The 144,179-nt window shown below is 35.9% G+C and overlaps 1 pseudogene; it reads right to left on the bottom strand.

Annotated features, from left to right (window-relative positions):
- Positions 1-27,068: 27,068 nt before the first annotated feature.
- LOC131156265 (iron-sulfur protein required for NADH dehydrogenase, mitochondrial-like) lies at positions 27,069-82,100 on the bottom strand (annotated as a pseudogene).
- Positions 82,101-144,179: the final 62,079 nt, after the last annotated feature.

Raw genomic sequence — 144,179 nt, 5'->3', positions numbered from 1 at the left:
CTTCAGATACTGCGGGAAAAGAAGTTGTATGCTAAGCTAAAGAAATGTGAGTTCTTGTTGAACCAGGTTGCATTTCTAGGCCATATTATGTCGGAATGTGGTATCTCAGTTGATCCAAGTAAGATTGAAACAGTGGTTGACTGGGTGAAATCGAAGAGCGTGTAGGATGTTTAGAGTTTCCTAGGACTGGCTGGTTACTATTGGCGATTCGTGGAGGGATTCTCTAAATTGATTGGCCCTTTGACACAATTAATGAGGAAGGATGTGAGATTTGATTGGACTAAAGAGTGCAAGCAGAGTTTCCAGGAGTTGAAAAATCGACTAGTCACTGCTCCAGTTTTAACCATCCCATCTGGGGATGGTGGTTTTGTGCTTTACAATGACGCCTTTATGAAGGGTTTAGGATGTGTTCTGATGTAATAAGGGAAAGTAATTGCTTGGAGTTGGCGGCGGCGGTGTATGCGTTGAAGATTTGGAGACAATACTTGTACGGTGAACAATATGAGATCTTCACGGACCACAAAAGACTCAAATATTTTTTCATGCAGAAGGAGTTGAACATGAGGCAGAGGAGGTGGCTAGAACTAATTAAGGACTACGATTGCACCATTGGCTATCATCTAGAAAAAGTTAACGTGGTAGCTGATGCGTTGAGTCGGAAGTCAGAGCATGCGTCAGTATCTACAGTGGTCGATCAGCATCATATCAGGAGGGATCTAGAGGGTCTTGGCGCAGAATTGGTGGACAAAAATCACGAGGATTTCATTTCTAGCTTGGTGATCCAATCGACATTGTTTGAGAGGATTAAAGCCGCACAAGCAAATGATGTGGAGTTAGTGGAGACTGTGGATAAAGTATAGCAGGGGTTGGCTGCAAATTTTAGTATCTCTGATGGTGGTGTATTGAAGTTTGGAACCAAGTTGTGTGTTTCAAAAGACGAGGAGATAAAGAGGACGATTCTAGAGGAAACGCATCGTTTTTTGTATACAGTACATCCGAGTAGCACGAAGATGTATCGAGATCTGTGCGAATCTTTCTGGAGAAGTGGCATAAAAAGGAAGATTGCTGGATTTGTGGAGAAATGTCTAACGTGTCAGTAGGTAAAGGCTGAACATTAGAGGTCGATAGGGCCGTTGCAGCAATTAAGCATTCCAAAGTGGAAATGGGAGCACATCTCCATGGACTTTGTCACCGGGTTACCACCAGTATTTCACGGGCAGAATGCAATCTGAGTAATCGTTGATAGGTTGACTAAATCTGCTCACTTTGTGCCAATGAAGGTTAGTTACCCTTTGAGTACGCTAGCAGACCTATACGTGCAGGAGATAGTCAGAATGCACGGAGTACCAGTATCTATTATTTCAAATCAAGACCCAAGATTCACTTCTCGATTTTAGAAGAGCTTACAAGAAGCACTGGGGATGAAACTTACTTTCAGTACAACGTTCCACCTCTTGACTGACAGACAGTCAGTGAGGACGATTCAGATCTTGGAAGATATGTTATGGGCTTGCGTGTTAGACTTCAGCAATAGTTGGATGCGATTCCTATCATTGGTGGAGTTTGCCTATAATAATAGCTTCCAAGCCACTATCGATATGGCACCATTTGAAGCATCGTATGGTCAAAGATGTCGCTCCCCCCTGTATTGGGATGAGGTGGGTGAACGGAGGATGTTGGGACTTGAACTCGTGCCGCATGCTTATGAGAAAGTTAGATTGATCAGGGATAAAATTAAATCAGCTCAAAATTAATAGAATAGTTATGCGAATGTGCGCCATCGAGAATTGGAATTCGAGGTGGGGGGGGGGGGTAAGATATTCCTGAGGATCACTCCGATGAAGGGAGTGATGAGGTTTGGAAATAAGGGAAAGCTGAGCCCGAGGTATATAGGACCATTCGAGGTACTTGAGTGAGTGAGTCCAGTGGCTTACAGGATTGCACTACCCCCAGCGCTTTCTAATATCCATGATGTGTTCCACGCATCTATGTTGAGGAGGTACGTGCCTGATCCGTCACATGTGATTAGTTACGAATCATTGGAGATTGGGGATGCTTTGGCATATAAGGGCGTGCCAGTTCAGATTCTGGACCAGAAAGTTCAAAAGTTGCATACCAAAGAGATACTGTTAGTGAAAGTGCTATGGCGGAATCATGCAGTTGAGGAAGCTTCTTGGGAATTAAAGACGGAAATACGTCGAAAATATCCACATTTGTTCTAAGGAATAGAGTTCTAGAGTCGGTTAGGTAGGTATGTAATGTTTCTGTTAATTAGAGTAATAATGTGTGGCTGATCTCTAGGAGAAGTTTGTGATATTTGGAGCTCCCGAGATAGTGCATATATAACCATGGTATTCCTCCGCCATAAGTGAGGGTATGTAATATATTTGGGACGGGGCAGCTATGTGGGTGGCCGCCGGCTCTTCCTAGAGTTTGGTATGCATTTGGGTATATTAATGAGTTAGTGAGCGAGGGATTGCAAATTTTGAGGATGAAATTTTTGAAAGGAGGGGAGGTTGTAAGAACCCGACCTGAGAAATCCAAATTAAATAAATGAGAAAAGGGAAGGGAAATTAAAAAGGAGAAAATAGTAGGGCTCGTAGATGAGGCTCCTTCTCTCATCAATGAAGTCTTTTTTTGTGGCTCGTCAGTGAGATTCAGAGGATCATCAACGAGAGGATACGGAAAGATTTTTGGAATTTTGGAATCTTAGGCTCGTCGACAAGGCAAACTCCGTCATCGACGAATGCCCTTCTTCTGCTCGTCGACGAGGCTAATGGGTCAAGGGGTCTATAAATATCATTTAGTTTGCTTCATTGCTAAGAAACTAAAAATCCTCTATCTTTCTCTCTCTCTCTCTAAAACTCGAACCGAACTCTCTCTAAGATCTCGGGCCGTCTGTTACCCGAGTCAATGATCCAATGTTAATACGTGGATCAGGAGGAGAACCTCTACGATTATAGCGGATCGAATCTTCATTTTGAGGATTTTCGAGCTTTATCCCGAAATCGAGGTAAGGGTCTAACTTCGTTTTCGCTTCGGTAGATCTATAGCAAATAGGGTGAAGAATTGTTCTTTGGTTTTTAGGTTTTGGGAACTCGGTCTGCATTTTTGGAGCTATTTAGTTTGTGTTTTGGTTTTCAAGGAAAGGTAAGGGGATTTTATTTATATCAGTTATTTTTGAAATCTGAATTGGTAAAACTGTGGTTTACGATGATACGGATGTTTTGGTTACTTATTTGGGAAATTCCATAGGGTGAAATTATGAGATTTTCAAGTTTACGATTTTGGGAAAAAATAGGGTTTCGGGTGTCATCTCAATTTCTATTGGAAAACCGTTTATTTGAATAAAACTAACGTATGGAGATGATCATATTTTTTGTGTTAAACTATATTTCGAATCAATGGTTGTTTATGATTGTTGATTTACCCAAATGAGTTTGACTTGAGATGGTTTATTGAAATGATGAAATGATATATAAGAACAGGAGTTTCAAAATGTTCCAAGTTTTGTGAAAATGTCGAGTTGGAATAATACCGTAGGTTGAGATATTGAGCCGAGTCGGAATAATACCGTAGGTTGAAATATTGATGCCGAGTTAGAATAATATTGTAGGCTGAGATATTGAGCCAAGTTGGAATAATACCATAGGTTGAGATATTGAGCCGAGTTGGAATAATACCATAGGTTGAGAGGTCCGGATTTTGCCGAGGGTTTGAAATACCACCTATTAGTGTGACAGCTATGATACAGAGACATGTTAGGTTACTAAATCACATGTTAGGGCCCATTGCTGGTTTCGGGGCGTGACAGGGAGGCATCTTGAAAACTATTTTTAATGCCTAGGACTATAAATGGGACTCAAATTCCGAAAAGAACTCAATTGAAAACAAACCGAGGCTTCTAGTGACTAGTGCTTGGACTTAAGGTCAGTTTCATTACACTGAGCCTTCTTGGGAGCCTCCTGGTAAAAATTAGGGTGTCTATAGTTGCCCCTCTTTATAGGCACTATTGCTTAAAAATAATAATGGAGACTTTTCTTCTGTTATTTTAGAGTAACATGGCTATAAAGATAAAAGACGCCAATTTTTACCAGGTCGAAGCACATTGATTATCCGAGTGAAATAATTTTTTTTTTCTTTTTAGAACAGGGCTATTTTGCTGGGAATGATGATTCGGGTGAATTCCATGGTGTACCGGACTCATACTAGATTTGAGAATCTGAATACTATAGTATATGAGGATGACTCGTACCGAGCATGGGAACCCGAGTACCATAGCAAATGAGGATGACTTGTTCCAGGATTGTGAATTTAAGCACCATATGGAATGAGGAAATTCGTACCGGGCATGGTGACCCGAATACCATAGTAAATGAGGAGAACTCATACCAGGCATGGTGATTCGAGTACCATAGAAAATGAGGAAACTCGTTCAGGGCATGGTGACCCAGATACCATAGTAAATGAGGAAATTCATACCAAGCATGGTGACCCGAATACCATAGCAAATGAGGAAGCTCGTACTAGGCATGGGGACTCGAGTGCCATAGTAAATTGGGAAACTCGTACTAGGCATGGTGACCCGAGTACCATAGCTAATAGGGAACTCATATTGGGCATGGGGACCCGAGTACCATAGCAAATAGGGAACTCGTACTAGGCATGGGGACCCGAGTACCATAGCAAATAGGGGACTCGTACTAGGCTTGGGGACCCAAATACCATAGCAAATACGGAACTCATATCGAGCGTGGGGACTCGAATACCATAGCACATGAGGGAACTCGTACTGGTCATGGGGACCCGAGTACCATAGCAAATAAGGAACTCGTACTAGGCATGGGGACCTGAGTACCATAGCAATAGGGACCTCGTACTTGGCATGGGGATCTGAGTACCATGGCAAATAGGGAACTCGTACTGGGCATGGGGACCCAAGTACCATAGCAAATAGGGGGCTCGTACTGGGCATGGGGACCCGAGTACCATAGCAAATAGGGAACTCGTATTGGGCATAGGGACCTGCGTACCATAGCAAATAGGGGACTCACACTGGGCATGGGGACCCGAGTACCATAGTAAATTGGAAAAACTCGTATTGAGCATGGAGACCCAAGTACCATAGCAAATACGGAAAACTCGTACTGGGCATGGGGACCCGACTACCATAGCAAATAGGGAAATCGTACTAGGCATGGGGACCCGAGTACCATAGCAAATAGGGAACTTGTACTGGGCATGGGGACCCAAGTACCATAGCAAATAATGAGAACTCGTAAGGGGCATAGTGACCCGAAGACCATAGCAAATTAGGGAACTCGTACTGGCCATGGGGACCCGAGTACCATAGCAAATAGGGGACTCTGTAGCACCCCAACCCGTCACGTGGACCCAGAGTGCTAGTAAAACATATAAATACTCTCAGATACCACGTCTGTATATAATATTTTGCAATCCACCCAAACCATGGAATCCTGGGTGCACCTGTCATTACTTGAATTAAAACCATACAGCGAAAGATACTAAAACATCCAAACCACTTTACCATAGTTCTAACTATTCCTCAAATACATACATACAACTACCTGCCTATATAATACCGCCCATAAAAATAAGAAAATGAAACCGCTGGTGACTCACCAACTCTGTCTATCACCCCCAAAATCTAATCCCTGCCTCGTAGAAAGCTAAGCACAGTTCCCTAAAAGACTTAGAAAAAAGTAATTTTTATAGTATGGTGAGACACTTCTCAATAAAACAGATTATATTATTACCAGTGTATGGCTAGCATGAGTTCCCATGAATATAAAATTTCCATTATTTAACTGTATATGAAATGGCATTTTAAAACTGTACTGCACTGTATATCTAAAAATACATAATTTCAAAATAATAAATTGTTGGCTCAATATAACCCATTTATAGTAAATTTACCCATATATGCATAAAAGACACAACCTGGACTAATAAATTAGTGTCGTCACGCTATCACATACTCATATGACATGCTTCCCCCCATGACGGGTTGTGCGGCCCAAAGGCTGGACTCAACTCATAGCCGGCCGACCATAGCTGAGTCAGAATTAAGGTTGTAAGTACGATTGTGCCTGCCTATGGTCAGGAGAAACTACCTCGGATGGCCCCCCCAGCACTAACCTCAGGGTAGTACTGCGACCTAGGTCTCCAATTGACTATCTCATATCACACTTCCATGCCCGTGTGATTGCACTCATTGCCAACATAGCACCCCCTACACATCTGTTCTTATGAACAGTACCTAATTAATTGAAAATTATTTCAAAATAAATTTAATAAGCCTTAGAAAATCAATCCCTTTCAAAAATAAAAAATGCACAAAATAAATATAGCATAAATATTCCCTCAGAATCGGGGCATATTGTGCTTCAAAGAGCTCATGCCTCCCTTTTAAATCATCAGGATAGAAAATTGAGAAAATACTTTACAAAAATACGCTCCCAAGATTTTGGAAATTTGTAGGATTTTGCTAAGGAAAAATATATTTTTTCTAACCTTGGGAGGTTTTTGGACTCATTTGGGATGAAAACAATTTCTTGGGACTGCTAAAATATTTTTATGGTTTTTTTATGATTTTTCTAAGTGCAAAAATATTTTTGTGAATTTTTGTAATTTTTGTGATTTTTTTAATATTTTCCCAAATTTTGAAATAACAGAAAGATAATTAAAACAAAACAATGAAAATCAAGTCCTAAAAAAATTTTTAGAATTTTTTCCTAATGTTTTTGAATTTTTAGCATTTTTTTATTTTATTTTTTTGTGATTTGTAACATAAAAATTATTTTAAGATGAAAAAGCAATGAAAATCAGCTTGAAAAACTTTTTTAGAATTTTTTCCCCCAATTTTCTTGATTTTTGGATATATTGTGAATTTTTTATAATAAAAATAACAAATTAAACCGGTTCAAGGGACCCGACCCGGTTTGGAGAAGAACCGGTTCAAAGGGGGGGGGGGTAACTTGTTTAAAGTCTGGTCAAGATTATACCAATTAATAAGAAGCAAAAAAAAATTGCTTACTTCCTACGCACATGCAAATAACCAGCAATAAAAGAGATGCTGACAATAGCCACAGAAACAACCTAGTGTTGCACTGTGTGCAGGTGTGTGTATAGGTATGTGTTAGTGGTGCATGTTGTAGTGTGTAGGCAGGTGTGTGTACATGTGTGAGTTAGTGGGCATGAGAGAGAGAGAGAGAGAGAGAGAGAGAGAGAGAGAGAGAGAGAGAGAGAGAGAGAGAGAGAGAGAGAGAGAGAGAGAGAGATGGCCGCATGTGAGTGTCTATGATGGTGATGGTGGAGTAGAAGGACGGGCGCGGCTAGATTTGGGGCAGGAGAGCTTGAAGGGAGCTTCAGTGTTGATAGGGAGGATAGGCGAGGATGGCGGTGGAGGTGCTGGGTCTGATTTGGTGTGGCCGTGAAGTGGGGGAGCAACGGGGAGATGGGCTGAGGAGAGTGGATGTGAGGATAGAGCTGGATTGCGAGCTTGAAGGTCATGGTGGTTCTAGTGTAGTGGCTCACGGATGTTGGTGGTGGAGAGGGATGACTTGTCAAGGGTTTTGGTGAGGAGGGAGGTTGATAACCGAAGAAATGACTAGATTTGTGAGGGAGGTTGATTGGGGGGAACTGAGAATGGAGAATGGAGAAATGGAAGGAATCCTGGGAGAGATGGAGGGAGTTGGTGGCAAGGGAGATGAAGAGATGAGGGAGCGAGAGTTCTAGGGGGGATGGAGAGATGTCTGTGAGGGAAGGTGGTGTTTGCAGAGGAAAACGGAGAGTAGTGGAGGGAGAGAAAAGCGTGGGTGACGCATGAACAGTGGCAATGAACAGTGCCCTACGTGCGTGAACAGTGAATGAGAGCTCCCCCCCCCTCTACGTGTGTGATCCTCCCTTTTTTTGGTGCATGCGTGTGTAGGCCTTTTATAGGCCTTCTTGGGCGTCAGTTTGCTTTTGTTTTGCATGTACCCCCGATTTCCCTTCGACGCAACCATTACTTGTTACTTGCTCACATATAATGTATCTCATTTCCATGTATTCTTTCATTTGGGCAGTGTTACTTTTCCTTACAATGTGACCTCACACACTTTTATATTCTAACCGCAATTCCCCATGTCAAAATTAGATAGTTTTGCCCCTAAGAAGCCTGGTAATTAAAATGACCTTAAGACTTCGGTTAAAGCACTTAGTTCTGAAATTAAAGAACCCACTCAATTAAAAACCTAATTAAAATTTTGAAAGAAACAATTTCATAAATTAAATATTTAAAACTCAATTTTTGAACAAAACGAGACTTAATTTTGAAATTTAAAGTCAGAAAAATCAAGCTTTAAAACTAAAATTAAAATTAGAAAGGAGTCAAATTTTTTTATTTTTTTTTGAGAAAATAGGGACTCGATTCAACATATCGGGACTCACTTTGAAAAAATAAAACAAGTTCTGAAATTAAAGGGATAGATTAAAGATGACTCTGAACTTGACTTTGAAAAGACATGGTTTCTTTTGTAAACCTCTAAGAAGGGATTAATTTTGTAACTAAAGAAATTTTTATAAGACCCTAGAATACCGGAGGCATCTTGAAAACTATTTTGAAACTAGTGCTTGGACTTGAGGTCAGTTTCATTACATCACCTTCTTGGAAGTCAGCCCCTTGTAAAAATTAGGTGTCTACAATAAGCAATGTGGTGCATTCCTATACTTAACCTTCAAATTCATCTCTTTTTGTTGTCCATTGATTACTGCAATTAACCTTCAAATTCTAGAATTTCTTTTCTATTCCTTCTGCAAATTTCTGCAGATCTTGTTTAATATTATTCGCAGTTTTATTCTGCAATAGTTTGAGTTTTGAATTTGCATGGTTGAATTTGATAAAAATTAATGTGAATTTTTTAATATTAATTTGTGTAAATTACACTGTTCAAAATTTAAAGCTTGAATTCCACGCTTGAAACAGGGAATTGGTCTTGGAGAAAGTTCGTAAGGATGATGACAGGTGCGCGACAGTGTCTGGAAATCAAGTCATCGCATTTTTTCTTTCATCTTTAATGTTCTTAATCGGTTCGCGCTTCTTTCTGTTTTAATGGCTGGCGTTGATCTTCACAGCTATTTGGTAACTATAATCGGTATTATCGATTCTCGCACTGGCTGCGGCTTCCTCTACGGCGAGCGTCGTGGATCTCCTCCTCCATGCCGAGGGTTCCTACTGCCCTCCATCTGCACAACTGAAGCATATACAAGATGGAACTTGGTCCATTTGGACATTTTATTCTTCAAGCAACTCAACACAGGCCCGCACTTTGTTTTTATCAAAACCAAGATCCCATTAGATAGAAGGAGCTGCTCCGTGGAGGAGAAAGAGCGAAGATGGTGCGGCGAGCGGAGGCGATCGTGTGCCATCCGGGGAGCACGCATACGGTGACGTCATATTGACTTGATATTTGCACAAACATTTTGACCGTCTAGAAGTACAGGAGCCCTTTCATAATTTGAGTTTTTTCCATTTTATTATTATTTTATAATAAAATATTTAAAAATATTTTATTTGGAAAATTTTTTTGCATTTTTAAGGCTTCCATATATCACAGGATGATTTCTACGAGATTTAAAGGGGCAAGGATATTCATGTGGTGACATGTAGCGGTCAAATCTGGACCAACCTGCGAGATTTGCATGGGCGTGTTCTGATTGATAGAAAGCAGTGATGAGGGTGGTGCCGCTGTTGATGGTGCGGAGTTTGGGGCTGTTGAAGTAGTCGGGGAGTACATGGAGGCTGTGCACGTTTTTTATGACGATGAGGGAGTACTGCTGGTATGGCGGACATGGCTTCATTGTTGAGGGCGAGGAAGGTGATGGTCTGGCTACTATTGATCTCATCGTCAAGCTTCGTCTGGCATTAATTTCACGAATTAAAAAAATTTCAGGAGCTTTGATCATCTATCTGCCTCGGAGAATGCAGAGGAACAATGGCAAGTACAAACATTCCTCGCATGCCAGTCGGCCATCGTTCAGATAACCTCAGGCAACGATGCCTACGCCGATTCTGCACAGACGAGACCTCTGAATGTTGCAGATGAGAAGTTCTTTTTCTTGGCCCCGCTGGTGCCGTTTATGTTGTTGTTGTTATTACTACTGTTGAGGGTATTTGGTGGGTTCTCATTGGGAATAGTGTTGGAGAAGGGGACAGCATGAGAGGAAAAGGAGGAGTTACAAGAAGTGGATTGGATGATGGAGGGATTATGTGGGTTTGGATATGTTTTTATGATGGAATGGTTTTTGGGTTTTCTTAATGTGATGTCCTCCGCTATTGTGGAGGTCTCTGCAATAACAGGCATGATGAGAGAGAGAGAGAGAGAGAGAGAGAGAGAGGAAGAAGAAGAAGAATTTATTTTTAATTAGCGGGACTTTTGATGCTCAAAAAGAGAAGTGGGAGATGGGGGAAGTGGGCTCCTTCTTGTCTTCTTGTTGGATTCCTTCATAATTCATTTTTGGCCATTTACCATCAAACACCCGGTCTGAGGCTCCGTATCTCTCTTCCTCCGACGACCGAGATTTGCTTAAATCTCATCCTGCGAGATTTGGCCACGCATATCCCACAAATGTTCCTAAGGGAAAATTTTTTCCCAAACAAAGTATTTTTAAATATTTTATTATAAAATAATAATAAAATAGACAAAAACTCTTCATAATTTAGTGGCTTTTGTGGCGCATCAAAGAACGGGGATAAAGACTTTTTTCCCCTTTTATTCTTTTATTTAAAAAAATATATTAAATAATATCTTTTTTAGAAAAATAATTCCCGAAATGACTCTAACGTAATTTCGCTACTTTGTCTAATAAGATTTGTTTACCACACATCTAGATATAATTGGGCTGCCATTTAAATCTCTCTACTTGGTGTAGCGAGATTTATTGTGCATATGGCAATTCCCTTTATAACAGATATTTAATAACATATCAAAATATCTTTAATTATGCAAGTGTTTGAAATTTCGCTTGCGTAATTTACAAAAAAGATATATAGAGAGAAAATTCCTTTATGACAAATGTTTAATGACATACCAAAATACCTTTAATTACACAAGCATTTGAAATTTCGCTTGCATAATTTACAAAAAAAATATATAGACAGAAAATCCTTTTATGACAGAAGTTTAATGACATACCAAAATACCTTTAATTAAGCAAGTGAAATTTTTTTAAAAAAATAAACAAGTTCCTTGACATGAATAAACAAAACTCATGACTTAGGTGAAAATAAAGTGGCAAAATTAGAATCTTATAGGCGAGGTCATCAGTATGATTCTTCATATATATGTATGTTTGTGAAGAAACATATATATATATATATATATAAAAGGTGAACTATTATGATTCTTCATTGGTATGTTTAGTTACCTAAGTAAAAGATAAAATGAAATAAAATAAGATATGACAAATGAATTAGCAAAAAATTAATTTTATATACCATTAATATTTTTTTTCTTAATTTTATCTAAAATTTTAAGTACATTCTTATTTCTAATAATATTTGATTTTCAAAAAAAAAAATAAACAAAAATAATTTATATTTTTCTTTCAAACGAAATCTTGAATCTACAAATGATTATAAATGAGCTTGTACACTTTTTGCAGTAATAAAAGGTGAACTATTGTTTATTTTATTTTTAAAAAAAGACAATTCTCTATAAAACAAAGATTTTTTATCAAGTGTTTTCTGTTAATGCAGCTGAAAATTGGATTGGGATTTGGGAGATTAACAGCAAGTGAGGTATATAGGCAGGCCTTTCCTTTAGTTGGATTCAGCAAAATAGTTATTTATTTAAATAAGATAATTTAAATTTTAGTATGTCATTAAACATTTGTCATAAAAGGATTTTCTCTTTATATACTTTTTTTGTAAATTACACAAGCGAAATTTCACACGCTTGCGTAATTAAAATTATTTTGGTATGTCATTAAACATCTATCATAAAGGGATTTTCCATATGTACAACAAATCTCGTTACTTGGTGTAACGATATTCAAATGGCAGCCCAATTATATCTAAACGAGTGACAAGCAAATCTTACTAAATCAAGTAGCAAGATTTACTTATATTTTATCTTGGGTGTGACATGTGACAAATCTTACTATTTGGTCCAGCGAGATTTGTTTAAATCTCGCTGGACCAAATAGTGAGATTACGTGAGAGTCATTCCAGAAATTATTTTTTCAAAAAATATATTATTTGATATATATATTTTTAAAAAAGGATAAATTTGGAAAAAAAAAACTCAATAACAAATTCAAATTAAGAAGCTTTTTCCCTTAGTTTTCTGTGACAATATATCTTCCACCTTTTGACTAGTGTAGAAGTAGAATCATTCTATATAGTCAAGACACATAAATTTATTGTTTTTTACTATACAATTTATCACAAAAATAATTATTTGGCAGCCGACTTTGAGGTAGACATAGAATCTTCCCTATAAATTTTTATTTTTTCTTTTATGTTTTGAGAAAAAAATTATTCTTACAATATTTATATTTATGCAATAGGTATATTGATATCATTAGTGATATGTACGATAGAGTAATAATTAGTATAAGTATTACAAGTAAAGGAACTAGAAAATTTGTAATCATAATAGGTGTAGATCGAATATCTACTTTGATCCCTTATTTTTTAACTTTAGCGATGAATGAACTTATTAGAAGTATCTAGAATGAGATTTCTTTATGTATGTTGTTCGTAGATGATATTATTTTAATTGATGAGTATAAAAGCAAAGTAAAATTCAAGTTAAAATTAAGGAGAGAAGATTTTGAATTTAGAGGTTTTTAGAATAAGTAGAATAAGACAGAACATATGAAATATAATTTCAATCATAGTAGAAGGATATTAGAGACAAAGTTAAACTTGATAATAAAGAAATTAATAGCATTAGTAGATTTCGATACCTAAGATCCCTTATACAAGTTAAAAGAGAAATTAAAAAAGATGTAATACATATAATTAAAGCAAGTTGATTAAAATGGAAATTAAAATGTTTCAAGTGTGTTGTGTGATCTTATAAAACCCTTAAAATTAAAAGGCATATTCTATAGGACGATTATAAGATCAATTATATTATATGGATAAGAATGTTGGGCAACTAAGAAATAACATATCTAAGAAGTTAAAGTTGCCGAGATGATCGAGAATGTTAAAATAGATGAGTGGTATAACGTTAAAAGATAAATCAAACATTAAACATATTTGTGGTAAGTTAGACATCATTCTTGTAGAAGATAAAATAAGGAAGAGATGACTTAAGTGGTTTGGACACTTACAACATAGGTCATTAGTGAGGAAGAGTGAATTAGTTACTATGACAGACAATGGAAGGAATAGGGATAAACCTAAATAACTTTAAATGAAATAGTAAGCAAAGACTTAATAGTCCTAAATTTTTCAAAGAAAATTACCCATGATAATATAAATTGGCAGCAAAGGATTCATGTAACCAATCTCACCTAGTGTGACTTAAGGCTTGGTTTGTTGTTAGTTTTATGATAGAAAAAATACCAACCACATACTAAGCCCTATTCATTAAAATTACGTGACATATATTTGTATAGAGTCAACATTAATATAATTTAAATTTTTTTTAGTGTAGGGATGTAGTACGCCTGTGGCATACAAGTTTTTTTTTTCTTTGATTGAAGGATGGGACAACATCGTTATCGTGTATCCACATGCATTCTAATTCTTGAAGTGGGTGGAATGATGTGTTGCACAAAAGTACATGGAAAATTATGTTATTCTTAGGGTTGCCAACGAACCAAATCGCTAAAGAGTACCTTGACAATTTTGCTCAATAAGAGCTTATTTAGCTTCATTCATTATATAAATGAGCTTTTTCTAAGCCCAATTTTTTGATTTGTTTACTAAATGAGTCAAATTTGAACATGAATGAGTTCGACTCATTTCGGCTAATGAGTGGCTCAGTATTTATTTAATAGGTTTGAATTAGAATTTTTTATAGGCTAATATAACAAGGTCGAATTAGGCTTGATAGACTGCAATGATTTTAAAATTAGAGGCTATTTGTGTATAAGATTATTTTTACTGAAACTCCAAAACTTCACTTTAGTGATAAGGCTAATACTCAAGGCTAATAGGCTAGTGTGGTGGGATAAAAAAGAAATTCTAAGGCAATATTAATGTAATGACCTGAAGTATAATAGTATTTTAATAATAATTAAGAGAGAGAAAAATGGGAATAGAAAAGAGGATGCAATAGACTTCGTCGATGAACGCGACACGGCAATTGGGCTCGTCGACGAGGGTATGTCTTGTCGACGAGAAAATATCGAGGAGGGTTATGGCAATTCCGAATTTCGTTGACGAGAGGTGAAGGTTCATCGACGAAACTCTTCAGGGACTCGTCGACGAGGTGACGTGTCTCGTTGACGAATTCGACTCTATAAATAGCCTAAAACTCGGATTAAACACAGAAAAATATGAAAATTTCTTACTCTCTCTCTCTCTCTTCTACGGTTCCTCTCTCCTCTCTCTTCGATTTAAGCTCCGTCGTTCGCCAGATCGACAATCTGAGGCCACCACGATGCTCTTGGGGAAGTTAGCGAGTTGAAATTCATCCCTGAGTTGAAATAAGACTTTTTATGCCAAATTTGGTCTTTTCATAGTTATAGGAAATGATATTCACGTGAAAATACTGAAATTTAGTTATGGGGATTGTTGAATTCAAGGTGTTGAAAGGTGAACCCTACGGGTGCAAGGCGAGTGGAATTTTCAGGGGGTATTCTTTAGTACCAGGTAAAGGAATTTTCCATACAAACTATTATTATTTATCAGCAAATAAATTTTCAGGGAAGCATGTATTATATTTGAATATTATTGAGAAAATGCACATTTGGGAAAATACTGCTGTTATACAGGAAATATGATTTTAGAATGAAATATATGATTTTATTGAGTAATGTGTTGCATGAATATTATTTTTCCTGAAGAGTATTATGATATGCCAATTTTACGAGTAAAACATGTTTTTAGGAATTATGAAATAATACAGTACATTATGATTTTGTAGATAGATGATAATTGATTTATTTATTCATAATGATATGTATGAGATATTTGGCGCAAGGCCGTGTTTATGAAACGTTCGGCGCAAGGCCGTATTTACGAAATGTTCGGCGCAAGGCCGTATTTATGAAAATATAGAAATGCTATCAATCCATTTATGTTAAATGCTATATTATCATGTACTATATGTTATCAGAACCTGGATGTTAGTTTAGTTTAGTTTCAGGAGCACAGTACCGTAGCTATATAGATCAGATATCTATGTTTAGATTGGTGCTAACCACCCCACGAGGGGGTGAGAGATGGATAGTTGATATGGCTTTCAGTGTAGAGTTATACGTCCACTTAGTAGTCTGGACCAGGGTGTAGCGGGCCCATCGTACTTACAGACATTTTTGACTCAACAGTGGTCAGCCAGCCATTGTTGGGTCCTGCCTTCGGGCTGCACAACCCGTCATAGGGGGTAACACATGACATCAGCTAGCTATTCATCTTGGGTATGTTTTCAGTATTACTAGTTATACTAGACAGTTATGATTAGTATGATTTATTAAAAATATGAAGGTATGCGTTTATGCATTTATTAAATGATTAATATTTTCTAGTATGAAGAATGTACCGTATATCTATATTATCATTAAATATTCATGTTGCCACACAGTTGTATTTAGTTTATTTTCCCTTATTGAGAAGTGTCTCACCCTTAAACTTAAATAACTTTTCAGGAAACCCAGAAAGACTGGCGGATCGAGGCCGCTGTTGAGTCTGTTAAGTTACCTCGTTAGAAGGGTAAGTTTGAACTAGGATCAGGAGATTTTGGTGTGGGATCCCAATGATATTTTTGTATTTTTGGAAGATGTATATGAATACAGTATTACTGTGGTTTGTAGTTAGCTCTAGCATTTTATATTTTATGGTTACGAGAATGTGATTTACATTTACAGCTGCCTAGGTTTCCGCTGTATATGACAGGTGTCCTCGCTATCGTCAGGTTCGGGTTGACTATTTTATTTATCATGTTTTATTATATGATATTATAAGCAGGTCATTATAGTTTGGTATTAGAGCAAAGGTGTGACAACCTGAATAATAATGGGGTTTAAATAATAAAGAGGAAAGGAAATGGAAACAGTAACAGAAGGAGGAAGTCGAGTTTGTCGATAAATACAAGGGATTCGTCAATGAGGGTTTAAGATAATTCATCGACGAAGACTGAATTTTGTCGACGAATAAATACCGAGAGAGGTTTTTGAGCCGACTGAATTTCGTTGACGACGACTGAATTTCGTCAACAAAATTATTAAAGGATTCGTCGACGAATGACGTGGCTCGTCGACGAATCTAGTTCTATAAATATAGAATAATCCAGATTTTACTTCACAGTTAAGCCATCTTTCATTTTCTCTCTCTCCCCTTCGGTCCTCTCTCTCTCTCTCTCTCACATTGATTTTGGGCCAGATTTACGCTGGATCGAAAATCCAAAGTCACCACGACGCTTCTAGGAAAGCTCTCTTCAAATCTGTCAGAACAGATCGTTGGTTAAAGCAAGTTGAAAATCATCCCTAAGTTGAGGTAAGACTTTTTAAGCTAAATTTGACCTTACGGTAATTATAGGAAATGATGTACACGTAGAAATACTGAAGTTTAGTGTTATGAGTTTTCATTTTCAGGGTTTTGATAAAAAATCCTACGGGTGTTAGGCTAGGATATTTTAGGGGCTTTCTCAGTAGTCAGGTAAGGAAATAAACTAAAGTAGTTATTTTTCACGCAAATTATTATTATTTATGAGTAACTTGATTTCCTGAAAGTATTTACAATATTTGAATATTATGAAATAAATGTACGTTTGAGAAAAATACTACTAATGTGATGTAACGAATATATATATATATATATATATATGTATGAGATGCCACAAAATATGATTTTTAGAATATAATGTATGATTTTATACAACAAATGTGTGGCATGAATATTATTTTACATAGAAGAATATCATGATATGATGATGATACGAATGAAATATATTTGTGAAATTATGAAAGAGTACAGTATATTATGATGATTTTGGAATGCAAGGTAATTGATTTAATTTCAGAATGATATGTATGATATGTTCGGCGTGAGGTTGTAATTATGATATGTTTGGCATGAGGCCGTAATTATGATATGTTCGGCACGAGGCTGTAATTATAAAAAATGCTATATAATCATGTACTATATGTTATCAGAACCCGAATGTTAGTTTAGTTCAGTTCAGGAGCTCGGTAACATAGCTACATAGATCAGATATCGATGTTCAGATTAGTGCTAACCACTCCACAAGGGGGTGGCAGTCCGAACCAAGGTGTGGTGGGCCCATCGTACTTACAGACATATTTGATTCCGCAGTGGTCGGTCAACCATTGTCGGGTCTCGCCTTTAGGCTGCACAACCCGTCATGGGGAGTAATACATGACATTAGCTAGCTATTCATCCTGGGTATGTTTTCAGTATTATCAGTTATAACATATGTTTTATGTACGTTATGATTTATTAATAAATATGAAAGTATATGAGAATTTAGTATGTTATGATGAATGTTTACCGATATATGAAATGTATTATATATTTATAATTGCATTAAATGTTCATGTTGCCACACAACTGTATTTAGTTTCTTTTCCCTTACTGAGAAGTGTCTCACCCTCAAACTAAACATATTTTTTAGGAGACTTAGAGTGATAGGCGGGTCGTAGCCGCCGTGGAGTCAGTGGTATTGCCACACTAGGAGGGTGAGATTTTGTACTAGGGTCAAAATTATTTTATGTTTGATCCTAGAGTTATTTTGATGTTTATGAGGATGTATATAAAATACAGTATTATGATGTTGTAGTAAACTCTGGTATTATGCTTATGGATGGATGATTTAGATTTTATGCTTACTGTTGCTTAAGTTTCCACTGTGATTGATAGGTGTCCCCGTTACCCATGGATTCGGGTCGACTTTTCCATTTATTATGTTACATCTCATATTCAGAAATTGAGGTCAGGGGTAGTTATCCCTAATCCTCAGGAACTCTCGCTTATGAATGATTATGGCAAAGTAAGACTCTCTGCCCGGGGGCTTGCTGAATTGAGGGACGGTGATATGTAACGTCTCAATCTTAGTGAGTGCTCTGATAGGTACCCATTGTTGCCATGGGCGCAAGGCCTATAAGGAAAGTGACAACGCTCGAAAGGGGAACATTACAGTTTGGTATCAAAGCCTAGGATACTAGGTTCTGTAGACTCTAGAATGCAGTAGTATTAACAATACCAGAGTTTAGGATAAGGGAATTTGAGGTCTGGTTTTGTAGTCTAGATGCAAGACTTTCGCGGTGGTTTGTGTGATTTTCCTAGGGTAACGATTTCAGGAAAGTCAATATAAACTATCATCGGGTTGGGTATCTAGGTTGTAGGATTGAACCTTGAATTAAGATCATAAGAGATGAATTAATTAGGAGTATATACTATATTGGTTGGGTGATATGTATAGTGAATGGGCTCTGAGTTGAGTCATTTGTTTTTCAGGATGGACCTTGGTGGTAGTAGTGCTTATATCAGTGGGAATGAGGGTGCTGGACCCTTAGGCGCTGCGGGTGGTGATTCAGATGCAGTCTTACGCAGTGTGGCACAACAAGTTATGGCAGAAATTGCCAGGAGTTCAAGGGAACAGGGTGGTCTGTCGGTAGGTCATGGTAGCCCGATGGAGAAATTCATAAAGATGAATCCTCCATCTTTTTTAGGGGGAACAGATCCTACAGTTGCTGAAAATTGGGTGTAGGAGATAAAGAAAATATTTGCAGTGTTGCAGTGTTCAGAGGAGTAAAGGGTGCTATTTGCTAACTAAAGATTGACTAGAGAGGCCGAGAGGTGGTGGACGGTGGTGAAACTCTCAGCAGAGGACAGTACCTGTGAAGATGACATGGGAGCGATTCAAGGAGATATTCTTCCACAGGTATTTTCCAGCTTCATCCAGAGAAGCTAAGATAGAGGAGTTCCTGAGTCTGAAGTAGGGACAGCAGATCGTGCAACAATATGCAGATTCATTGAACTATCTCGCTTCGTCCCGTACATTATACCAAATGAAGCAAAGAAGGTACGGTAGTTTGAAAGAGGCTTGATGAGAGAAATATATAAGCAGGTGTCGATTCTGAAGTTGCAGGATTTTTTTGAATTGGTGGATAGGGCCACTATAGCAGAGGTTGGGGAGTGGTTGGAGGCTGAGGAGAAGAGGTAAAAGAAGAGATCAGAACCTTCTGATTTTCAGCAAGGAGTTGGCCTTAAGAGAGTGAATGTAGGTGGAACCTGCGGTAGTACCCAGCCAATACTAAGAAACTCCTGATCTCGTACACATTCTTTGCTCATACCCAGTCTACTACCGCCTCAATCTTACTCGGATCAACAGAAATACCACCCCTAGATATAACGCCTCCAAAGAAGGTAACAGGTTCCAATCAGAACTTGCATTTCTTAAGCTTTGCATATAGCTTCTTCTCTCACAACACATGAAGCACTATACTCAGATGCTCCTCATGCTCCTCTGGGCTCTTCGAATACACTAGTACATCATCAATAAATACTACCACAAACTGATCTAAATACTGGTGAAAAACCATGTTCATCAAATCCATAAACACTGCAGGAGCATTCGTTAACCCAAACGGCATAACCAAAAACTCATCGTCTTTATATCGTGTTTTAAATGTCGTCTTCGGAACATCTTCTGCCCTGACTTTCACCTGATGGTACCCAGAGTGTAAGTTTATCTTCAAAAAGATCTGTGTCCCCTGTAACTAGTTAAATCATCAATACGTGGGAGCGAATATTTATTCTTGATAGTTACCTTATTTATTTCCCTGTAGTCAATGCACAACCTCGTCGACCGATTCTTCTTCCTCACAAATAAAACCGGTGCTCCCCAGAGTGACACACTAGGTCAAATAAACCCCTTATCTAATAGTACCTATAACTGCTCTTTCAATTCTTTCAACTCTACCGGTGCCATTCTATACGGCGCCTTTGAAATTGGCACTGTCAATGGAACCAGATCAATAACAAACTCTACCTCACGATTAGGAGGTAGTCTCGGCAAATACTTAGGGAATACATCAGGAAAATCCCTCACTACTGGGATATCCTCCACCCTCAGCTCCCCTTCTGATACTGCCTTCACACAGGCTAAATATCCCTGACAGCCTTCTGATAGCAATCTACGTGCCTGAATGGCAAATAGTAACTGAGGTGGGGTGCGTACACGTGATCCCACGAATCTGTACTTCTGTCCCTCTTGAGGTCTGAACACTACCTCTCTTTGATGGCTATCCATGCTAGCATAGTGGGCAGCTAGCTAGTCCATTCCCAAGATTACCTTAAACCCATGCATATCTAGAACCACTAGATTAGTGGACAAATACCTCCCCTGAATACCCACTGGATAGTCTCTGAGTACCTTTATGCATATCCCCACAGCCCCAGTTAGCATAGCAACAGACAGACTAATATCTAACTGCTGAGGTTCAAACCCACACAACTTCACATATTCTCAGGCGATAAAGGAATGAGTCGCCCCAAAATCAAACAAGACAGTAGCTTTAAATGACAGTATTGAAACAGTACCTGTCACCACATCTACCACCGCCTCAGCATCTCCCGGCGTCAGTGCATAAACTTGCGTCAGAGCAGTATTCCTCTGCTGTCCACCTTGAGGTGCCTGATAGCCTCCTCTATATAGTCGAGGAGTAGTCGTTACCGCTAGTAGTGCCTGGTAGTTTCTCGCGATATGTCCAGGCTAATGGCACTGATAACAGATAACCTCCCTCGCTCGGCACTCTTCTGGGGTGCCTCCTTAAACATCTGGGACAGGGAGGGGGAACCTATCTGGCCTATACTACTCAATCTCCTCCTCCCTGTTGTCGTTCCCCTCTGCTATCAAATCTCATCCACGACCCTCAACTAGACCCTGCTTGAAAATCAAAGGGCACAGACCTCTTCCTCTGGCTCTGTGTTGCTGCGCCTCTCTGTAGGTCACTCTCAATCACTGCAACCTTGTCCACTATCTCTGAGAAGGTTTGAGTTCGGAAACCTACAACCTGCTCATATAAGTTCTGTCTCAGGCCCTCAAACTTTCTTACCTTCCTCTCCTCATCTGGCACCAGATACAGGGCGAACCGGGACAACTCAATAAATCTCATTGCATACTACTGCACCGCCAAAGGCTTCTCTGTCAGATACAGAAACTTTGATGCCTTTGCACTCCTGAACGTAGCGAGAAAGTACCACTCGAAGAAAATCTCCCTAAATCAACTCCACATCATCGCTACAGGGTCAGGCCTCTGCTACTCCAATAACCTCACCAACCTCCACCAGCGCTTTGTTTCCTCGGTCAATTTAAATGTGGCAAATAACATCCTCAGCTTGTCTATACATGAGCGAACGACCAATATGTCCTTTATATCCTGAACTCAATTCTTTGCTACCAGTGGGTCCGCTTCTCCAACAAAAGACGGGGGTCGCATACGTATGAACTGCTTGATCGTGCAACTCTGCTCCCCCGAGCTCCAGGCCATCTCAGCCATCACCTATTAAGTGACGCTATGCAACACTGCGTCAGGGTTTGCACCACCCATACTGGAAGGTCCTACTCCATCACCTCCCGCACTCTTGTTACTATTCCCTGGATCCATTCTGCAAAAAGGAACAACTAATCTCAGCATACAATTACTATCACACAACGAATACACTACAATAATTCATAAATTACTCTTCTATGACCATTTATCTCCACATCCATAATCCTCACTTAAGATTCAGTCCTACCACTCAGAAACAAGACCCAGTGATAGTATCCATGGTTTTTCTGAAATCGTCACCCTAGGAAAAACAAAAAAACAACCCCGGTACTTCTGCCTCTAGGCCGCAAGACAGAATCCTAAATTCTCACCTCATCCTCAAACAATCACTAATTCACATTTCAATCTACTCATCTCCTATTTTCCTCAAAATCCACTCCTATACTCTGGTATTGTGTTCCGTTGTTTACTAAAGTCTGCAGAACCTAGCAACCTAGGCTCTGTTAATAAATTGTGACACCCCGATTTTCATATAATTTTTTTATAATAAATAAATATAATTTTTCACTCGTTATCCACAACATTCACAAATTGGCCACGTCAACAACCCTACTACCATTCATACGACCCGACCCGCATTGGGTACCGAGTAAAAAGTCATTTTATTTATATTACCTAACAACGAAAGATAGTATATACTTACAACCAGAATACAATACCTAGAGTATCAACATACATATATACATACATACCCAAAAATAACTCAATTCTAGGGAAATTACACCTCCCTAGTCCAAGAACTCACCCTGTGTCAGGATCCTAGCTCCCTATGGTCCTAGAGCTCTATCACTTGGCCTATCCCCGTTCCTTGAAAAATTTAGATAATTTGGGTGAGACACATCTCAGTAAGAAGGAATAAATTATTTACAGTGTGTGGTCATATGAGTTCAGTTATAACACACTTTACTTTTCAAATTAACATTTCATTCGAGAAAAATACACTGATAAACATATTCTCATAATCATATAGATATACAACACAAGCTTTTATAAGCTTTAAAATTATTTCTCAAATTCAATTATTTCCAACACATATTTACCCGCAAAGTTCTCGAGAATAGGGAAGATTACCTGCCTATACAGGTAACTTCCCTCTGCCCTAATATGTTTTGCAGTCAGGTATGACCACATTTGATACCTATCAGGGCACTTATCTTACTCAGTAAGCCCTCAGGAGGAGAATTTCACTTCACCTCAATTATTTATATCATTAACTCATATGATTCCATTTCTCAATTTTATCATTCTCTATTTCTCAATTTTCATTATTTCTTTTATTTCTCATTTTAGCCCATTTTATCATTCTTTCACTTTCCGTTTCCATTTCACTATCCGCCTCATGAGTATCCTTGGTACCTCGTACCAACATCGCAACTGTAACTCATGGCCACCCTGAGGATTTTTCTTTTTACGCCATGCTTCCCCCCATGGTCAAGGTTGTGCGGCCCGAAGGCTGAATCTAACCGCAGTTGGCCGACTCGATTAGATCAAAATATTATATCATATATCGCGTCTGTAGTACGGCTGGTCGACCTTTAGCCCTGATCCAGACTCAAGGGGCCCAACAACCCTATAAAATGGCTCAATAGTCCATGTGGTTGCACTACACCACTAGCAACGGTATCGTGCTTAATATCACAACCATCCAATAGGGTTCACTACCACATACCCACAATTATTATGCGGTATTGGCATTTCATCAATAATATTTTAATTCCATATTGCAGTATTCATATTTCCCATTTTCACATTTCAATATTTTCATATCAATACACATCATTAAATTCATATCAGTATATCTCAATTCATCTCAATATAAATATTCTCATTGTTTTTTGTGCACATTTCATCATCTCATAATAGTATATATTGTGTTTCACATATTTCAACATTTCTCAAAATACCCATTTCAGTAATTCGCAAAATCACATTTTTCATGCAAATCATTTTTACTCACATATAAATATCATATTTCATTACTGTTCACAATAATAATTCTCATTTCAATATTTTCTCAGAAATTACTCATCGTTATATTTCACCTTTTTCAATACACGTCATATGCCACACAGTTCTCATCTAATATTCATAACATATTAATTTCACACACCAAAATATTACAATTTAATATTACTCAAATGCCACACAATTTATCTGATATTTATATCATAATAATCTCTAGACAAAATATCATATGCTCATTTTCACATATTAATTCAAATAGTAATTCTAAAAATACTTTTATAGTTTATTCCCCTTACCTGATTTATTGAAAGTCTTGTTAGAACCCAAATCCTACGCCCTTGGTGCCCAAAACTCAAAATCTTGCAATTTGCATTTTTTCCAAATTAATTAACTCATTTCTTCAAAATAATACCCATCTAACCTTCCCTAGGCTCCATATACCCTAAATTAACATTTAAACTATTATTTAATACCCTAACTTAATTTTCTGAATTATGTTTGTGGGTCCCGAAATTACATCCGTGGCGCTCACCCGGGCCCTAAATTTCAAAAATCCTACTTCAACTTCAGATGCTCAATATTTTAGCATTTCTAAATTAATACTAATTAAATAATAATAAGCCCCTTAATAGCCTTCTTATCCCAATTTTGGGGTTGTGCCTACGACGATCCCACGAGAATTTCGCTCCGCTAGACTTGTAGAGAATTATCCTAAATTCTTGTGGTGGTGTCCGATTGTCGATTGGGCTTATAATTTGCAAGAAATTGAGGAAAAATGGGAAATTAGCTTACCCTAGGTGATATGCTTACGCCACTCCTACCACTAATCTGCTCGGTAGAAATGACGGCAACGGAGAATGGAGTCCAGCGGTATCTTTCAATTTTCGATCAGGCAAGAATTCATCACGGAATTGAGGAGAGAGGGAGAGAGAATGAGAAGAGTTATAGAGACTGTGGGGAGGGGGGGCTCTGCATATGATGTAATTCCTGAAGCTTCTTTGATGAATGAATGAATGAATGAATAATAATAATAATAATAATAATAATAATAATAATAATAATAATGATGATGATGATGATGATAATATAATATTTAATTAATAATAATAATTTATTTAATTAATAATAATAAAAATAAAAATTAATTATTTTATTATTATTTTTTAAATTATTTTTAAAAAATTTTTAAATTTTTTTTTTTTTATTTTTAATTTATTTTTTGAAATCACTCCACTAATCTTATATAACCTTTTTTAGGGTTACTAAACAAAATATTAACATTCTAAACATAATAATAATGTTGAGAACAACATAGTCCCCATACTGTACAAATAAGATAGAGAAATTAGTTGTAGAATAGAAAATGCTTTAAGGCAAGCTATAATATCGTTTTCCTTAAAACTTGATTTGTCCCCACCAAATCAGTGTATATTGAGTTAGAAAATACGTTTTCAGGATACAATGAAACCCAAAATATATTTCTGATATTAGTTTGCGTTATACACAAATGAAAATTGATCACAAACACCCTTAGAAGAATCTAAAATAAATTTCTGGTATTCTATCTGTGCAGAAAACAGAACCCAGATTTGAAAAAGATAAAAGTCGTGGAAATTTTATGTGAGAAAGAGAAGGAGAGAATGATGTAATTTCAAAGACAAAATTGTGCATTTTTCCAAAAGTTACAAAGGTTTGAACAGTTGCATCTGTTCAAAGCGTTATGTGCGTCGACCTAGTCACACCTCCATAATTTCTTGGTCGTGCTCTGGTCGACACATTTTGTAATATTTTTGTGTACCCTTTGTGTCTCCTTTATCTCACCACACGATCTTATAAAAATATAAGATTAATTTCAAGCCATCCAATCATGATCAACGATCACGATCCTACAACGATGTAAGCGTGCAAAGTGTTTGTACGCCATCTAAATGTGTCACGTGCGCGTGTATGCGTGTGCGGACGATGCTTAGAGTACACACTAGCACTATCTCTTAATCAAATTTGAAGAGAATATTCCACCTTATCATTTATTAATGACTTTTTTTTTCACTTTTTCCAATGTGAGACAAGCTCACATAACATTAAATATATTTTAGAAAATATTTCAACACATACAATTAAATATTTTAAACACTTCTTTTCTTTTCTTTTCTTTTTTTAAAAAAAAAAAATATTTTTAACTTTAATAAAATTCAAACAAATAATTTGCAGCAAATAAATTGATCCAAATAATTTGGGACACTTCTTTAAAAAGTTTTTCTTTTTGTCAAATATGAAGGAAAATCTATGTCTTTTTGACAAATCTCAAGGGAGGTTTATGGAATTTTTGAAACATTAACGCCCTGTTTGGATCAACGACTTTGTTCGAAAAGGAAAAGGAAAAGAAAGTAAGAACGAAATGTATTTTCATAGTATTTTCTCTCTACATCAAACAATATTAAAGTAAAGGTCTATTTTAGCATGATTAAGAAATAAAAAAAATTAAGTGTTGATCATGTGTACAACCTAAACTTTTTATTGATTTACTATACATTTTATTTTCTTTTTCACCTTTCTATAACCAAAAACAAAACCATCTAAAGACTGCTTAAACAATGACCCTTGATGGAGGCCTATGTTAGCATAGGACACGGGTGCAAAGGAAGTTCCTCCTATTTATATCGCAATAGGGAGAGGGCTTTTAAGCAAGGACTGTCTGTAGTAGTTCTTCAGCTAATTTCACCCATTTATTATGTAATTGTCGAATTAAAAAAGTACATAGACTGTCTAGTTGCCATTTTCCTTAGCATCTTTGTTTGGATAACTAGAAGAGAAAATACTGTTCCTATTGAGAGGCTGTCACCTTACCGGAAGACGCTCAACATAAAAGAAGAATTTTCCTTCTGTGTTGCGTCTCTTGTTGATAAAAATTGTAATGGGCTTGCTAATTGTGAAGGTGGTTCAAGTAATGAATGTTCTAGAGATGGCCCAGATAAGAGAGACAGACAATTTCCAAGAAGTTCAAGCATGGATTGTAGCAGATGAAGGTATTTTAATGGTAAAAAGGATTTCTTGAACCAGTGGAAATTCGAAGTGGAGGGTGAGAGATTGAGAAAGAGTGACTTGGTGGTGGTTTTGGTGTCCAAAGAGATTTCCTATGAAAAGTAATCAAGGGCTATTTATAAAGAAGAGAAAATGATGCAATGTGTCATCTTTCAATAATACATTGACACATTATTTGAGTGAAGTCAGCAATGGCACATGGTTTAAATGAGAAGAAACCGCTTGCACTAAGAATCTGCTGTTCAGATCCAATGAATTTAGATTCTCGTGTAGAAAATCTATGCCTAGTCCATGCAATACCTGTCTTGGTAGCTCTAATTCCGAAATTATTTTAAATATAAAAGAATTTCTTTGTAGAATCAAAAATTTTCAAGGGAAAAAAAATTTAAATATACAAAATCAAATGCTTAGGGAAGCCACAGAAGCAAACCCCATTAAACGATTACAACAGCAAAAAATGGTGCAGTTTCAAAATGAGATCTTCCGAGAAGCTGGTTGCTGCTTTGAAATTTCTGCAAGTTTGTTGACAACTTTTAGAGCTACATCACAGTATGCTTTTGAGACTGTAGAATTGGGTGCTGAGACTACCATAGGGACACCTTCGTCTGATCTCTTTCTAATATCCTCCTCCAATGGAATCTGAAATAGCCAAACAAACCACTCAGAAAAGAACCAAATCTGATGGTTACATTGTAATATTTTGATCTATTGTTTCTTACAAGCATTAGCGTAATTAGCTCCCAATAAATATCAAGTTGATTAACATACCCCACCAAGATATTCCAAGCCCATCTCATCTGCTGTTTTTTGAACCCCTCCTTCCCCAAAAATATAGGAAGCCTCACCACAGTGAGGACATTTAAAGTAGCTCATGTTTTCGATTATACCCAAAATCTGCAAAAGACAGGAAAAAATTTAAAAATTAAAACATTCCCAGCAGTATCGAATTAACTTATAGCCACTACTGAGGCATAAGTCCCGCTAGGCATGGTCAGCTATTCATCATCCAATTGACTTGCAGTATCGAAAAACAAACATGCTATTATAGCAATTTTTAATTTAGGGAAGTAATTTAGCAACAGTTCAAGTAGAAACTAGTGCAGACAATAAATGAATAAATAGCTGTTCAATTTTGCAATTTTATTCATAATAATGGAGCAGCATGTTCTCCTTTTCTCCTTGGTACATGTGGTGTGACTAAATCAGAATCTTTTGTAAGCACTAGTAAGTTAGTAACCACCATTCATTGAAGTTTTTCCCTTGAAAATTTCTTCTGTGGAAAGTCTGCATGGGACTCGACATCATTACAGAAACACAATGGGACAGAATAAGAGAGCAACATTACAGTTTGTCAACATTTAGGAGCCAATGAAGCAATCATTCATGTTGTTGATTTTACTTGTAAATTATAATTATGAATGGCAAACAAACAACCTACTACCAAGAATTGTAACTGTCTGTAACTATCAAACAACCATGCCTTTTTTCATTGCCCCCATGTGTGTTCCAAAAGCTTTTCATCTCCTTCTTGTGGCATCTTCAGCTGAGCTTGGTCACTGCTTAGTGCATGCTTGCTCATAGGAACCTCACTCAGACTTCGTTATGCTTATGCACAACTGTACAACATTATCTCAATTGGTGCTTCCAGTGAAGTTGATTCTTATTATGTTCTTTTCAGACTAATCACTAATTCATGATCCATCTTAACAACTGCCTAATAAAATTTTCTTCAAACTAAATAGATACCAAGGTGAAACAAAGTTTCATGGACAAGTGTCCACTTCATCCATCAGTACTAATTTGTTTGGTAGCATATGACGTCATTTCTGTACTTCTCATTTCTATTCCTATATTTTGTCTTTGTATGCTTATTCTAAATCCTCTCTTCGTAAGTCTTAACTTAAAATTAACCCTAGCCTAGTTTTTCTCGCTAAAACATTATCTTCATTGAACAACATAACAAGAAACCTCGTCTAGAACATTCCATAAAAATACATTAACACCAACTGAACAACATAAGAAGAAACCTCTTCCAAAACATTCCATGGGCGTACATGAACACCACCTGAAATAGGTATATTGAGTGTAATGTAATAGCCAAAAACCTAGATCTCTTCAAAATAGAGATTATTTTATAATCTTACTATATAATCCATTTACATTATCTTTATTATTATACGAGTTTTTTTTTTTTGTCTTTTGTTTTTTGTGCAAATAGCTCCTTATTACATGAAAGATACACTCTTTCATCCCTTCAAATTGCAGCATAATCAAGGTTATATCATTTCTCATTTTTACGTGGTTTGCAACAACTACATGATTAATTTTGAAGAAATATGAGGAACTTTGGCTTAGACAGTTAACAAGATTAACCAAATTGCCACGAAAATCAGAATCATACCATTTTACTTTTATGCATTTCACACAAGCTCCCATGTGAACAATAAAATATTCTAATATAAAACCCGATGTTTGGACCCCCACTTCCTCTTGGAGGACCCATGTGACACTTCTTGATGCAGTTGTGGAACACTTCTTTACAATAGGTGGGGAGGAGACGGGCCAACAATTGCTGGGTAGCTGTGCCTGATGCTTACATCCAAGTTCCAGCAATATAGGAAATAGAAGTACTAATATTCAGCTTGTTCATAGAGAGATAAGCTGCTATACTGTGCCTAATGCAAAGACAAAACCTCACTGAACAAGCATAAAGAAGAACATCCTTTGGAGATTTTTGCTTCTGATGGTACTACAATATCTGATTAATATACTTTCTAATTCAATTTCTCAATAGTGTTGGTTTGCAGTGGTCCAATTGATACAATTTCACCAAGAAGGTGGCACAGTAGGTATTTTGGTTAGATGGATAAAAGCATATTTAGTGATACAATGCAAAAGAGTTGAACGTACAGGAATATCAACTTTGGAGAACATTTTAGCTCCTCTTCGTGCATCAATCAAAGCAACATCTTGAGATGTTGAAACAATTAAAGCACCTGCAAACATACCAAAAATTGTTTTTGTTACAAGAAAAAAAGAGAGGAGGAAATTTCTACGTGTAAGAGAAGGAACCAGCACAGCACACATGGGCCGACGACTCTTTTATTTACTGTCAAATGCAAATATACTGACAAATATTCCCCGAATTCACTCATCACCCCCTCAAGCAGCAGTGTATATATCATATGTTCCCATCTTTTTACATATATAATTAATTCTAAAACTCTCCAAAGGTACGGTAAAAAAACTAATTGATCCTCTGTTCTCACTGTTACTTTGTGAATTGCACTTTTGTAGGAGCTTCCCTATTAAAATGACAGCCAAGCTCAATATGCTTGGTTAGTTCATGGAATACTGGATTAGATGTAATATAGACAGCTGCCTGATTATCAAACATAAGATTTGTGGACTCTGACAGCTTAAAACAAAGTTATTCTAGCATGTGTTTCAACCAAACTAGCTTTTCAGCTTACATTTAGTATGCAGCCAAGGATTTTAACTGTCTCAAATAATGGAAATTCAATTTCAATATAAAGAATTAAAGAAATGATGGAAATTATGGTAAATGAAGGAAATTGACAATGAAACATTGGAAAATATTCAAATAGACATTCATGCATAATTTGGAATCAAAATGAATTAAAAGAAAATGCACACATGACAATTTTATATTATGTAGGGCATAGAAGTTGCATATAATTAAGCAAGTAAAAAAATTCAAATCACTACTATTAGAGGTTATACATGTCGTTTAGTATTATTATTATTGAGTGTGTTAGTATGTTAATTAGTAAGAGTTAGTAAGGGTATTATTGTCATTAGAATGTGTTTAAATTTGTACTATAAATAGAGGGAGAGACCTATCTTCAAGTCAGGTCATTCATTTTTAATCACATCTTAACATGGTATCAGAGCATGATCCTATCTAAACCCTATTTCCCTCAGCTGTTGCAGGAAAACACTATTCCCTTCACTGTTCTTCTCTACTCCACCTCCATCTAAACCCTATTTCCCTCAGCTGTTGCCGGAAAACACTATTCCCGTCGCTGTTCTTCCCTACTCCACCTCCATCCCATACTAAATCACAAAACCAACCGTATACCCATAATCAGACCCTCCCGACGACCCACCCCACAAAATCCCATCGCCGGAGGGCCTCCCCCCACTCCCACACGCAGGCCAAATGCCAGCAGGGCAGACCCCATGCGCCGGTGCATGAGAGCAGTTCTGGCCACTTTTTTTCTTTTTTTTCTGCCATGCTCCGATTCCTTCTTTAGACTATATTATCAAGCTATTAGGCTAGTTGTTTGCTCAAAAATTCAATCTTCTTGGGCCATCCACTCGCAGTATTGCGTTAATTTCTGTTCAGGGTTTGTGAAGGCTTCCTCGTGAATTGTTTGGAGCCATGGCTGCGGCAGTGCTATATCCGTCGGTGAGTTGTTCACCTTGTCCATGGTTGCGTCAGTACTTCACATGGATTGTGATTGTTCCGATTCTTGATTGTTCTTCTTGTTTTTGGTGTGGTTGCTGTTTGTGAGTGCTGTGGCAGCGCCATATCCACCGGTGAGTTGTTCACCTTGTCCGTCATTGTGTCGGTGCTTCACATAGTTTGTAATTGTCCTGATTAGTTTTGATTGTTCTTTTTGTTTTTGGGGTGATTGCTGATTTGCGAGTGTTGGGATGGAATCTATGAATCCAAAAAAATCGTTTCCTACATTGCTACTGCAAATAACGACTCAAAAGTTGGATGAAAAGAACTATGTTCAATGGTCTAAAGCTGTTCAAATTTATTTAGCAGGATTAGGAAAATTTGATCACTTGCTCCAATCTAAGTCTTCTAATGAGAAGAGAAAAGACATGTGAGTTCACGAAGATGCCTTGATTGTTTCCCTCTTATGGAATTCGATGGAACCATAGATTGCATGGATGTGTATGCATCTAGATACGTGCAAGGAGATTTGGGATTATGTCAAACTTCTTTACTCGAGTAACATTACATGTACGTATGATTTATCCTAGGAGTACTTTCAGTTACAAGGAGCTAGGAGCACTGCTGATGATGAAGCATATTCATGAGGAGCTTAACGCCGTGCAACCTATAACTACTAAAGTTCGTGACATGCAGAAGTAGAGGGAGTAGATGACAATTCCTCATGTTCTAGCAGAATAGAGACCTGAGTTTGAGGTAGTTCGGTCCAAGATACTTAGTAGTGCTGAGCTGCCATCATTTGCTGATGTTTATTCTCAAGTCATTTGTGCTTCCTTTAGAACGCATTCTCCTATTCTTGCATCTAGTTTTGAGAGGACAGCCTTTTGCTACACAAAGTCATTCTAGTTCTCTACCAAACAACCTCAAAAGCTATCGCAATGGTTCGAGTAGTCATAGTGGTAGAGACGGACAAGGCAAAGATACTCCTCGCAAGTGCACTCTTTGTGGAGGGAATAATCATAGTGTTAAGTAGTGTTAGGATCTTCACGGCAGACCTTCATGTGTTGCCAATGCAGCCACCACTGACTTCACACCTTTGGGGGCAACCAATGCAGCCACCACTTAATCCTCACCTTTGCGGTCGAGTGGGGGGCAATATACTGTCTCTATATCAGAGGAGGAATATTCCAAGTTCTAGCAGTATCAAGCATCACAACAAAGCTTCTCTTCCCATTGCATCTCTTGCCTAGTCAGGTAAGCACGTAGTATGCCTATCATCCAGTACTTCTCGTCCTAGTCCTTGGGTCATAGACTCCGCTACCACTAATCATATCACAGCTATACCTAGTTTTTTCTCCACTCTTCAATATCCAGTAAATTTACCTTGTGTTACTATGACTGATGGATCCACCATTGCAGTCAAGGGAATTGGGACTATAAATCTCACTTCTTCTATTTCTCTTCCTTCAGTTTTATATATTCCCAAACTTCCTTTCAATCGTATGTCTACTAGAAAAATTACTAAATCCATGAATTGTTCAATGACATTCTTCCCTGATTCTATGGTTATTCAGGATTTGAAGACGAGGAAGACAATTGGCGAAGGGCATGAAGCTGGCGGACTCTATCACTTAGAGCTGCTATCTCTTTCCACCACTAGCACCACTGCTGCCACACCTCTACAACTTCATTGTCACTTGGGTCATCCTGCTTGGAAGAGTTAAAATGTCTTGATCCTAGTTTAAGTTCTGCGTCTAGTCTCGATTATGAGTCTTGTCAGTTGGGAAAGCACCATCATGTTTCTTTTGCTTCCTGGGTCAATAAACGGGCTGCAAGCACTTTTATGTTAGTTCATTTAGATGTATTGGGTCCTAGTAGGGTTGTGTCCAAGTTGGGTTTTTGTAACCTTTGTGGATGATTATTCAAGAATGACTTGGTTATATTTAAAGATCGTTATGAGTAATTTCATGTATTTTGTGCCTATTGTTCTAAAATAAAGACTCAATTTGGTTTGCCAATTCGAATACTTCGAAGAGTTAATGTTAAAGAGTTTTTCAGTGCACAATTCACTACTTATATGACTCGGTTTGGTATTTTTCATCAATCATCCTGTGCCCACACTTCTCAACAAAAAGGGGTTGCAGAGTAGAAAAATAGACATCTTTTTGAAATCATTCGCACTTCAATTTATAAAATGCACGTACCTAAAGTGTTTTGGAGTGATGTTGTACTTACTTCTTGTTATCTGATCAACAGAATGCCATCCTCTATTCTTAGTGGTAAAATTCCCTATTCCATTCTCTTTCCTAATTCACCTTTATTTTCTCTTCCTCCTCGTATATTTGGGTGTGTCCTTTGTTCATCAACTAACTCCTAGGGTGGATAAGTTGGATCCCCATGGTATAAAATGTGTTTTTTTGGGCTACTCCTATACTAAAAAGGGATATCGTTGTTATAGTATTGTGTTGCATCACTTCTTTGTTTCTACCGATGTTACCTTCTTTAAGTCTACACCTTACTACACCCAGTCACTGAGTGCTTTTGAGCTTAATGAGTCTCTTCCTTTGCCTAATCGTCCAGATTCTACGTTGCTATCCTTGCCCAACCAACCATCTGATTTTCCATGTAGTTCGAGTCCTTCTCATCGCCTTAATCATCCTAATTTGCAGGTGTATTCATGATGGCGGCTCCAAGGAAGAGAGTCACCTCTAGCTTCTACTACCACGCCTTTGGTTTCCTCATATAATGATCATACTTCCCATGATGTTGATCCTCCTATTGCTGTTCGGAAAGGTAAATGCACATGTACTCAACATCCCATTTCCAACTATGTTTCTTATGACTCTTTATCACCATCCTATTATTGTTTTGTTACCACTCTATCATCTACTACCCTTCCTAAATCTATTTCGAAAGCCTCAGCCCATTTTGGGTGGAGGGCTTCTATGGTTGAAGAGATGAATGTTTTATATGACAATGGTACTTGGGACTTGGTACCTCATCCTCTTAACAAGTATGTGGTTGGTTGTTGTTGGGTTTTACACTGTGAAAGTCAACCCTGATGGTTCTATGGCTCATCTTGTTGCTAAGGGATACACTCAGGTGTATGGTCTAGAATATTCTTATACTTTTTCTCCGGTTGCCAAACTTACATCAATATGTCTGTTCATCTCCTTGGCTACTACTTGTCACTGGCCTTTGCATTAGTTAGATGTAAAAAATGTCTTCTTGCATGGTGACTGAAGGGGTTTTTTAGAAGAAGAATAACCATTCTTATTATATTTCAAGAGACACGATTACAAGATAAAGAGTAGAGGAAGACCATCAAATTAGGAAGGCCACAAAATAAGCAAATCAAATCACCACAAAATTAGCAAATCAAATCAGCAGATTTCTAAGCTAGAAAACAAGAAGCTGAAACTACTAGAATCTGAAAGAGTAATTTTATATTTTATTCAAAAAATGGAATTTCTTAATTTATTCTTTAAAAATCCGACACCCCCCTTCAAGTTGGAGCATAGATATCTATCATGCCCAACTTGCTTACAAAGAGCTCAAACTAGGTCTAAAAAGTCCTTTGGTGAAGATATCGGCCATTCGTTGAGTAGTAGGAACAAAAAGCATGCAAACAGCTCCACTATCAATCTTCTCTTTTATGAAGTGTGTCAATCTCTACATGCTTCGTGCAATCATGTTGTATTGGGTTTTAAGCAATACTTATGGCAGTTTTGTTGTCACAATACAACTTCATTGGCATGTTCACCGGCATCCGCAGTTCTTCAAAAATTCTCTTCAACCATAGCATCTCACAAACTCCGTTAGCCATAGCCCAATAGTCTGCCTCGGCACTACTCCTTGCAACGAGATTTTGTTTCTTGCTTCACCATGTGACCACATTTCCCTAGACATAAGTATAGTATCCTGACGTGGATCTCCTGTCAATAACTGAGCTTGCCCAATCTGCATTAGTGTATGCCTCTATGTTCTGCTGTGTGGTCTTCAAGTAGATTAAACCCCTGCCTAGTGTACTTTTCAAGTATTTGAGAATCCAATAAATTGCTTCAAGATGTTTCTCGTTGGGTGAATGCATAAACTGGCTTACCAAACTCATAGAAAAAACAATATCGGGCTGTGTATGTGATAAGTAAATTAATTTTCCCACCAACTTTTGATACCGAGTTGTATTCACAAGATCACCTTCCTTGTCATCTCCAAGTTTTTGATTGGGATCTATTGTAGTGTCTGCTGGCCTACAACCACTCATTCCAGTCTCCTTAAGGAGGTCAAGGTCATACTTCCTTTGGGAGACAACAATCCCTTTCTTCCACCAAGCAACCTCCATTTTAAGGAAATACCTCAGAGATCTTAAGTCCTTGATCTCAAATGTTGATGAGAGGGAAGTCTTCAATTGGTTCAACTCAAATACGTCATCTCCAGTGAGAATTATATCGTCTACATACACAATTAGTATCGCTATCTTCCCATCTTGTGAATGACTTATAAACATCGTACGATCACCTTGCCCTTGAGTATACCCCTGACTTTTAACAAACTGAGTGAATTTCTCAAACCAGGCTCTTGGTGACTGTTTTAACCCATATAAGGACTTCTTCAGTTTACACACCTTTGAGCCAAACTTTTCACCAAATCCTAGAGCTACATCCACGTACACTTCTTCCTCCACGTCTCCATTAAGAAATGCATTTTTTACGTCCAATTGCTGCAGAGGCCAGTCACGATTAGCGGCAAGTGACAAAAGAACTCTTACAGAGTTTATCTTTGTGACTAGGGTGAATATCTCCAAGTAATCAATGCCATAGGTTTGAGTGAATCCCTTGGCGACCAATCGAGCTTTATACCGTTCTAGAGAACCATCAGATTTATACTTGATTGTAAACACCCATTTGCACCCTACAATTGTATTTCCTCTTGGTAGATCAACTAACCACCATGTGCCATTTTTTCCAAGAGGTTTCATCTCCTCAAAGACAGCCTCCTTCCACTTGAACTTTCAGAGCATCCTGCATAGTATTAGGAATCTCCATACAAGACAATTGTGAGGTAAAAGCATGAAAAATAGGTGAGAGATTTTCATATGACACATAATTGAACAATGGATGTTGGGTGCAAGACCTCACACCCTTCCGGACAGCAATGGGAAGTTCAGAATCATCGAATTGGAACTGGAACCAAACTCGAGTTCAGAACAACACTCAGAACTCGAAGATGAAATGGACTGAACATGAGGTAAAGGCTTGATGAGGACATTACCTGGAGGGTTTACGGATTCTGGACAGTGTAAAGGATTGGAAGACCCTTTCTTTCAAGTTGTCCTCTGTCGCGATTAGACAAAACATCAAATGGTACCAACACGGTCGAGTTTTTTTTTCTGTTTCTCCTTTGTTAGTCATTATAGGATCATGAATGAAATGGCATTGTAGGAAGACCTACCTTTTTAGTTTCTAAAAAACTTGCCTCACTTTCTCCTAGTATAATAAAGCTTGGGTTTTTAGGTTGAATAATCAAAGTTGGAGAATGAACATTTTGCGATTCTTCAATTTGGAAAAAATCATGAAACACAGCCGAATCTTTGTTTTGGTTTCCCCCCCGTGCCGCCCGGAAGATGAGGCATAAAATAGGGATGTAATTCAAAGAATGTAACATCCATAGTAACAAACATTTTTTTTTGGAAATGGGTTCAAAACATTTATACCCCTTTTGAGTGGAAGCATAACCAACAAACACACATTTTGTGGCTCTGGGTTCAAGTTTTCCTCAATTATGACTATGAATATGAGCAAAAGCGGCACAACCAAATATCTTTAGTGGTAAAGAAGAAGGCAGCTGATTTGTTGGATTAAACTTATGAAAAACATCAAAAAGTGTTTCGAAGCTTAAAACCTTATTAGGCATTCTATTTATAAGATATGTAGTAGTAAGAACAGCTTCACCCCAAAGATATTTAGGTACCTGATATGTAAAATTGCAATGCTCGAGCAAATTCCAATAAGTGTTTGTTTTTTCTTTCAACCAAACCATTTTGTTGCCGGGTGTCAACACAAGAGCTTTGATGAACAATTCCTTTTCAAGAAAAAATTGGCCTAAAATGTTTTTGAAATATTCTCGACCATTATCACTCCACAATATTTGATTTTTTTTTTTTTTGGAATTGTGTTTGTACAATGGTGTAAAAGTTTTTGAAAATTGTTTCTACTTTAGATTTTTCCTTTATCAAATAAATCCAACTTAATCTCGTGTGATCATCAATAAAGGTCACAAACCATTTTTAGCCAAAATACGTAGATGTTCTACATGGGCCCCAGATGTCCCTATGAATTACAGTAAATGGTATAGTTGGTTTGTAGGGTTGGGTGGATAAGGATGCACAATGATGTTTAGAAAATTGAAAAGATTCACATTGGAAAGAAGATGGACTTTTATTCCAAAATAAATTAGGAAATAAGTATTTTAAATATTGAAAACTAGGATGACCTAGCCTGTAATGTCATAACATGATATCATTATCTTTGAAACCAGAAACATAATTTAAGCAAGTACTTTGACATTGTGTACTCGAGTTAGGTCTATCGTCAAAGTAATAGAGTCCATATTTTTCCTTAGAAGTGCCAATCATCCTCCCCGTGGTCAATTCCGGAAACTCAGAATAAGAAGAGTAGAAATTAGCTTGACATTAATGATCATAGGTAATTTTACTGATGGACAACAAATTGCAAGACAAATTTGGAACGTGGAGCACATCATGGAGAGTTAACAATGAAGTGAGTTTGATAGTTCCTATCTTGGCAATTACCGAGAGTGAACCATCTGCAATTTTGACCTTTTTATTGCTTGCACACAGACTATAGGATGGGAACAATTTGGAGTAACCAGTCATATGATCAGCTGCACCAAAATCAATTATCCAAGAATGAACAAAATTAGGAATAACACCTAAAACCGCAGTAGCAAGAGAGTTACCTTTTCATACCAAAGAAGAAGATGGTATTAAGGACAGTTTTGGAGATTGAAACAATTTGTTCAGGTGCTCTAATTGCTCCTCGGTAAAAGGGACTACATCTGAGTTGGTAGAAGGCTCCTGAGTCTCTTTAGCAGTAGCTTGGTAGGCATAACTGTCACGTTTGGATTTTGGCTTCCAATTTGCTGATTTACCATGAAGCTTTCAACATGTCTCCTTTGTATGCCACAGTTTTTTGCAATGCTCGCACCATGGTTTCTTACGCCCATTGAGTTTTGTAACCATGAGATAAAGGGCTGAATTCTGGGAATAGTAATCAGCAGATACAGACTTGGAAGGAATAATGTGATTGGGTGGAATGGTTTTGGAAGTACTGGAAGAGCCGGTAGGATTTCTTTGGACGCCGGTCATCGCCGACTTATAGGACATCATCAGAAGAAAAGAGCACAAGGCTTTGATACCATGAAGGATTTTTTAGAAGAAGAATAACTATTCTTATTAAATTTCAAGAGACATGATTACAAGATAAATAGTAGAAGAAGACCACAAAATCAGAAAATCAAATCAGCAGATTTCTAGGCTAGAAAATAGGAAACTGAAACTACTAGAATCTGAAATAGTAATTTCAGATTTTATTCAAAAAATAGAATTTCCTAATTTATTCACTAGAAATCCAACAGTGCCCTTGAGGAGGAGGCTTATATGGATTAACACCTGGGTTTGTTGCTCAGGGGGAGTCAAGCTTAGTGTGTCGGCTCAAGAAGGCTTTATACGGTTTAAAACAATCTCCCAGACCATGGGTTGGTCGTTTTAGTGTTGTAGTACTTGAGTTTGGTCTTCGACGGCAATGTATGGATCATTCCATGTTTTGTTGTCGTACTTCATTAGGTAGGATGCTTCTTATTGTTTATGTGGATGATATTGTTATTACAGGTTATGATGATAAAGGTATTCAAAGTCTCAAAATTTTTCTATAGACTAAGTTTTAGACTAAAGATTTGGAACCGTTGAAATACTTCTTGGGTACAGAAATATCAAGATCTTGTATGACAACTGTTGTGTCACAAAGGAAGTATGTTCTTGATCTGTTAGATGAAACTAGCTTGTTGGGATCCAAACCGGTTGATACACCTATGGATCCTAACAGCAAGTTAATGCCAGATATGGGTGATTTGCTACCTAATCCAGGATAATACTGGAGACTTGTTGGAAAGTTGAATTATCTCATAGTTACTTGGCCAGATATATCTTTTGCAATAGGTGTTGTGAGTCAATTTCTAGATTCTCCAAGGACAAGTCATTGGGACGCAGTAATTCGCATCTTGAGATATCTCAAAGGTACACCTAGGAGAGGTCTTTTATATCATGATCAGGATCACACTTATATCCATGGATATACAGATGCAGATTGGGCTGGATCGCCTTCCAATCGGATCCATCACTGGGTACTGTATCTTGGTTGGTGGTAATTTGGTTTCTTGGAAAACTAAGAAACAAAATATGGTGGCAGGGTAAAGTGTTGAATGAAAATATATAGCTATAGCTCATACTGCTTATGAACTTTTCTGGTTGAAGAACATGTTGAAAGAATTGGTTTTTCAGCATTCTTAGCCTATGAAGTTGATGTGTGATAATCAAGCTGCTCTTCCTATTGCCTCCAACCCGGTCTTTCATGAGTGGATGAAGCACATTGAATTTGATTGCCACTTTGTTCGGCAGAAACTTGTGCAGAACCTTATTACAACCTATGGACTCTATGAGTCCGATCTCGTTTTGATAATGACAAATCACTTTGTATCTTACCTGTGCACTGAGCATTTGAACAGGATTAACTCTTAGCACACACAGATGGTAATGACACAATGGAAGCCATACGGAACTCAAAGTTCTCATCACATGATGGCATTTGAAGAACAAAAGGAATGAAGACCAAATTAGTCAATTGTAATTGCATTAAATTTTTTGGTCTCTAATAATTATATGGTCTATAATAATGCATTGCATGCATGAGAGGATTTAATGCTCAAAGACCATAGACTAACCATAGGATTCAAAACCCTTCAAATTAAAATGCCATTACTTATTCACACAGGGTTGAAAAAGATTTAAGGACAAAATAGGGGAAAATCTTTAATTTTAAAGAGCCCCGATCGACCAACCCTTGTGTCTTCAAATCTCATCAATCGACCGGCCATTATTTGAGCAATATTATATTGCCTCAACCAACTGACCGTTTTAACAAGTGATAAGCTCAACCGACCGGCCTTCATTTGTGGCCTGAGTTCTATCTCCTCAGTCGACCGACCTTTGTGCCTTAAGAGTGTTCAGCTGACCGGCACTGTTCACTTGGCAGACCGCCACTTAGGACAACCGACCGAACTCATGTAGTTTTGGAAATTGCCTTGGCCAGCCGACCGGCACCTTTCATGGCCAACCGAACCCCTAAATACATTTCAAATTTCTGTGTGAGGTCAGCCAACCGGCACCTTTGCCAGTTGACCAAACCTCTCGGGTTCTTGAATTTTTACTGTGCTAATCCGGGTTAAATTTTAATTAAACAATTTTCAAAATCCCATCCGTGTCCTCAATGGTCAAAAATCTTGGAAAGTCTATAAATAGCCCATTTGTAAGCATAATTAGGAATCTCAATTGGCAAAAATCCTCTCTAATTTTTTGTGCTATCATTGCTTACTCATTTTCATATTCAAGCATATTATACATTCTCTCCTTCTTTCTTTCTTGCAAAATCATTCTTATAGGAGAGCATTAATCTCATCATCTTCATTTGCAAACTCATTGCAAAGTGAAGAGTGATTGATATTCATTCTTGTGGGCTTATTTATCACATTTCTCTAAAGCTTACACTCTCTCATTCATTGGATTTTAAATACCTCTTTGAGAGTGTGCTTTGAGTACTTCCCATTTTATTTCATTGGTAAATATTGTTGGGAAATCTCTTCATAGCTTGTGAGTCATTGCAAGATTCTAGGGCTTGGTTTGTGGTTAGTGCAAAATCTTTGTGAAACTAATCGCTATATCTCCTATACTACATATTTGAGAAATACTTTCGGAGATAACATTTGGGTGTCTAGATTTTTGATACATACTTAGTGAATAATATATATTAATTTTGAATCAAAGATCATTTTGAACCTGCATCTCTCACATTATTTCAAAATATATATTATTTGAGAGATTAAATTTTGAATACTCTATAGAGCATCAATTCCTATCATATTAGGGTGCATTGGTTGAATTGTTGTACATATCTACTTGTGTAAGAAGCATCTCTATTGTACACATTTGTTATTAATTATTGTATTTCAGGCGTGGCCTGAGGAGGGTATACTCCGCCCTGTGAAGGAGAGGTTGTATAGGTTGGGCTCAGCCCTGTGAATGTGAGCTAGGATATTCCTTGCCCAATAAGGATAGGAGGTTGTAAACGGTGACGCTCCACCTATAAGTGAGCATTAGTGGAATCATCGAGCTAATTAGCTAGAGCAGGGATGTAGACACAGTTGCCGAAGCTCGATGACATATCTAGTGTCACTTATATTTTATTTGCTTTACATTTTTGCATTTGCTTGAATATATTTATCTACAAAACTTTCCTCGCCCAGTAAGGAGAGGAGGTTGTAAACGATGACACTCCACCCATAAGTGAGCATTAGTGGAATCATCGAGCTGGTTAGCTAGAGGCGGGGACGTAGGCCCAATTGCCAAACCTCGATAACATATCTGGTGTCACTCTTATTTTATTTGATTTACATTTTTGCATTTGCTTGAATATATTTATCTGCAAAACTTACTGCACTAATCTTTAGATACTTACTTGCGATTGTTTGGAAAATACTGGAAGTAAATACCTGTGCAATACTGTTGTGGAATATTTGACCTAGATTTTTTAAAATCTCCAATTCACCTCTCCTCTTGGGATTACACCAATTACATCAATTGGTATCAGAGTCTCGTTGCATAGACTTAAATGTTTTTATAAAAAATCGCAATGACTTATGTTGGTGTAACCCCATTTGCAGAGTGACACTTCCACACGACCTCCTATTTTTTGTGGTGTTAATTACTCCTACTGGAAACAAAGAATGTGTATTTTTCTTCAAAATGCTGATTGGAGGGTGTAGAGGGTCGTCTCCAAAGGAGATTATGTCCCTGTGAAAGTTGTAAAAAAAGAAAATGTACCTAAGACCGAATACGAATATATAGATGATGACATGAAAGCAACTCAAGTAAATGCTATTGCCATGAATCTTTTATACTGTGCTTTTGATGCTAATGAATTTAATAGGATCATGGCATGCACCTCAGCTAAAGAAATATAGGATAAATTAGAAGTTACATATGAGGGCACTAGAGATGTAAAGGATGGTAGAATTGACATGTGAACTAGTGAATATGAGGCACTTACGATGAGCTCTGGTGAATCCATACAAGGCATGTACATTCAATTCACACACATCACTAACTCATTACACGCACTTGGCAAGACTTACCCTATTTATGAAATGATTAGGAAAATACTTAGGGGTCTTCCTCCAATCTGGGAAGCTAAGGCTACTGCCATAGCTGAAGGCAGAAATTTGAAAGCTATGACACTGGATGGACTTATAGGGTCACTCATCACATATGAAATGGCTATAAATGAGAGAATAAGTGACCACAATAGAGAAAGAAAGTGACAACTCTTAAAGCTTCTACCAGCTGCTCAAGTGAGGACAATGATGAGGAGCCAGATGAGGACATGGCACTACTGACCAAGAAGTTCAGTAGATTCTTTAGAAAGAATGGGAGAACGTCTGGAAAATTCCGGAACTCAAAATTTGAGAAAGGAGAGTCGAGTAGGAAAAAAAAAATCATATCCTCTTATTTGCTATAACTATAACAAAGTCGGGCATATCAGACTCGAATGCCCATTGCTGAAAAAGGATTCGAAAAAGAAGAAAGGGGCAATGAAAGCCGGCGCATCTTGGGATAAACAGTGTACCAGGAGCTCAGAAATTGAATCCAGCGACACTGCAGTTGCAAACTTGTATTTAATGGCGCACAGTGATCATTCTAATGATGATAGCATGCCTACATATAAAGAATTGCAACTTAATATATTCGTGTTTGTAAATCGCTTGGAAAAATGACTAAGAAAAATAATGATTTGGAAAATAAATGTAAAAATTGGTCAAAACTTTTTGAAATAGGAAAACATTCCCACTCTGCTTCACTAAAGGAAAAAGATTTGAAAATTGATTGTCTAGAAAGAAAATTGGAGGATTACTCCAAAATCATTTATAAATTCACGGAGGGCCAAAATAATTTCAAAAAACTCCTTGGGGCCCAAAGAAACTCTTTTGACAAAGAAGGCCTTGGATTTAATGGGATAGAAAATAGGAGGCAAAAAAATCTGTATATGGGATACTCTGTAAAAGAATCAAAATCATTTATCCCATCTAAAGACTCCTATAGGCATGTCATTTGTTATAAATGTAAAAGGAAAGGCCATATAAAATTTGACTGCCCATTTAAGAATAGGGATGTTAATATTAAAATGGTTTGGCAAGTTAAAGAAAATTCAGGCACTAACCCCTATGGACCGAAGAAAATTTGGATACCAAAATCAATTACTTGATCTTCTATTGCGGGTGTGCTTGAGGTCGTCCTCCTCCAAGGAAAAATGGTATACGGATAGCGGCTGCTCACGACACATGACGGCCTATAAGGCCAAGTTCGCTTCCATTACACCAAAAGATGGAGGATTCATAACCTTCGGCGACAATGCAAAGGGAAAGATCATCGGAGTAGGTAAGATAGGTAAGAAACCTTCTCTTGTTATAGATAATGTCTTGCTTGTAGATGGTTTGAAACATAATTTATTAAGCATCAGTCAACTTTGTAATAGAGATTATAGGGTATCCTTCAAACATAACAAATGCATTGTAGAGAATAAATTTGAAAACAAAATTTTGTTTACTGCTGATCGTCGTGAAAATGTCTATACTACTAGTTTTGATAATCTTGCTTCTCAACACATAACATGTTTTACATGTTTGGCTTTGCCATAGGAGACTAGGGCATGCTAGCATGGATTTATTGTCAAAGCTAGTCAAAAAGGAATTAGTTAGAGGCTTACCAAAGACACAGTTTGTGAAAGATAAAATTTGTGATGCATGTCAATTAGGTAAGCAAACTAAATCTAGCTTTAAGAAAAAGAAAGTCATCTCCACTACTAGGCCACTTCAAATGTTGCATCTAGATTTATTTGGTCCTAATCAAATTCAAAGTTTAGGAGGAAAATCATATGCATTTGTAATTGTTGATGACTATTCTAGATTCACATGGGTATTATTCCTAACGCACAAAGATGAAACATGTGAAAATCTTGCTAGATTATGCATAAAAATCCAAAATGATAAAGGGTATAAAATCTCACATATCAAGAGTGATAGAGGAAGAGAATTTAAAAAAAAATATGGGCGAATTTTGTTATCTTCATGGTATATCTCATAATTTCTATGCACCTAGGACTCCACAACAGAACGGTGTAGTCGAGAGAAAGAATAGGTCTCCACAAGAAATGGGTAGAATAATACTTAATGAACATAAATTATCTAAATACTTCTGGGTTGAAGCTGTTACCATTGCATGCTATGTTATGAACAGAGTTTTAATTAGACCCACTCTTAACAAAATCCCATACGAATTATGGAATGGCCATAGACCTAATATTTCCTACTTTCATGTTTTTGATTGTAAATGTTTTGTTCTAAGGGATAATGAGAACCTAGAAAAATTTGATTTGAAATCTGATGAGGGTATATTTCTAGGTTATGCATTAAATAGTAAAGCCTACAGGGTATATAATAAGAGAACGTTGACTATTATAAGAGTTTATCCATGTAGTGCTTGATAAGTCCAATCCCTTCTCCAGGAAGATTGATGAGGACGATTTTGAGATAAGAAAGGAATTAGAAAATCTATCCATTGAAAATAATGCTAAAGAGTCCAGAAAACAAAGAAACATCTACTGAGGACAATCAGGCAGTAAGTGAGGTTCATGAACTACACAGGGAATGGAAATTTGTAAGGAATCACCCCATGGTGATAATCATAGGTGAACCCTCACGTGGAATAGCTACCTGATCATCCCTCAGAAATTTGGTTAGCCACTTTACATTCTCATCTCAGGAGGAACCTAAAAATGTAAATGAAGTCATAGAAGATGAATCATGGGTATTGTCCATGTAGGACGAGCTTAATCAATTTAAGAGGAACAAAGTCTGGACCTTGGTTCCTAGACCTGATGATCACATTGTTATTGGAACCAAATGGGTCTACAAGAACAAAAAGGATGAAAATGGAATAGTGGTTAGAAACAAAGCTAGACTAGTAGCACAAGACTATAACCAGGAGGAAGGTATAGACTTTAAGGAAACATATGCTCCTGTGGCTAGGATGGAAGCCATTCGTATGTTATTACCGTATGCTGCTTTTAAGAACTTCAAATTATATCAAATGAATGTCAAAAGCGCTTTTTTAAATGGCTACATCAATAAGGAGGTGTATGTGGAACAACCTCCAGAATTCGAAAACCATAAATTCCCCAATCATGTCTATCGTTTGAACAAAGTCATGTATGGATTGAAGCAAGCTCCTAAAGCTTGGTATGAGAGGCTTAGTGGTTTTCTATTAGAAAATGGGTTTGCTAGAGGCAAAATAGACACAACACTTTTTATAAAGGCTAAAAGTGATAACATGCTCCTAGTACAGATTTACGTAGATGACATCATTTTTGGAGCTACAAATGATGAGTTGTGTAATTAGTTTGCCAAATGTATGCAAAACGAATTTGAAATGAGCATGATAGGTGAACTTAATTTCTTCCTAGGTCTTCAAAGAAAACAGGCCAAACATGGAACATTCACATGCCAATCAAAATACATTAGAGACTTGCTTAAGAAATATAACATGGAAGATGGTAAAATTTTAGGAACACCTATGAGCTCTTCCACAAAACTAGACAAAGATAAGTAAGGTATACTGGTAGATGTTAAGCTCTACCGTGGCATGATTGGTAGCCTACTGTACCTAACTGCTAGCAGGCGTGATATTATATTTAGTGTATGCATGTGTGCAAGGTTTCAGGCTACACCTAAAGAATCACATTTATTAGAAGTCAAACAAATACTTAGATACCTTATTGGGACTATTGAGCTAGGATTGTGGTATCCTAAGTACACTTCCTTTGAGATTGTCAGTTACTTTGATGCTGCTGACTTTGCCAGTAGTAAAGTATATAGAAAAAGTACAAGTTGTCATTATTTAGGACAATCTCTAGTTTCTTGGTTCTCTAAGAAACAGAATTCAGTTGCACTATCCACAGCCGAGGTAGAATACATAGCGGCTGGGAGTTGTTGTGCTCAAACGCTATACATGAAGCAACAACTCATGGACTATGGATTGCACTATGACATAGTGCCCATAAAATGCGATAATACTAGTGCAATAAATATCTCAAAGAACCCTATCTCACACTCACGAACTAAGCACATTGAGATTGGATATCATTTTATTCATGACCATGTACAAAAGGGGGATGTGGCACTTGAATTTGTGTGCACTAATGAACAATAGGCCGACATTTTCACAAAACCTCTTCAGGAGGACAGATTTATACAGATTAGACGTGAATTAGGCCTAATGCACAGTAGAGAAATTGCCTAGAGATATGATAAAGTGCATAAACTGAGGGGGAGCAACTTAACTTAAAATACTACGGCTCTGAAAAATAAGCACTCTCACAATATTGTCTTACACTTATATACTTTATGCCTTGTGAAGGAATGCAATTGCTATCCATACCGAACTGCATGCTTAAACTTTTTATGGATATTTGATGTAGTTTACTTATCATGAATTGCCTTGGCCTATACTGAATTGCTTGCATGCTTGTATGGAATGTCCTCTGCAAAAATGTTGCAAATTTGATGAATGCATGCTATTAAATAACTAGGGCATTGGATGTTGTTTGAAATACTGTTTTGTGCGCAAATGACAATTTTTCTTCAAAACAATTATATTTTTATATACAGAAAATTTCTTTGCTTAAGGTTCTTTTAAATGATCATTCTTTTTACCTTAACCCTTTTGCTGATGCCAAAAGGGGGAGAAGTAACTTCGAAAATTGGGAAAGACAACAACATGATATTTGAGCTATACTGACTGCCAAAAATTGAATGCATGATTGATTGTTTTATGTCTTCCTTCCATATATGCTTGAACTACAACGTTCAGTTTTTATTTAATGCAAATTTTTAGGGGGAGCCTTTTATGGTTTTACCCATTTTTGCTTGTGTATTTGTCATCATCAAAAAGGGGGAGATTGTTGACTCTAGACTCCGATCCCAATTTGATAATGACAAATCACTTTGTATCTTACCTGTGGACTGACCATTCGAACAGAATTAACTCTTAGCACGCACAGATGGTAAGGACACAATGGAAGCCATACGGAACTCAAAGCTCTCATCACATGATGGCATTTGAATAGCAAAAGGAATGAAGACCAAATTTGTCAATTGTAATTGGATTAAATTTTTTCATCTATAATAATTATATGGTCTGTAATAATGCATTGCATGCATCATAGGATTTAATGCTCAAAGACCATAAATTGACCATAGGATTTAAAACCCTTCAAATTAAAATGCCATTACTTATTCACAGAGGGTTGAAAAAAATTAAGGACAAAACAGGGGAAAATCTTTAATTTTAAACAGCACCGGTTGACCAACCCTTGTGTGTTCAAATTTCATCAGTCGATCGGCCATTATTTGAGCAATATTATATTGCCTTAGCCAACTGGCCGTTTTAACAAGTGATAAGCTCAGCCGACCGGCCTTCATTTGTGGGTTGAGTTCTATCTCCTCAGTCGACCGGCCTTTGTGCCTTAAGAGTGTTCAGCCGACCGGCACTATTCACTCGGCAAACCGCCACTTAGGACAGCCGACCGAACTCATGTAGTTTTGGAAATCGCCTTAGCTTGTTGACCAGCACCTTTCATGGCAAACCGAACCCCTAAATACATTTCAAATTTCTGCGTGAGGTCAGCCGGCCGGTGCCTGTGCCAGTCGACCAAACCTCTCAGGTCTCAAATTTTTACTGCGCTAATCCGGGTTAAATTTTAATTAAACAATTTCTAAAATCCCCTCCATGTCCTCGACGGTCAAAAATCTAGGAAAGTCTATAAATAGCTCATTTGTAAGCATAATTAGGAATCTCAATTAGCAAAAATCCTCTCTAAATTTGAGCTATTATTGCTTACTCATTTTCATATTCAAGCAAATTATACATTCTCTCCTTCATTCTTTCTTGCTAAAATCATTCTTAGAGGAGAGCATTAATTTCATCATCTTCATTTGCACACTCATTGCAAAGTGAAGAGTGATTGATATTCATTCTTGTGGGCTTATTTATCACATTTCTCTAAAGCTTACACTCTCTCATTCATTTTATTTTAAATACCTCTTTGAGAGAGTGCTTTGAGTACTTCCCATTTTATTTCATTCGTAAATATTGTTGGGAAATCTCTTCATAGCTTGTGAGTCTTTGCAAGATTCTAGGGCTTGGTTTGTGGTTAGAGCAAAATCTTTGTGAAACTAATCTCAATATCTCCTATACTACATATCTGAGAAATATGTTTGGAGATAATATTTGGGTGTTTAGATTTTTTATACATACTTAGTGAATTTTATATTTATTTTGAATTAAAGATCATTTGAACCTTCATCTTTCACATTATTTCAAAATATATATTATTTGAGAGATTAAATTTTGAATACTCTACAGATCATAAACTCCTATCATACTAGAGTGCATTAGTTGAATTGTTGTACATATCTGCTTGTGTAAGAAGCATCTCTATTGTACACATTTTTTATTAATTGTTGTATTCCAGGCGTGGCCTAAGGAGGGCATTCTCCGCCCTCTGAAGGAGAGGTTGTATAGGTTGGGCTCAGCCCTGTGAATGTGAACTAGGGTATTCCTCACTCAGTAAGGAGAGGAGGTTGTAAACGGTGACGCTCCACCTATAAGTGAGTATTAGTGGAATCCTCGAACTGGTTAGCTAAAGGCGGGGACATAGGCACAATTGCCGAACCACGATAACATATCTAGTGTCACTCTTATTTTATTTGCTTTACATTTTTGTATTTGCTTGAATATATTTATCTGCAAAACTTATTGCACTAATCTTTAGATACTTACTTGCGATTGTTTGAAAAATACTGGAAGTAAATACTTGCACAAATTATTTGCATGTTCATCCATCTATCTGCTAATTTAATACTTGTTTTAGACAAACCCTAGGTTGTGACATACTGTTGTGGAATATTTGACCTAGATTTTTTAAAATCTCCAATTCACCCCACCTCTTGGGATTACACCAATTACATCACAACCACTTCTGTGAAGTCAGACATGCAACTTGCTGATTTGTTTACCAAAGCATTGGGGGGTGCTCATGTTAGATTCATTTGTAACAAGCTAGGAGCTTATGACATTTATGCTCCAAGCTCCAGCTTAAGGAAGAGTGTTAGAGGTTATATACGTTTTTTAGTATTATTATTATTAAGTGTGTTAGTACGTTAATTAGTGAGAGTTAGTAAGAGTACTATTGTCATTAGAATGTATTTGAATATGTATTATAAATAGAGGGAGAGACCTTTTTTCATGTTGGGTCATTCATTTTTAATCAAATCTTAACAATTAGAAAGTTTATTGAGCATCCAGCTAATGATTAATCATTTAAGCATACAAAATCATCATATTAAGTAAATACATTACCAATAATTATCATACATTTAATGTCACAAGGAGTTTCAGAGTGACTCAAAATCATGTCCCCTATCCCTGTCACAGGGATTTTGAGATAACATACTATTTACAGTAATCGGTCCATGTCATATAATTTCCAAAATACAAAGACTAAGTATAGGTGTAGATGGGTTGCTTATACTCCTCCATGCTGAGAAGAATTTTTACTATCACTAGGTCTTCTGCAGATCTTGTTGGTTGTATATTCCCATACAATTGCTCTTTTTGTCCACATCCATATGGTTGGCATGTCCATAATAGCAACATGTGGTTGCCAATTTTCATATTGTTCTCATATGCATATGAAAAACAATTGCCCATTTGATTGTGAAAAATTAATTTTGGTAGAGTGAAGACCACTATAACTGCTGGAGTCAATTCTCAATTCCTATACTCAGATTCCAAACTAGGGGAAGGATTTTCATCTTTTTCTTCATCCATCTCTCTCTTCTTTTTCTTTAGTCTCACTTCTTTCAATTGCACAAACTTCCCTATGTAAACACTTTCTCGTCCCCTTCATTACCACTTTGTCCACTATTACCACTCAGATCAGGTCCAACACCAGTGGCATCATTATCACCTAACTCCTTTAGCCATTATTTGATTAACGTCAATGTCAAAGTCAACTTGCACATGCTTCGTGGGGGGAGGGACTTCATTCTTCAAAGTGATATGGTCTATTGCCATTGGAAAATTGGACACTCATCACCTAATCCTAGATATGTTAAGAAGTGTTGGCCTTACAAGGCTTAATATCCTATTTTGATGTTAACAAACAATTAGAACTTAACATGTTTTGTTTAAGTGATGTATTTTCCGGACTCAAGGATAGAGTGTTAAAGAATTGATGAAAGCTTGTACTTCAAATAAGGATGATTACATCAAGCTTGAAGCATGGATTAAAGCCTAAAGAAGATCATGTGAGCATTAATATTAAAAAGCTTCAAGCATTGAAAGCTCAAGGATCAATGAAGCTTAAAGAAGTTTTGAAAGATCAGAGATCAGCAATAAAGAGAACTCAAAGCAAAAGAGGAGTCAAATGAGTCTTTAGGAAAATTCATGTAAGTACTTCAAAGAATTTCAATATGGATGCATGAAGCTCTTAGGTTAATATCTTGGACCTAAATACCTTTGAACATACTTGGAAAATATTTTTATAAGGTCAAAAATTGTTTCAAAAAGAATAGAATCAGTTTTGGAATGGAAAGCAACAAAAAGAAGATTTCTCAAATGCTGTCAATTTTTCTACATCTGCATTGATGCACATCTCCATCAAAAAGTCTTTATTTTAAAATGTGTTCAACATAAAAGTTTTAGGATTTTCTCTTAGCTTTCATTTGACACCAAGATCATCAAATTTGGAGTTATACAGAGAAAGTTATAACCAAAAGACTGAAAGGTACTCGAAGTTGATAGCTTGACAGCAGTCTGTCATAAGTTGGTGTTGCACTGTCAGACGACTGTCCATGTTTAGACAGACGATTGTCACCCTACTGCCCCTTTAATTTAAGTGGACAGACAACTGCCACAAATGGACAGTCATCTGTCACCACGGCAGATTTGAAAATTTCATAACGGGCAAATTTTTAAAAGAGGTTGCTTGGGGCTCAAAATTTATAGAAACTTGGAGGATATTTCAACACACTTGGGGACCAAGTTACATACCTTTTAAAGTCTATAAATAAGCCTCAAAGATCATTGAATCAACACAACCAAGAATTCAAATTCTGAAAAATTCATAGTCTCTCTCAAATTGCTCTCAAATTCTCAAGGCTCTCAAATTGCTCTCAAGCTCACATATTGTGCACGAATTCAACTGAGTTCTTGATCTTCTTCCACTAAAATTGTGCTACAAATTCTGAATCTTTCAAAGAATTAATTGGTGATATACTTCCTTGAGCTTCAAGTTAATTTCCATATTGTTATTTACTTTGAAGTATATAGTGTTCTAATTGTTGTACTAATCAGCTCTCTAAGGAGCAAAATTTTTGTACACATATTGTGGTTGTATTTCTTGTAGATTAATGATTCCAAGGGTTGTTTGGATCGTTGGCTAAGCAAGGGGATATTGCTTAGAGAGGTGGGCTCTATCTTATATAAGGAGTGACTGAACAAGCGGATATCGTTTGGAGAAGGCAGGCTCTAGCCTTAACCAATGAGTGTTGTAATCGGTAGTGTTCCACCCGTCAACGGAACTGAACTAGTGAATCCTTTGGTGGTTTGCCAAAGGCGAGGACGTAGGCTAGGTATAAGCCGAACCTCGTAAAAATCCCCGTCTCACTCTCTCTTTCCCTACTATTTATTTTCAACATATCAAAATTGCGTGGATGGTTTATTTGATAATTATATATATACTATGTAATATAAAAATCAAGTAAACTTAAAGTTTAATTTTGATTTAAGTTGCAGAAACCGAAAGGGAGTACGTTGGTTATACCATATCTTGCGGAAACCATACGAGAGTACGTTACTTGGTTAACAGCCCAAGGATAAATTAACTGAGAGTTTAGTTGAGTTCTGAATATTGAGAAGAGTGTGAATGTGTTGTTGAAAAACATATTGAAGAAGCAAATCTATATCAGCAAAGTATAAATTATAATTCAATTACAGGGTTTACAATTTCATATCCAGGGCTGACAACAAAAGATATATTGTGATTAAATGGTATAAAGCTTGAGATTGATTGGATAGTGTTTGTATTCCAAAAGTGCTAAATCTTGAATTTTACATCAATCTTATTGTGCTAAAGTGAATTTATATTTGGCAATCAAATTGGGTGTATTGGTTTGGAAATTGTGATTAATTGTTTGATTGTTTCTACTTTTAAAGTGTGGTTGAAGATTGAATGTTTGATTGTGTTTAATTGATTGGTTGTTTAATTGTGTTATTGATTGGATAAAAAAACTAAGTTCTTGATTGATTAAAGAATTAAACAAAGTTAAGAATTGGTTAAAAGAAATAAAAGAAGTTTAGGTAACCCAAAAGGAATTAAAAGAAATTTTTAGAATCCAATTCACCCCCGCTCTTGGGAAGCTATTCCTAATTTCAAGAAGGTATAAAAGAAATTGTTCAGTGATTTTGTCCATTTCAGCCTCCTTGTTTCTCATTCAAAGCTTCATGTTATAATAGCAAAATACTAGCTACAAACTAGCTTGTTTCTAGGCTTCTAGTGAAATATGCTCCAATTTCATTTGATAACTTGAATTTTTTTTATAGTAAAAGAAGAATTTCATTAATAGAATAAGAATATACAACTACGATAATAAGACATCTAATTAACATAGTCTGGAAAATCCAGATAGAAAACACAAAGAAACAACTTGAAAACTACAAAACAAAAGAGAGAAAAAACAACACGAATTAACACTCCAACACATAACACCAATTGCGCTGAATATCAGAAAAGCTCACCCCTTTAAAATTTTTCCTGCCCTACACACTAAGGAGAAGCCAAATAGTGTATCTTTTTCCAAACCAGCAAAAGAGATGACTTCTTCCACAGAAAAATATGCACATACACTCCATCTAGAGCCCCCAAAAGACCGCAAAAGGGAAAGAAAAAAAAAAAACCATGCACACACACACACATTTCCAGAGCACTGCCCTTTCCTTTTTTCTGCCAAAAACCAGCGAAAGACACTGACAAAAATCCTCCACTGTCTCAGAACTCACCCAACATTCGCCAAAAATACCAAACAACTTGTTCCACACCCTCCAAGCATAGTCACAATGAATGAATAAATGTGAAGAAGATTCTGAAAAATTAAAACAAAGAAAACAGATGTCTGGAGAAATAGCCTTCAAGGGTCTGCTAACCTGTAGCAAGTTACTGGTATTAATTCTATCAAGTGCAACCAACTAGATAAAAGCCTTGATTTTAAAGGGGACTTTGGCCTTTCAAATGGAGCTATAGAGTGGAAAAGGTAAATTAGACCTATTCCAAAAATCACAAAAAGATTTGCAAGAGTATAACACCAATGCATCCAAAGACGAAGACCATCTATCCTCCTCTAAAGACAAACGATAGTTATTCAACAAGACTAGCAAAGAGGATAGCTCTACCATCTCCCTATCGTTTAACGATCTACAAAAGTGAAAATCACAAGAAGGCAAAGGGCCACTTGAATCAACAACAAAAGAAGAAATGGAACCGTCCTGCCCTGAGCTCATGCGAAAAGGCATGGAAAAGAGGTGGACAAAACAACTTTCCCCAACCAATGGTCTTTTAAAAAATGGATATTACTACCTCTATCCACTAGGAATTTAATATGGGGAATGGAGAGGGGATAACTCTAAGAGATAGCTTTCCATAGGCCCTCTGAAAAACATCTAAATCTCAAATTAGTATCCCACCCATTTTCATCTAATCCATACTTACTTTTAACACCTAAATGCCATGAGGAAGAATTCTCTAGCAGAAACTGCCAAAGCCACTTAGGCAAAAGAGTTGTGTTTTTAGACACTAAATTTCCAATACCCAAACTGACCTCCTGTTTAGACCTGCCCACCACTTCAACAACTTACCAAATGATCCCTAAAACCGCACTAACCCCAACCACAAGAAATCCCTCATAATCTTCTCAATCTTATTAGCAACCCCCACCAGAATCTTGAAAATTGAAAGAAAATATAAAGGAATACTAGAAAGACAACTCTAGATAAGAATTATTCTACCACCAAAGGAATAAAAAAATCGCCTCTCCACCTATCCAATCTCTTGGAAACCCTTTCTACAACAGGATCCCAAAAGCTAGCAGATCTAGGGTTACCCTCCCAACGGAACACCAAGATAGGACAGCAGCCAATACAAAACACTGCACCCCACCTTTGCAGATAACTGCCTGACACTCTCAATACACATATTGATAGCCGCAATACTGCTCTTCTCCATATTAATCTTAAGGCCAGATACCTTCTCGAAAATGTGAAGGATATCCAAAATATTCATAAAGGAGGGTTTATGATCCACTAAAAAGAAGATAGTATCATCGGCAAACTGAAGGAAGGACTTCCTAATCCCCTCTCTCCCCACCTCCAAACCTTTCACTGAACCTCTATCCCAACCCTACCCACCATCCTACTCAAAATATTAGCCACTAAAACAAACAAAACAAGCAAAGAGGGACACCTTGCCTAATTCGTCTCACAGCCTTAAACCAAGATTTGGACTTGCCATTCACTAAAACTGAGTAGCTCACATTATGCAAAATACCTCTAATCCAACACCTCCATCTCTCACCCAACCACCAAAAAGTTCCAGTCCAATCTATCATAAGCTTTCTCAAAATCCATGATACCCTTCTTCTTCCTTCTCCTAATATCCTTGACAATCTCATTAGCAACTAGAATGGGATCCACGATTTTCCTATCCCCCACAAACGCACTCAGCCTTAGAAATAATATCCTATCAAGCACCGTACTCAGCCTATTAGCTAAAACTTTAGTGGTGATTTTATAGACACTGGAAACTATGATAATAGGTCTAAAATCCAATATCTTGATGGATTTATTCTTTTTCGGCACTAGAGCTATGAAAGTGGAAGTGCTAGTTTTGCTTAAAATCCCATTCCCATAAAATTCATTAAATACCTTAAGCAAGTCAGCCTTAACCACCTTCCAACAATCTTGGAAGAAAGCCATGTTAAAATCATTAGGTCCTGGAGCTTTATCCCTCTCCATCCCAAACACCGTGGCACTCACTTCTTCTTCCTCAAAAGGTCTCTCCAACCAATCCACCTCCTCACTAGACAAAGGGTCCACTATGATCCATCTACCATAAGTCTACTACCATCCTCCTTGAAATACATATTAGAAAGAAAACTTAGTGATTTCAGAAGTCATTTGACTCTAACCAAACATAATGAACCCTCTATCCACTTCCAACTTCCTAATCAAATTCTTCCTTATTTTCCCATTAGCCATCCCATGAGAAAATCTAGAATCACAATCACCATCTTTGATCCATTTTTAAATTTCGTCTTCTACCTCCAACTCATTTCCTTGAAAATCACCTCCTCCAGTTCATTCTTCAAAGATACACTTCTCATCTCTTCCTCTCTTGATAGAATATTATCTACTCACTTCCTACCTTACTCAAACAACTCACCTAAAATACTAGCATTTCTAAACCTTAACCCCCTGTTTGGTTTGTAGAATCAGGCCTGGAATGGAATCAAATCTCAGGAATGGAATCGCATTCTTGCATTTGGTTTGTGGAATTAAGAATGTAATCATATTCCGATCGAAATACAATTCCTGCAAATTAGGGAATCACGATTTCAATGCAGATAGGCTGGACTCAATCTTTATTCCATGGAATCAGACTCATTTTATAATTAAAAAAATCCTAAAAAAACAAAAAATGCTAATAATACTAATTATTATTACTATTATAATAAAAATAATAACTAATGATAATTACAAAATAATAATAACAAGAACAAGATTAATAATAAAGAAGATCAAAATAAAAAAAATTATTTTAAGGAAAATAATAATTGTAAAAATAATAACTACTAATAATAACTACAATAAAAATAATATTTACTATTGTCAAATAATAATCACAACAATAGAAATAATAATAAAAAAAGGGAAAAAATAATAATTATTTTAAGGATAATAATTATTGTAAAAATAATAAAAATAGTAATAACAATAATAAACAATAATAATTACACTAATATAATCACTATTATTAAAATAATAAAAAATAATAATCAAACAAAAACAACAACAACAATAATAATAATAATAATAATTATTATTATTACTATTATTAACAACTAATAATAATTACAATAACAATAATAAGTAATAATAATATTTATTATAATTAAAATAATAATAACATCAAGAATGTTATAAATAATAATAAATATTTTAAGGATAATCATTATTATAAAAAATAATAACTAATAATAACTATGATAAGAATAATATTCATTATTCTAAAATAATAACATCAAGAACAATAATAATAAAAAAGAAAAAATAATAATATTTTAAGAATAATAATTATTATAAAAATAATAATAACAACAATTAAAAATAATAATTGCACTAATAATAATCACTATTATAAAATAATAAAAATAATAATAATCAAACAAAAACAACAACAATAATAATAATACTAATTCTTATTGTTATTATGAAAACAATAAGAATTAATTATAATTACAATAACAATAAATAATAATTACAATAACAATAATAAAAAACTAATAATAATCTTTATTACTATAAAATAGTAATAACAACGAGGAAAATAATAAGAGAAATTTTAAAAATAATAAAAATTATTACTATTTTAAGGACAATAATTATTACAAAAATAATAAAAAATAATAATAATTGCAATGGCAATAATAATTATTACAACAAAATAATAATAATGAAAAGAACAATAATAGTAATAAAAAGGAAAAATAATAATTTTTATTTTAATAATAATAATAATAGTAACAACAAAAACAACAGTAATAAATAATATTAAAATTAATAAAAAACACTATTATAAAATAAAAATAATAATAATAAATAATTATTTATTTTTAATTAAAAAAATGACTTATTTTTCATTCCATTATAGAAGCCATTGAAGAATACCAAATATTGGAAAGAAATTGCAACAAAATTCCTACAGTCATTCCATGTTACAAACCAAACACACTAATTGCATTCCAAAAGCTCATTCCTACCACAATTCCATTCCTCCCTCAATTCCTTTCTTGTTTCAATTTCACTCTGCAAACCAAACAAGGGGTAAGTCTCTGAACACCTCCCTATTCCAATCTTTCAATTTCTATTCTAACCTCTTCAGTTTTTTCATGAATCTAAAACCTTCCCAACCCCTCTCCACATCCTCATTCCAAGAATTCATGACTAAAGGCTGAAAGGACTCATGATCCAACTACATATTTTCAAACCTAAAAGGATTACAACCCCAAGAAACCTTCCTTAATTCCAACATGATGGGAAATTGGTCAAAAGTGGACCTAGGTAAAATAGATTGAGAGAGATTAGGGAACTCATCTCCCAATTGATACAGAAAAGTAATATATCAAGCCTACTCCTCACTACTCTAGCACCACCCACCAACCACGTAAAAATTGCATTATCAAGAGGAAGATCTCTCAAACCACACTCCTTAATAAAGGAGTAAAAACTCAACATAGTAATATTAACTCTTATCACCTCTTTTCTTCTCTCGAGGAAACCTCACCGCATTAAAATCACCTCCGACAATCCAATTAGGAGCACAGAAGCCAAACACAAAACAAAGCTCTTCCCACAAATGGCCTTAGCCATTCACTTCTACTAAGATGGAAAGAGACAAAAAGCCTACAAGACTATCCACTTCAACAATAGATCGAGTGTCCCACATCACCAAGATACCACACGCTAACCCTTGAGAAGGCACAAAGGCCTAATCCTAATTACGACCCTTCTAAACCCCTGTAACAACCCCCCCCCCCCCCCTTCCCCAAAATCAACATTCTCAAGTTTAGTCTCCTGAATCAAAACAATATAAGAGGAATATCTAAGAAGGACCTTTTTAATTAACCCCCTCTTTCTAAGAAGATCAATCTCCCAGCCCTCTAACATTCCAACTGACAATTTTTATAATTTCACTCGATTTGCCCCATCCCAACCCCATAGGTTATAGAAGAAACTAGGTTCTTAAGTTCTTTCTGCACCTTCTTCCTTTTCCACTTATAATTCTAGGGCTTATTGGCAATTTCACCTCAATCCCTACTGAGCTTACTAATTTCAAACCCAGGTCCTCTAGGAGTTTATTTGGATCTGGATTGTCTCTCTCACTACCCCCAGCCAATACTAGAAGCGCTACTCCCAGATGAACCCTCCCTTTGGCATAAAGTGTTAGAAGAAATAAAAAATAGAACAAGAAGGGGAAGAATACCTTTTCTAGATTTGGGCAAATTTGGACTGACCATAGAAATAGCTACCTTCTCAACAATCCCCCACCACCCCCCCCCCCCACCCCTACGCCCAATTTACTAAAGGAATATCAAAAAAGTCCAACATGTCATAGTTATGCTAAGAGGCAAGGGACTAAGACCCTTATCTATCAATTCCCTTGTTTGGTTTAAATTGCGTTAGTTATCATTTATATCCCTTTGTACATTTTCCAAAAACTATTGAATACACTCTTCCCCATACAACTATACAATTTGTTTGTTGCTCTGCCCCAATTCTTCCACTCCCTCTCCTTCAGAGCTTTCCTCAATAAGTTGTGCCAAGGCTTCCTCTTCAAACAAAGTCCAAAATAAAGATTTGAGGCGATTTAATTCTGCAGAAATGAGGTAGTTGAATCTCTTTGGGAATTGTTTTCTCATAGAAAAAATTGTCTTTGATTCGTTGTACGAGATGAGTTTGTTTTGAGATCCAAACCTATTGGTACTCCTATGGATCCTCATGGTAAATTAATGTTGGATAAGGGTGAATTATGTTGAATCTGGATGTTACTGGAGACTAGTTGGGAAGTCAAAGTATCTTCTAGCCAATAGACTAGATATTTCTTTTGCAGATAGTGTTTCTAGTCATTTTCTGGACTCACCCCAAATTAGGCATTATGGTGTTATCCATATTTTGAAATTTCTCAAAAATGCACACAGTTGAGGTCCTTTTATATTAATTAAATTTATAGCAAAAAAAGAGGACAGTTACAAACTAGAAGAGGACAAGAAATCCTAAAGGAAAAAAAATTAAAATATATATAAATTAAATAAACAATAAAAGAAATAATAAGAATAACAACAACAAAAAGAACAAAACCAAGACTTAAGTCCTACTAGGTGGGGTCAGCTATATGAATCTTTTCCGTCAATTTATGCGATCATGGACCATTTCTTTTGGCAAATTCAATGCTATTAAATCCTTACTCACTATCTCCTTCAAAGTTATTTTAGGTCTACCCCTACCCCTTCTAATGCCTCTAACAGTAACTAACTAACTCTTTCTCATTGGTGCACTATGTAGCCTACATTGCAAGTGTCCATACCATCCGAGTCGTCCCTCCTTTATCTTATCTTCTATAGGAGAGCTACACCTAACTTATCGTGAATATGTTCATTCCTTAATTTATCTTTCAGTGATATACTACTCATCCATCTAAGCGTTCTCATCTCGACAACTTTTATTTTTTGGATATTTTTGTTTCTTCGGCACCCAACATTCTAATCCCTATAGCATAGCTGGTCTTATAGCTGTCCTATAAAACTCCCCTTTTAATTTTAAAGGTATTCTACGATCACAAAGCACACTTGAAGCACTTCTCCATTTTACCCAACCTACTTTAATTCTATGCATTACATCATCTTCAATTTCTCCTTCAGCTTGCATAATTGATCCAAGGTATCAAAATCTACAAGTGCAATTTATTTCTTCATCATCAAGTTTAATTTTGTCTCCAATATTCCTCCTACTATTACTAAAATTACATTTCATATATTATGTCTTATTTCTGCTTGTCCTAAAGCCTCTAGATTCCAAAACTTCTCTCTATAATTTTAACTCAGCCTCTACTCCACCCCTAGTTTCATCAATTAATACAATATCTACAAACAACGTACACCATGGAACCTCATTTTGAACACTCTTAGTCAGTTGGTCCATCACTAAAGCAGGGCTCAAAGCAGATCCTTGATGTACCTATGGTGATTGGAAATTCTCTAGTTTCTCTATCTATAGTTCTTACACTAGTCATTACTCCATCATACATATCCTTAATGACATCAGTATTCCTACTACATACACCCTTTTTTTCTAAAACCCACCATAGAACTTCCCTAGGTATCCTATCATATGCTTTCTCTAGCTCAATAAATACCATATGCAAGTCCTTCTTTTCCCTAAAATTTTTCATTAGTCTTCTTAAAAGATATATAGCTTCTATGGTAGATCTCTCAAGGATAAAACCAAATTGATTTTCTGAGACCTTCATTTCTAACCTTAATCTTTGTTCAACTACCCTTTCTCATATTTTCATCGTATGACTCATACGTTTAATTTCACGATAGTTATTACAATTTTGAATATCTCCTTTACTTTTGTATATAGGTATTAAAGTGTTTTTCCTCCATTAATCAAGCATTTTCTTAATTTTTATAATGTTTTTATATAAATTAGTTAACCATATAATTCTGTCATCACTTAAGCATTTCCAAACTTCAATTGGGATGTTATCCGATGGGGGATATGGTTTTGGGAGATGAGGAACCCCTTTCCATCATAATTTATGGAACACTGTAGATCAGCTAATTCCCAGTGGCCTTTCTTCGTCTTCTTTTTACCCCCATCTACCTGAATTTCATTACCTCACGGAACAAACATCCACAGGCCCATCTCATCCAGCAATTGCTGAGCTTCTAGGTCCTTCCCATTATCTCCTCCCCTAGAGAAGGCAAGCTCCCATCCATACACAGTTGTTTATTGCCCATCCCATCATCCTCGAAAATAGGAATACCCTCAAGACCTTCCATCAATGATAGAAGTACATACAATAAATGCGCAAGTAAATTAGATGAATAGGACCATAGCTATATTGTTCCCAATATTCATAAAGGAGCAGACCACCATCATGATCAAACTGACTAATGTCAACACCATTGCTCTCCAATACATCACCCCCATCTTTTCTTGTCCTTTCCTTTACTAACCCTCCCATTTATATCCCTCTCCTGACCTGACCACTCAAAGACTCCAAATGCAAACTTCCTTCGGTATTTCTACTTAAGATTTTTTCGTTCCCCAATCAGAATCCCATCGCTAGGAATCAGTACCTTTTTCCATACCCACAGCAGCCTCCTCAACCTCCCTGCAGACATAAACCTTATCACCACTAACATTTTTGTCAAAGCTTGATATATGTTGATGGCTCAACCTAACAGTTTAAGCTTTTAGGTAAAGTGGTAATTTAACATGGTATCAAAGCTGGTTACTAGGAGGTCCTGGGTTCCAGTCATGTTGCCTGCGTTTATTATGTGATGTTTTAAAAAATTATTGTTACCTGTAATGGGCGGTATCTATCATTTGTTTATCTCTCTGCTTGCTGCCAGGTTGCACACGTAGGGAAGTGTTAAAATTTGATATACATTGTTGGCCCACAACCTAACAGCTTAAGCTTTTAGGTAATGTGGTAATCTAACAATTTTCAAACACCCTTCCCAAAACCTTATCCCCCACGTCATCTCCTTTATTCTTAAAATCCTTCTCCCATCCTTCACGAGTCTTAGTCACCCCACCCCTTCCTTCAAAAGCATCATTAATTATGGTTGTTTCCAGGTCTCATCATGGCTGCATCCCTCTCCCACTGAATACACAGATTTCAGCCATCTTCCCAGACTCGCCATTAACCCTGTTACTTACCTTAGTCTGCACAGATGAAGTTATCGTGCTATTCTTCCTCAATTTGATCCTCTTTCAAAAATATTCCCTAACCCCTGCATTGCATCCTCTTTCTCTTTAGTAAGGTCATAAATTTCAATTTTGACTCAAATTTTGAAGCTCCAAAAGTATCAAGGTTTCAATAAACTTTGATTTCGATTTGAAAAATAATGGAAATCAATAGTAAAGAATGAAATTCTTTTATGAAACTTCAGAAATGGTTAATGGACGCAATAATATAAGTTTTAGAACTAATATATTACAAGTTAAATACATCTATGTTGTGTATGAGGTGGAAAAGTTGTAATATAACATGTGTATCAAACATATTTTAAAGATAATGTGCATTAAAACATTTAGTTAATACAAATGAAATTCCTAAATCATTTAGATATTATTTATTATACAAATAACAATAATTTAGACATGAAAGGTTAGATAAATATTGTTGTAAGTTTATTTTTTTCATATAACTTAATAAGCCCTCGTAATAATATTTTTATTTCAATAAAAAAAAAGATAGAAATTTCACTTCGCTCCTAAATCTCTCATTTGAATTCCGAGGAAATTTCATTCCATAGTTAAAATTTCAACATGTTTCACTAAAATTTTGAGATTTCGATAAATTTCGGATGATTCATTGAAATTTTGATAGAAATTATGTAAAATGGCAATCAATTGCCATTTCGATTTCAAGGGTGACGGAAATCGAAAATTTCAATGAAAATTTCGACAATTTCGTGGAAATTTAAGACCATACGCCTTACTTACCCTGTTCACATGCCCAACATTCTTCTTTAACAAACAAGAGTATTAGGCCTTATTAGGACGCCCATCAATATATTGGGCTCCTTCCCTAGCCCTTGAATGTGCTTCCATTTTTTAACCCTTCAGGCTGATCCTCTTCCCCTCAGACAGTCAAACTTATTCTAGGGCCTGCCACAAAATGGGTACAAAGTACCCTGCCTTTTACTCAAAATCCATCGGGCAAGAGCGTGGGCCTAATCATAACTTGAGGCGTTTAGAAATTAGGCCTGCTCACAGCTTAAAGGCATTTGGAAGAATTGGAATTTGGTCCACTCAGCCAGCCTACGTCAATACCTTTACTGTCTAATATAATCATCAAATGTCCCAGACCACTCCACCCCATCTTCAATGCACTCCCTTCTCCCAATGAAATTTCCATCAAGAATTTGAGCTACAGTGTCGAGGAGACTGCTTAAAACCATAAATGGCTCTATGCAACCTATATACTTTACCATCCTCCTCTGAGCAACATACCTAGGAGGTTGCTCCATGTGTACCTCTTCCTGCAAATCTCCATACAAGAAGCCATTCTTCACATCCAACTAGTATGACAGCCAATCAAAATTAACTGCCAACAAGATCAGTACACGAACAGAATTTAATTGAGCAACAAGAGGTATCAAAATAGTCAATACCATATTTTTGGGTGTAACCCCTGGCAACCACTCGAACCTTAAGCTGCTCCATAGAGCCATCAGGAAGATATTTGATGGTGTATGTTACTGGTTATTTTGATCATTTAGCATTATTAATATGTGCTATTGCTATGTTAGTAAGTGTGAGTTGGTAAAGATGTTATAAATAGAGGGAGTGACTTATCGTTGTGATTGGGTCTTCCATCTTACCCCAATACGTCAGCATGGTATTAAAGCAATGGTTACCTGGAGGTCTTAGGTTCTGGTCTTGTTGCCAACATTTATTGTTTGCTAAGAATTATCCTATTCCGTGTAATGAGTGTTGTTTATTGTTTGTTTAGCTTTCCACATGCAATCAGGCTGCATGTGTGGGGGAGTGTTAAGGCTTGATATACATTGTTGGCTCACAACCTAACAGCTGAAGTTTTTAGGTAGAGTGGTAATCCAACAGTTATGCCATGATTGTCCAGTGTTAGAGGAATGAATCTTAAGCTGAGCCCCTAAGCCATGACATGCTTTGAGGCATTTTCCTTGACGAGTATAAACAAGTAGCAACCCCTGAGGTGACACCTCCAAAAGCCTCTAAATCAAGGCTTACAGAAAATTGTAACAACCTGCTAGTTGCAGCCTCTGGGAAATAGATATTTGAGCATCACCAGTGCCAGGTGGCATATCCACCACAAGAATATCAAGTTTTCCCCAGTCAACTCCCCTTGTCATCTTCTCAAGAGCGCTCATTACCTATAAAAGTAAAATTAAATCAAATTCAGATTAAATCAAAGCAAAATTTATATGAGGGAAATGCAAATGTTTTACTTCACAATTAATTATTTTATCTCAAAGCTGAAATCATCAGAGTCGAATCACTTCAAGAGAATTAAACATTTGGAAAATCTAAAAGCCATATGACAGATTTAGGATAGAGTACACAACAGCTGAAAATGCCAAAAATCAGCTGCCCCAAACTAACGAGGGCCAAGGATAACTGCCAGAAGCGACAACCAACAAGCAACAGACATCATATCAGAGAGTAACAATACATAATAACATGCATCACATATATTGAAAAGTTGCATAACCCAGCATGCAGCAATGCTGAATATCATCATTATATGAGAATAATTATGCCATTAAGCCAAGGGGAAAATATGTGCAAATTTCTATAACATTTGAACAGTATAATAATAAAAAAACGAAGTGAATATCAGGTTCTACTGGATTCGAAAGTGCAAACATAAATGATCAGTTCAAACATTTTTATTGATACCTGCAATGCTCAAGACAGTATGAAATGTGTATCATAAATAAAAGCTGCAAAGGCAAAATATAAGATGCAAAATAATTACGGAAAAGTGGGGAAGCCTATAAAGAAAGATGAACTCACCAACTTCATACAACTCCATACAAATATTGTCCAACATCATTGAAAGAGCTAGGAACAGAGTAACATTAGTGAAGACTAGAAGCAGCAAAGAAGTGCATTTAGAAGGGTATATATTATTTTAGTAATTGGCTGGTGTGAGCAGGGGAATTTTTGTCCTTTACATCTTTTTATTATTAATATATAACGAGGGCAGACCTGGAGCTGTACGAAACTCCTCCAGTACAGCCAACCGCTGCTTCTCCCTCTCACCTCTTCATCTTTCTTCTCACCTCTTCTCTTTCTCTAAGCCTATAAATGCGGTATTTTCTTCAGTAAATATCAATTTAGTTCAGATTTGTAACATGGTATCATAAAATTGATCTCCTCAAAAATCTGATTTTATCAGTGGGTTTGGAGACTGCATTTTTCTTTTTATAATCATCCCCAATTGGTTCTCAAATCTGGTTGCCTGTTTGGTTTGAGTCATTTGGGGACACTCTTCGTCTTGGTTAGGGTATGCAGCATCCTTGGTTGGATACAGTCTATTTGTCATGGTTTACTAAAGCGGAGGCAGTCGCACACTGTTTCCAGTAAATTGCTGCTGTTGTTCTGATGTTCCATTGGATGGTTGTGGTGATGCTGTTTTGGTGCTCCATGTGTTTGTGATTGACTAGTTGCCATCTTGTATCAGTTTCTGGTTAGTTTCTAATTGGGGTTCAATGACTATTTCCTACACTTTCCCGCAGCCACTTCTAGTTGCTGCCAACCATAATGCACTGTAGGCTGTAGCTGTCTTATTTTTTTTCTGTTGTTCTTTTTATTTCCTCTAGTGTGTGGTTCCTACTGTTCCTTGTGAGTACTGGCATGTGATGGATTGTGTTGTATTGGACACATGTGCTGGTTCCTTGCTATAGCTGAGTCGTCTTTTTATTTTGTTCCTTTCATTTTCTCTAGTGCGTGTGGTTCCTAATGTCCCTTGCTGGTACTGGTGTTTGCTGTATTCTGTTGTATTGGATGCTGTTCAAATGGACTTACAGAGAAAGCTTCTGCTGAGACTGGTAACGTGCAAATCACAGCCATAAACTAGCTGGATCGTCCAATTTTGTTCTGTCCTGAAGCAGTATGAGTGAATAATAAGACTAATGGTAAATCCCAGGGCCTGTTTGGTTATGAAAAACAATTTTCATTTTCTATTTTAATTTTCCAAAGAATTACAAAAATAGTTAGTTAATTTTTCAGTTTTACAACGTTTGTATTGTATAAAATAAATAAACAATAAAATGTTTTGGCACTATTTGCTTGTGGAAATAGTTTTATTTTTCATTTTCAACTTTCCAAACAATTACAAAAATGTTGCCTAATTTTCCAATTTCCTAAAATTATATAGAAAATTTGGAAACATCTTATTGTCATATTCTGGATTTCTGACTACCTACTTCGAATATGGGAGCATGAAACTCGGATCTTGGACTTCGATTTTGTTAATATATATTGTTAGCCCACAGCCTAACAGCTTAAGCTTTTAGGTAAAGTGATAATGTAGCATGGTATTAGAGCCAGGTTGCCAAGAGGTCCAGGGTTCTGGAATTCTAGTCTTTTTGCCCGCATATATTGTTTGCTTGTTAGGAATTATGTTATAATAGCTTAAGCTTTTATATAAATGCTAATCTAATAGTGTATTAGTGTGACAATGTATTAAGTTCTTCCAAATCCACACATATCCAAACCTAGGCTCCAAATCCATAACCCAACTAGCACCTTATATATTTTTTGGAAAATTGAAAAACAAGTTATCTTTATAATTATTTTGATGCACAACTAAATAAACTATTCATTTTCTACCTTTCTAATACAAATCCTGGAAAATTAAAAAATAAGCTTAAATTTTATAATTCTTTGGAAAACTAAAAAGTGGAAAGTGAAAAATGTTACCAGGTATCTGCTGCATTCTCCACCATCACCAGACTCCAAGCTTTATGAAGATTAGGTGAAAGAAAATGATACAAAGATTGTGTGGCTGTGCAATAGTATGGAGGCACAAATTGCTATGAACATTATGTTTATGGAACCCCAAAAAGCCATATGGGTCCTAGGGAATGATCTTAGTGAAAGCTTCTGACAAGATTAAATTCAAACCCATGTTTTTATCCGATATGAGAAGTTTACACTCAACATTCAAAGAGTATGTGGGAGGAACTAAATATCTACCCACAAGTTTGTTCTGATGTAAAGACGCCTTAGAAGCAATGAGCAGATTTCTTGGCTGCCAAATTTTTCCGAGTTGAATCCTAAGATTTTCAACCTGTCCATGATCACATTCTTGAATCCGCACCATCCATGTATGAAGCATATGCTAGAATCCAACACATCACCGGAGATAGGTATTCAGTCCTCTTCTCAAGCTTCTTCCCATGATGGTTCACTATGGTTGGTACTGCCTCTAACCATGGTAAGGGAAGTGTTGGAGGATGAGGACAAGGCCAAAGTCTGCAAGCAGTAATGTCAGAGTTAGTGTACCAGTACCATAGTGTTAAGTTTCCACAAAATTCTCAAAATTTCTATTGAAATTTCCACTTTGCACTACCCTCAAAAACAAAATAGCAGTCAATTTCCCTCAAAATTTTCATAAATCATCCAAAATCTATCAAAATCTAGAAATTTCAGCTGAATTTGACAAAATTTTAACTATTGAATGAGATTTCCTTGAAATTCAAAACCCAAATTGAAATTTCTCTTTAATTTATCTTCCTTTTTTTATTGAAACTTATGATAAAAATTATATGAAAAATTATTGGTTTCACCATTTTAATTTGACCATTTATGCCTACATAATCAATATTTGTATAGTAAATAATATTTAATTGATTTTCAAATTTTGTTTACATTTATTGAATATGTTTAATATGATTATTATATTACAGTTATTGTACCTTATACACAATAGACTTGTCCTTGATGTATTTTACTCATAATATTTTAGTTTTAAATCTTTCAATATTAAGTCTATTGATAAAAAATGCCCAAAGAAGACACCCAGCCCCTCTGCTGCTGTAGTCCAGCCACGCATGACACTGGCTTGCAACCCACTTGCTACACCACCACTCTAAAGGTGAGGGCACTTCTCTAAACCCACAAGCATTAATGCTGGTTCCAGAGAAGAGTAGTTCTCCTGAAGGCATCTGTAACCAAGACCCCCCCCTCCCCTCTCTCTCTTTCTCTCTCTCTCTCTCTCTCTCTCACACACACACACAGAGAATCACAGAGAACCAAAAGGGTAGGAGGATCTCTATACTCCTTGAGGTGGGGGAAATCGTGTGGCTCCTTGCAGCATTGGATGATTTTGGAGCTACTTCAACACCAGGCTCCTTTCCCCCTCTTGGCTGCATGACTTGGGGTTGACAAAGAAGATGCTGTTGCTTCAACTTAGGAGAACAAGTTTGGCAAATTCCTTTGCCCTAACAGAGATCAAAGCCAATGGCTGGAGGGTTGTCACCATCCCAGAGGGTCTCAACTCAAAAGGATGGGCCAAAATCATTCAGCGCCACAAGGAAGCTAGGTTGTAGAGTGATCTCTGGCTTACCCCTTTCCCCTCACCCCTTTCACTTCCAGCTCAGGCCCTTTTGTTTTCATGGACTTGCCGATCCGATTTGGAGCTCCAGTTACACAGCAGGTTCAGCTTGAGCAGGCTGAGTTTGTTTTGGCTGATGAACTTCCTACTGGGGAGTCTTTGAAGCCAGTATTGGTGGGATGAGAACCTGGCAATTATTTCTACAGCAATTCCACACATGCTAACCATTGAGGATTGCTCCCTCTCTCTGTCTTTGAGGGAACTCAATGAGCTGGAATTTGACACTATAGGCTTCAAACTGAAGGATTTCAATTGGGTGCTTCACAAAATGAACTTGGTTAGTCAGACTATTAGGGTCTCTTTCGAAGGATTCAAGGAAAGGGCAATGCAGTTACTTAAGGAAATTGAAAAGAGGAGCAGAATATAGAATGACTAATAAAAAATCTCAAGGCAGCAGCAGTAAGAAGGCATGAGTAGGGAACTGAAGAGATTGGAATGCTCTATGAATTATGTCAAGCTGAGAGGCATTTTAGATTTGGGAGAAGCTGGATGCAGCCAGCTTGGTAACTTGATCCTATGTTGAGGAAACTAACCTCGTGGAATGTGAGGGGACTTAAAACAAAAAGGTCCATCTTTTCTCATTGATTGTAAAAGAGTTGTCATCCGTTTTCAGGAAACAAAGTTGAACTCTGTTGATAGTTGGATGGTCAATAGTTTATGGGAGATTAAGAGCTATAAATGGATTGCCTTGAATGCAGCACATAATGCAAGAGGTATTCTCATCATGTGGGATGATCATCCAACGTAATCCATTTCGGTTTCCGCAATCAATGCTGATCAAACCAAAACAAACTATCTTCCGGTCTATTTAACAACCAAAAACTTAGAATTCAGAGTTTGATAAAACATCCACGCAATTTATAATCTTTGTTGAAAAGTAAAGAGTAGGGAAGAGAGAGAAAAACACAAGGTTTTACGAGGTTCGGCTTCAACACAGCCTACGTCCTCGCCCTTGGCAAAACCACCAAAGGATTCACTATGACCGTTCCTTTACTAGGCGGAACAATATCGATTACAACACTCCTTGGTTAAGGCTAGAGCCCACCTTCTCCAAACAATATTCCCTTTTTTGGTCCAATGATTCAACACTCGAATCGTCTATCAATCTGCTACAAAGATTTGAAATAAGACGTACAAGAATTGCTCTTCAAAGAGCTGATTAGTACAGATCAAAAACTATGTACTTCAATAAAATTCACAATACGAAATTCAGATTGAAGCTCTAGAAATTTTTCACCGTACAATTCTTTCAATAGATGAAAGATTTTAGTATTTGAAGCACAATCTCAGTAAGAAAATCAGCAAGACTTTAGTAACTTTGTGGAAGTTGTGAGCAACAAAGAGCTTTCAGAAATTTAGAATGCTGGAGAGAGAGTTTGATTGCTGAATTGATTTCTTGGAGTTCAAATTAATGTAACTTGATGGTATTTATAGATGTAGAAAGGTTTCTAACTTGTTCCCCAAGTTTACTTGGAGTAGGGTCCAAGTTTTATATTAATTTGGGTCTCAAGTAATTGAAATTTCGAAAATATATCCGTTGAGTATTTTAAAATCTACCGCGAGCCAGACGACTGTGTGGTCACTGGCAGTCGTCTGTCCATGCATTTCAATTATATATTTCACAAACAAAAAGGTGGCAGTCACCTGTCATCAGGGTGGCAGTCGTCTGTCACTGAACAACTAAGTTTTTAAAACATACAGAGGAGTGGCAGTCGGCTGACAAAACCTACGCAGTCGGCTCAATTTGCACTGACAGTCGTTTGTCAAGTGCCTGACAGTCGTCTATCATGCTTCTGTCTCCTTGTTTAAAATCCTTTAATATGTCAGTCGTCTGTCCATCGACAGACAATCGTCTTCCAAGTAGTTGTTTCTCATTTTTTGATTTCTCTCTCCTTTGTTTATTTTGACTTAGAATCTTAATTTGGTTTTCCTTGAAAAATAAGTTCCAAGTCTTAAAACTAAGGTCTCTTAGTCTCTTTGCCTAATGAGCTTCAAAATGAATATTCATACTTGAATCAACTTGAAGTACTTACAAATCTTGTTCTAAAAACAATTTTGACACTTCTTTGCTTTGAGTTCTTTTTGTCACTGATCTTGGATCTTTCAGACTTCTCTAAGCTTTCATTATGGATCACTTGCATCTATGTAAGGCCTTCCATGTTCCTTGATCCTTGTGAGCTTTCAAGATATGGCATTTGAAGTTTGAGCTTTCGGAATTCTCCTTTTTATTATTGAAATCATCTTTGCCTGAAATAGTATCACTTGGAAACAAATTAAATAACCTTACTTTGTTTTCATCAAAATCAAGAGTTGTACGCCTAGCTAGGCCAACAAAACCTTTAAAATGCCAAATATTCCCATTGTAGGCATTGAAGCTCATATTGCATCAAAAACCGGTTTTGGGAAACAAGTAGACACTCCTATGGATGATCATGCTAGCGTGAAGTTGTCTAGGGATGTTGACTTTGAAGATAAACATCGGTATAAGCAGGTGGTTTTCAACTACTTGATTGTCACTAGACTTAAAATATCATTTAATGTGTGTGGTGATTTGGTATATGAAAAATCTCAAGCAACTGTGGGTCCTTTGATATCTCAAGACCTCCCTGGGCAAGGATTCATATGTAAATGTAACAAAAACTGCGAGATCGTGGTTTACTCTTTTGTCCAACTCTATTGAATATTAAAGGTCTACTACTTGATGCTGTGAATTTGTGGGTGGTAATCTTTATTACCTGGTGTAGGAAGAAACAAACTATTGTACTAGCAAAATACCAAGCTATGGCTCGTATTATCTGTGAGCTTGCGCCTTATGTCACATATGAGCTTCTTGATAACAAAGCCTAAAGATATGCTTTGTGATAGATACACTGATATTTATATTGCTACCAATTCAATGTTGCATCAAAAGGGCAAAGTATACTAAAGTTAACTGTCATTTTGTGAGGAATGTTGTGCAAAACAAGGTTGTGAGGACTCCATTAATGAAATTTATAAACCCCAGTCGAAACAAGTCAAGGTTAGGTGATATTTATACTCCTCCAGCTCAAGAGGTTTTAGAAGAAAATATATAATTTTAGTAATTAGGTTGTGGGAGTGGGGATAATTTTATTGTTAATATATAATAATTAATATAAAAGGAGGGCAGATTTTGAGCTATATGTAACTCCTCCAAGACTGCCGAGGACTCTTCTTCCTCCACCTTTTCATCTCCCTTCTTCTCTCATCTTCTCTTCTCCTTTTCTAACCTTAAGCATTGTATACTCTTCATTAAATCTTCAACTAATTTCAGATTTTAACAGAGTATAATAAATAAAAGCTGCCAAAGGCAAAATATAAGATGTAAAATAATTACAGAAGAGTGAGGAAGCCTGTTAAGAAAGATAAACCATACCAGCTTGATACAGCTCAATACAAATGTTCACTACCATCATTGTAGAAGCTACGGACAGAGTAACATTAGTGAAGCCTAGAAGCAAACACAGAAGGGCATCTGCATTATTTTTGTGGACTCTGACAGCATCAGTGTTGTAAACTTTGGAACCTAAAAAGCACTGATACAAGAGACTATACAAGGCAAAGTTTCTACGCTTTGGAGTTAAAACAATTAATTCTAGAACCTATCTACAAATTTTGGACAATGTACCATGACAGGATAACACAATCTATAGTGACAAATTGACAAAATTTGGTATTATGAAAACTGCAACATGAGTATAAGAAGGCAAATATAAAATCTATTTGGATGTCTCATGAAACTAGAAACTAGACAAATGGACCATATTTGAATTGTTGTAAATATAAAATAAATTGAAGAATCAAAGAAGAAAAAAACAGCACATAGGATTAGCAATGAAGAGAAGATGAAGAAACTTATCAGCAGTTTTTCCTGGAGCCTTACGTACAGCTCCAAGTCTGCCATCTTATATATTAGTAAAAATAAAATGATTTACGGACAAATATACGCCCACTCACACAACCTAATTACTAAAATAACATATTTTCTTCTAACACTCCCCCTCAAGCTGAGGGTGTATAAATATCACCTAACCCCAGCTTGTCACAATCATTAAACAAGGTGGTCTTAAATAAAAGCTTTGTGAAGACATCACTTAACTGATCCATAGATTTCACAAACAGAGTCCTCACTACCCTCAATATGAATGGCAGCTCAATTACCACAAAACATATCTATTGGCTTTCCTACCAGGAACCCCACATATGACATAAGAGATTTAAGCCACATAAGTTCACTAACACCATAGCTTGATATTCTTCAGCATTAGATCTCGCTAAACTAGTTAGCTTCTTGCTAGGCCACATAACAAGATACATCCCACAAATGTTCAGTCTCCAGCAGCAGACCTTCAGTCATCAACAAAGACAGCTCAATATGCATTAAAGCATCCCATGATCTCACAGTTTTTATTACATTTATATACAAACCTTTTCCAGGAGAGCCTTTATGATACCACAAAATCCTAAAAACAGCATCCCAATGTGGTTATTTGGGATTTTTCTATTAACTGGCTCACCAACCCCACTGCAAAAGATATGTTATAGTTCAACTTGCCACCCAAGCTCCTATATCAACATTTGTCTTCAAAGCCTGATCCGACATCCCTAGACTATTTGTTGGGATCCATAACAGTATCTATGTATCTTCCAACAAACTCATTTAGCAAGTGCAAGGTATATTTTCCCTAGGATAGATCCACCCCTTTCCTACACCATAAAATCTCAATAACAAGAAAGTGATGCAGAATACCCTAGTCTTTGATTTGAAATTTAGCTTGAAGCCACCATTTAACATCTGCAATCCCGCTCTGATCGCTGCCAGAAATGATGATATCACGAACATAAACTACAAGAAGTACCACTTTTGTCTCTGTTTTGCAGACAAGGATCATACGATCAGGGTAGCATTGCATAAAGCCAAATGTAGAGACCACCACACTATACTTGTCAAACCAGGCTCGAGGAAACTTGTTGAAACCATAAATGGTCTTATGCAACCTAAGTACTTTACCATCCTCCCCTTGAGCAACATATCCAGGAGGCTGCCCCATGTATACCTCCTCCTACAAATCTCCATACAATAAGGCATTCTTCACATCCAACTGGTACAAGGGCCGGTCAAGATTAACTGCCTACATGATTTTAAATAATGGCTGCATTTGTTACATAACAGTGCATTATGTAGTAGTTATTTGGGTTCTTGACACCATTACACACTGCTGAATCACTTGGAAGAAAAATCAGATTCATAGCAGCCATTACAAACTGCTACCATTGCAGAACAGCTGCTATGGCTGTCACTAACTGCTACAAGACTGCAATTTATATATATATATATATATATATATATATATAGCATACTTTTTAACTTTTTCTTCTCCTTTTTCTTGTTTTATCTTCCATAACTTATTCTCAATAGACTATGTGAGGGGGGATATAATAAGGATGATGATGATACAAAAAGTATTTATTTTGTTTAATGTTCATAAGAGAAGCATTAATTAACAATTTGATAATGAACACTATTTTGTTAAATAATATTTATTTTGATATGCTAGTAATTTGATATTTATTTTCAATATTTTTCAACTTCAACCTTCTTCTTTTGTCTTGCCCTTTTCTTGTTAGTATTTTACTTATTTAATGAAGAATTTTTTATGATATATATTATAGTATTAGAGCTTCAATTATAGTTTATACAATATAACTTGTTGGTCTAAATTTTAAAATTTTTATCAATTTAACAAATAAAATGATAGAACTTGTTTAATTTATTGTATTATTTGTATTTCTTATCTGCCTAATAGATGAGCATAGTATATAATATTAATTAACTTATCAAACATATGAGTAATGAGAAAGTGAAAAATATAATAAGTTTTTTGTCAATGGCGGTTTAAAATAAATGTAAATTTATTGCCCTTATTAAACAATGTTCGGAAGTTGAACTAGATGATCCAAAATACACCAAAAACTCTTTTTAAGAAGAGTTAAGAGATTAAAACATACAAATATACCAATATACATAAGGTTGTGTGTGCTTGAAAAAATTCACAGTCATTACACCCACTTCCCGTCATTAACATCTGCTACTCTTGCTTCCCGCTACAACTGTTACCATTTACGTTACACTACGCTACTACTATTTAAAACCATTATGGCCAACAAGATCAATACACAAATAGAACTTAGTCAAGCAACATCAGAGGTGGTCTCAAAATAATCAATACCATATGTCTAGGAACCCCTACGCAACCAATCAAACCTTAAGCCCTTCAATTGAGCTGTTAGGAAGATATTTGATGGTGTACACCCAACAACACCTAACCAACTCCTTACCAAGAGCAAGATCCACTAAGTCCCACACCCCTCAAGTAGTCAAGGCATCCATTTTCACATCCATTGCATGCTTCCACCCAAAGTTAGCAAAGACTTCAAAATGTGAGGAAGCGATAGAAATAGAAACAATAGAAAAGGCCAAAGAATGCATAGGATTAGGAAGGTGAAAAAGTGAAACATAATAAGCAATGAGATAAGCAACTAAGGACTGCTGAGTACATGTTCAAGTACCTTTCCGGCATGCAATGGAAAAATTAAAGTTGCTATGGGATGGATCTCCAAAACCAGAAAATGAAACAATGATTGCCAAAAGAGGAGGTTGCATGGTGTTAGTGATGTCAATGATTGCTTCTCATCATTAATAAACCTCAATTGTTTCTTTGGGTTAGTAACTGCTAGATCTAGAAGAGCAGAAGAGCTCTAGACATGGCTAACAGTGGGAACAAAAGGATCAACACACAAAGGGGATTATAATTCATAAATCGTTGAGGGACTCAAAATAGATTCACCCAAAGAGGAGCCTACACTAGAGAAATAAAGTGTCCCCTCAAAAAATGAGATATCTGCACTTACATATTTCAAGCTAGTGTGGGGATCATAACATCTATAACCTTTCTAAGTTCTTGGTTACTAGACAAAGACACATTTCACAGCACAAGAAGAGAACTTGTCTTGACCAATATGTTGAACATGAACAAAACATGGGCAACCAAAGACACAAAGCACGATAGAGAACATAGATGTTCTTGGTAACACAATGGAGAAGAGAATTTTCCCTCCTAGAACACTAGAGGGCATGTTATTGCGCAGAAAATAGACAATAAGAAAAGCATGCATATGAAGGAGAAGAGGCCATGCTATGTTAAGTAAATGTCTATTTTTTACCTTTCAGCTACTCCATTCTGCTATAGGGATAAGTATACATGACATTTGATGAATAATCCCTTTGGACAACCAAAAACATTAAAACTCATTTTGAACAAATTCAAGTGTATTGTTAGATCGAAAAATTTGAATAGCAGTGCCAAATTGAGTTTTTATTTCCTAGTAGAATTGAGAAAATACATTTAAAAATTCAAACTTGCCTTTCAACAAATAGATCCACGTCATAGGCAAACAATCTTCGAAAAAAGACAAATATTGATCATCAATCAAATTTTTGACGTTACATGGACCCCAAATATTTGAATGAATAAGAGAAACAATGATTACTACAAGACTCGATTCTAGAAGGAAAAGATGACTAACATGCTTTCAACATGCAAAACACTGAAAACAAGAAAAACACTTAAAAATGGGAAAAACTTGTAGTTTTTGAAGAAATTGATGAGTCAAACAAGCTTGCCACTAGCCAAGAGAAACACCACGAGTCCATGACTAGAAACTGAGGAAGCAACATGACAATATGATAAGAACTAGATCAACTACCATCATAATCAAAATAGTACAAATTGTCCTTCTCAAGCCCTCCACCAATCCTCTTCTTCATATAGAGATTCTGAATAACACAACAACAAGCCTTAAGTCCCACTAGGTGGGTCCGCTACATGAATCCTTTTTCGCCAATTCACATGATTCAGGACATTTTCTTCAACTAGCTTAAGAGTTATTAAATCCTTCCTCACTATCTCATTCTATGTTATTTTGGGTCTACTCTTGCCATTTCTAATACCAATAGGCAATAACAATAACTAACTCACTCCTTCTCAGTGGTGCACTACTTGGCCTACGTTTCAAATGTTCAAACCATCTAAGTGCCCCTCCCTTTACTTATCTTTTACTAGTGTTATGCCTAACTTATTTTGAATACGTTCGTTATTAATTTATCTTTTAATGTTACACATTCATCCACCTTAACATTCACATTTCAAAAACTTTTAATTTTTAAAAATGTTGTTTCTTAGTTGCCCAACATTTTGATTCATAGAACATGGCTGATCTTATAGCCGCCTTATAGAACTTTTCTTCTAATTTTAAAGCTATTCTACGATCACACAACGTGCCCAAAGCACTCCTCCATTTTACTAAACCTGATTTAATTCTACGTATTACATTCTCTTCCATTTATCCTTCTACTTTCATAATAGATCCAAGGTATCGAAATCAATTAGTGCTATTAAGTTCTTGATTATCAAGTTTAATCTTATCTCCAATATGTACTTTTTGTGGTTAAAATTACATTTCATATATTCTGTCTTATTTCTACCTCCTAAAACCTTTGGACTCTAAAGTTGTTCTCCATAGTCCTAACTTAGATTCTACAACACTCCTACTTTCATCAATGAAAACAATATCATCTGCAAACAACATACACCATGGGTTCTTGTTTAGGATATTCCTAGTAAGCTCATCAATCCTAAAGAAACCTTGATGTACATGTATTGTGATTGGAAATTCTCCACACTCTCCTCCTACAGTCTTAATGCTAATCATTACTCTATCATGCATATCCTTAATGATCTCAATATATCTACTGCATACTCTCTTCTTTTCTAAAACCACCAAAGAACTTCCTTAAGCACTCTATCATAGGCTTTCTCTAGGTCGTAGAAACATTATGAGATTTAGTTAATTGATTAACTAATAATAGGTCCAGGGAAAATTTAGGCACATATAACACAAAGAAGAGCATAGAAGGAAACAAAGAATATTGCTAGTTGCTACGACAACTAAACCATTAGCAAGAGTACCTTCTAGGGTAAAGTAGTCGGTTTTAAGGAATGAAATAAATTAGGACTACCTGTCATGTGGGAGGCAGTACTAGAATTAATAACCCAAGTTGAGAAGGAAGAAGAGGTAACAAGCTTAGTTGTACCCAAATGTGTCATAATAGCATTAAATGTCAAAGATGGAGTTTGGAGTTGTTGAACTATGCAGAAAAGAATGTTATTCTCCTCTTGAGACATGATAGATGATGTACTCAACTCTTCGGTGGAGTGGCAAGGTGCACTTGAAGTTTCAACAAAGAAAATGCGGTAATTGCCACAATGAACTCCCTATCTTGATACACTACCTTTGCCACAACCGCTTTGAAAACCTCGTCCTCATCCTCCAACACTTCAATTATCACAATTGTAGGCAATGCTAACTATGGCTTAGGAAGAAGCTTGAGAAGAAGATTGAGAGGCAACTTTGGTGATACATTGGATTCTAGCATATCCTTCATTCATGTATGGTATGGATTCACTAGCAAGAACCTGATCACGAATGGGATGAAGCTCATGACTCAACCCAGACAATAACTTGGCAGCCAAAAACTCTATCCTTTTCCTCTTAATCATCTCAACACCTAAACTAGTTGATAGACGTTGAGTTCCACCCACATACCCTTCAAAGTGCTATAGTAATTTTCTAATGGACCTACCTTCTTGGCTCTATTGGAAAAACTTCCCAAATAGGTCAAAAACACAAGAAGCTTTCACAAAATCATCCCATACAACTTTAGTCGTTCTATGAAACATCATGTTCACAGTAATAAGTGGCTCCATGCTATTCCACAACCATACAAGTATATGCCATTCTCTTTCATCCGATCTTCATAACCCATGGAGTTCAGAGACGGAAGAGAATGCAACAAACACTTAGAATTCCCTTTCGTATTAATATAAACACACACTACATAAGACCACAGGGTAGTTGGAGGATCCAACCAATTTGATGGCTGTCATCTATACAATAACAATATCAGATAAACCTCTCACCATAGAAGCCATCAAGACCACCCTCTATACACTACAATCAGTGCATACTAGTATTGGGAATCAATAACACACCAACTCTGCAAAACCAGACAGCACACACAAGTACAGAATAGCACTCATACACAAGCACACTCCGGATCTTAAAAGTTCTGCAACTTCAACTACAAGCTAAGACCACAGAACTGAAGCTACAATATCCTAGGAGGAATCACAGACATTAATAGTCTCTCATTCATCCTGTCAAAGTTGGATTTGACCACACAGAGCAGAGAAGACCACAATTTGACCACATAGAACAAAGCAGACCACAACAAAGCACCACAGACACTTAAAACAGCAGTGCAGACACTCCACAACCAACCTGACCAGCAATCAGAGGAAACATCAAAACAACAACAGCTGCAAGAAACAGTAAGGTGCTGTCTTTATAAGAATGAACTACCACGAGCCACACAAGAGTGGCTTACAACTGAGAGGAGAAGGAGAAAAAACCCTAAATGACTCTCAAACACAGGAAAAGAAAAGCCCACTTTAAGGGCTGACAAGGGAGAGAAAAAGGACAGGAAAAGAGGGCTATCACTACCTCAGATTAAGCAGGTTCAAACAAACCGCTTACCAAGTTGTAAATCTGAAATAAATTGAAGAATCAAAGAAGAAAATACAGAACTTAGGATTAGAGATGAAAAGAAGAAGAAAAAACTAGTCGGCAGTTTTCCCTAGAGCCTTGCATACAGCTCCTACCCTTTTATGTATTAATAATAATAAAAAGATTTACAGACAAAAATACCCCCACTAACATGAACTAATTACTAAAACAACACATTTTCTTCTAACATGATTTTACATAGCAGCAAGTTGCTAGAGTAAATAGACTCCTATAAGGGAAACAAATGCGAGGGGAAAAAATGATTCGTATTCTTTTAAAGATACACTGTTATCCATGAACAGCTATTTGACATAAAAATTATGATATGAATGCACAAAAGGACATTTGGAGACAAAGTAAGGCAGAAACATACCATAGGACCTCTCCACACGATTGGGTTATCCTTCTCCACAAGAAATCCCATAGACATACACTTGACTCCGTAGTTTTCAACTGGAACCATCTTCATACCTACTTGAGAGGGAAAAATGTAATTCAATATCTTCAAGGCTTTACTCAACTAGCAAGTAGAGAGAGAGAGAAAAGAGAGAAGCCCACAGAAGCTGTGCAAATATGTTCAACACAATGCTGATGTTGATAGGGGAGGGCTAAGCATATACACTCAAAAAGATGGGAAAATGTACATGAGATTCAAAAGATAGAACTTGAATTTCAAAGGAAATAAAATTATTGATAACAAAATATTGTAGGGGAGCAAGTTACATGAAAATGTGGGAAGTGTAACAACGCAAATTTCCACCAAATGGATTATTCATCTAAAAGCAGTGGAGGCAAAAGCATGAAGAACAAAAGATAAAAAAGGAAAAACCCTAGGCATTGTGTTCAAATAGTTATATACTTATATATTAGAAAGTTTGCAAGACACAGTTGATATGACAAAAAGGTTCTTGTGTTATATAAGACGTCTAACTTGTGCATTTGAACAATATATAGAACACTAAAAAAATATTTAAGAAAATTACACGGTTGACATCACCTTCAGTCACTTCAGGCTTTCAATGGAGCTTCATCATTGTAGGAACAGACGGTCCATAGACATCAGCATCAAGCAAACCTACTGTAAGTCGACACTTGCTAGCAAGTGCAACAGCCAAATTAACTGCAAATTTCATAGGTATGAACAAGCACAAATGAGAGAACCACTCAAAGTACCCACAAAATCTAACTTGAAGATCAATTAAGTTCATATAACTAACAACTTTCCAAACAATGTGTTGGGGTGGGGATGTAATGTTAGGAGTTAGGACTCTAATCAAGCCAATCTATTCAACATCGAGTTATATATTAAATGAGTTCCAAAATATAACTTGAGCTTGACTTGTTATAAATGAGCATCTTACTCAATTTCTCATCATCTATAAGGCTAAAGAAACAAGCTCGAATAGAGACAAACCTCCAAGCTGGAGCTTTAGAAAAATCTAACATTTATTTGAGAAACTTCAACAAAAGTAACTATATATATTTCTTCCATACTGTTATCTATAACAAAACATGCAACATTCAGGAGCCATATAGATATATATATATATATATATATATATATATATATATATATTATATATTTGAGTTTACAAAGTGATTTGGATATTCAAAATAATTTAAAAATTTTTGTAGTATATTTCTGTCTGTAAATAATTTCATCAAATCCTTTTATAAATCATCCAGCTAAGCCATTAGAAAACCCCATATTAAGCTATTGATCACCCTCCACAAAAGCGTATGAACTAACATATAAGCCTGTTTGTGAGTCACCACCGTCGTCCACCATTGAAGCCATCACCATTTCATTATTTTTCCAACATTCACAAAAAACACAACTAAAACAGCAGTGCCAGTAGTAGGAGTTCATGAATAGAGTCATTAACGCACCCTACAACGACATTACATCAAAAGGGGCCTAATTTTACAATTTCAGCCCGACCCATTAAGCGTAATTAACATAACTATCATTAACCATATGATCAATAATTTCATTTCGTAGTCTAAATAACCTATCCACCTAAGCTAAAATTCAAATTCAATATGCAAATCCACAGTTACGATTGAAAAGAAAATTAAAGAATAACAAGAACCCAAATTACCTGCAGTGGTTGACTTGCCCACACCACCTTTACCAGAAGCAACGGCTATAATATCCTTAACCCCATCAATCTTGAGTCCCTTGCCACTGGACCCAACAAAACCTCTCACACCTCCGAGACTCTAAACATTTTCATCATAGCACAAAATACTGAAATAGCGAGCCTTTATGGGGAGGTGGGGAACAACAAGAACAACAGCAACAACAAAGAAAAGGTGGGAAAAACTGTAAGCAGATCCCATAAGTTCGTAATGACTCACTGCGAAAAATTTCAACCGGCCCTTCATGAATTTAGATTCTTCGGGAACTGAAACAGAGTGCAGAATCAGAAGTGCCGGGCCTTGCCAAGAGAGACCCGTCAATGTTTCAGTATGTAATGCTTCTTGTATCCCACGTCCGACAAGCGGGGAAGAAGGTGAAACAGAGCCACTTACAAACGCAAGTATCACTGCGCAAAGTTATAAAGTCAGAAATAAAAGTAGAAAATAAAACAACGAACAATATATTTGTTAATATTTTTAAAATTAAAATAAACTAAATTTTTTAATTAAAAAAATACTCATATTTATTTTTGAATTTAATAACAATCAAAATTGCAATAAAGATAATAAAAATAAAAAATAAAAATTATAAAATATTATAATAAAAAATTACTATAATTATTTTATGTAATTATTATATTTTAAAACTCATTGTTTAGTGCTAAAAAAGTTCTATTTTATATTACAATTGAAAATCATAAAAATATATTTTAATGTCTTTTTTTCAAATAAAGGCGGACTTATTGTTAGATTATTTGAGGTCTCTAAGCTTTTGCCTGACATTATACTCAACATTCTCAAGAAATAATTGGGCCTTGAGCTCTCTCTTCAAATCTGCCCAACAAACCACAACACAGCATCCATTTTCAATTTCATTGTACTTAATACGCCACCACAGTTTGGCGCCACCAATCAAGTACATGGTCACAGTATCCACTTTTACCTATTCTGAGTCTATCCTCCTAGCGCGAAAGTACTTCTCCATATCAAACAAGAAGTTCTCCAATTCCTTAGCATCACGAGCACCCCCATATGTCCTAACTTCTGGTACCTTGGTCCTACTAAACTCCTGAGTGTTAGAGTTTCCCATAATAAGAACCATCATATTCATCTTTGCATCCAGATTAGATATCCGAGATTGCAAAGTTTCCACAATATGGTGAAAGTCCCCTAACATTTCATCTATCAAACTTGCTTGATGCTTTTGTGATTCCATCACTTCATCAACAAGTCCCCTCAGTTGGGCCAATATCTCTGTGGCCACATTGTTAATTGTTGTCTTAGCCTATGCTTCCAACACATTGATTCTCTCAGCATTGGTTGGTGTCATAGTCATTTACCAAAGCTTTCCCAATCCCACAAAGAAGGCAATTGAATTCATGAAACAACTAACTAAGCTCCGATACCAGATGTTAGATGACCACTTTACTTAAAAGCTTAAGCTATTAGGTTGTGGGGCAACAATGTATATCAAACTTTAACCCAAAAAAAAAAAATTGTGCATAGTATAACATTTTTAAATGTTTTTTAAGGTTATTGCCAACAATTTAGCAATTTAAGTGTTTGATAATTCCTCACAATTTGCAAAATATTTTACATTTTATTTACAGAATGTCTATCCTTAAAAATAGGTTAACTTTAATATGCTAATTACAATTCGTTATATAAGAAATTATACAACAACTATGAAGCAAATAACAATGTATGCGAAACTTTTTATAAACACTGTATGATAAAGAATATAGAAGGAATAAAAATTCCATATTTCACCATGAGAATATTTAGGGCAGAACAAGCAACCCAACAACTTAGAGAAAGGAGAAAGGGGTGCTGGTTAACCGTGTTCTTTATATGGGACGGGCCCATTCTGTAGACCCCAAAAATAATATGCATGGAAGTGTAAAAAAATAATAATAAATAAATAAATAAATAATATTAATTCATTCATTCATTAATGAATTAATTAAATAAATAGTATTATAAATATATATAATGATAAAAGTAATATGTCTATATATATATATATATGTATGTATATAATAATAATAATGCAATATAATATTAGATATATATGTATATATACTTATTAGGGATGCTTCTCATGTAAGCAATCCAAAAGCAAATTGATTTCAGGAATCAAATTGATTTGAAAACAAAAGGTCCCCCCCCCCCCAAAAAATATGCATGCAATCTCTCTCTCTCCTCGCAGACTCACACTCTCACTCTCTCTCTCTCTCTAAAAATATTCTCCACTCGTAAGCCAAATCGAAAAACGGACACCACCACTAGGTCCCGACTTCGATTCTGAGCAAGTTAATCAGAGCGAATTTTTGATTTAGGGATCTTAGGCACCACTTCAAAGCTAAGGTAAGGAGTACAAATTATGTCAGTTATTTTAGAAATTCAACCGGTTATATTATAATAGGTGATTATTAAATTGTAGTATTTGATTATATTAGATATTTGGAAATATTCTTGGGATTAAATTAAACTGCAGGATTAGATTATATTAAATTTTTGGAAATATTCCTAGATTAGATTAAACTGCGGGGATTTGATCTTATTGGTGTTTTTAATATGTTAGAAATTAAATTTAAATATGGAAAGTGGATCAAACCTGCGTTTTTAGAATTTAACCAGTTAATGGGAGTGTGTGAGCGTAGGAATATTAAGATAATTGTAATTCTGGGGTTGAGCTGATTAAACTGAGAAAATTATGATTTCAGGGTTTTGAGCTCTAAATGTCATGGGTCTGGGTTTAGGATCTTAGCAGGAACCCTCTCAGTAAACAAGTAAGGGGAATAAATTATAACAGATATTTTTGGGAAATTAATTGGTTGACTTAAAGTATGTGAAATTGAGAATACTGTATATGGTTTTGGAAAAAGTATGTTATGGATATTTTTCCTATGATTATTATATTATGATTGTCAATCTAAAATTGTGTAGCATGAGAAATATGAAATAATAATTTTATACTGGGAATGTGATCGATACTGAAATATATGATTTGCACTAACAAATGATGTATGAGAAACACAAATATGATTTTATACAGTAATGAAGTTATGATATATACATATATGTTTTTATACAGATATGATAATATGAGATATACTGATATGTTTTACACAGCTATAAAGTTATGAGAAACCCAGATATGTTTTATATAGATATGATGATATGAGATTTATACACAGATATGTTTTTATACAGAAATGATGATACGTGATATACATAGATGTGTTTATATAGAAATGATGATATGTGACATACACAGAGATTTTTTATATAGAAATGATAAGTTGATATATATATATATATATATATATATATATATATATATATACATATATGATAAGAATTATACAGATATGATGACATATACAGATGTTATGAAAAATGAATACAGAAATGTGCAAATGAGAACCCTGATGAACCAGAGATATATAGAGAGCATGGTATCGTTGCTAGCAAATGTGTTAGTGCAACCATACGTCTTAGATAGAGTGTGGTAGTGACAGTCGATTGGGCATGTGAAGAGCAAAGTTACCCCCTAGGGTCCTGACTAGGATTGGGTAGGCCAATCGTACTATAGAAGCATTTAGTTTTGATCTAACTTGGTAGGCCAGCCATGGTTAAGTCTCGCCTTCGGGCCGCACAACCCGGTCATGTGGGGTGAATATATGACGATGTGACATAAATATCTTCAGGATGGTTCCTCATTACAAATGCGATAATTGTATGTTATATGATGAACAACTATGAGTTATAGATGTGTTGTGCTATATATTGGTTGATACTCATGGGCTAGAATATGAATATGAGAAATGAAATGAAATGAAATGAAAAATGAACAGCCATGAGTTACAGACGCATTGTGTTATATACTGGTGGATACTCATGAGTTAGAATATGATTGTAAGAAACGAAAGCTTATGGAAACATGTTGATATATGATTATGAAAAATGATATGAAAGTTTATGAAACTATGATTTATATATAAATATGATTATGAGTACATATCTGTATGTTTTTCTTAATTAATATAATTATTTAAATGAATGTGTTATGATATAACAAAACTCATGTTGTCACACACCGTCAATAATTTATTCTGTCTTACTGAGAGGTGTCTCACCTAGAATTTAAACATTTCAGGAAATCAGGACAGACAAGCAGAGAGACCTCTAAGGTAGAGGAGATCTTGTTACCCTAGTTTTTAGGGTAAGTGTTTAGAGTTGGAGATATGTTTTGTATAACCCCTAGAGTATTTTGTGAATTTTTGGGATAGTATATGTATATGTATGGAGATTATAGCACTTTGGTATTATACATGGGACTTAGACACTTTATGTATTCCGCTGCATGGATTGTATGTATTGATGGATAGACTACCCAGTAGTCCGGTACCCCACTTCGGGTCGGGTCATGTTGATATATGGTATCAGAGATGTTTGTTAGATGATTGATTATTATTTTTTATTATTGTGTTGAAAAAAAAATGGTAGAAAATTGGGTGGTCACAGTTTGCTGTAGAAAATTGGGTCGTGACAGTTAGAAAATCGGGTTGTCACACTTTAGTACACTGATTTTTCTTTTTATATTACATCTTGAATGAAATAATTAGGAATATGTAAGCAATAGTTATTCACTTGATTCTCAAATTTTAAACTATATTTTATCTTATTTCAAGAATAGCTATTCTGTCGAACCAAATGAGTCGTGTTCTTTTTTCAACTATTTTGTAAAAATCTAACTTTTTGAACCAATTTTCTATTAAAAAAACTATTTGCAAAAGCTCCAAATTTTAGCTTCTTTAAATCATAACCTATTGTATATAGAATTGTATTGCATAGCGGAATATCAATGCAACAATGAATGAAGAACCAAATAAGGAACACACCCACACAATATATATATATATATATATATATATATATATATATATTGTGTGGGTGTGTTCTATATATGAAAACAAATAAAATCAACACAAGGAATTACGTGGTTTGGCAATGCCTACATCCACAGGAGCAATCGACAAAGTTTCACTATTTTGGTGACAAAAGACACAATACAATGATCTTCTTACTATAAGAATACACCCATAATGATGTATATATAAACATTACGAAGGTTTCCCTCATAACACCCAACCAACTTAACGTTCACATTCAAATTTCAAAACCAACCTCGCTGCCTAGAACAAAACCATCTACATTTTGAGATAATATTCTGACAATTCCATTGAAGATTCCTTCGATAGATAAAAGTCGAGAGCAACCATTCTGAAATTCAGTCAAATCGTCTTCAGTTAAAGCAAAACTGAAAAACAAGGAGTATTCCCAAAAGGAGGGTGAATTGGGATTTTAAAATTTCTTTATACCCTTTTTAATTTACTCTTTCTTAACTCTTTTTGGTTTTAGCGAACGCATATACAAAGTTGATTTACAAACACAAATTCAGCAAAAATTTACTTGGTTATAAACCTTTATGAATAAGGATTCCAAATTGAATACTTCTTTCAACAATTTAGTTTAATCCAACCAAGATAACCAAGACGCTATTCACAATATATAATGAATTCAGCACTACTTCCAAATTCAGCAATTGAGTAACTCAAAGTAGAGTTTAAGTATATAGCTGATAAAAGCCCTGTATTAGTGAACTTGATTTCTCAATATTAAGCACAATGTAAATTTTCAACACTCTTCCAACTCTTCCAAAAACTCAAAATTTAAATAACTTTCATTTAATGAGTCTTGGGTGTTAACCAATCAACATACTCCCTTACGGATTCCGCAATAAGTATTGATCAACTACTCCCTTTCGATTTCCGCAATCCCAAAGTCAAATTAATTTTTAGTTTATTTAAAACTCAATCCATGTAATTTATATGAGTAGAAGCTTAAAATCCAACCAGGCAGTGTATATGAATAGAAAATTGAATGAGAGTAAGGAAGAGAGTAAGACTGAGTTTTTATGAGGTTCAATTATACTCGCCTACGTCTTTGCCTTAGGCAACACACCTAAGGATTACACTATACCACTTCTCTATGGGTAGGAGCAACCTTACACACTCCTTTGCAGATAGGAGCAACCTTACAATCTCTCCTTCAATAGGCTAGAGATCGCCTCTCTGAATGATACCCCATGCTTGGTCCAACGATGATTCAAAGACATGAACTGTCTACAAAAGCAAGAGCAAATTTTGTTTACAAAGACACTCTCAACAAGAGCTAATTAGTACAACAATAAAGCACTATAATATACTTCAATTCAAAATAACAATAGAAAGAATTTGAAGCCTTAGAAGTATATCATTGTGAGCTTTCTTTCTTGATTGAAAGAATTCAGAGTATGCTCATTAATTCGTGAGAATTTTATAGCAAAACTCAGTAGTGATCTTCATAAAGTTTGAGAGCAAGAGAGCTTTGATTGCTATGTAATTGCTTGGTGTCTTAAATCCTTGGCCTTGGGGGTGGGGGGGAGGGGGGGGGGGGGGAGGGTATTTATAGATGTTTAAACAAGAGTATGTCGTGTTCCCCAAGTGAATTTGAGTGTTTCCCAAGTTTTTATAACGTTTAGCATTCAAAAACTCAAATTTTGAAACTTCCCATTATTTTTTAAAATTTGAAATCTCGAAGAGTCGGTCAACTAGGAACTGAGAATCAGTCGCCTGGATTCATTAAAACATTAAGAATTTCAAAGGCAGTAAGGAGTCAGTCGACCGGGTCGTTATGAGTTAGTCATTTGGGTCCTCTTAGGTTCTCTTAAAACCAGTCTATTTTCATGTTAGTCGCCTAGGTCAACTTTGTCAGGTACTTGGATAGACCAAGATCTAAATTTTCATTTTTGTTTCCAAAAACTTTTTGCTCTTTTGCTTTCCCCTATGTAATTTAAGACTTTTGAAAAATATTTTTCAAGTTTTTTCAAAACATGGTCTCTAAGTCAATGAGTTTCCTAATAAGCTTCAAATTCAATCATATCATCATTTGAATGAAGTACTTACATAGAGACTCTCTTAAGATTTAAATCTATTCTTAGCTTGGAGTCTTCATACTTGTCATTTTCTTAATCCATCTTGCCTCTCAACTTCAATTCTCTAAGCTTCTTTAATTCTCTAAGCTTTCATCAAGTTATCTTTGAAATACATGTGTTCATGTCCTTTAAGCTTTTATTCCCTTTTTGTAGTCTTGCAATGACATGTTTACTCAACTTGAGATTTAAAAACCTGATTCCTGAAGTATCATTATTTTCAACAAAACATGTTAAATTACCTTTGATTTGTTATCATCAAAACAAGATTAGTAAGTCATGTTAGGCCAACAATCTCCCCCTTTTTTATGATGACAAATAAGGAGCAAAAGTGAGTGAAACTTGACGAGACTCCCCCTTACAATAAGCACATTTTTAACAATGTTTTGAAAGTACAATAATCATTCAATAGTATCAACTTTAGTTTTATTTAAGTTCATATTGCAAGATCTTATGTCATATCATATTCATTTCATATATCAACATTTCATCATATATCAACATATATCACTCTCAATTGTATCAACCTTCTCTATTTTACTTTGCAACTTGTATGCTCAATTTTGCTCAATCTCCTTATCCCCCTTTTGACATCAATCAAAAAGAGAGAAGTAAATAGCAATCAAAGTCCACAGTAGACACAAATTCATACACAAAAGGATATTCATATAGAATTATAGGTGTACATAGTGTCATTAGCAATCTAAGATACATACCAAAAACAACAAACTAAAATACAACCCAAAACATAAACAAATTGATTATATATAACTATAGCAATGAGATGCACAACAAAAACTGATATAGCACTGAATTACATCATAGCAACAAAAACATCAAGCATCAGCAGCAACTGCATCATCATTTCCAGAAGTTTCAACATCTTCTTCATCTTTCTCTTCCTCAGATTCCTCATTAGATACATCATCACTAGGATAACGTGAGGAACTAGCTTGATATTGTGCCAAACGACTAAGTCTTTGATCAATGGAGGAAATACTAGACTGAAGGGAGGTATTACTGTCCTTAAGAGATTGAAGTCCTAAGCGTATGTCACTACTAAAAGTAGTAAACTGATGATGAAATGGTATGAACTATGAAGGAGCATAAAAATGAGGTTTTGGCCGCTGATTAGGAGGTGGAGCTTGCTCAGGAGTTGGCCTAGGTGGTCTTCTGCCTCTCAGAAACCAACCCTACTCATGTTTCTCATAGCCCATCAGTTTCAGAGTTGTGGAGTTGAAAAGATCATATTGAGTTCTTTTGATGAACAACTCATTTGTACTGATGACACTAAGATGAGAAAATAAGATATTGAGAATGCCTCCATATGGAAGAGTGTTGGCCTAGTTAGGCTTACAAACTCTTGATTTTGATGATAACAAAGTAAAGTCATCTCATGTGTTTCCAAGTGATAATATTTCAGGCAAAGATGATTTGCTCAAATTTCACATACCCTGACATGAAGGCTTACAAGGATCAAGGAACAAGGAAAGTCACACAGATCCATAATGAAAGCTCATAGAAGTCTGGAAGATTAAAGAGTAGCAACAAAAGGACTCAAAGCAAAGAAGTGTTAAATTTGTTTTTTAGAACAAAGCTTTGTAAGTACTCTAAGTTTATTCAATATGAATTTTCATATTGAAGCTCATTAGGCAAAGACACACTCAGAAATTTGAAGTCTTAAAATCTTGGAACATGTTTTTCAAAGTTAAACAAGTTTATACTCCAAGAATAACTAAGAAAAAATGAGAGAGATAAAAATGCTTTTAAAAGAAGATAAGTCTGCTGACAGATAACTGTCTGTCACATGACAGATGACTGTCATATTTTTGAAAGGGTTCAAACATGTTATAGAAGCCTGACAGACCACTGCCAAACAGCTAACAACTGATTGCTAGTGACAAGTGAGTCATTTGTGTGTGTTCTGCCAGCCGACTACCACCCTTCTGAGTTTGTTTTAAAACTGAGTTGTTCTGGTGACAGATGACTGCCAACCTGAGGACAGGCGACTGCCACCTCTTTGTTTGTAAATTTTAAAATTGTAATACATGGACAGCCGATCGACTGCCAGTGACTACACAGTCGTCTGGCTCGCGGCAGATTTTATAAATTCCAACGGGCATATTTTTTGAAATTTAAATTATTTGAAGCCCAAACTAATTTACAACTTGGACCCTACTCCAAGTAAACTTGGGGAACAAGCAAGAAGCCTCTCTACATCTATAATTACCCTCAAGGTTCATCAATTTAGACACCAAGAAATCAATCAATTCAGCTCTCATACTCTCTTAAAGCTTACTGAAATTCTAAAAGCTTGCTATTGCTCTCATCACTCACGAAAATCTTTGAAGTCTTGTTGAGTTTCTCATTGTGTTTGTGCATTAATTGTTAATTCTTTCATCCATTGAAAGAAACCTACAGTGATAGATTTCTTGAGCTTCATTCTGAAATTCATATTCTGAATTTACTGAAGTACATAGTTTTTCAATTTGTACTAATCAGCTCTTTGAGGAGCAAGTTCTTGTATGCCTTGTTTTATATCTTTGTAATAGATTGATTGATGGTTCGAGTGATGAATCGTTGGACCAAACAAAGGGATAATGTTTGGAGAAGGCGGGCTCTAGCCTTACCCAAGGAGTGTTGTAATTGGTATTGTTTCGTCTGGTAAAGGAACAGTGATAGTGAATCCTTTGGTGGTTTTGCCAAGGGTGAGGACGTAGGCTGTTTGAAGTCGAACCTCATAAAATCCTGTGTTCTTCTTTCTCTTCCCTGCTCTTTACTTTTTAGCAAAAGTTACAATCTATGTGGTTGTTTTAAAATTAATAAATTCTGAATGTTTGGTTGTTAAATAGACTGGAAGGTAATTTGTTTTGGATTGATCAACATTGATTGCAAAAACCGAAAGGGACTACATTGATTGATCATCCTTGACTCATTAATCTGAAAATTTATTTAAAAGCTGAACATTAGGAAGAAGTATAATTGTGATACAGGGCTTATACAAGTTCAGAAAATTTTCATATCAATACAGGGCTATTTTTACAAGGATTGAGTGATTGATTATATTGTTTTGATTGTGATTACTCTAGATAAATTTTGTGATTGTGTTTAAGTTTTGATTATTGTTATAACTCAAAAGAATTAAGACAAAGGGGAATAAAATTTTTAAATCTCAATTCACGCCCCCTCTTGGGAAGCTATTCCAATTTCAATTGGTATCAGAGCTTAGTTATAGTAATTCCTAACAAGAAACTATAAAAAGATCAAATGGCAAATATTGGAGTAGCACCCTTCGGTGAAGGCCAATACTCAACCCGTCCACCAATCTTTTGTGGACATAATTATACATTTTGGAAAAAGAGAATGCAAATCTATCTTTAATACATGGATTAGATAGCATGGGAAGTAGTTATAGATGGAGACGTTATTCCCGCTAAGATAGTAAATGGAAAATAGATTCCAAAAGAGAAAAAGGATATGACCGATTCAAATTATAAAATGCTTCAAATCAAATCAAGCTTTATAAATGCTTTATACTATGCTTTAGATGCTAACAAATTTAATAGAGCCATGGCCTGCAAGATGGCTCAAGAAATATCGGACAAATTAGAAGTGACATATGAATGAACAATAGATATTAGGGACAATAGGATAGATATGTTAACAAGCGAATATGAAGCATTCAATATGAATTCAGATAAAACAATATCAAGCATGTACACCATATTTACCCACATATCAATTCCTTAAGTGCCTTAGGAAAAACTTATACTACCTATGAAATGATTAGAAAAATTCTAAGAGGCCTTACCTCCATATGGGAACCAAAGGCTACAACAATCACAGAAGGTGGAAACCTTAAGAACACCTCTCTAGATGAACTCATTGGTTCACTACTTACTTATGAAATGACATTAAAGGAAAGGAATCCTGAAGCCAAACATAAAAGATCCATTGCATTAAAAGCCTCTAGTAACAGCTCAAGTGAAGAGGAAAGTGAATCAAACGACCTAAATCAGGATGAATTAGCATTCATCACTAAGAGATTAGGCAAGTTCTATAGGAAAAATAAAAGGTTTCCTAGGAAAATTAACAAAAAGAAATCTGAAAAAGGAGAGACAAGTAGAAAAGAAAATAAAGGTAAGAATGAACCTCCTATATGCTATCACTGCAAGAAACCAAGGCATATCAAGTCGGACTGCCTGCTGCTCAAGAAAGACAAGAAGAAAAACAAGGAAGCTATGAAGGCCATATGGGATGATTCAAGCTCCAGCGAGATGGAAAATGAATCAAGTGGACAAGAGAAGGCAAATATATGCTTCATGGCTAATGACAAAGAGGTAAACTCCTACTATTCCTCTACAGAATCTTACAATGAGTTGTGTGATGAGTCATGTGACAGCATGCCTTCCTATAAGGAATTGCAAGTTGAGTTGTTTTCCTTACATAAAAGATTCATAAAAATTTCTAAGAGAAATATTACTTTGAAAGATCAAAATAAAGAATTAATAAAGCAACTTGAATCCTTCAAAACCATTGAAAAAGAAAAAGACTTTTGTATTAAAAAGTTAGAAGATGAAGTAAATGAAATAACTCAAGAGTTAGGCAAAACTCATGTAGATGATTTGAATAAAAAGAATTTAGAGATAAATGAACTTAAGAAATCAGTAGAGGATAAGGAGAAAATTATATACAACTTTACCAAAGGAAAAGAAAATTTTGAAAACATGATTGGACAACAAAGACTAAATGGAAAGAAATAATGGATAGGTTATAATGGAAAAACAAACAAAAGGAATAAAAAATTATACATGGGATACTTTGTCAAAGAAGCCAAGCACTATGCTAGTACTTCTTCAAACAATAAACATGAACACACCACTTGCTACATGTGCATGACTAAAGGACATGTAATGTTCAATTGCCCACTAAAAAGAAAGTATGTTAAAGTTCAAGGAGAATTGAAAGTCAATAATGGCACTAAAAACAATACAAAGAAAGTTAAAAGAATTTGGATTCCAAAGACTAACACAATGAATCCCTCATTGTAGGTATGCTATAGGACTACACCGTCAACGGATAAATGGTACTTGGACAGTGGATGTTCAAGGCACATGATCGGTGATAGGACCAAGTTCACTACTTTGAAACAAAAGGATGGGAGAAACGTCACCTTCGGTGACAACGCCAAAGGTAAAATTATTGGCATTGGGAAAATAGGTAAAGAACCTTCCCTTACTATTGATAATGTGCTATTGGGAGAAGGGTTTGAAATAACTTTTAAGAAAGAAAAATGTGTTATCCAAAATCCTAAGAACAATGAAACCTTGTTTATAGCCCATAGGATAAATAATGTTTATTGTATAAACCTTGAGAATTTAGTAAATCAAAACATAACCTGTTTGCCAGCAATGAATGAAATAAGCTGGCTATGGCATAGGCAACTAGGCCATGCTAGTATGGATCTTTTATCCAAATTATCTAAGAAAAATCTTGTAAAAGGATTACCAAATACTAAATTCATAGAAGACAAGGTGTGTGATGCATGCCAAAAAGGAAAGCAAGTTAAAACAAGCTTCAAAAAGAAAAAAATACATATCTACTAAAAGACCTCTAGAACTCTTGCACCTAGACTTATTCGGTCCAACTAGAACCTTAAGCTTAGGAGGCAAACAATATGCTTTTGTAATAGTAGATGACTATTCAAGATTTACTTGGGTATTATTCTTAGCAAACAAAGATGAAGCTTGTAACATGCTAATCACATTATGCAAGAAATTACAAAATGAAAAGGGCTATAATATAACAAATTTTAGAAGTGATCAAGGTAACAAAAAACAAAAATGTTGAAAAATTCTATAATGAACATGGAATAAAGCATAATTTTTCAGCACGTAGGACTCCACAACAAAATGGAGTTGTAGAAAGAAAAAATAGAACCCTACAAGAAATGGCAAGAACCATGTTAAACGAAAATAATCTACCTAAATACTTTTGGGCAGAAGCTGTGAATACAACTTGTTACATTATAAATAGAGTATCCATAAGATCAAGTATAGAAAAAACACCATATGAATTATGGAAAGGAAGAAAACCCAACATTTCCTATTTTCATGTATTCGGATGCAAATGTTTTATCCTTAACACTAAAGATGATCTAGGAAAGTTTGATGCAAAATCTGATGAAGGAATTTTCTTAGGTTACTTAACAAATAGTAAAGCGTACAGGGTTTATAATAAAAAACTCTTTCTATTATTGAATCAATACATATAACATTTGATGAATCAAATAATTATGACAATAAAGTTAAGAAAGATGAAAAAGAAGATATCTCACAAAAAGTAGAAGATCTTGAAATAAAAGAAGAAAATAATAATGAAGCTTCAAATGAAAACATCATAGAAAATCTACCTAAAGAATGGAGATATGCTAAAAGTCACCCAAAAGACCAAATTCTTGGTGAACCATTAAAAGAAATAACCACTAGAGCCTCATTAAAAAATATTTGTAACCATTATACATTTTTGTCTTAAGATGAACCCAAGGATATAGAAGAAGCCTTAAAAGATGATTCTTGGATCTTAGCTATGCAGGAGGAACTAAATCAACTTGAAAGAAGTCAAGTATGGGAACTTATACCTAAACCCAAAGAGAAGTCAATCAAAGGAACTAAATGGGTGTTTAGAAATAAAAAGGATGAAACTGGGGTAGTTGTAAGAAATAAAGTTAGGCTAGTAGCACAAGGCTATAATCAAGAAGAAGGTATCAATTACGAAGAGACCTTTGCTCCCGTAGCAAGAATGGAAGCTATAAAGATGATTCTTGCCTATGCAGCCAATAAAGACTTTAAATTATACCAAATGGATATAAAAAGTGCATTTTCAAACAATTATATAAATGAAGAAGTTTATGTTAAACAACCTCTAGGTTTTGAAGACTCTAAAAATACAAATCATATATTCAAGTTAACTGAAGCCTTATATGGATTGAAACAAGCTCCTAGAGCTTAGTATGATAGACTAAGCAAGTTCCTACTCCAAAACAATTTTTCAAGAGGAAAGATAGATAGCTCTTTATTTATAAAAACCAAAAAATAATGATATGCTTATAGTACAAATTTATGCTGATGATATTATTTTTGGAGCAACTCATGAAGATTTGTGTAAGGAATTTGCCACAACTATGCAAAGAGAGTTTGAAATGAGCATGATGGGAGAATTAAATTACTTTCTATGGTTACAAATTAAACAAGCTAAAAATGGAACTTTCATAAATCAAATTAAGTATATTAAAGACATGTTAAAGAAGTTTGATATGGAAGAAAGCAAACCCGTAGGAACTCCTATAAGTACTTCAACGAGTCTTGACAAGGATGAAAAAGGAAAGCAAGTAGATGCCAAGCATTACCGAGGAATGATAGGAAGCTTACTTTATCTAACAGAAAGTAGACCAAATATCATGTTTAGTGTCTGTATGTGTGCGAGGTTTCAATCGGCTCCTAAGGAATCACATCAAATCACAATCAAACGAATTCTTAGATATTTACTAGGCACACTTGATTTAGGTTTATGGTTATATTTGAGGGTATAATTATTTATTTGAAATTTATGGGCTTAGGAAATATTAAAATAGTATTTTATTTAGGATTGATTTAATGGAATTATGATTTTTGGTTCAGGGTCCAGGTGAGCACCGCAGGCACCAATTTGGGATTCTTTTTGGCGTAGTTCAAGAAATCAGGTAAGAGAATAAATTAAGTCAGAATTTTTATGGACCTATTTATTATTCTATAGGATTTTATTTCAGAAATTATGTGTTAGAATTGGTGTATTCCCAAGAGGAGGGGTGAATTGGAATTTTAAAAATTTATCTTTTAGGTTAAATGAAATACTTGTATAATACAACCTAGGGTCTTTCTATGCAATTCCAATGCGCCAATAATGTAATTAGCGGAAATTTAAATCAAGTGCATCATTCACACCATAACATACATGTGCGGTAAATATAAAGTGTAGAAATATAAACAAGGCACACGATATGTTATTGGGGTTCGGCCAATTGTGCCTACGTCCCCGCCGCAAGTCTGAGGATTCCACAAAAGGCTCACTTAACGGGTGGAGTGGCACCGATTACAACCAGGTCAATTAGCACAGGGCTAACCTCAACCTTTACAATTGGGTCAATTAGCGGGGTTGACCTCAACCTACACTTTAACAGGATGGTGCACCTAACTTTTCTAGCCGGGTCTAAGCTAATGCGGGACTATTTTAAAGGGTTAGTCTCCTTCTTCAGGCCCGTTCCTGGAAATACAACAGTATGTTCACAATCCGTGAAATGGTACAGTGATTATGCTTTCATGTAAAGTAGTTGTGTACCCAGTTATGCGCAATCACATACACCACCAATAAGGTATAATAAGTAAGCTCACTGTGGTTTACAATATGTCAACTCTCAAACAAATATTTGCTATTTGTGTAATTAGTGTGTGAGAGTGCAAACCAGTATGTTCTTTATTTCACAAAATATTCAAACAACGTGCTCAAATAAAGATATCAATCAAGTCTCAAATATACCAATCAGTAGGATGTCTCAATCATGTAAATATCAAGTAATGTATATGCTTGGTTTGCAAAAGATATTTAATATTTGTATTCAACAAATGATATGTAAGTTAATGAATATTGCAGCAAAGATCAATATCATATAGACAAATATCTTTTCAAAAATATTTTGAAATGAATTACCCAAGATATTTGAGAATGTTTTTGGAAATGTTTTTACAACCCAAAAACAAATACAAGCTTCCTAAGATATTGTAACACAAATGCAATACTTAGAAGCTTAATGCAAGTCTTCTTATGATAGACTTATCAACAAAGTCCCCTAAGAATACTTAGGTTTAGCTCTCGATAAAATAGAATCAACCACACAGAGATGGGAGAGCAAACCTATCTAAACAAACACTAAATCAACTTACAGAGAGTTTAAACAATAGAGGAGGGTAAGTATGAGTGATTTGAGTATGAAAATGAGTAGTAGGATTTTTGAGAATGAGAGAGAATTTCTTAATCGGGTTTCTTAATCCTATCTCTAATTTTCCCAAATGGAGGGGTATATATAGACACCCTGAAATTAGGATAGCTTCCCAAGAGGGGGTGACTTGGGTTTTTAAAATTATTTCCTTTTTAATATTTTGTTTTATATTAACAAGCACAAGTAATCACAAAATTAAATCAAGTCAACCACAACCAATCAACAAAGTAATCGATAACTTGATCTTTATATCAATAACCCTATATCAAAGTGTAAAGCATGCTGAATTTATATAAGCCCTGTGTTATTTTACAATCACAGTTCTTCCTAGTGTTTAGTTATTAAACAAACTTTCAATTTAATAAGTTTAGGATGATCAACCAACGTAATCCCTTTCGGTTTCTGCAATCAATGCTGATCAAGCCAAAACAAATTATCTTCCGGTCTATTTAACAACCATACACTCAAAATTTAACAATTTAAAGCATACACGCAGGTTGTAAATTTTGATGAAAAATAAAGAGAAAGGAAGAAGAGAGAGACACAAGCTTTTACGAGGTTTGGCTTATACCCAGCCTACGTCCTCGCCTTTGGCAAACCGCCAAAGGATTCACTAGTTCAGTTCCGTTGGCGGGTGGAACAATATCGATTACAACCACTCCTTCCTTGAGGCTAGAGCTTGCCTCTCCAAACAATATTCCCTAATTCGGTCCAACAATTCTACAACCTTGAATCATCCATAAACAAGAAACAAGATAGAGAAAGATTTGTGTACAAGAGATACTCTCACAACAGAGTTGATTAGTACAAGATTCATCACAAATATACTTCAAAGTAAATCAAATATAAAAAGATTGAAGCTCAAACTGAATTTTGATCACCAAATATATCTTCCAAGTATTGAAAGATTCAGACTTTGAAAGCTCTACTTCGGAATTTGTATCGGTAGCAATTCAGTAGTTGAAGTAGGATAAACACAAGAGAGTTTGAGAGTTTTTGGAGAACTTTGATTGCTGGAAAATTTCTTGGTGTAAAATTTTTTGAAGTTTGGGGCTATTTATAGATGTTTTAAAAGTAATTCCTTGCCCCCTAAGTTTACTTGGAGTAATCCCCAAGTTTTTCAGAAGAGTAGTGCCTAAGAAATCCATTTAAAAAATCTTCCTGTTGGAAATTTTACAATTCTGTTCGAGTGGCAGTCGCCTGCCACTACTTAGCAGTCACCTGCCAAAGAAGAAACTCAACAAATAGAACACTGGCAGTCGCCTGGCTTGACCACCTAGGCACTTGGTTGTGCTCAGGTAGTCACCTGGCACCATACTGCCTGTTTTTTAAAAAACTTTTCTAACTTGGGCAGTCGCCTGCCACAAGTAGGCAGTCGCTTGGCCGATCAGCTTTCTAAAAAAAAAACTTTCTTCTTTTGAACCCTTATTTACTTTGATTTTAAAACATACTTTAGGGTTTTTCTAACATTATATTTCTAAGTTTATTTTGATTTATAAGAGCTTCAATTCAGTTTATATTTGAAGTTTACATGAAGAACTTACATTCAAACATTCTTAAAACTATATTCTTTTGATCTTCAAGTAACTCCTTGTTCTTCTATCATCTTTAAGCTTCTGATCATATTTCTTTCTTGATCTTTTTGAATAGTACTTTCATCATAAGCTTTATCATCCTTTTGAGCTTTAAACTATCTTTAAGCTTTGCCTTCTTCTTGAAAGACTTTCACTTGAAACAAACCATATTAAACATATCATGATTTGTTATCATCAAAATAAGAATTGCAAGCCTTGTTAATCTAACAATCTCCCCCTTTTTGTTGATGATAAATATATAGCAAAAAGAAGAAAGATATCACTTACATACTTTACTGTTTAAAAAAGTTTACGGCTCAAGGCTCCCCCTTTCAACAAGCATGGGGTTTTCACACATGTATCAAGTGTATTCATACAAGCATATCATACATAATGATCAGGTTATGAAGCATATACCAAATGTGCATATACCAAATGTAAGCATATCAAATACATTCATACAGTCATAATAAAAAATGTAGCCATGTATAGTTATACACAAAATGCATTTATACAAGCCATATCATATTTCTTTTTGCTCTTATTTCTCTCAAACACTTTCCCCCTTTAGACATCAATAAAAAAGAAAAGAGGGTGATACAAAAAGCATAGTGAAGAACTGTAATACAAAGTACTTTTAGATCTTACAAACACAAAGGAAATGCTATCCAGTGAAGTACATAGACATACTAATACATAAGCAAAAGATTTAAATATCTCATAGATGAAGCAAATCAATTGGAGGCTTCCATAGACCCACTTTCATCTTCCTCTTCTTCTTGTTCATAAGATTTTTTAGCAGATTCATCATCACTAGATGGAGCCAAGCTAATATCCATCGGAGTTTTGCCTTTGGAAGAACTAGCCAAGTGTTTCTCAATCTTGTCAACACACTGAACAAGGCTTGAACAATAAGTTTCCAGAGTGGAAACCTTCTCCCGAAGCGTACCAAGTCCAGTTTGCATTCCATCGCTGAAGGTCATATAGTGATTGTAAAATGGAATGAACCAAGAAGGAGTTTCTGGGTCAAGCTATACTGAAGGGGTTGGCATGGAAGGCTGAGAGGGTGCTGCAGAGGTGGTGTGATGATGCCCCTTGTGAAATCATCCTTGAGTGGTTTTCTTATATCCCATACGCTTAAGAATTGTTTTAGTAAAGATATCGTAATGGGTTTTGCTAGTGAAGTTGAATGATAGTGTGAGAACATTAAAATATGCAAAGACCATATTCAAAATCCCAATATATGGTAGAATGATACGAGGGTCATCAACTTTCATAATTATCCATTTGAGAAGTAAACTTGGAAGATCCAATTTTTTTCCCTTTAAGAATAAACCACACAATGAAACAATCTAAGAAAGAAACATGGTCATAGGAACAAGAGCGAGGTAGGATATTATATGTAATAAGCTTATGCAGGATTATAGATTGGAGATTGAGTTGTTTGTAAAGTGGTGGATGCCCAAAGGAGATAGGTGTATTAGTTAGGACTAGAGGAAAAAATTCCTCTAGAGTGAATTCTTGGGCCATTATCCATTGTTTTTCAGAAATTTGAACCTCAAAATCTCCTGGCTTGACTCGAAGAATTTTTCCCAAAGATATGGGAGTAAGATGAATACTCTGTCCTAAAAGGTTTATTTTTATCCCATTTTCAAATTTCTTCATGTTAGCATAGAAAATCCAAACCACGTTTGGATAGTACCCTTTTTCTTGATACGTGATAAACCATTCCCATCAAATCCTTAAAAAGTTCTATGATTTTAGAAAAATCATAATTGAAGAATGTAACATCAAGTATTTTACCTAGAATTGGTTTGGTTGAAACAATTTGATTTCTATAGAGAGTTTTGGCTTGAGGAGTTACTAACCACTTCTCTACTTCATCATTGTTGATCCTTGTGGAGGAAGAGGTACCCTTGTTACCAATCGATTTGATCCGTGGCATGTTTGTTTTGAAGAGAGAAACTGATCAACCCTAGGTTTTTATGTGAGATGATGCAAAGGTTGGGTTTGATTCAAGATTTCAGATTGATTTTGAAGAGGAATCGGTTTGGAAAGGAGTAGGAATGAAGAATTTTGGAGTCAGAGGAGAAGTGGCAGACACCTGAGAGAAGTTAAAAGGACACATAATAGGGTTTTAAACCCTTACCCATCACATGGCAGTTGCCTACTACGAGGAGGCAGGCGTCTGTCAACAAAAAAAATACAAAGTCACTAGCATGGCAGTCACCTGGCACCTACGTGGTAGTCGCCTGCCAAGCAGATATTTTGTTTAAGTGGCCTCTCGTATATGCAACATTCCTAACTCTCATCTAATGAATATGAACTGCCCCTCAGAGAGTGGTTTTGTGAATATGTCTGCTAATTGATTGTTAATATTGACAAATTATAGCATTATGTCCTCGTTTTGCACATAATCTCTTAAGAAGTGATGTCTTATGTCAATATATTTTGTTCTTGAGTGAGATACCAGATTTTAAAAAATATTTATGGCACTTGTGTTGTCATACTTTATTGGAATAGTTTGATATTGAATTTTGAAATCTTTTAGTTGTTGTTTCATATACAATGTTTGGGCACTGCAACTCCCTGCTACTATGTATTCTGCTTCTGCTGTGGATAATGCCACAGAGTTTTGTTTCTTTGAAGACTAGGAGACTAATGAGTGTCTTAGAAAATGACAAGTTCCACTAGTGCTTTTTCTATCTATCTTGCATCCAGCAAAGTTTGCATCTGAATAGCTTATCATTTCAAACTTAGTTTCCTTTGGATACCATAAGCCTAGTTCGAGTGTGCCTAGTAGATATCTAAGGATTCTTTTAACTACTATTTGATGTGATTCCTTAGGTGCCGATTGGAACTTAGCACACATACATACACTAAACATGATATCTGGTCTACTTGCTGTTAAGTAAAGTAAGCTTCCTATTGTGCCTCGGTAATGCTTGGTATCTACTTGTTTCCCTTTTTCATCCTTGTCAAGACTAGTTAAGGTGCTTATGGGAGTTCCTATATGTTTACTTTCTGCCATATCAAATTTTTTCAACATGTCTTTAATATATTTAGTTTGATTTATGAATGTTCCATTTTTTGCTTGTTTGATTTGTAATCCTAAGAAGTAATTTAACTCTCCCATCATGCTCATCTCAAATTCTTTTTGCATAGACTTAGCAAATTCATTACATAAATCCTCATGAGTTGCTCCAAAAATAATATCATCAACATAAATTTGTACTATAAGCATGTCTTTATTTTTGGTTTTTATAAATAAAGCGCTATCTATCTTTCCTCTTGAAAAATTATTTTGAAGTAAGAACTTGCTTAGTCTTTCATACCAAGCTCTAGGAGCTTGTTTCAATCCATATAAAGCTTTTGTTAACTTAAATAAATGATTTAGATTTTATTGAATTTTCGAAACCAGGAGGTTGTTAAACAAACACTTATTCATTTATATATCCATTTAAGAATGCACTCTTAACATCCATTTGGTATAATTTAAAATTCTTATGAGCTACAAAAGCTAAGAGCCTCCTAATTGCTTCCATTGTTTCTACGGGAGCAAAGGTTTCATCGTAATCAATACCTTCTTCTTGATTATAACCTTGTACTACTAGCCTTGCTTTATTTCTTATAATTACCCCATTTTCATCCTTTTTATTTCTAAACACCCATTTAGTTCCTATGATTGATTTGTCTTTGGGTTTAAGTATAAGTTCCCACACTTGACTTCTTTCAAGTTGATTTAATTCCTTTTGCATAGTTATAATCCAAGAATCATCTTTTAAGGCTTCTTCAATATTCTTGGGTTCATCTTGAGACAAAAAAGCATAATGGTTGCAAATATTTTTCAATAAGGCTTGAGTGGTTATTCATTTTGATGTTTCACCAAGAATTTGTTCTTTTGGGTGACTTTTAGCATATGTCCATTCTTTAGGTAGTTCTGGATTTTCTATAATGTTTTCATTTGAGGTTTCATTATGGTTTTCTTCTTTTATTTCAAGATCTTCTTCTTTTTGTGGAATATCTTCTTTTTCATCAATCTTAATTTTATTGTCATAATTGTTTGATTCATCAAATGTTATGTGTATTGATTCAATAATAGTAAGAGTTTTCTATTATAAACCCTATAGGCTTTACTGTTTGTAGAGTAACCTAAGGAGATACCTTCATCAGATTTTGCATCAAACTTTCCTAAATCATCTTTAGTGTTAAGGATAAAACATTTGCATCTGAATACATGGAAGTAGGAAATATTGGGTTTTCTACCTTTCCATTGTTTGTATGGGGTTTTATCTATACTTGACTTTATAGATACCCTATAGGTTATTTTCGTTTATCATTGTTCTTGCCATTTCTTATAGGGTTCTATTTTTTCTTTCTACAACTCCATTTTGCCGTGGAGTCCTAGGTTCTGAAAAATTATGATTTAATCCATGTTCATTACAGAATTTGTCAACCTCTTTGTTTTTAAATTCCCTACCTTGATCACTTCTAAAGCATGTTATATTATATCCCTTTTCATTTTGTAATTTCTTGCATAAGGTGATTAGCATATCACAAGCTTCATCTTTGCTTGCTAAAAATAATACCCAAGTGAATCTTGAATAATCATCCACTATTACAAAAGCATATTGTTTTCCTCCTAGGCTTGAAGTTCTAGTTGGACCAAATAAGTTTAGGTGTAATAGTTCTAGGGGTCTTTTAGCAGATATATATTTTTTCTTTTTGAAACTTGTTTTGACTTGCTTTCCCTTTTGGCATGCACACACATCTTGTCTTTTATGAATTTGGTAATCCTTTTACAAGATTTTTCTTTGATTATTTTGATAATAGGTCCATGCTATCATGTCCTATTTTCCTATGCCATAGCCAACTTATTTCATTTATTGCTACCAAACAAGTTACGTTTTGATTCACTAGATTTTCAAGGTTTATACAATAAACGTTATTTATCCTATGAGCTATAAAACGGTTTTATTTTCCTTAGTATTTTGGATAACACATTTTTCTTTCTTAAAGGTTATTTTAAACCCTTTGTCACTTAATTGGCTAATGCTTAAAAGGTTGTGTTTTAATCCTTCTACTAATAAAACATTATCAATGGTCAGAGAAGGTTCTTTACCTATTCTCCCGATACCAATAATCTTACCTTTGGCATTGTCGCCGATGGTGACATATCCTCCATCCTTTTGTCTTAGAGAGGTAAATTTGGTCTTATCGCCGGTCATATGTCTTGAACTCCCGCTGTCCAAGTACCACTTATCCGTTGACGATGTTGTCCTAAAACATACCTACAATGGAGGATTCATTGTGTTGGTCTTTGGAACCCAAATTCTTTTAACTTTCTTTGTTTTGTTAGTTCCATTATTAACTTTCCATTCTCCTTGCACTTTAACATACTTTCTTTTTAGTGGGCAATCGAACATTACGTGGCCTTTAGTCTTGCACATATAGCAAGTAGTGTGTGTTCATGTTTGTTGTTTGAGGAAGTGCTAGCATAGTGCTTGGCTTCTTTGACGAAGTATCCCATGTATAATTTCTTATTCTTTTTATTTGTTTTACCATTATAACCTATTCCTTTTTTATTTCCATGTAGCCTTCGCTATCCAATCATCTTTTCAAAATTATCTTTACCTTTGGTAAAGTTATATATAATTTTTTCCTTATCCTCTACTAATTTCTTAAGTTCATTTACTTCTAAATCCTTTTTATTCAAATTTTATTTATGAGTTTTTCCTAATTCTTGAGTTACTTCATTTTCTTCTTCTTCTAACTTCTTAATATAAGAGTCCTTTTCTTTTTCAATGATTTTGATTGATTCAAGTTGCATCAGTAGTTCTTTATTTTGATCTTTCAAAGTTATATTTATTTTGGAAATTTTTATGAATCTTTTATGTAGAGAAAACAATTCAGCTTGTAATTCCTTGTACGACGGCATACTATCATATGACTCATCACAAGACTCATTGTATGACTCTGTTGAGGAGTAGTAGGAATTTACCTCTTCGTCATTCACCATGAAGCATATGTTTGCCATCTTTTGTCCATTTGATTCGTTTTTCGTTTCGTTGGAGCTTGAGTCATCCCAAGTGACCTTCATAGCTTCCTTCTTTTTCTTCTTGTCTTTCTTGAGCAATGGGCAGTTCGGTTTGATATGCCTTGGTTTCTTGCAGTGATAGCATATTGGAGGTTCATTCTTACTTTTATTTTCTTTTCTACTTGACTCTCCTTTTTCAGTTTTCCTTTTATTGAACTTTCTAGGAAATCTTTTATTCTTTCTATAGAACTTACCTAGTCTCTTAGTGATGAATGCTAATTCATCTTGATCTAAGTCACTTGTTTCACTTTCCTCTTCACTTGTGTTGTGGCTAGATGCTTTTAGTGCAATAGATTTCTTATGCTTTGGTTCAGGATTTCTTTCTTTTAAAGCCATTTCATAGGTAAGGAGTGAACCTATGAGTTCATCTAAGGAAGTGGTCTTACGGTTTTTGCCTTCAGTAATTGCTGTAGCCTTTGGTTCCCATATGGAGGGATGACCTCTAAAATTTTTCTAATCATTTCATAGGTGGTATAAGTTTTTCCAAAAGCACTTAAAGAATTGATTATGTGGGTGAATCTTGTGTACATACTTGATATAGTTTCATCTGGATTCATCTTGAATGCTTCATACTCGTTTGTTAACATGTCTATCCTATTGTCTCTAACATCAATAGTTCCTTCATATGTAACTTCTAATTTGTCCCACATTTCTTTAGTCGTCTTGCAGGCCATGACCCTATTAAATTCATTAGCATCTAAAGCACTATATAAAGCATTTATAGTATTCGAATCGATTTGAAGCATTTTATAATCTGAATTGATCATATACTTTTTCTCTTTTGGAATCTATTTTCCATCTACTATTTTAGTGGGAATAAGGTCTCCATCCATAGCTACTTCCCACGATTTCCAATCCATGTGTTGGAGATAGATTTGCATTCCCTTTTTCCAAAAGGTGTAGCTTTGTCCACAAAAGATTGGTGGACGAGTTGAGGATTGGCCCTCTCCAAAAGGAGCTACTCCCATGCTTGCCATTTAGATATTTTTATAGCTTCTTGTTAGGAATTTGCTATAACTAGGCTCTGATACCAATTGAAATTAGGATAACTTCCCAAGAAGAGGGTGAATTGGGTTTTTAAAATTATTTCCTTTTTAATATTTTGTTTTATATTAACAAGAACAACAAGTAATCACAAAATTAAATCAAGTCAACCACAACCAATCAACAAAGTAATCTATATCTTGATCTTTATATCAATAGCCCTGTATCAAAGTGTAAAGCCCACTGAATTTATATAAGCCCTGTGTTATTTCACAATCACACTTCTTCCTAGTGTTTACTTATTAAACAAACTTTTAGTTTAATAAGTTTAGGATGATCAACCAATGTAGTCCCTTTCGTTTTCCGCAATCAATGCAGATCAAGCCAAAACGAATTATCTTTAGTCTATTTAACAACCATACACTCAGAATTTAACAATTTAAAACATACACGCAAGTTGTAAATTTTGATGAAAAATAAAGAGTAAGGAAGAAGAGAGAGACACAAGGTTTTACGAGGTGCAGCTTATACCCAGCCTACGTCCTTGCCTTTGGCAAACCACCAAAGAATTCACTAGTTTAGTTCCATTGACGGGTGGAACAATATTGATTACAACCACTCCTTCTTTTAGGTTAGAGCCCGCCTCTCCAAACGATATTCCCTCGTTCGGTCCAATTATTCTACAACCTTGAATCGTCAATAAACAAGAAACAAGATAGAGAAATTATTGTGTACAAGAGATACTCTCACAGCAGAGTTGATTAGTATAAGATTCCGCGCAACTATACTTCAAAGTAAATCAAATATGAAAAGATTGAAGCTCAAAATGAATTTAGATCGCCAAATATATCTTCCAAGTATTGAAAGATTTAGACTTTGAAAGTTCTACTTCGGAAGTTGTATCAGTAGCAATTCAGTAGTTGAAGTAGGATGAATACAAGAGAGTTTGAGAGTTTTTAGAGAACTTTTATTGCTAGAAAATTTTTTGGTGTAAAAAGCTTTGAAGTTTAGGGCTATTTATAAATGTTTTAAAAGTAATTCCTTCCCACCCCAAGTTTACTTGGAGTAATCCCCAAGTTTTTCAAAAGAGTAGTGCCCAAGAAGTCCATTTAAAAAATCTTCCCATTTGGAAATTTTAAATTTCTGTTCGAGTGGCAGTCGCCTGCCACGACCTGGTTGTCACCTGCTAAAGAAGAAACTTAACAAACAGAACACTAACAATCGCCTGCCAGAACCCAGGCAATCGCCTAGCTTGACCACCCAGGCGCCTGGCTGTGCTCAGGTAGTCGCCTGGCACCCTACTGCCTGTTTTTTTTAAAAAAACTTTTCTAACTTGGGCAGTCGCCTGCCACAAGTAGGCAATCGCTTGGCCATTAGCTTTCTAAAAAAAAAAACTTTGTTATTTTAAACCCTTATTTACTTTGATTTTAAAACATACTTAAAGGTTTTTCTAACATTATATTTCTAAGTTTATTTTGATTTATAAGAGCTTCAATTCAGTTTATATTTGAAGTTTACATGAAGTGCTTACATTCAAACATTCTTAAAACTATATTCTTTTGATCTTCAAGTAACTCCTTGTTCTTCTATCTTCTATGAGCTTCTGATGATCTTTCTTTCTTGATTTTTTGAATAGTACTTTCATCTTAAGCTTTATCATCTTTTTATGCTTTGAACTAACTTTAAGCTTTGCCTTCTTCCTAAAAGAATTTCACTTGAAACAAACCATATTAAACATATCATGATTTTTTTCATCAAAATAAGAATTGTAAGCCTTGTTAGGCCAACACACCCCATGAATTATAACCGTTGGGGACAAGGTTGGGCTTATTAGAAAAATTTTAATGACATTTAGATATTTTAAGCTGGTTAAAAAATAGTTAACCACGGTAAAAATGTAGGGCAACCCGAGAGCCTCGGTCGACTAGGATGGGTTTGGTCGACTGAAGTTCTTATGGCTCGGTCGACTGGGCCAAAAATGAACTGTAGGTGCAGTCGATCGAACAAGTATGTCTAAGGTGATTTTTCTAAGTTTTCGATGTTTGGTCGACGAGGGTGAAAATAAACTAACTGGTCGGTCGACTAGGGCATTGGATTCCCACACGCGGGAACTCGGTCGACCAGGTTGGTGTAGTTCAAAAGTCTCTCAGTCGACCAGGAAGTAAAACTGTTGAATTCAGAGTGGTTCGATCGACATGGGTCAAATGAGTTTCAAGAGCTTGGTCGACCGAACTGTGGTCAACTAGTTGACCCAGACCAGGTTCAGTCGACCGGGGCTAAAATGAACTCCTTAGTTCGATCGATCGAAGGTGCAAAAAATGTGCATTTCGGTCCTGATTCATTTGACATTCACCCTATTCAAGTGCCTAACATATATAAGTTTAATGGAGAGTGTCGTAAGGTCTTTTCTAGGTCTAGTTTAAGTTATGATTCAATCTAAGCTTACCTATTATACCATGCATGTGGGGTGTGTGATATTTACAAGTAAAAGCCTTAATTACTATTATAGATCAATTACATAAATGAATTATATATTACAGCACAGAATGATTTGGGTCTTGACTCGTCACTTTGTCTATTTGCATCTTGATCTTGACAATTTAGGTTCCTGCACACAATCTCAAACACCTATTAGATATTATGAGTATTTGTCATAATCAAAACTGGGTGTGACCTATACGACCAACATTCTCCCCCTTTTTGATGATGACAAATACAACTGGCAAAAATATGAGTTTTAGCCTAAGAATGCTCCACCTATCAATATGCATCCAATTTATTTTGACCAAACTACTTTACCCAATTATTTTTGGCCCTCTCCACCTCCCCCTTTTGGCAGCAGCAAAAAGGGCTGTTAGAGTTAACACTCTAGGCAATGGGTAAGTGTTACATTTATACATTTTAAAATTTGGAAAGATTTTGAAAAATTTTGGCAGAGTGCCGTTTGTAAATCGAACATTCCAAAATAAATCCTGTATAAAATGTAACCTGTTTGAGTTTATATAGCCTAGCAGTTTATCCACAACTACTCAAACAGTCCAGTATGGTCCGTCAATCAAATATAAATTTCAATATCATCATGAAGTGGACAAAGGAGTTGTGTATCACAAGCAATGATCAATATGCATAAAGGCCAGTGTGATCATACTGTAGTTATAAGAGTCATATACACAAGCAAGAATCATTTTACTAAGTCTAATCCAATGAGAAATACCAACAATTATAGTGTAGTTAGACTTGTAAATTTTACTTGAAACTCCTTAAATATCTGATGATTATGTGACGATGAGGTTTAATTTTCATTTGTTTTTCACTTATCCCTTCAAAAAGATTTTAAAGTTAATTTTATCATAATCATTTTTGGTGTCCCAAAACAAGCATGTATTTTCGCACGGTATAGTATGACGAATGTTGGCCTAATGCCAAGTGTTACAACTACATGGTAGAGGAAAGATCTCACTTGTTAGAGTACCACATAGTTAACGTATGTTTCAAATGATGTATAGAATGATGGCATAATGCATATTTATTTATGTGTAATAATTTTCAAAAATTTTGGTAGCATTTTGTTTGAGAATATGATTAATCCATAAGAACCTGCCAATGTCTAAGCACTTTAAGTATATATGCACAAACAACTTCAAGGAATTTAAAGATTTGAAGCAAATAAGCCAAGTGTGAATATTTAAAATCTAATGTCAAAATTCATTTGCACATGAGATATTCAATCATTTCGGCTCTTTGGGCAAATGTCTACAGAAAATTCGGCAGCATGCCGGTTGTAAACAGGACATTTCCCAAAATTAACCTGCACAAAATCGATTCTCAAACAACAGTATCTCGAGAGTTTAAGGCATGCGAGAACCTAAAACTACTAGCAGGCAATTCTCATTAACTACATCCACCATGCAAGAGGCATTCTATACTAAGCATACATTTTAGTAGTATAGTTATCCAAGCACAAAAAAACTCATGCAATTCTGAATATTATCAAATGTATATGATCATAAGAAAAAGCATAAACATCATATGATAGTACTTGCGTGTGCATGTGGTTAGTGTCATCGTCATGATAAAACAAAAGAAAACAAAGGTAAAAGCTGTTTTATACAGGTACAAACCAGATGATGTAAAATAAAATGAATTAGAGCCACAAATTCTGATCAGCAGACTGCTCTACTAAATCTAGAACTCCCCCCATCGTCACCACCATCGCCACCGTAATCGGCATCAAAGTCAAAATCCATGGTCATTCAGTCTATCTCATCCTACATCTCCTACATATGATCGTTCAGCTCACTGAAATTAACGGCCATGATCCTTTCCAGATCTGTGAATCAACTAGTAGTGGAGATCGAGAACTGTCGGAACTCATCATGAAACACAACAGATAACGATGCAAGATGTCGCATATCTGACTCGATTGATACTCTAAACTTCCCAAAGGAATCAGAGAGGCTAGTGATGGCAGCCATCAGATCCACGTTCGACGGCTGTGTTGGGCTGTGGTGGAACTCCTGTGGGGCCTCCTTCTATGCTACGTCACCCCTAGATGGCAACCAGACGTTGCCGAACAACTCATACCCCATAAGTATCAGGGTGATGGTAGAGAATATATCGGTGGATCTCCTTCTCTTCAGTGTAGCCACATTGCTACGGGTGACTCTTATGGCTCAAAATAGCTTATTCAAGATCCCTCCATACAACATAATAATCATGTGGCCGATCGTCTTGGCCATCATCCATCGTATTATCAAGCTCGATAGATCTAGATTTTTGAGAGCGAATAAACACCACATAATAAAACAGTCCAAAAAAGATATATGCACTCTAGAACCTGCCTTGGGTAGGATATTATATGTAATCAAGTGATGCACTACTTTGGCTTCTAAAGTTACCTATACTGTGGGGGATGGTTTTGGCTAGTTGTACTTGGATCGAACATGGTTAGGTTTGCAAATGTGGAGACTGTAAAATCTTGTTCGTGGATCCAGGAATTTACCACGTCTGGGCACTCAAAGTCCCCACAGTCTATGTCAGGAACATCAGAGAGATACTGTGCATCAAAATGAACGCCTGTCCTTAGTACCCTAGAAAAATAACCATTTTCATCATTCCCTAGATTTGCATAAAACAACCTAACGTACTTAGGGTAGTGCCCACTGGTCTGATATGAAATGAAGGTCTTCCACCCTTGCTACTCAAACATATTCATGATGTTTCTAAAATGCTGATTCATAAACTCTAAGTCTAGAATCTTACCCAGTATTTCCTCTTTAGGTTGAAACTCACGAACGTATTTGCCTTTGGAGCACTCTAATAAAAAGTAGTCATCCTCAGCGTGTGCTAGATCGTGGGCTTCAATACAGTCATTTTGATGAGCCGTGAAGGATTTGGTACAAGTCTTAGGGGTTTTGAGCAACACGTGGAAGAACAATGAGGAAAACTCTGAAAATTTCTAAGAAAAACTAAGCTTTGAACGTAGGAAAAGTATATATATATCGCGGTTCGGTCGACCAGGAGCAGATATGGTCGACCGACGATTTAGATTATTCATGAACCGACATTGTTCGGTCAACTAGAGAGAATTTGAACTGAGATGGGCGGTCAACTGAGATGGAGTACTGTGCCTATGTTCGGTTGACCAAGGGAAAACTGACAGGTTCAGTCGACTGGAGTGGAGAGGTTCATAGGGGTCGCTCGACCGTAAAATCAAAGTCAACGGGGTCAGTCGGCTGGGAGCTTTTACTCAGTCAATGCTCGGTCGACCGAGCATAGTAAATTTCTCTGATTTGGCTTCATTTTGATCCAAAGCTCTCCCTTAGGTTCAAATTTGATATGTTACATGTATTTTCACATTAGCATGATTCTTAGGGATTCTTGGTAAAGAAATATTACACAATTGGAGCACGTACCAAGATATAACATATTGAGCGTAGATTACTTCCTAGTCTTGCAGTTACTACAACCTCTAAACTTAGAGACTCAGTTAGAAGATAATTTCACTTTGATGACACTTTTCTTTGAGTCCTAACTATTTTGGTAAAGAGCACTAAGGAGTATAGGACTTTTCTTGAACAATGCTCTTTGGTGATTGGAGAATATCCTTTAGATATGATGACATAGAGGAGTAAAGATACGTACCAAGGAATGGGTGAAACCCCACCGAATATGATCATGGTTTGGTAAGTATTTCCTATGGAGCAATTAAACCAAAATAAAAGGTTTTGCAATTTAACCTCAAAGAGACCAATCCCCTAGTGGATACCTTTAATTTGGTTATAGCTATGAGAAGCACTCAATGTATATATTGGTCATTTATGAACAATAGTGCTTTAAGCCAACAATGATGACTTGATTTTGATTTAGGCTTTTCACATTCAAAGGTGAGTTTAGGGTATAGTGATATATGATATAAGAAGAGCCCTAACACTCGATTTTGTGCAAAGGACAACAGTTGCTTAACTTTGTGATTTTCATGTTAGCATGCGTTAAGCATTTAGAATTAAGTACAAGGGATAGATGTCATGTCCATTTGGAAGGGATTAAAGAGTCTTAGTATAACAAGATAGTTTAATGAGTGTGTATACTAAGATTTTCATTTTAAGCATCAACCACTTCCTAATCCTACATTCATCACATCTACCTAAACCTAGGAACTGAGGAAAAGAATATTTAAACAATGTCTATTGGAATTTGATCTTCCTTAGATCCCGAGAGATTCACCATCATGATAATCCAATTCATTTTCTTATCTAGGCCTCTGGCACTGCAGGATGGACATGAAGATTGAATGTGCCATTTTCTTTTACAGTGTAAGTAGGTTTTGTAAATATGTGAAAGATTATGCTTACAAATCTTATCTTTGCTCAAAGAGGCATAAAAATAGCTATTGGATTTAAAGGTTGAACCCTGCTTGAAAATGATTTTCTTTTTAATTCTTAAAGGTTTATTATGATTGTTATTTTCATTTTTAACTTCAAGTGTGGCTCTAGAATAATCATCCATTTCTTCATCTAAGTAGACAATTTTCAATATTTTCTCATTCATTTTCTTTTCCAAGATGGCATGATATTCTTTTATGGTTTCCAATTGCATAACCAACCTTTTATTTTCCCTTTTCAAGATCATTTTCTGTTTAGACACTCTGATTGGAAATTTATGTGTGTTACATAAAGCACTTTCAAGATTTTTGTTCAAGTGCATGTTTTCATCTATCAAATTAGCACATGATTCATCACACAGTTTGACACAAGAATTATCATATGAATCAATGCATGAATTTACAACCAAAACATCACATGAGCAATCAGACGATTCATCAACAGATGATTCATCACAAGTTTTTTCATAGCAAACATCGCATGAACCATTCACAATATTATCAACAGATGATTCAGTATATGACACATCACAACATTCATCATAAGAATTATCAAACGAGCTAAAGTGAGAATCATATACCTCATCGTTGATTTCTAGCTCATGATTTACCTCCTCTTGATCATTTGAGCTTGGAGCATTCGGAGGAGTTACGATTTCCTTCTCCTGGGATTCTCCATATTTATTTTTCAGTTCATCCGAAATTTCCTGTGCACTATGACATGCCACACACTCACGTCGAATATTAGAATCTAAAGCACAGTGTAATAAGTTCAAGGCATATGAATTTGCATGCATCGAATTAATATCATTTTCTTCAGGCATACAAATTCCATTTACAATCACTTGTCAGGCCCTCCAGTTCATTGATTTTATAAAAAACTCTCATTCTAATTTTCCAAGTGGTGTAATCGACACCACAAAAAATAGTAGGATTGAAAGGTGACTGTTCCTCACTGAATGGAGATACACCAATTTGAGCCATTGCGATCTTTTTGGAAAAACATTTAAGTCAAGTACAATGAGGCTCTGATACCAATTGTTAGAATTGGTGTATTCCCAAGAGGGGGGGGGGGGTTGAATTGGAATTTTAAAAATTTATCTCCTAGGTTAAATGACATACCCGTATAATACAACCTAGGGTCTTTCTATGCAATTAAAATGTGCCAATAATGTAATGTGCGGAAACTTAAATTAAGCGCATCATTCACACCATAACATACATGTGTGGTAAATATAAAGTGCAAAAATATAAACAAGGCACACGATATGTTATCGAGGTTCGGCCAACTGTGCTTACATCCTCGCCTCTAGCTCGCAAGCCCGAGGATTGCACTAAAGGCTCACTTAACAGGTGGAGCGGCACCGATTACAACCAGGTCAATTAGCACAGGGATGACCTCAACCTTTACAACCAGGTCAATTAGTAGGGTTGACCTCAACCTACACCTTAACAGGATGGTGCACCTAACTTTCCTAACCGGGTCTAAGCTAATCTGGGACTATTTTAAGGGCTAGTCTCCCTCTTTAAGCCCGTGCTTGGAAATACAATAGCATGTTCACAATCAGTGAAATAGTACAATGATTATGCTTTCATGTAAAGCATATGTGTACCTAGTTACACGCAATCACATACACCACCAATAAGGTATAATAAGTAAGCTTAGTATGGTTTACAATATGTTAACTCTCAAACAAATATTTTCTATCTGTGTAATTAGTGTGTGAGAGTGCAAACCAAAATGTTCTTTGTTTCACAAGATATTCAAACAATGTGGTCAAACAAAGATATCAATCAAGTCTCAAATATACCAATTAGCAAGATGTCTCAATCATGTAAATATCAAGTAATGTATATGCTTGATTTGCAAAAGATATTTAATCTTTGTATTCAGTAAATGATATGTAAGTTAATGAATATTACATCAAAGATCAATATCACATAGACAAATATATTTTCAAAAATATGTTGAAATGAATTACCCAAGATATTTGAGAATGTTTTTGAAAATTTTTTTCAACCCAAAAAAAAATACAAGCTTCCTAAGATATTGCAACACAAATGCAATACTCAGAAGCTTAATGCAAGTCTTCTTAGGATAGACTTATTAACAAAGTCCACTAAGAACACGTAGGTTTAGCTCTTAATAAAATAGAATCAACCGCACAGAGATGGGAGAGCAAACCTATTTAAACAAACACTCAATCAACTTATAGAGAGTTTAAATAATAGAGGAGGGTAAGTATGAGTGATTTGAGTATGAAAATGAGTAGTAGGATTTTTGAGGATGAGAGAGAATTTCTTAATCAGGTTTCTTAATCCTATCTCTAATTTTCCCAAATGAAGGGTTATATATAGACACCCCATGAATTATAACCATTAGGGATAGGGTTGGGATTATTAGAAAAGTTTTAATGACATTTAGATATTTTAACCTTGTTAAAAAATAATTAACCACGGTAAAAATGTAAGGCAACCCGAGAGCACCAGTCGACCAGGATGGGTTCAGTAGACCGAAGTTCTTATGGCTCGATTGATCGGGCTAAAAATGAACAGTAGGTACGGTCGACCGAACAAGTATGTCCAAGGCAATTTTTTCAAGTGTCCGAGGTTCAGTCGACTAGGGTGAAAATGAACTAATTGGTCGGTCGACCAGGGCATTGGATTCCCACACATAGGAAATCGGTCGACTAGGTTGGTGTAGTTCAAAAGTCTCTCGGTTGACCAGGAAGTCAAACTGTTGACTTCAGAGTGGTTCGGTCAACTAGGGTCAAATAAGCTTCAAGAGCTCGGTCGATCGGACTGTGGTCAACTTGTTGACCTAGACCGGGTTTGGTCGACCGGGGCCAAAATGAACACCTTAGGTTGGTCGACCGAAGGTGCACAAAATGTGCATTTCAGTCCTAATTCGTTTGACATTCACCCTATTCAAGTGCCTAACACATATAAGTGCAATGGAGAGTGTCCTAAGGTCTTTTCTAGGTCCAGTTTAAGTTATGATTCAATCTAAGCTTATCTATTAGACCATGCATGTGGGGTGTGTGATATTTACAAGTAAAAGCCCTAATTACTATTACAGACCAATTAAATAAATGAATTATAATTACAACACATAATGATTTGGGTCTTGATTCTTCACTTTGTCTATGTGCATCTTGATCTTGACAATTTTGGTTCCTGCACATAATCTCAAACGCCCATTAGATATTATGAGTATTTGTCATAATCAAAACCGGACATGACCTATAAGGTCAACATTATGTATACTATAAAATTATGTTTGGAAAAATTACTGCTGTTTATAGGGAATGTTTATATATTATCAGGGAAAATGGTTTAATTTGTGTGGCATGGGTATAAAATTTTATGATTTATATGATGGAAAAATGTTATGTTTTTAGAACCTTCATGCTATTATTGTTTTCGGGAAATGGTTAGAACAGTACAGGAATTATATTTTTCGTAATTTATGTGAAATGATGTAAGGGCCGTAATTTATAAAACGGTGCGAAGGCCGTAATTTATGAAATGGCGCAAGAGCCATAATTTATGTGAAATGGCGCAAAGGCCATAGTTTATATAAAATGGCGTAAGAGCTATTAATTTATATGATATGATATGAAATGAAATGTCGGTGCAAGGGTTGTAATGAAAGATCTATTTTTTTTAGGAAAATATTATTATGTTAGATATTATGGTGAAACGGTTATATTCAGCATATGAAATACAGTATAAGATGTCGGTACCCAGATGGCTTAGTTTAGTTCAGTTCAGCAGCATGGTACTATAGCTATATAAGTATTCAAACTATGTTAGTGCTACCACATGCCGCAATGGGTTGTGGGAGATTGGCAGTCGATGTGGCTTTAGTGCAAAGTTGTAGACGTCCCCCTGGCCATTCAAACTAGGGTGGGGTGGGCCCATCATACTTATAGACTTATATTGATCTAGCATGGTTGGCCAGCCAATGCTAAGTCCCGCCTTTGGGCTGCACAACCCAGTCATGTGGGGGTAATACATGACATCAGCTAACTATCCATCCTGAGATTTATTTCACATATTATACAGTGATATAAGATGTTTTAAACGTACAAATATATAACATGACATGTATGCTACTTTCAAATATGTTTGTTCAGTATTTATCAGACAGATTTCTCATATATGATTTATGTACAGTATATGCTTATGACACGTGAAATACCCATGTTGCCATACACTGATATTAGTTTTTTTTACCTTACTGAGAGGTGTCTTACCCCAGTTTTAAAATATGTTAGGGAATCCAGGTAGGGGAGCGAATAGAGCTCTGTAGTGATAGTGGACGCCTGATCTACCTTGCCGGAAGGGTAAGTTGTTCCATTAGGGTCAGACAGATTTTGGGGTAGTAATCCTAGGGAACTTTATGTTCATGTTGGGATGTGTGTATTTGAATATGATAGATTTTTGTATAACTCTGGTATTGTGTTTGTTGGACTATTTGATATGTATATGTTGTAGCCTTCCGCTGTTAGGGTGTCAAGTTCATATGACAGCACCCACGGGTCTGGGTGGATTATGTATGTGGTAGTTATGATTATTGGCAGACTAATATGTGGAAAAAATATATATGTGAACATTAGGTAGGTCGTTATAGTTTGGTATCAGAGCCTAAGTTGTTAGGTTCTGTAGACTTTAAAGTGCATCGGAAACAATACCAGAGTGTAGGAATGAATTTTGATGAGAGTAGGAGATGGATAGATTGAAATATAAGTAAGTTATTTTTAGAGGTTGAGATTGGGAATTTGGGGTTCTATCTTGTAGCCTAGAGGCAAGAGTTCTATGGTTGTTTCTGTGCTTTTCCTGGGGTGACGATTTCAGGAAAACCATGGATACTATCATTGGTTCTTGTTTCTGAGTGGTAGGATTGAATCCTAAATTGGGATTAAAGATGATGAAATGAATGGTCGTAGAAGATTATTTTTGGATCCCAGTGTGTTAAGTGTACTAGTGGTATTACGTAGCGTCACCTAGCAGGTGATGGTAGAAATGACTAGGAGTTTAGGGGAACAGAACTACATGATTAAGCAGTTCATGCGTATGAAGGTTGTTTTTCGGAGGGGCTAACCCATTAGTGGTTGAGAATTGGGTTCAAGATATTGAGGACATGTTGGCAGTGCTACAGTGTAGTGAGGAGCAGTGGGTTCTATTCGCTACTTATAAATTGATAGGAGAGGCAGAGCATTGGTGGACTGCTGTGAAACTCTTGGAATAGAAGAGCATGACGCCTATAGCTATGACATGGGATTGATTTAGAGAATTTTTCTTTGAAAGATACTTTCCAGCGACTATTAGAGAAGCCAAAGTGGAGGAGTTCTTGAATCTGGAGCAGGGACAACACTCAGTCCAACAATATGCGGCGAGGTTTATAGAGTTGTATCGTTTCACCTCATTTATTATACCTGATGAAGCAAGGAAGGTGAGAATGTTTGAAATAGGGTTGAGGCATGAGATCTATAGACAGGTTATGGTATTGAAAATACAAGATTTTGCTGAACTGGTAGATAGAGCCGCTTTGGCTGAGGCCAGTAAGTGGTTGGGTGCTGAGGAGTAGGGACAGAAGAAGAGATTTGTGCCTTCAAGTTTTCAGCAGGGGTCTAGGCAGGGTTAGTGGAGGCGAGGAAACTATGGTAGAGGGTAGAGACAAGAGGCTTGGGGTCATGGGGTTTAGGCAGTGCATACTTACCTTGTTTGTCAGACTTGTGGAAAGAGACACTTGGGAGAGTGTCGAGTGGGGAGTGTTGTTTGCTATCACTACGGTGGTTCAAGGCATATGGCATGGGATTTTCCTACACCACTTGGTACTGCTCCTGCTCCTATGAAATTCAAGGGAAGTTACCAGGCGCTCCATGGAGGCCAGCAGAGGAACGTAGCCCCGGCGAGGGTTTATGCTTTGACACCAGGAGACGTTGAGACTATAGCAGACGTAGTGAAAGGTACCTTTACTGTATTATCATGCCATCCTATTATTTTATTTGATTCAGGTGTTACTCATTTTTTTGTGTTTGCAAATTATATTAAATTGTCTGGTAGTGAGACCCAGTCATTGGAGGTAGAATTGTCTGTAGCTACACCGTCAGGGTTAGTGATGAGGTGTCGTAGGGTGCTCAGGGGTTATATAGTAGAAATTTAGGGGAGAGTTTTACCAGCTGACCTGATTGTGTTAGATATGCATGGGTTCAATATAATACTAAGTATGGATTAGCTGGCAACTAACTATGCTAATATTGACTATCATTTTAAATAAGTGATCTTCAAACCACCAGGCAAGCAAGAATATAGATTTGCGGGGTTGTAGGTGCATTCCTCACCTCACTTAGTATCAGCTATGTAGGCGAGAAGATTACCCCTAGAGGGATGTCAGGGGTTTATGGCCTTTGTAAAGGAGGTGTCAGAAAATGAATTGAAGCTTGGCAGCACACCAGTGGTTAAGGATTTTTTAGATATTTATCCAAAGGAGTTGCCAGGGTTGCCTCTCGATCGCGAGGTTGGTTTTGCTATCGATCTACTTCCTAAGACAACACCATTCTCTAAAGCTCATTACCGTATGGCTCCAGCAGAGTTGGGGTAATTAAAGGACCAACTGCAAGATCTATTGAATAAAAAATTTATCAAACCTAGTGTTTCGCCCTGAGGAGCTCTAGTGTAATTTGTAAAGAAGAAAGACGGGTCTATGAGAATATGTATAGACTATAGGAAGATAAACAAGGTAACCATTAAGAACATATATCATCTACCCCGTATAGATGTCTTATTTGATCAGTTCTAGGGTACATGAGTTTATTCTAAGATTGACCTCAGATCAGGTTATCATCTAGTGAAGGTAAAAGTAGAAAAAGTCTCGAAGAAAACTTTTAGGACCAAGTATGGACATTATGAATTTCTTGTTATGCCTTTTGGTCTAACGAATGCTTCTATAGTATTCATGGATTTGATGAATATAATCTTTCATTAGTATTTAGATCAGTTTGTCATGGTTTTCATTGATGATATACTGCTCTACTCGAGGAGTTTTGAGGAGCTTGAGGCACACTTACAGCTGGTACACTAGACGCTCAGGGAAAAGAGTTTGTATGCTAAGTTCAATAAATGTGAATTCTGGTTAGAAAAGGTGGTGTTTCTGGGGCACATTATCTTAGGTGATGGAATTTCAATGGATACCAGCAAGATTGATGCAGTTGGATAAACTGTTAATTTTAAAACTCAAAACAGGTCATTTCTATATAGGTATTTTTGGGAAAATGTCCTATTTTCAAATGGCATGCTGTCGAAATTTCTACAAATTTCCCAAATCTATCTTGTATATTAATGCATGAAATTAGGATAGCTTCTCAAGAGGGGGGTGAATTCAGATTTTAAAAAATTTCTTTTAATTCCTTTTAAAGATACTTAACTTTTTTTATTGTTTAACCAATTCTTTGACTTGTTTGTTTAATTTATCAAACACACAATAACTTGATTTCTTTTATATAATCAACAACACAACTATTTAAACATCTAATCTTCAACCACACTATCCAAACTAATCAAATATAATTGGAAAGCAAAACAACCAAGTCAAGATTAAGATAACTGCAACACTATTTAGATTGATGAAAGCATTCAAGATTCAGTACTGTTGGAATATAAACACGCTCCAATCAATATCAAACTTTAAACAATTTAACTTTCAGTTTTTGTTTGGTTTGCAGCCTTGTAGTGAATTTGAATCAAACCCTATATTAATGAATTTGATTCTTCAATACGATGTTCAATATAAAATCCAATCACTTTTTCCAAATATTTAGAATTCAAATAAACTCTTAGTAAATTTATCTTTGGGTGTTTAACCAAGTAACGTACTCCTGTATGGTTTCCACAAAGTAAGGTTTAACCAACGTACTCCCTTTTGGTTTCTGCAATCCCAAATCAAAATTGAACATTAAGTTTATTTTACTTCCAAATTATGTAGTTTGTATGTTTATCAATTAAACAATCCACGCAATTGTATATGTATTGAAAGTAAAGAGTAGGAAAAGAAAGAGTGAGACGGAAATTTTTACGAGGTTCGGCTTATACCCAGCCTACGCCCTCGCCTTTGGCAAACCACCAAAGGATTCACTAAACCTGTTCCTTAGACAGGCGGAACAATACCTTTACAACACTCATTGGTTAAGGCTAGAACCCGCCTTCTCCAAAAGATATCCCTCATTTGGTCACTCCTTAACTAGGCTAAAGCCCGCCTCTTTAAGCAATATCCCCTTGCTTAGCCAACGATCCAAACAATCCATGAAATCGTCAATCTACAAGATATAAATCAAATAGATGCGTACAAATAATGCTCACACAAAGAGCTGATTAGTACACTTTAGAAACTAGGCTTTGAGAGCAAGAGAGCTTATGAACAATTTTCAGAACTTGGTATCTTTTGCATTAGAACATGTATTTATAGGCAATCAAACTTGTTTCCTTGTTGCTAAAGTTTCCTCGGAGTGTTTCCCAAGAATTTAAAAAATTTGGAGCCCAAGCAATGGATATTTAAAAATTAAAATTTATAAAATTTCTACCCGTTAATAGTGTTAAGATGGCTGAACACTCGAGTTCAGTCATCTGAAGTTCCTGAGCTGTTTAAAAAAATGAACTAGACACAGGGTCAGACGATTGGCGATAGGTTTTAGATAACTGAAGAGTCGGGTTCAGACGACCGAGGTCCAGGTTCAGTCATCTAAACTACTACTGCCAGTTTCTGTTTCTCACCAGAAAATCTTCAGACATCTGAGCTTATTCTTCAGATGTTTGAAGTAATTCTTCAGTCATCTGAAGTTGTTACTTCAGGCATCTGATTAGAACTTCAGTCATCTGACCATATTGCTTTCTGAAGTTTCTACTTTCAATAATGAAAAATGGTTTGCTCTCTTTCTTTTATTCTTTATAAAACTTATTCTAGGATTTCTTAAATAGGTCTCTAAGTCCATATGATCCCCTAAAGAGCTTCAAAATATATTTCAATAGATATTTAAATTTTTAAGTACTCACATTGGATTTCCTAAAACTTTATAAGCTAAGCTTGAGATCATCTTCATTATTTTTGCTTTTGAAGTCCCTTGGATGTTTGCTTGAGCTAGCTTTTTCTTCTAATGCTTTGATCAGTAATGAACTATTTTAAGCTTCTCTTTGGATCATGATTACACGTCAAAACTGCGTAATTGGATACTTTAATCCAGTATTTACGGCTTATATTTTTAATTAGATGTTCAATTATGTCCAATATTTTAATAAAGTGCCAAAATTATCATTCTTGAGTTTTATTGTGCAATTTATGAATTTTTGGTAATTTTTTATTGTAGGAAAAGTGCTGAGAATCAAAACTGACAACTGTTCGTATTTTATGTATAATTTTTCCGTCTGAGTTCTGATCGAGACAATTCAAATTTTTGGAAAAGAGGAAAGTATTATCTACAACTTTTGTGTTTTAAGTTTTGCAAGAAACTGGCTCCAAGAAGATCAAAACAAGCTGTGAACAGAGAACAAGAAATGAAAAAAAAAAAAATATATATATATATATATATAAAATAATGTAAGGCCGGGTCAATTACCTCCAGTTGGGTCACTTATCCGGGTTATTTTTCCAAGTTGGGTCATTGGGCTTCACAACTCCTTATATTTATATATTATTTTTCCCTTCTCTTCCTGTTGGGCGCTGCCCCCAGCCGAGCTCTTCTATTCTCTTCTCTTCTTCATCCTTTCTTCTTCTTCTTCTTCTTCTTCTTGCTCTGTTTCTCCCTTTCCTTAACTTTCTCTCTTTCTCCTTCTTTCTTTTTCCCTGGCCTCCTCTACAACCCTCAGCACCCCGAGCAACCTTAAGCTTTTTAGCTTTCTAGCCTTGCAACTAGTCCGAGCAGCCCCTGCCCAGCTCATCCTCACGGCTCCTCTACATCTCCAGAATCTCCTCTGCCACCATCAGCAGTTATCCTCAGCCTCCCATGAACCAGAACAACCTCCATTGAAGCCTCTCTCCCGAGCCACTACCACACCAGCTGGAACCCGAGGCAGCCACAGCACCAGAAGGCCATGGTCTTCCCTGCAGCAGCTTTCATGGCTCTTCTCTCTCTCTTTCTCTCTCTCTCTCTCTCTCTCTCTCTCTCTCTCTCTCTCTCTCTCTCTCTCTCTCTCTCTCTCTTTTTCTCTTTTCTTTTCCTTGATTTCTTTTTACAGTTGAGATATTATTATAATTTTATTTGGAGTTATTTAAAGTTTGTAAGCCAAATATTAATAGGTCTTTCTCCTTTTCATTCCCATCTTTTCCTTATTTTTTTTATTATTTAGTTTACGGTTGTTAAATGCATATTGAATTAAGAGTTTTTGAATTTTGAATAGTGTTTGGGTTTTTTTTTTTTTTTTATCACATTGAAGTATTTAGGTAGTTTTTATTTATTTATTTATTTATTTTCCCTTGTTAAAGTTCGTATTTTTTTTTCCCGTTATCATTCAAGCTTAGAATTTTTTTTATGTGTTTGCGTTTCGATTTGAGTTCTTGATTTATGTTAAAAGTTCAGGTTTTAGTCTGTGTTTGAATTTGATTGAGTTTCCATCATTGCGTGTTTTAATTCCATGTTTAAGTTACCATTTCTAGTTAATGTGCTCCGGTGTTTCCTTGAGTAGACTAGGGTTCCCTTTTTTATTCTTTAATTCATTGCATGTTAGTTTTAGGATTTTAAATTGCTTGTCATTTAAATTGTTAAAAGTGAAATTGAACAATCTTGAAGATACCCGAATTTGAACTGAGTTTAGTGCCTTTTTGTTTTCGATTGAAAAAATGTAAAATCTGAGATTAAAACGCATTCCCTGAGGAGACGATTTAGCCCTTGGGCTGAGTATTACACGACGTAACTCCTATACTTGGGATAGCTTTCGAGCTGCTCATTTTTCGAGTGAGTCAAGTTTTTGGTATCGTTGCCGGGGAATGTCGGTCTTAGTCTCAAATTAGCATTTTTTCTGTCATTTTTATTAGTTTTATGAAAAAGAAAAAGAAAAAAAAAAAGAAGAAAACAAAGAAAAAAAAATAAAAAATTGAGTTTTGAAAAAAAAAACATAGCTGCACCTACACCGCGCACGATAATGGACTTTTTGCAGCTTAAATATGCCACTGCATCCTCTTCCACCATTTTACCTAATGACAAGCTTAATTTCATGATGTAGCATGGGAGGACGTCCTTGCTACCCGAGTTCTACGGGACGAAATCTGAGTGCCCCTATCAGCACTTAGCAGAGTTTGAATTAACTGGCAATATGTTTTTCCCTCATGCTAGGACCGATGAATCTATTCGACTGAATTTATTTCTTACTACTTTGCAAGATAGGGCATATATCTAGTTTCATTCCTTGAGACCTTACTCTATCACTAATTGATCTGATATGGAGCGTGAATTTCTGCATGCGTTTTGTCCCTCAAAGAAGACTCAATTTTTGTAGGAACAGATTCTTAATTTTGTGCAACAGGATGACGAGACATTTCGAGCTTACTGGGAGCGATTTAAGGATCTGTTAAGTACTTGCCCACATCACGGGTTTGACTCATGGAGGTTAGCTGATTATTTTTATACTGCTCTTACACCTGATTGCAAGTATTTTGTCTAGACCATGTGCAATGGAGAACTCTTCAGCAAGGATCCAGATCTGGTATTATCGTTCTTCGATTACCTAGTTGACAATGTCCCACAGTGGAATACACGATACAATTAGGCACCCATGATTGCACACCCTATCAGCACAATTAGTGGTAGAGAAGCGTATGAGCCAACATATTATCCAGATGATCCTCCACCTCAATACCAGCCACAACAGATCCCTTAGAGCTGTAGGCCGTCAGACCTTTTTGAGGATAGCATAACACAAATGGCGAACATGCTCCAACAGTTCATGCAAACTCAAGTAAATCATAATAATGAATTGCGGGATACCATTAATGTGATAAGCACATAGTTGGACATCATAGAAAATGAAGAATTGCTTGCGGAACCTCAACCTAGTCTTCAAGAGTACCAGCAGCCACACCACCAAATACATGATGTTTCTCTTGAGATAGCAGAGACCGCCACTACTTCGAGAAGTGAGAAAGAAGTTCTCCAACCTGAGATGCTCATCGCTGGGCAACCAGCTGTCTCAACAACAGAAGTTACGGCTGAACCAGAAGAGGTTAAAGAAAAATCAAAGGAAATAAGCCTAGAAGTGGAGCAGTTAGTTAATGAGGAGACTGATACCAATAAGGAGTACCAACCTGCGGTATCTCACTCTCAGAGCCTAGAAACCCTGGAACCATCACTCCTGCCTAAATCAAATGTCAAAAAGCCTAATGTGGAGGTAGACTTTTGCAGTGATAAGATGATATGTACACCTGATAAAGAGGGTAACCAGACTGGTGAGTGCCTCATTTTCAAGGAACTAGGTAAAACTTTTAATGTTAATGCTTCTGAAGAACTACAGGTAATTACTCCAATAACTTCCCATCACACGTTAGTTCGTAAAGCAGCAAATTTCCTAGACGCGATGTTGAATAAAGACCCTTTCTTGTCAACACATGAGGGTCGACCTGTGCACATATTGTTTGGTATTTTGACACGCATTAATTCATTTGAGGCTGATTTTCGTGCAGGTATGAAAACTGATCCACTGTGACGGCTCAAATTTGGAGAACCGTCGGTGCAATTTGTAGACCTGCGGCCATCAGACGAAATTCCTTCTGAGCCTCCGCCAGACAATTGTAATGTTTTTCTTTCCCTTATTTTCCTTTTATTTTATCTTATTTTATTTTTAGTTAATTTTCAGGTCCATGTTCTCGTAGTTTAGTTTTTATTTTCCATTGCTTCGTCACTCAGGTACACCCTACTTTTCCCGTGCATAGTCTTTTCTATTTCTCCTATGCTTTCTCACTGAGGACAATGTTCTACTTTAGTTAGGGGGATAAGCATTCGCATGTGACACTGTGCACGTACACGTACCAAGTTTTATATGGGTTTTATATTATTAAAAAAAAAACAAAAATCAAAAAAATCAAAAGCAAAAAAAAAAAAAAAATAAATAAATAAAAAAAATCAAAAAGATAAAAAAAAAAAAAGAGAGAGAAAGAAAGAAGAGCACTGAGGAATTACACTACATTATGTCATGCTTAACACTGACTCATACCCTTCACATACTTGAGTATAACTTACGAATTACACACTTGAGTCAATCATGCGTAGTTTCTCTTTATATGATCTTATGACTCCATGAAGAATTGATTAGTTGTACATTTGTGTTAATCTGGTTATATAATTTCATGTATTTACACGACATCTCACAAGGCTAAATACACACATACACGTGATTCATTGCACTTAGGGTTTCCTGTGAGCATTGAAAGAACACCCGTGACGACTATGACACCTTGTGAGGTATTGTTGAGCCAAGTATCGTTCTTTTGAGTTTTAATGTTAGCTCAAAGTTCATGAAACTGAACTTTGCTTTTTTTTTTTTTTTTCCTGGATTTCCTTTGTACACTAGTCTATGTTTTGATTTGCTAGCCTAGAGGTTACACATAGTGGGGAGATAGAAATATAGGTCTTGTAGCTTACTCAAAATGTTAAGGCTGAGCCACCCCTAGAGATAGACTTAATTCATGAACCTCTATTCGAACTCAATTCCCATTGATGGTATGAAGATTACAAAAGAAGTGTTAAGATTGTCCTTATTGCTTAAGAAAAGACAGAAAATAAAGAATGAGTAAAAGAAAGAATAAGAAATAAACATGCGCATGAAATGAAATGTCAATGTCGACCTAAATACATATCACAAAAAGTCAAGGACACGACACATGTTTTCAACATATGAAGATGCTTCAACTAGTTAATGCCACAGATGTATTCACAACAAGTTTATGAATAAGTTGATCTAGGGTGGTCTCGGTTGGATGTGGTGAGTAGGTGAGAAGATATTAGGGTGAAGGACCCGACACCTCATAAATAGGTTAGATCCTTCTCAAACTAGTCCACTCCGTATACCTAGTCATAAATAGGTTAGATCCTTCTCAAACTAGTCCACTCCGTATACCTAGCGTTTGTTCCTTTTAATATGTGGGATGTTTGATCATGACACTCTTCCTCACATATGACGAGTGAACCCATTTTCTTTGAGTGTTTTTGAGGGTATACCAGTTAGGCCGAGTCAAAGCGACCGTTCTGTAGGTGTCCACTGGTATCTTAGGTGTACTGAGTCACACACATCACACACACCTCGAGAGTTCACCTATTTATACTCAGACTTATAGGACTGCATTAACTCTGAATTGTGTTGTCGGTTAACCACATGTAAGTATTTTGTTCTTGAATGACATTTAAATGATGAAATTTGCATGAGTGACGTACTTTGGAGAATATGCATCGAATATGAATGAGCCTGTGTGAAATTCAGTTTTGTTCTTGTATGTGAAATGGTATGGTTATGTCGCATGTGCATTGATTTCATGATCATTGGAGTTTGTAATCCTAGGCACTACCCTGAAATTCATTCACCTCATTTGCTAGAGACTAGAAAAACGTTAGTTGGGGGGTGTGATTACGCGTCAAAACTGCGTAATTGGGCACTTTAATCCGGTCTTTATGACTTATATTTTTAATTAAATGTTCAATTATGTCCAATATTTTAATAAAGTGCCAAAATTATCATTCTTGAGTTTTATTGGGCAATTTATGAATTTTTGGTGTAATTTTTTATCGTAGGAAAAGTGTCGGGAACCATAACTGACAGCTGTTTGTATTTCATGCATAACCTTTTCATGTAAGCTTCGATCGAGACAATTCAAATTTCTAGAGAAAGAGGAAAGGATTATCTACAACTTTTGTGTTTTAAGTTTTGTAATAAACCAGTTCCAAGAAGGTCAAAACAAGCTGTGAAAAGAGAACAAGAAATGAAAAATAAAAAAGAAAAAAAATATATAATAATGCAAGGCCGGGTCAATTACCTCCAACCGGATCACTTATCTGGGTTTCCATGTTCGGTCATAGGGCTTCACCACTCCTTCTATTTAGATATATATTTTTTCCCTTCTCTTCGTGTTGGGCGCTGCCCCCAATCGAGCTATTATCTTCTCTTCTATTCTTCATCCTCTCTTCTCCTTCTTCTTCTTGCTCTGTCTCTCCCTTCCCTTAACTTTCTCTCTTTCTCCTTCTTTCTTTTTCCCTAGCCTCCTCTACAACCCTCAGCACCCTGAGCAACCTTCAGCTTTTCAGCTTTCCAGCCTTGCAACCAGTCCGAGCAGCCCCTGCCTAGCTCATCCTCACGGCTCCTCTGCATCTCCAAAATCTCCTCTACCACCATCAGCAGCAGTCCTCAGCCTCCCATGAACCAGAACAACCTCCATTGAAGCCTCTCTCCTGAGCCACTGCCACACCAGTTGGAACTTGAGGCAGCCATAGCAAACACCTAAAGGCCATGGTCTTCCTTGCAGCAGCTTTCACGGCTCTTCTCTCTCTCTCTCTCTCTCTCTCTCTCTCTCTCTCTTTTCTTTTCCTTGATTTCTTTTTACAGTTGAGATATTATTATAATTTTATTTGGAGTTATTTAAAGTTTGTATGCCAAATATTAATAGGTCTTTCTCCTTTTCATTCCCATCTTTTCCTTATTTTTTATTATTATTTAGTTTAGGGTTGTTAAATGCATATTGAATTAAGAGTTTTTGGATTTTGAATAGTGTTTGTTTTTTTTTTTTTATCACATTGAAGTATTTATGTAGTTTTTATTTATTTATTTATTTTCCCTTGTTAAAGTTCGTATTTTTATTTCTCGTTATTATTCAAGCTTAGAATTTTTTTTATGTGTTTGCATTTCGATTCGAGTTCTTGATTTATGTTAAAAGTTCGGTTTTTTGTCTGTGTTTGAATTTAATTGAGTTTCCATCATTGTGTGTTTTAATTCCATGTTTAAGTTACCATTTTTAGTTAATGTGCTCCGGTGTTTCCTTGAGTAGACTAGGGTTCCCGTTTTTATTCTTTAATTCACTGCATGTTAGTTTTTGGATTTTAGATTGCGTGTCTTTTAAATTGTTAAAAGTGAAATTGAACGATCTTGAAGATACCCGAATCTGAACTAAGTTCAGTGCCTTTTTGTTTTCGATTGGAAAAATGTAAAATTTGATATTAAAACGCATTCCCTGAGGAGACGATCTAGCCCTTGGGCTAAGTATTACACGACGTAACTCCTATACTTGGGATAGCTTCCGAGCTGCTCATTTTTCGAGTGAGTCAGATCACTTGATAGTTTATTTATGTTGATGGTCCACACTTGATCCTTGTTTTCCTGAAACATCAAAACTTAAACATTCCAAGTTAAAATGTCCTTTGTTTGTTATCACCAAAACTGATTGACAAGCCTAGTGAGGCCAACAAGTTTAATTTTCACTAAAAATATATACTGATTTATTTTATATGCATTAGATTGACCTTAAACTTGTGTAATACTGTTGTTAGTGGATTGACCTAGGGGATAAATTTTAAAATACCAATTCACCCCCCTCTTGGGATTATAGTAAAGTTAACACATATATTTCCTGTAAAATAAGCTAACCTACATTTAACATTCATATAGTGAAAATATACCTTTCCTTTTTACGTAGTTATCATGAAAATATCATTCACTTACATCAATTCATTTTCACATATACGTATCTAAATAAACAACGGCTCAGAAAACGTAATTTAAACCATTGGCATTTTAAACCCATATAAAAACATATACACGTATATTCATAACATATTTCATTTTCCAATTAATTTATAAAAATATGGTTTAATATATATTTCCCTTTACCTTCTTTCTTGAACTACGCCAACAGGAACCCCCAAAAGATGTTTGTGATGCTCACTCGGACCCTGAATCAAAAAACCTAGATTAAATAGATAAACCCCAAATAATCTACTATTTCTACATTTTCTAAACCTATAAATCTTAAATAAACCTTTAGAACCCAAAGATTAAGAATCTTAACCCTCACCTCAACTTAGGAGCGTTTTCCAAAAAACCCAGTTTAGAAAACTACTTTGCTAGATGTGTCGAGAATCTTCCCTAGAACATTGTAGTGGTCTCCGATAATCGATTCAGGTTGAATTCATGTCGAAAAGTTAGAGAGAACGCAGAGAAAATGGTCTAGAGAGATATAAAATGGAGAAAAGAAGATTTCTTAGCGAAGAAGCTTCCCTAGTACCTTTTATACTCAATTTTGCCACGTGCCCTCATCGATGAGTCACAAAAGGAACTACGTCAATGAGGAGATTCATTCATTGACGAGTCTTAAAATATGAAATTTGCTCATTCGGGATCTTCTTGTCGACGAGGAATTGAACTTTATCGACGATCTTTAGTAGAACACTCGTCGACAAGGACATGAAACTTGTCGATGAGGTCTGCTGTTCCCTTCTTTCAAAATTTTTCCCTTTTTCCTTTATTCCTTATTTATCTATTCCATTTATCATTTTCCTAATTATTTAACCATTAAAATTTTTTGGGTCATTACAGAACATATCTTGGTCGACCAAACCTCGAAGGGTTCAAAATCGCCCTAAGACGGTTGACCGAACCTGTAGTTCAAAAATTACTCGGTCGACTGAAATTGTTAATATGGTCGATCGAACCTTTAATATGGTCAACTAAACCTCTCGGGTTAGAAATTTTTTAAGGGCTAAAATGTCATTAATTTTTTAATTAAACTTTTCCAAAATACCGAGTGTGTCCCCAATGATCATAATTTTCATAAAATCTATAAATACCCCCTCATTTGCTTTGATTAGCAACTTTGATTAACTCCAAATTTCTCTCTAATCCTTTGTTAATCAAAGTTCCCCCAAACCATTTTTGCTGCAAAAATATTTTCTTTGGTGCAAAATTTTTCAAACTAAACTCTCCAACTCTCTTTCCATCCATTCATTTCAAAATCATTTGGTAAAGAGAGTATATTTATTTTGGGAAATTAATTTTGTATTCACGTACTATACTCTCACATACTAGTTATTTTTGAAAATCATTTTAGGGAATATAGCTTGGGTTTTTTCTGATTATTTTCATGATAAATATTTTTTAGGAGAAATTATTTATCGCACAAATATTCTATTGAACTTAAATTCCAGATTCTCCAAATACTTTTATTTGCAAAAATCTTTGTTGGAGAACATAATAATCATTTTTATATCCACATATTTTATTTGTGCAAATATTATTGAGATAAACACCCTTACTTTACTGAGCATAAATCATATCATATTAGAGTGCATATATTTGAGCTTTAAATGTGTACATCTCTACTTGTATTAAGAAGCGTCTTCATATATACAAAAATATTTTCATGTACCGATTGGGTTCATCCCATTAATTGAACTGGGGAGTCTCAGCCCCGTAAGTGAGACCGATTCGGTTTAGCCCAAAAATTAAACTGGAGTCTTAGCCCCGTAAGTGATACCGGTTCGGTTCAACCCAAAAATTGAATTGGGGTGTTCCTCGTCCCGTAAGGAGAGGATGTAAATGGCTTCTTCTCTACCCGCTTAAGTAAGCAGAGTTAGTGTAACCTTGGGGGGGGGGGTATGCTCAAGGCACGGACGTAGGCTGGTTTGGCCTAACCTCGATAACAAATATCATCTCTCTCTCTCTCTCTCTCTTTCTCTCTCTCTCTCTCTCTCTCTCTCTCTCCATATCTCATTTAAATTATTGCACTTTAAATTCAATATGTGTATGCCTATTTGTTTACTCTCATACTTATTTGCAGGCACACATTTAAATTAGATATACTGCACACATGTATGCCTGTACTCATAGTTCAATTATTTTACGTACACGTTTGTATTATGAATGAGATATGATATGTGGTGAGTCGACATAAATGTTTAATTTAACCAAAATATTTTAAAACCCAATTCACCCCCCCTCTTGGGATCACACCAATTCCAACAATTGGTATCAGAGTCCAGTTGCAATAAGCTTAACCGCTATTTTCATAAAGATTGCAACGGTTCAATTTTTGGTGTATCCCTGTTTTAAGGGTTAACTCTTTGCAAATTCTCCACTATTTTTATTGTATAGATTTTACAATTTGAAATTTGAAAATGCTTTTGTAAAATCAAATAATCGGAGGATTTGGAAAGTGTTCGGTAAAGGAAATCATATCCTATAGAAAAATGTGTTTTAAAATGCAAAATTTTCCAAACCTGAAAAGGACTTGAATGTGCATGATCTGTTTCTTAATGCATATCATTGTGTGTGGTATGCATACTTTTACTGTGCCTTAGTCACTAATGCTTTTACAAGTTTATATTTTTCTAAGTTCTAAGGATTTTGGGAACCATAAGAAATTTTGAAAAATCGAGAGAGAAAAAAGTCACCACTCCAAGCTCAAACGTTTAGGAGTAAATTAGAAAGGTATATATTTATCCTTTTTCTACTTTATTGAAATTTTCATGCCATGATTCATGATGCTTATATTGTGTTAAATATTTGTTGAGTCATGTGTTATAGCATGCTAGCTTATGAGATGCTTGAAAAAAACATTTCATTAATACTCATAAGATTTTAGGATATATATATATATATATATATATATATATATATATATATATATAAGTGTTGGCCTAAAGGCTTACAATTCTCATTTTGATGATAACAAATCAATGATATACTTAATATGTTTTGAGTAAAAGTTTTTCAGGAAAGTACCAAAAGCTCAAGTGCATAAGGAAGTTTATGGATTACAAAGAATCCTTGAAGAACACAAAGGAAAGCTTATGGATTATAAAAGAGATTGAAGGACAAAGCTATACTGAGAAAAGCACAAAGGAAAGATTGAAATCACAAAGTTGATGGAAGAATAAGATTGAAGACTAAAAGAATTATTTTTTAGGATATTCTAAATGTAAGTACTTCAAAGTTAATCTCAAATAAAAAGTGGTTTGAAGCTCATAAAAAATTCAAAAATATGTTTTTATATATATACTCTAAAGAATATTTCTTAAATTAGTAAAAAGAAAGGGTTTGAGAAAAGAAAAACTTTTTGAAATAATGAAGGGCCAGGCGACTGCCATGATGAGGCAGGCGACTGCCACATTAAGAAAATTGTTTTTCAAAAAGTCAATAGCTAGACAGGCGACTGCCTAACCTGCTAGGCGCCTGCGTGAACAAGCCAGGCGACTGCCTTGATTCTGGTAGGCGACTGCCCGCATTCTGTGTTGAGAGAGTGTTCTGTGACAGGAGACTGCCAAGTCATGGCAGACGACTGCCACTTGAATGTTAGCATTAATTCTCTCAATGGGAAGATTTTTTAAACCACGTTTTTGAACATCTTTATTTCAAAATATTTGGAAATGATTTTTAGAAATCTTTAGGAGTAATGGATGGCTTCTAAAACATCTATAAATAGTCAAAAGCTTCAAAGGTTTAAAATGATTATCATTGAGGCAATATTGAAAGGTTTTTGAAATTAAGCAATTCTCAAAAGTTTTCAAATCCAGCAATCTTCAAAGTTTTTAGATCAAGCAACTTTTTAAAGGTTTTTAGATCAAGTGATCTTCAAGTATTCAAATTTCTCAAAGGATCTAAAACACTCTTATGCTTAAAATTCTAATCTACTATTGATTTATACTTTCAAGTAAAGCTTTTAAAAATCAGAATCTTTCATTTTCTTTGAAAAATTATTTGGTAATTCATACTATGTATTGAGCTTCAAATTTCTTATATTTGAATTACCGTGGAGTATAAGTGAGCTGATCATTGTACTAATTTACTCTTTTGTGAGAGTTTTTCTTCTGTACACAAAAATTTCCTTATCATCATTCTTAGACGATTTAGAGTTGTTGAGTCGTTGGATGAAACAAGGGATTGTTGTTTGGAGAGGCGGGCTCTAGCCTAACAGAAGGAGTGGATGTAAGTTGGTTTTGTTCCACTAGGTAAACAGAACTAATATAGAGGAATCCTTTGGTGTTTTGCTAAAGGTGAGGACTTAGGCTGTGTTGAAGCCGAACCTCGTAAAAATGTTGTGTTCTTCTCTCTACTTTACTTACTATTGTTGTATGATTTAAAAGTGCATGTTGCAGGTTCTTAAGTGAGAAAGAAATAAAAGTACTTGATATTTAGAAAGTACATTTTGATTAATCATTTTGCGGAAACCTAAAAGGGGAGTACGTTGATTAATTTGCAGAAATCTTGATCAAGTAAAGTGCATACTAAGAGTTTATAAGGAAATCAACAAAAGCTCTAACATTCTTGGTTGAGTGATTGAATTATCTTGATTTCATTATTTGACTTGTGAATTTAAATTTCAGTATTTTTAAGTGTGGCTATTGTTTATGTATCTTGTTTCAGGGTAATTAAAAACAAGAGCTTAAAAATCATTAAAATATAAAAAGAATCCAAATTCACCCCCCCTATTGGGAAGCTATTCCAAATTTCAATAAGAAGTCATAATACTTTAAATAATTGAATAGTATTTTGTGCTTAAGAGTTTAAATTTTAGAACACACTATTGTTATACTAAAAAATTTGGAATGCTAGCCGATATGAAAATCTTAATTGATATATCCAATCTAAGCTTAATATATACATATAATTTTGATTGGTTAATATATGATAATACTGGCTAGTGCATGCTTATATCAAATTATCAGTTCTTAAATTAAATCTCATAAGCATGTTTACATAAATTCCCTTCAAATGGACAATGGTGTTTAATTTGTAAAATGGTGCTATATATAAACTTTAGTATAAATATTTTAAATATAGCATATCATTTTGTCCATCATATTGTGTTGAGCTTTAGGAAATTAACACTTATATTGTATATCATATTTTTCTAAACTTAGCAATAAAATGCCAAAGTTCGTCTATTGAAAATCTAATACTTTTGGCTAAGAATTTAATGCTCTTGCTGCATAATTGAGGGGGAGCAGCATTTTTTTTTTTTTTTTGAAAATTCATCCAATATGCATTTTGTTGTATTGTGCTTATCATTTCATATATATTGGACGCTTTGTATGAGCTGAACGCAAATATCCTTTTGTGCTAAATGATTGTATTCTCTGATGAACAAATATTTTTTTTTTTTAAATTGTTTTGAATTGAATGCCACTATCTGTTAATCGTAAAAGTGAATATATTATTTAATGGATAGTTTACTTTTATGAACTATTGAATGCATGCTTGTCTTGAATGCCTCCTGCATGGCGGATGTAGTGATATGAATTGCATGCTAGTAGTGGATATAGGTTCTCGCATGCCTTTAACTTAATGGTATCTGCATGATACAGATTATTTTATATTGCTTGCTTGAATCTATCAGGTTTTTGGTATATGAAAAAATGGGACAATATTTAATTTACAGATGAAATGTTGCCGAAATTTTGGTCAAATTTTTTCCATTAATGAAACCATGTATTAGGATAGATAGTTTAATGCATGCCCAAACATTTTTGAAAGGATGAGTGAATCATAATGAAATTATTATTCTCACCCTTTGTTGAAAATGCACGCAAAATAACTGTATAGGTAAGTACATGTTAAATCCAAACCACGATGTAAATAAAAAACATGTACACAATTTTTGTGTGTCTTAAGATTAACTAGTTCATGGACACCATTTGATCCTAATTCCTAGGATGTGAACTTCATGTTGGACCCAAATGGTTAATAACCATGTCATACATTTCAGGTCCATGTAACTAGGAAGATTGCATGACTCAGGGGGGATTTGTCTTTTGAACCCCTATTGCATTACCTTAAGTATAGCCTTGATTAGCTATCGTGCCATAAGTTGAAATGCAATACGTCATGCATAGATGTTGAATGACTAATATTTTCCGCATACTGAAATCTTTAGAAAGGATGAAAGATGAGGAATGTTCTTAAATGACTATCATCCTTGAGATATAATGCAACTATGTGTGCACGCAAATATACAGGGGGAGTTTTAGCCCACTTTTAAGGAGAAAAAAAAAGCCTTAATGCCTATAATTTCTTGCATGCTGAGTGTTGTTTTGAAGGATGAACATGTGTTAAATATGCTTTATTAAAACTCATCTTTGACCGTTAATGAACTTTTGTGTGCTTGAGACTATACGGGGGAGTTTAAGCCCCATCATTGAGAAAGGGGTTAGAATCACTTGCCCCATGGACTCACATTTGTTATTCTCACTTTTTGAGTCCAAAATTTTTCTTGTACCTTGAACATCATATCCTATCTCTACTGAATCATTCTTTGATATGGATTGTTCACGGTATGGATGAAACCATGCATGTCTTATTGTTTGACCATTACCACATGTGTGTTTAGGGACATTTTACTAGTGAAATTTATTCGTCTAACACATATCCAGTAAAATCTGAAATTAATTCTTATACTGTTTGGAATTTTAATGAATTTTCACAAATTTTGTTAGTATAGGTAGCCAACAGTATCTAAGCACATATTCAAATTGGTAGAGTTAGCACCTAGATCTTATTATGCTCACCAACATTGTAGGCTTAGATCTATTATGAATTTATTGTGGCATGTGCTTAAATGTAACGTTTGTATTGAATTTTTTTTTTTTTTTAAATGTTGCTTGGCCACAGATTTTTGTTTTGCCATATGATCCCTAATCTTTGGATCTATATGGCTGCATTTTTTTGGTACTTTGTGATTTGTGCTTAAATGATAAACCAGAAAAATAATGCTTGCTTGAGTTTTGAATTAAAGTTTCTTTTTCAGTAAACACAAGCCCCCAGTATTTATCGAAAATCTTAAAGGGATATATATATATATATATATATATATATATATATATACTTTTTTTAAAAGAAAGACATGAACTTATGTGGAATATATTTTATGTCTTGCTTGTGTGCCTAAATGCCTTCATGACTTGTGCTATTCTGTGTTAAAATCTTGTGTCATGAAATTTTATTTTTGAAAAGGGTGTTACATAACTGGTTCATTGACTATACATGAAGCACATGTGAGCTAGTTAGACATATTTTATGCTCAAACCTACTTTTTCATATATCGCATGTTTTTAAATTGCAATCTTTGCGGGGACTTACGTTGTGCTTAAATTGCAATGGTTTGAGGATATTTCTGGTTTGATCTTGTTAACATGTCATTTTAATCTTTTAAATGACCAGTTAAATTGTGTTGTGTGCTTAACTGCCATATATCTTTCAAACAGTTACACAATTTTTATGCCCATAAACTATACTAAAAAGGGGAGAGTTTTTCAAAAAAGGGGAGTTCTCTTTGCTAAGTCTATCTTTTAAAAGATCAAAATATTTTTATTACTTAACTTAGCCCTTTTTCCTAATGCCAAAAGGGGGGGAATGTTTTTTGAGCAAAATGTTAATGACCAAAAAGGGAAAATCTTTAGGGACAAATTTTTGAGCAGTTGTGCTTTAAAGCAAAAATTTAAATGCATAATTTCTTGTGATGTCTTCTTTCATGAATATGCTTGAGCTTTACTCCTTATTTTTACTTTATGCATATTCTTAGGAGGAGCCTTTTTCAGGCTGTACCCATTTTGCTCTTAGGTGTTTGTCATCATCAAAAAGGGGGAGATTGTTGAATTTTTGAGTCTAATCCCTATTTTGATTTTGTTAAAACACATGTATCTTATGTGTGGATTTAGTGTTTGATTAGGTCTACATGTCAGCACGAACATAAGACACAGGAGAAATGGAAGCCAGGACTATAAGAACCTGACCCAGGATAGGTGTATTAAATAAATAAGAAAAGAGAAGGAAACTTAAAATGGGTAAAAATTAGTAGGGCTCATTAACGAGGCTTCTCTTCTCATCGACGAAGTCCCTTGTGCAGCTCGGTGATGAGGATCAGTGGTTCGTCAACAAGGAGATGCCGAGAGATTTGGGGAAATCCTGAAATCTTAGGCTTATCGGCGAGTTCGCCATGACGTCGACAAACTTCTTTCTACAGCCCGTCGACAAGGATGCCATTTCGTCGACGAGTCTGGCCGGGTCAAAGGTCTATAAGTTGAATTTTCCATTTCTTCATGGCTAAGAAATCTAAATCCTCTCTCTCTCTCTCTCTCCCTCTCTTTCTCCCTTTCTCTCTCTAGAACTTAAACAATCTATCTCTTTCTCTCTCTCTCTCTCTCTAGGATTTCGGGCCATCTGTTGCCGGAATCAACGATCCGACGTTACCCCATGGATCAGGAGGAGAATCTCTACGTTTATAGCGGATTAGAATTTTGTTTTGAGGATTTTTGGGTTTTGACCCAAAACTGAGGTAAGGCTCTGAATCCGTTTTTGTTTCTGTAGATCTGTAGAGAATAGTATTATAAAGAAGTATTGTTCTTCATTGTTTAGGTTTTTGGAACTTGGTTCGTAGTTTTGGAGCCATAAAGTTTGTATTTTGGTTTTCAAGTTAAGGTAAGGAGATTTTGTTTATATAAGTTATTTTTGAAATCGAAATTCGGTAAACATGTAGTTTATGATTGTATGTATGTTTTGGCTACTTATTTGGGAAAATCTGTTAGGTGAAAATACGGGATTTTTGGGTTACAGTTTTGGGAAAATTAGGGGTTTTAGGTATCATCTTTATTTCTATTGGAAAATTGTATGTTGTATAAAACTGTAGTATTGAGATGACCGTACCTGTATTTGTATTAAACTGTATTCTCGAATTGAAAACGATATGATTTGTTGTATACTCAAATAAGTGTGGAATGAACTGTTGTATATAAAATGTTCTAGGTTTTGTAAAACAACTTTGACGGCTAATTACCATAAACTGAGGGGGTATAGGAACATGAATTCCAAAATTGTTCCAGGTTTTGTGAAATTTGCCATGTCTAGGCTAAATACCGTGGGCGGGAGTATCCGGTTCTATATCCAAGGGTGTGAAATATCACTTGTTTGCTCCGGTTGGTCACCGATGGGTGTGAGTGGACACCATATTAGCAACGATATCACTGTGGGGCTTCGGTTATTACAGGGTATCGGGTGCTCGAGTGTGACAACACTGATCGTATGTTTTGTATCGTATGTACTGGAACTAGATTGTGAAAATACTGGAACTGTATCGTATTATGTTTTGTGTCGAAATAACACTTGTATGTCACACACTGATATAACCTGTTTTCTTCTTTACTGAGAGGTGTCTCACCCCAGATATACAAATGTGTTTCAAGTCCTTCGAGTAGCCGAAACTAGCGTCCTAGCATTCGGAAGCGTGGTTGTCAGTTAGTTGCATTTAGTACTCTAGTAAGTACTAATTTTTGTACCGATTGGTCATGGTTGGGTTTTGTAGACACCTGGGGTATATACAGTATTTTGGAGCATAGACTCTAGTCATATATAGACTTTGGTATGACACATTGTATGTATTAGAAATAATATTTCTGCTACATATGTGATGTGTATGTATGTGTATGTGAATGTGTATAGGGTTTACATGTACCCCACAGGGTCGGACCCTCATTCAGTGTAGTATCATGTATGTTTTAATTGATACAGAGACAGGTTAGGGTACTAAATTCACACCTAGGGCCCATCTGCGAGTTCGAGGCATGACAGTTTGGTATCAGAGTTAACTAAGTTGTTAAGTCTTGTAGACTTGGTTAGGCGTAGCTATGTGTACATAGCAGAGTATATAATGTAGGAAATGGGTAGAGGAGGTCGAGGGTTGTCTTGTTGCTAGATGGGGACTCATTGGTGGTGTTCTGTGTTTTTCCTGGAATGATGATTTTAGTAAAACCACAGCAAACCATTGATGGTTTCATGTTGGTGTGGTAGGACAAACTTGGACCCATGAGAGTTGTAGTTAACATGATTAGTTTTCAATGATTGTGTTAATTGTGTATGATATAGGAATTCTAATCGATTCCTATCCTATTTTCAGAATGGAGCCCAAGGATAACAACTTGGAAAGTGGTTCTGAGGGGACTGCGAGTGATGAGTCTCCTTCTGTGCCTCAGGGTTTGACGAGGCAGATTATGCGAGAGATTGGGTGAAGTGTTAGGAGACGTGAGCATTCTCCTATTGCCACGGGTTGTACCATAGAGAGGTTCAGTCGCATGCACCCTCCGATGTTTACGGGAGGACCCGATCCGATAGTAGCAAAGAACTGGGTGTAGAAGATTGAGAAGATATTGGAAGTTATGCACTGCACTGACTAGCAAAAGGTTCTCTATTCTACTTTTCAGCTGGTAGAAAATGCTGAAAGATAGTGGATGACTGTGACTCTACCTAAGAAGCAGAGAGTTGGTCCATCTGGTATGACTTGGAGCCTCTTCAAGGAGGTATTTTTTTAGAGATACTTCCCGACTTCCACTTGTGATACGAAGGCTGATGAGTTCTCGGGTCTGACTCAGGGAACCCTGACGGTGTAGGAATATGTTGCCAGATATATTGAGCTATCTTGTTTCGCTCCGTATTTGATCTTCAATGAGTACGAGAAGACTCGGAGGTTGGAGAAGGGTCTGAGGAAGGACATCTGCAGGTTTGTGGGTATACTGCAGATTCGAGAGTTCTCTATTTTGGTGGATAAAGCCACCATAGTTGAGGCTAACCTTCAAAGGGATGAGGTAGTAAAGGAGCAGAAGAAGAGGCCAGTATCTTCTGGTTCTTAGACTGGTCTCGACAGGGATAGTGGAAGAAGAAGAAGAACTATGGTTTAGGTTATCGCCAAAATCCCGAATGGCAGGGTGTTCAGGGGGATCCATCTTCTGCACAATGCATGAGGTGCTGTAAATGGCATAATGGTGAATGTCAGCCGTTCTGGGGTAACTGTTACTACTGTGGAAAACCGGGCCTCATATCCCGAAGCTGTCAGGCACAGAGGAGCGATATGCCGGCACAGAGCCAAAATCATAGAAGTAATTGGATGCCTTGGGGAAAATATAAGGCAAACACGGCTTTGGCAAGGTTGTACTCTCTTACTCTAGCAGATGTGGAACATGATGGAAACGTGGTGATAGGTACTATGTTATTGCTTTTAAATAGAGTTGTTGTTTTATTTGATTCAAGAGCAACCCATTCTTTTATATTTGCAAGTTTTGTGAAATTGTGAGGGGTTGAAACCCAAGTGATGGATGAGTGGTTGTCTGTGGCTACATCGACTAGAAGTGTAATGATCTGTAGTGAGATGTTAGGAAACTACCCAGTGGTTATTTAGGGAAGGGTGCTACTGGGGAACCTAGTAGTGTACGACATGTGCAGATTTGACATCATACTGGTGATGGATTGGCTATTCACTAGTTATGCAGTGATTAATTGTCGTAGGAAGGTAGTAGTGTTCAGACCTCTTGGGGAGCAAGAGTATGAGTTCGTGAGATCGTGTGTGCATTCGATGCCACAGATTCTATCAGCTATATAGGCGAGAAGGTTACTTTTGGATGGTTGTCAAGGGTACCTAGCTTGCGTAAAGGAACCACTTCAGGATTATCTGAAACTTGAAGATATCCGAGTGGTTAACGAATTTCCTGATGTATTCCCCGGAAGACTTATCCAGTTTACCTCCTGATCGGGAGGTTGAGTTCACTATTGAGTTGCTGCCAAGCAAGGCGCTGATTTCTAAAGCTCCATACCATATGGCTCTAGTTGAACTTAAAGAGTTGAAGGAGCAATTGCAAGAACTTCTAGACAAGGGCTTTATCCAACCTCGTGTTTCACCCTAGGGAGCTCCAGTATTGTTCATAAAGAAGAAGGATGGGTCAATGAGAATGTGCATTGATTATCATGAGATCAACAAGGTAATAGTGAAGAACAGATACCCATTACCTTGTATTGACAATCTGTTTAACCAACTGTAGGGAATGTAGGTCTTTTTGAAGATCGATCTACAGTCAGGGTATCATCAGGTGAAAGTTAGGACTAAGGATGTTGCAGAGACTACTTTCCGAGCCAGATATGGTCACTATAAATTTCTAGTCATGCCTTTTGGGTTGACTAATGCTCCGACGGGGACCTAATGAATAGGATTTTTCATGAATGCCTGGATCAGTTTGTAGTGGTGTTCATCAACGATATTCTAGTATATTCTAAGAGTTTAGAAGAGCACGGAAACCATCTGAGGTTGGTACTTCAGGTTCTATGGGAGAAGAAGTTGTATGCTAAGCTAAAGAAATGCGAGTTTTGACTGAATGAGGTCGTGTTTCGAGGCCATGTTGTGTCGAAGGGTGGTATCTCAGTTAATCTTGGTAAGATAGAAGCAATGGTTGACTGGGTGAAATCGAAGAGCAGGCAGAATGTATGGAGTTTCCTAGGATTGGCTGGGTATTACCGACAGTTTGTGGAAGGATTCTCTAAGTTATTTGGCCCTCTGACATGGTTGACAAGGAAGGGTGTGAGATTTGATTGGACTAATGAATGCAAGCAAAGTTCCAAGAGTTGAAACACCGATTGGTCACTGCTCTGGTTTTAATCATCCCATCTGAGGATGGTGATTTTGTGATTTACAATGACGCATCGCTGAAGGGTTTGGGATGTGTGCTAATGCAACAAGGAAAATTAATTTCTTATGCTTCTCGGCAACTGAAGGAGTGTGAGAAGAATTACCCCACGCACGATCTGGAGTTGGCAGCAGTAGTATATGTGTTGAAGATTTGGAGACACTATTTGTATGGTGAACAGTGTGAGATCTTCACGAACCACAAGAGCCTCAAATCTTTTTTCACACAGAAGGAGTTAAACATGAGGTAGAGAAGGTGGTTAGAACTGATCAAGGACTACGATTGCACTAGTAGCTATCACTCGGAGAAAGCTAACGTGGTAGATGATGTGTTGAGTTAGAAGTCAGAGCATGCGTCAGAATCTATAGTAGTAGGTCAACATCATATCAGACGGGATATGGAAAGTCTTGGTGTGGAGTTGGTGGATGGTAATCATCAGGCTATCATTGCTAGCTTGGTGATCCAGCCAACATTATTTAAGAGGATTAAAGCTGCATAGGCTAGTGATGTGGGCTTAGTTGAGACCATAGAGAAAGTACAACAAGGGTTGGCTGCAAATTTTAACATCTCCGAGGGAGGCATATTGAGGTTCAAAAACAGACTGTGCGTTCTGAACGATAGGGGGATAAGGAGGATGATTATGGAAGGGGCACATCATTCATTGTATATGATACGTCCGAGTAGTACAAAGATGTATCAGGATTTGCACGAATCTTTCTAGTGGAGTGGCATGAAAAGGGAGATTGCTCGGTTTTTGGAGCAATGTCTAACGTGTCAGGAGGTAAAGGATGAATATCAGAGGCCAAAAGGGCCATTGCAGCCATTGAGTAATCTGAAGTGGAAATGGGAGCATATTTCCATGGACTTTGTCACCGAGTTACCAGCAGTAGTTCACAGGCATAATGTTATCTGGGTGATCATGGACAGATGAACAAAATATGCTCACTTTTTACCGATGAAGGTTAGCTACTCCTTGAGTAGGCTAGTAAATTTGTACGTGCAGGAGATAGTTAGAATGCACAGGGTGCTGGTATCCATTGTTTCATATCGAGACATGAGATTCACTTCTCAATTCTAGAAGAGCTTATAGGAAGCATTGGGGTCGAAGCTTACATTCAGTATAGTGTTCCACGCCCAGACTGATGGATAGTTAAAGAGGAGGATACAGATCTTAAAGGATATGTTACGGGCTTACGTGTTAGATTTCGGTGGTAGTTGGATTCAATTTCTACTGTTAGTGGAATTTGCCTACAAAAATAGCTTCTTGGCTAGTATCAGGATGACACCGTTCGAGGCATTGTATGGTCGTAGGTGTCGGTCTCCTTTGTATTGGGATAAGGTCAGTGAATGGCAAGTATTGGGGCCCGAACTTAT

Source organism: Malania oleifera, chromosome 5, assembly GCF_029873635.1.
Source record: "Malania oleifera isolate guangnan ecotype guangnan chromosome 5, ASM2987363v1, whole genome shotgun sequence".
Taxonomy (NCBI): domain Eukaryota; kingdom Viridiplantae; phylum Streptophyta; class Magnoliopsida; order Santalales; family Ximeniaceae; genus Malania; species Malania oleifera.
This window is presented reverse-complemented; position numbering and strand designations above follow the sequence as displayed.